Raw genomic sequence first — 140,983 nt, 5'->3', positions numbered from 1 at the left:
AGCGCCTCTGACCTCTCCCCCACCCCCATCTCTGACCCTCCCAAGCCAGCCCTTGCTCAGCCCTGGTCTCCAGATAGGATGCCACTGCTTTTGTAGGACTGGGGATTTCTTGCCCAGAGTAATGGGAGAGGCAAGGCGCATGAATGCCTGTAAGAGCATTGTATCCCTCTCTCTTCAATGGCTAAGTAAAAAGAAGACGGGTGAAACGGCGACACCGATCTTCCAGGGTTCCTTCTCTCCAAGTGCCAGGAGATCCCCACAGGCCAAAGATCCCTTTGACATGTAAGTAGTTAGCAATCGGTCTGCTCTGGGGGTGAGGAGCACAAAAGTTTAAACTCTATTTGCCAGTCAATTTTTGTTACGATCCCCGGTGTTAGGGAGTGAAGGCGGGAAATCCAATTGTGAGCGGAGGGGTTCTGCTTGGAGAAAAAGACGTTTCTGTGCCGAGTCTGTGTACCTGGGGAGTAAAGAAATTTGGCTCAAAAAAGAGAGAGTCTGAGAAAGTTAGACTGAGGGAAAAGGACTGGGGCACTCTCCCTGTCCGAGGGTCTCTTGCTGTTGTTTGTGTAAAGTTTCCTACGAAGTTTTCTCTGCAATCTGTGCTTCAGTTTTCTTTCTGCTTGGATTTGGCAGATTGAAATCCAGAGACAGCTTCCCACAGCTAGGGGTGTGTGTGTGTGTGTGTGTGTGTGGTGTGTGTGTGTGTGTGTGTGTTGGGGGAGTGGTAGGGAAGTGAAAACAATTGAAAGGTTTGCTGGGAGCTTGGGGCCAGGGTGTCCTTCTCTGCTTTTCTAGGATTAGGGGAGACTGACTCTGAAAGGGGCCCTTAAGATCAAGGGTGCTATGACCGGGAGGAGCAGTGCGCTGGAGCAACCGTACCATCTTTTTCTCTGCTTTTTGCCCAGTCGTGGGGGAGCATGCTATTGCACTCACAAAACCACCGCTCTGGGTTTTCCACAGCTTCTATCTGGCACCGGACCTATGGAGAGCTAATTTTAATTTAAATGTTCCACTTCCAAGAGACCCCTCTCAGGCTTGGAACGAGAGATGGAAGATCCCCGAACACCAGAACTCCAGCGGCCACCAGAGCAGAGGGAATATTTATTACCTCTCTGGATGTCATTACCTAAGAATACAATTTTATGAACTTCCTAATCTGTTAGCTTGATTTATCTGGATGGGCAGGAGCCCAAAACAAACATTTGGGGGATTTGGTAAAAAAAAAAAAAAAAAGTCTTTACCTCTTACCAATCTTGTTGATAAAGCTGACCACCCCTCTCAGTCTGCTTTTTCTGCACCCGGCATTGCCAGCCCCATTTTGATTTTTCCCCTGCAGCTTGTGGCTGCTTGAGTGTTGGAGTTTTAGCTGCCTCTTGATAATTAAAAATGGGGGCGGTGAACTCTGAACCACAGACCTGTGAGAAGCCCTCCAACATTTTAAAACCTGCACAGCTCAAGGAGCTCAGAGCCCTTTGGAGCTTGGGGAGCAGAAAGAAACTAAAGCCCATCTGGAGTTTGCTCATCGGCCCTCCAAGGTCAGGAGCCCTTGGGTCTCCCTGCAGTCCCCCGGGTTTTTCTTCTCTTCTCTCTGGTGTCAGTTCTGTAGCTCTTTGAACGCAGGGGCAATCCAGCAGAGCCCACATCCAGGCCTGCTGGGATAAGGGCCTCTGCAACCCCATCTTTCTGCTTTTCCTTTCTGCCAGGCCTAGAGGATAAATCGGGAGGAAGGGAAGACAAGGATGGGTAGGGAATATCAGAGTATGTTTGAGGGTGAATATGGTTACAGAGCCTAATAAAGAGGAAGGGACTATTTTAAATTTCCAGGCCCCATCAACAATTTTCAGATTCCTGAATAGGCAGCATCCTCTAGGGTCAGCTCTGCCTGCCTCCATGGGGTATGAGTGAAGCCAGAAGAGTGTCGCCTCTACTCACTCCTCCTTTCTGACTCCCTCTTCCCAGCATCAAGGATTGGGAAAGGAAAGTATACAGTATTTTAATTTCCAGGCAGAAAAAAACACCCTGGAACTAAGTGTGCAGGAGGAACTGCCAGATAGCCAAACCCTAGGTTCCACTCTGGAGCTCTGGCTTCCCGGGAAGCCTGGCCGCCAGAGAATGGGGCAAAATGTGACTGTCTTCATAGGGTGGGGGTGTCCCAGCTCCCCTTCTCACAGAGGCCGGAGTCTTGAGAGTCACGAAATGGGGCCAGCCCGGGCAAAGGCGAGGTTTCAGGGGCCGGCGGCAGCCAGGCTCCTCCTCAGGGTTCCACGCCGCGTCCGCCCTGGGCGCGGTGTCGCCTTCAGCTGGGTCACGACCCCGGGCTTGGGCGGACAATAGGGCGCGGGGTGGGGAGCGCGGGCTGCGTGGCCGGCTGAGCGGGTTCACTGCGTGGTGGGGTTCACTGCGCGGTGAACTCCGCTCGGCCTGAGGGTCTCGCCCTTTAGATCCCAGCCTCTCTTTTCTTCCTCCTATCTCACCTTCCATTTTTTTCGTGGAAAATTGAGAGGACCCTCAATCGCTGCTTGACTGATACCCTACTGCTACCACCTCCAAATAATGAGATTTCATTTTCTTTAGAAATGAAAAGATAGTTTCCTCCGAGGTACCAGAGCAGGAAATGGGACCCTCTCAGGATCTTTGTGGGGATGGAGAGGGGAGATCTAGTTATCAGTAGACGCCTTCTTATCAGCAGAAGCATTCTGGACCCGGGACTCAGGATGGCCCTGAAGAATCCCAGGCCATCAAACCAACAATCCCCTCCATCAGAGGAATTCCAGGCCAAGAGTGTCCCCTTCTCCCCTAGTTATAGGGAGAATTGCCCTCTTTGGTTCCCTGGCCTTTGTCTCCGGATGTGGGGTTAGGCTTAGGGCTCTTGTAAAAGGGGAAACACTTCTCAAATCCGATGGGCAGGGACAGAGCTGGACGTGAGTCATTTGGGAGAAGTTCTCCAAGCTGGTCTGTTCTTGTTGAGGCCATCTCACCTCACCGCAGTGACAGCCTGGCTCTTATTTGAGGCTCTGCCCCTTTGGGTGGTACCATTGTGTTTGTAACTTTGTACATGTGGAGTCTTTCCATTCAGCTGGAATAGATTTTGGAAAATAAGGTTACTGAATGGGGCTTGAGTTTCAGCTGGAGGAACAAAAAGGCAGCCAGTTTAGAGAAAGGAAAAAATGGGGGAGGGAGGCAAGGAATATTTGTAATACACACTTGCTTGGGCCTCCCCACCTCATCCCTATCCTGCCTGACCCAGCTCAGGTGTGATGGGGAGATGTGGGCCTCCCAGCTGGAAACCTCCTCCCAAGGATTCAGTCTCTAATAATGTCAAACCTTTCTGGAATGTGACTGCCTCCAGCTCTGTCTGTCTTTTATTGGCCATTTCAGAGTCTGCCTAGCATTTCTGCTGCTTTCCAAGTTCCATATTTCCTCCTGTCCTGGCCCTGGTTCCAATCCTTGGACTCCCTTCCAACCGTAAAAGCAGAAGAAGAACCAAAAGGTGGTAGGTGGCAGTCTGGGAGGGACAGCTGAGGTTCAAAATTCCTGGCTGAGCCTCCAGTCCGGGCCACCTCAGGGGCTGATCTGACCACTCCAGAGTGCCCCCTGGGCCAGCAGCAAATAGAACAAAATTTTATAGCCCGGGGCAGATGTTGGCTCAGCCATCTCACCCGGATTCCCCTTCATCTCTCTTCCACTGAAGAGGCTCCAATCTCCACTACACCTTTGTTCTCTTTCCTTTCCCCCTCCTCCCCCTTCTCTTCCTCTGTTTGATCCTGCCCACCTCCCAAATTGTTTCTTTAGATCTGAAAGCATCTGTTCCTGTCTGACCCTCCCCCAACACCCTCCTCTTTCTCCCTCCCTCCACCTCAAGCAGCCAAAAAGCCCCCAAATGGAAGGCCTGTGGCCTCTGACCTATTCTGATACACCAACGTCCAGATACCTTTGATGCCAAACCTTTAGGCCCCTCCCCAGTTACTTTTCTTTCATTCTACCAGCTGGAGAGGGTCCTGGAAGTGAATGAATTGAGTCTTGGCCCCTAGGGACAAGTCTCTTCTCTGCCCGGGACAATTATCCATTTTTCAGGTAAAAGCAAGGAGTCCAAGGTTGAAGGGTTTGGTGATGAACTATTTAGTAACTACCCCAGTCCTCTGCTGGGCTTTTGGGGGCTCTGGATTTTGAACATATCCATATTCTGACCATAGACAGGAGATGTCCTTTTCTAACCTCTACCTGGCCATTTCTTTTATCACCCCTTTCTGACCCTTCTCTTAATTGCAAAGTCATTTTTCTGAGCAATAAAAAAGCCCCTCCAATCCCTCCCAGAATTCACTAATCTAAATTAGGAAGATCAAGGCAGTTTCCATACTGTGAACATTGGAGTGCCTCTTTTCTCTGTTTTTCAAAAAATAAAAAAGAAACAAAAAATTACTCCCTCACCTCCTCCTTCCCTCCACTCATACCCACAGAATATATAGAGAGTGTTGTATACCCAGTGGAGGTAGACAGTAGCCTGTCTTTTCCTCTTTTTAGTCAATTCACTTGGATCCAAGTTCAGATAATTCAGGCCCAAGGCCTTTGAACTCTGCTTGGTAGACCTGTCTCGAGCAAAAACCCACTTTATGTCTCCAAGGCACCAGACTGGAATAATCCTTGTCCTGGTGCCCACAGTTGAAAACTCGTAGAAGAGAGTAAACCTTTCTCATTCCCTTCCCTCCAGCTCCATCCTGAGATCCAGCCACTGCCTGGGATCCTACCTCCTCTTCCATCCTGGAAGAGCAGCAGTTGGCCAAGAGCCCCAGATTCATGCTCCCAGTGGCTTTGCTACCCAGTTTCCATGATGATGAGAGGCAAACTATCTACCTACCACTCCCAGTTCTTTCTTTCTGTCTCTCTCTCTCTGTCACACACACACACACACACACACACACAGGTTGGGCAGACCTGCACCAGCCCAGGATGTTGTTCTTGTCTGGGGGAACCTTACCTCGGGAGGATACAGGAGGTAGGAGCCTGAATTTTGTGATAGCATCTTTGCTAATTAGTTGGGAGAGAAGACTGAATTGAATGCTTCTCTCTCGTCTATAATTTCACACAGACCTTTCTATATACATTTACCTAGAGGCATATCCTCAAAACATACGTGACACATACATTCAAGGACCTTAACATACTTATGTTTTATTTGTTCTGTTCACATGTGCATGGGTAGGTGACTTTGCTGAAGGTGATGGTGAGAGACAGAGTGTGTGTGTGTGTGTATAGAGGTAATGAGTGATAGGAAATGACATCCCAACCAGAGCATCTATGAAGTGGGTTCTTTGACTTATCACTGATGTCACTGGTGCTGGAGGTTTTTGCTGTCCCCTTTTGCCCTTCAAACTGCTCCAAAAGGCCTGCCTCTTTGCCGCGACCATGTGGCCTAAGGTCTCACTCTTGATCCCATAATTTGGCTCCTTAGTCCTCCTTAAAGAGGAATGAGGCAGGAGTCAGAAGACTCTCTAGAAGATCAGATCTCTCACTTAACCCTCTCACTTCTGTATCAAGGTTAATCAAAACCATGAACATTTATTTAACTCTCCAAACTATCCTATTTTGCCCATAGGTAGGACCTAGAAAACAACCACTCCACAATAGAAGCAACTGAAAAATAACTATCTCCTAGGGTTGTTCACTGCCTTACAGTGGTATTAGAGGATTAAATGGATTAATGCATGACTAGCACTTAGATTCTTGCTTAGAATAGAATAAGCTTTCAGTGAGTGCAATCTGTTATTATTAGTAACATCATCAGGCATTTTCTTAAGTGCTTGCTGTATACCAGGCACTGGACTAGATTCACTGTCTCATTCAAGCCTTATAATAGCTCTGTAAGGAAGTTACTGTGTTCCTGTTTGACACAAAAGAAAGCTGAGTGAGCCTTGGGAGGATAAGGATGTACTCCACTGGCAGAGCCCAGACTCCAGTCAGATTTGCCTGGCCCCAGAGTTGGTGTTCTGAACCACTCCAATTCTTTGCTCATGATAGGCAAGGAGTGTTGGTAAGAATATGGGCGTCGTGTCAGCCGAGGGCAAGCAGGACCTAGATTAGTTTGGGCTTTGCTACCTGGCTTGGTCTCACCTAGGCAGATTCTTGTTCTCATCAACACCAGGCTCCAACCCAGTGGTTCTCAAACTTTTTGATCTCAAGACCCCTTTACACTTTTAAAAATTATTAGAGTTTCAGGCCTGGTGCAGTGGCTCATGCCTGTAATCCCAGCACTTTGGGAGGCCAAGGCGGGTGGATCACGAGGTCAAGAGATTGAGACCATCCTGCCAACATGATGAAACCCTGTCTCTACTAAAAATACAAAAAATTAACTAGGCATGGTGGCAAGCGACTGTATTCCCAGCTACTTGGAAGGCTGAGGTAGAAGAATGGTTTGAACTCGGCAGGCTGAAGTTGCAGTGAGCCGAGATCGTGCCATTGCACTCCAACTTAGGCAAAAAGAGCGAAACTCCATCTCAACAAAAAAAAAACGATATGAGTTTCAAGGACCTTTTGTTTACCATTTTTAAATTGTTTACAAAGTAATAAACATTACATGTTAAAATAACTTTTATGATAAAACTATATTTTCCCAAACAAAACAATTTAGTGTAAAGAATGTCATTATTTCACATTTTTGCAAATCTCTTTAATGTCTAGCTTGATAGAAGAAAGATTCACATATCTGTTTCTGCATTCAGTTTATTTTGATATGCTGTTTTGGTTGAAGTATCTGAAGTACATAGCCTCATACGCAGACATATAACCGAGGCAGGAAGGACCTGCAGAGCTCCTCAAAGGGTCTCTGGGATCCCCAGGGATTCTTAGACTACAGTTTAAGAACCACTGAGCTAACCAACAGCAGAAGCCACTATAATAATATGATTGGACACCCTTTTAGCTCTTTAGTGGTGCTTCTGACTACAAAACCCACCATCATTTCACTGTTTCGTGCTGTATTTAAATTGTATTATCTTAGGTAAGTTACTCAACTTTTCTATCTCATGGATAGATAGATATAGATAGACATGCTATGTGTGTCATAGGTGCATTATTCATTATTATTTAGCTTGAGTGTATAGAGTAAAATATAAATTTATAGGTAAAATAGCTTTCACATGTTTAGCATTGTTTGAGGTGGGCAGCTTGACTATTAATATCAATCTTTTTTTTTTCAGAAGGGGAAACTGAGCCAAAGAGGGTTGATGTGACTTGATGAGGATGACACAATCAGCAACTGGTGGGCAGTAGGCCAGAACTCCTGTCCTTTGACTTCTAGACCTATGCTCACCCTCTCAGAATCCCTCTCTATACAGACATGACTGCAAAACATGCCTGTGGAGGGTGGATGTGTGCCAGGCACAAACCATTCATGAAGTATATATAATGTTTGTATGTATCTGAACATATTTACATCTGAGAGAAAAAATGTCTTGTACTCCTGCATGCAAAGTTACAGCTTTGCTTGGTACAAGGCATCAGCCTGCCAGTGTTTCTCCTTCCTCATCAGATTATCCATGTGTCTGTAGTTCTGGGCTGGATATGTCTACTGTTAGGGATACTCCTTCTTTCCAGGTCTCCTGCTGGTACATTCCCACTGAGAGCAGGTAGATAGCCCAGCTTGTCACATGAGCACACAGAACAGGCACACCTGAGGGTAGCAGTCTTGTCCCCTTCTTTTTCTTTTTCCTGTACATCATTTCTAACATACCTTTTCAAAAATTAGTGGTCTACAAGTATACAACCAAGGAAAGTATCGTTGTATGAGCTGAGGTGTAGCTGTGTCTCTGCAGATGCAAATGTAGAATATTGGGTGCCCATATACCTCTCTAGGTAAGCCCTGAGCAAATGTATGAGCAACTGGGGTCTCAATTCTTTCATTAATCTGATAGGTATTTATTCACAAATTCTGTATTTTATGGCTGTATGAGCATGTTTATGCAGGATCCTATGAGAAGAAGCCTCAGTGGGAAGTCAGTCTGTGTGAATTCTAGCCAAGCTTTCTGCTCCTACTTGCCTCAAGCAAATCATTTACCCAGTGAGAGCCTCCACTTCCTCATTCACATAACGGGGGGAAGTAATGATAGTCTCAGCTACATCTCAGGATGAAGAGTCTGGTGGGGAAATAGTAGGAGATGTCTGAGTGAGTATGATTCTTTCTTTCTTTCCTTCTTTCTTTCTCTTTTCTTTATTTCTTTCTTTCTTTTTCTTTCCTTCTTTCTTTTCTTTTTTTAGATTTGGGGGTGGAATCTCACTATATTGCCCAGGCTGGCCTTAAACTCCTGGGCTCAAGCAATCCTCTCACCTCAGCCTCCCGAGTAGCTGGGACTATAGGCACTATGCCCAGCTTTAAGATTCTTTTCTTTTATGGAAAAGTCCAAACAAAATAGTAGAGAGTATAATATAAGCAAACACTAGTAATATAATCATCATTTCACTTCAACAATGATCAGCCCACAGCCAGTCTAATTTCATCTATTCCCTACTCAACAGTACCTCTTACATTTTGGAGCAAATTCCAGACATAAAATTTCTTATGTAGTAAACACTTCTGTGAATACCTTTAAAAGTTAAGTTTATTAGTAATATAATCATCATTTCACTTCAACAATGATCAGCCCACAGCCAGTCTAATTTCATCTATTCCCTACTCAACAGTACCTCTTACGTTTTGGAGCAAATTCCAGACATAAAATTTCTTATGTAGTAAACACTTCTGTGAATACCTTTAAAAGTTAAGTTTATTAATAACATAACCACAATATGATTATAATACCTACCTAAAATTTCTTAGCAAAACTCTTTAGTTTTTTTTTTTTTTGGAGATGGAGTCTCACTCTGTCGCCCAAGCTGGAGTGCCGTGGCGCGATCTTGGCTCGCTGCAACCTCCACTACCCAGGTTCAAGCGATTCTCCTGCCTCAGCCTCCCTAGTTTTTAAAGAGTAAAAAAGATCTAAGAAATGTTAAGTGGCTAACTCCCCTGTGTCTCATGCTCAGGGCAGATGAATGTCAATAAGAGAAAATGAGAATGGCGAGAAAAGGATGAACTTTCCTTTTTTATTTTTATCTTAAAATACCAGGCCACCCCTAGCTCCTCCCCTCTACTCATTAAGTCCATTACAATTGGGCTGAGAGGGAACCCTGGAGGCCTAATGTGGTGAAGGCAGCCAGAAGGCATCCTCAGAAGACACTGCAGACCTCATCTTGGATGAAAATCGGAGTGAACCAGAAGGAATCTGAGCTGAGGGCCTGCCAAGCCATTCTCCCGCATCAGATTTCTTTCTCAGCTCGCCAGGCATTTGAAAGACGTCTGAAGTCTCTTTGGAGTTACTGATCTCCAAAGACATGCAGATACATGTAATAGCATATAGAAACCCAAAAGGAGATTGCACAGAGACACAAGCAAACCCACCTGCCCATATACCAGCCATGTACAAACATATGCAAACACTCAGAGGCAGATGCAAATATACACATACAAATCAGCAAATTCAGGCATGCGGGAAAACAGAGATACAAACCCAAACACTCAAACATACATAAACTTTCAGGGATACAAACATGCAGGTTCTGGAACCAAATAGAAAAGCCCAGAGGTGTGAAAGTATACTTTGAGACATTTTTACCACTGACCAGTTAACATGGCCAAGCTCTAAGTCTGGCTGACTCCTTCCCTCACATACCATCAAAAAGGCCAAATATTGACCAAAACTATAATCTGAGTCACATTCATACAAATGTATACCTGGGATAAGTCATCCCAAGGCCTTTCCCTTGCCCTTATCAGCACAAGTTCTCTATCATTAGTGCTCTGTCTCCCCAAAAGGCAGGAATAAGAGTGGTGTGGTGTGGTACCGTGTATGTGTGTGCATGTGTCCATACGAGACACATTTCTTCATTCTGCCAAGTCAACTTGGTGAAAAGGGGAAAGAACACTAGCCATGCACAGACCTCAAGTCCCTGCAGGCTGACAAGGTAACATTGCTTTGCTTACCCTGTGTTACAGCTGTAGGTTGAACTGATTTTCCCCCAAATTGATTGACCCACATGAGTGTTTTGGCATCTTCTAGACATGACCTGGGGGTGCTTTCTCTGGTGCCCGAGAGAGGCCGTGTCAATTGTCTGGGGTTGATTCTTCTGAGTGAACTTACCAATTAATTAAAAGAATAAAGGTGATAGAACTGGCTGGATCAGGTTGTTGGCTAGGCATTACATGGCCATGGAGTGATACTGAGTCAAAAAAGATGGGCAGAATCTGACAGTTTTAAAACAAGATCCATCAATAGATGGAGATAAACCAGTGGAGCTATTTAACACTGTGCTCAGGAAAATCAGCCAACTGACTAAAATGTTCTCATTTCAACCAATTTTTGTGAGATGCAGCAGAAGCAACAGCATCTGAGAGTCAAGGGACCCAAGTGTGTTTGCATTGAAAGCTGGATCTACACTGGCATTTAGGGTAAGGGAAGGGTGTGTAAATGACTGTAGATTCGGGAGGATAAAATGTGAGTATGTATCAGGCACTTAAAACTATTATCATTGGCAAGAAAGAAAAAGCTAGGCCGGGCGCGGTGGCTCAAGCCTGTAATCCCAGCACTTTGGGAGGCCGAGACGGGTGGATCACGAGGTCAGGAGATCGAGACCATCCTGGCTAACATGGTGAAACCCCGTCTCTACTAAAAATACAAAAACTAGCCGGGCGAGGTGGCAGGCGCCTGTAGTCCCAGCTACTAGGGAGGCTGAGGCAGGAGAATGGCGTAAACCCAGGAGGCGGAGCTTGCAGTGAGCTGAGATCCGGCCACTGCACTCCAGTCCGGGCGACAGAGCGAGACTCCGCCTCAAAAAAAAAAAAAAAAAAAAAAAAAAAAAGAAAAAGCTGTATAGTGGATTGAGGCTTTTTCTTTATATGGAATCACAGAATGCTAGATATTGAAGGGACCTTAGATTTCATGGGGAAACTGAGGCTTAGAGAGTTTTAAATGACTTGTCCAAGGTCATACAGCGAGTAAATGACTGAGACACATTTAGACACCATATTAGTTTGCTTGGACTGCCGTAACAAGTACCAAAGCAAGGACGGCTTAAACCACCGAAATTTATTTTCTTATAGTTCTGGAGGCTAGAAGTCCAAGATCAAGGTGTTGGCAGGGTTGGTTTCTTCTGAGGCCTCTCTCCTTGACCTGTAGATTGGCTTGTAGATGGCTGTCATCTCCCTCTGCCTTGTCTTGTCCTAATCTCTTTTTTTTTTTTTTTTTTTTTGAGGTGGAGTTTCACTCTGGTTGCCCAGGCTGGAGTGCAATGGCACGATCTCAGCTCACTGCAACCTCCACCTCCCAGTTTCAAGCGATTCTCCTGCCTCAGTCTCCCAAGTAGCTGAGATTACAGGTGCTTGCCACCACGCCTGGCTAATTTTTGTTTTTTGTTTGTTTGTTTGTTTGTTTTTGAGAGGGAGTCTTGCTCTGTCGCCCAGGCTGGAGTGCAGTGGCTGGATCTCAGCTCACTGCAAGCTCCGCCTCCCGGGTTTACGCCATTCTCCGGCCTCAGCCTCCTGAGTAGCTGGGACTACAGGCGCCCACCACCTTGCCCGGCTAGTTTTTTGTATGTTTTAATAGAGACGGGGTTTCACCGGGTTAGCCAGGATGGTCTCGATCTCCTGACCTTGTGATCCGCCCGTCTCGGCCTCCCAAAGTGCTGGGATTACAGGCTTGAGCCACCACGCCCAGCCTAATTTTTGTATTTTTAGTAGAGAGAGGGTTTCACCACATTGGTCAGGCTGGTCTCCAACTCCTAATCTCAGGTGATCCGCCTGCCTCAGCCTCCCAAAGTGCTGGGATTACAGGCATGAGCCACCGTGCCCAGCCTGTTAATCTCTTCTTATAAGGACACCAGTTATATTTAATTAGAGCCTACCCATAGAATCTTGTTTTAACTTAGTTACCTCTTTAAAGGGCCTGTCTCCAAATACAGTCTCATTCTGAGTTACTGAGGATTAGGACTTCGAGAAATGGAATTTGCAGAGACACAATTCAGCCCTTAACTGACACCATGGCTCTGGATTCCTAGTCCGCTGCCATTGTGCTCATGTTAGGCTAAGTCATCTGGTGGATCCTATTCTTGAGTTGGCTCCATTTTGTGTTGTTTCTTAGGGATAGGGAAGCTGTTTAGAGCCAATGTGAAATTGAAAACTGTTTCCTAGAGCCAAGGCCCACTGGGAAACTGAGTGAGCATGGGCTGGGGAATCCGGGATTAGGCTGACCACCAAACACTGGGAAACAGAAGTTTCTAACCAGAATCTTGGAACTGGAAAGAACTCAGTGAGGTTAACTTGGCCATCTTAGATGGAGGAGAACTTACCTGGTATATTCAGAGAACACAGTGTCTGAGAGCTCTCATGACTGATACATTCTTTCTTACGTGTATTCAGATTCTTCAGGCCAAGCTCAAACCCCTGTCCCTTGCCTCCAGTCCTCAGAGTTGGAGAGTAAGATAAAACTCATCCAATAAGAGAGGTTTTCTCCCTTGAAGCTTGAAGAAGGCTTGACAAGATATTGAGGAAATTTTTTTTTTATTCAAGAGAGCCTCTTTCTCTCCTCATCTGAAGCTGGAGGTCGGGAATTTAGAGGCAAAAACTTCCCTTACCCCGTTGTTGTCTCTCCTGAGACCTTCAGCCCCTTCTCTGGGCCCTGGCCAGCTCTAGAAAATGGATTAAGGTGAGTTGATATGTAATGTGGTACAGAAACAGGGAGAGGCCCTCTAATATCACAGAGATCACAGATGACTCCAGTGGGATTATGGGGCATGGTGTATGATGAGGCTTGTGCCAAAAAGTGGCCACAAACAGGAAGAAGGGTCCATCTTATTATGATGGTTGGTGATTCTCCCTGCCATGGAGAGCAAGCTTGGATTCTGGGGTTTGGAGGGAGCAACTCCAAAAATATCCAGCTGAAACACACAGAGCCCGAGTCAGCATGGTGCTGGGAAGAGTACTGGTTCAGGGATCAGAACACTTGGGTTCTGATCTCTGTCTGAGCCTCAGTTTCCCTTCCTTCACAATGAAGTGGTTTGATTAGGTTATCACTAAGATCCTTCCAGCTCTGAGACTCTAAGCAAAAACCGAAGGATGCTGGGGGGCAGGGAGAAGGAACACTCTTTGTAGCAAATCAGATGATGGACTATGTGTCTCTGTGAACCAAACCAGGCACAGAAAACTCTCCATCTTCATTCCAGAGTTGGTGGGGGTGGGGGAGCAGGGGGCGTTAGCTGTGGTGTCTCCTTATTTGACAACTCAACCTTTTCCACAGAGCCCCTGCAGACACACCATGGGGAGCTGTTTCCCTTAAGGACCCTGCCCCTGAGGGAAGAGAGGCAGAAACAAGATGGGGCAGGAAGTTGGAAAGGGTGTCTGCATGATGCCAGCAGCAAGGTGAAAACAGAGAAATCAGTCCACTATCTGCTTAGTTTCAAATAAAGGGATCCAATTTTGTAGCTTTCATCTGATGTAATGGATAATGAGATGCAGGATCAGCCTTTTGCAGTGATTCAGTTTAAAGCCCCTGGGAAGGATCTGTTTCCCCCTCCCCAATTCTCCTGCCACAGAAATGCCTTAAGTTCCACCATTAAAGCACATGGTGTTAAGTACAGTCCTCTGCAGATCACATCCTTTAAAATACAAAAGCACCACTGGGATACTTCATCAAACAAGGAAAGAACCAGAAAGGTAGTGCTAAGGGGGGATGCTCAGGGAGATGAGGGGCCCTGAAGATTAATCTCTAGATACTTCTCAGTTTCACATTGCCTGACCCTTGTGGGAAAGCTAGATTCTGCCTGAGGAAGTGGAAACTCAAGGACTCCCCTAGAAACCAGATGCCTGCAATTATATTTCTAGTCTTGGGAAATGGGTGGACTCTAAGTGGTGAGGGTAGTTATCACACTGAAAAATCACAGAGGCTGCCAGTAAAACTTAAATCAGGGGGATGGAAATTCTGATAATATATGTGCATTTGGGTCAGCCACTATAGAAACCAGTGTAGAAGTACTTCACGGGGCCCCCTGCATATCCAGAGGATATAAAACTATTCCAGGGGGGAAAAATCTATACCATTTCTATGATTATCTACTGTATATCTAACCCATAAGGCATGATTTGAAAGTATTAAAACCTAGCAGATAGGGAAACACACAACCAGGGTTCAAATCTAGTTATGTGACCTTGGGCAGGAGACTTAACATTTCTGAGAATAGATTTCCTCATCAAATTCAGTATAAAGCAACTGGCATGCAGTAATCTTCTACAAATGGAAACTATTATAGTTATGAGTACCGAGGGAGCTTCAGGACACCATTCATGAATTGGCACTAAGCCATGGAATGAATGGTCACCATGGTCAGAGCAAATCAGAGGTCCAGACCTTGATAAATTCATGAATAATCTTTTCCTTTTTTTCTTTTCTTTTCTTTTTTTTTTGAGATGGAGTCTTGCTCTGTCGCCCTGGCTGGAGTTCAGTGGCACAATCTTGGCTCACTGCAAGCTCTGCCTTCCAGGTTCACCCCATTCTCCTGCCTCAGCCTCCCGAGTAGCAGGAACTACAGGCACCTGCCACCACGCCCGGTGATTTTTTTGTATTTTTAGTAGAGACAGGGTTTCACGGTGTCAGCCAGGATGGTCTCATATCCTCACTTCGTGATCTGCCCGCCTCGGCCTTCCAGAGTGCTGTGATTACAGGTGTGAGCCACCGCACCTGGCGCATAATCGTTTTCTTACCTGGGTGAATCTTGTTTCTTCTCAACTTAGTTTTTCAGGATCTGCCAATAAAAGAAGCAGAAAGAGTCTTGTACCCCTCCACGTAGCCTGGAAATTTTACGTTTGGGCCAAGGTTGGCCTTACCCACAGACAGGATGGGTGGCTGACTTCATGACATTATTTAAGAAAAATCATAAACCACCCTCACCCAAATTTGTATTATGCCACCTGCTATACGGGTCTAAAATTCCATTATTATAGATATCTCCCTCCATCTGGGCAATGGCTTCTAAAGACCCCTACCAAAAACACACAGTTACCTGGGAGAATGTGCATGTCAACACATTAGTGAAAGTTTCCTAACCTGCAATCTAGCTTCTTCTTCAATAAAGAAGAATGGTCTGGAACTCAGGACAAGTAAGTTTTGATAGGACTGGGGTACTTAAAGGGCCAGAGCACAAGCATCTTCCTTTCAGGAGGCCTACAGTAGAATGTATGGGCAGCGGAAAGACACCAAATGGGCATGGGACCTACTAAGAATGTCAGCTGGGCCATCTGTGATTTAGGGAGCTGAGACATGGAGTCAGTTCTAACTTTCAGTTCACTTTTATATTGACTCTACCTGGCTCTTGTACCTTCCAGCGCAGACTTGCTTCCTCCCAAGAGCAATGATGTACTTGGGCAAGAGGTACAGAGGCAATACTAGTGTCTGGGTAGTCTGAGCAGCAACATCCAGGACCTCAGTGACTGAGACCAAGCAGCTCTGTCTCTGACCAACACTATCATGACAGCAGCTAAAGGTCTCCAGTTTGGGTTGGGGTCAAGGAAATGAGTAACTAAGAGTATGCTCTGCACATCACTGGGACTCTAGAGGGTCTTTTAGTTGGCCCCAAAGTCCACCCAGAATCCATCATCCAAACACACATGACTGGTTTGTGTTTTGTTTTTTGTTTTGTTTTGTTTTTGAGATAGAGTCTTGCTCTGTCGCCGAGGCTAGAGTGCAGTGGCGCGACCTCGGCTCACTGCAACCTCCACCTCCCAGGTTCAAGCAATTCTCCTACCTCAGCCTCCCAAGTAGCTGGGATTACAGGCACCCACCACCGCACCCAGCTAATTTTTGTATTTTTAGTAGAGACAGTGTTTCACCTCCTTGGCCAGGCTGGTCTCAAACTCCTGACCTCATGATCCACCTGCCTCGGCCTCCCAAAGTGCTGGGATTACAGGCGTGAGCCACCACACCCGGCCTGGTTTGTGTTTTAATTGTAATCTCTAGGAGGTAAAAATATATATTTGAAAGTACAAAGAAATGAATATTGGAAAAAGTATAACTAGTGTCATGGTTATTTACTAAGGAAAAATGTGTGTGTGAATATTGAATATGTATGTATGTGTGTACAGACTCACACACACACACACACACACACACACACACACGTATTCTTCCCTCGCTCCCTCCTTTCCTTCCTTCCTTTCCATTGCCAAAAGAGGCCAGTAAGATATGCGAGAACTGGCATCTCTGCAATCTGACCAGAACAGTCTGAAGGCCACCAGAGTGGGTGTTACATCTGCAGGACTGGCCGCTTTCCTACCAGTGTTTTTCAATTCAGATGTTTTGGCATCATGGCAGCACACATCCTCTCTCTAATCCGGTCTGCACCTAAACCCTGTGTAGGCAGTTTCTGCTGCAAAAAGAGCAGCCCAAGAAGTGAGGACTTGGTTCCTCCTACATTACCCTAAATTATATCAGGGAAATAATATTAATACCAACAACAACTACAACCAAGTTGTAGGACCTCAACTACTCCCCTCCCCAAACTTTCCTTCTCTGAATTATGAGGAAACTTCCTTAAGAAGGTTGGAAGAACTGGGAATGAGAGAGGAGAATTGGGAATTGGGGAGAATGTGTTAAGCAGGTGTAAAACATAGGAAGGGGCTCCATCTCTGAGAGGGGCTTTGTGGATGGGAGGAGGAGAAGGAACTGAAGGGCGATAATTAGCTTATTATTGTTTCCCCTGGGTGTTGTGAGAATTCCTTAGGAGACACTTGTAAAAAAGCAGAGGGAAGACAGTAAATACACATCTAATGATATGCTAAATAAATTATTATTGTTATTATTATGACTATAATAGCAATTGTAACTTGCTTCCTGCTCGAATTTCCACTAAAGATGGGAATTGACCCCCTCACTGCCAGGCCTCCACAGCTGTCAATAACCCCCAGCCTCCGCCTTCCCAGGAATCAGTCCCCAGGAGTAATTGGGCAATATAGACTAGGCTTCAGTTAACAGACACTCTCCTGGTTTCTGCAGAAGGAGAACCAAACGGGAGCTCAACATAAGCACACAAGACCTCTGCCAGGTACCTGCTCTAGCAAAGAAAAGAAGAAAAGGAACCTTGCCGAGAATCGTGGGGATTATACTTCGGGAATAACTTATTGATTTCCAAGCAAGAGAACTCAGGGAGGGCAAAACCTGAGGCAGGCAATTAGGGAGGGGGTGGGTCACAGAAATGAAGGGGAAATATACAAATCAGGGATACTAAGTCTAGAGATCATAGGTTTCTAGAACTCCTGCAACTGTCAAGGGCATTTCCAGAATTTTGCTAGGAAGTGAGCCAATTGCTTTTATCAGCTTCTCAAAGGGGTTTGGGACCCAGAAACAGCTAAGAGTCATTCCCGCCCAGGTAAAAGGGACCCAGGACTCTTTGGGCTTAATAATAGTGGCCAGTGTCTATTGGTTTCCTGCCTTTTGGCTGAGGACAAACCAATAGACACTGGCCACTATTGTAATCTGCTGTTTACAGCAACTGTCAGCAACCCCCCCACCCCCACCTCCCTACTTCTAGCCAGAGCCCAGGCACCTGCCCTGAACCCTTCTTAGGCAAATATATGTAAATGTAGGACCCTCAGTTCTCCCTCCCTGCATTTCTTTAGGGAAAGCAACAACCATCCCAGTAAGCCACAGGTATTCATGAGGAAGGAAGGAGAGGGCTAGTTGTCTGAGAGGGAAACTGCCAAAGGCTGCAGACTAGGAAATGAGCTCCTTTCTGGACCTCAGTCCTTCACCTAGTCACCTAGTCACAGGGTGATTGCCTCTAAGGATTCTTACGGGAAAAGGAACCAAATTTGGAAGGGTCCTCCTTGCTTTAAGCCTTGATGGGAGAGGGGGAGGCCAACCCTTCTCTGCAGACCGGGATCCTCACTAGACAGAGGAGCTCCAAACCTGTCTATCTCATCCCATGCACCGACAGTGCCTGGCCTGGCTCCAAACTCCCGAAAGGAACTGTTTTATAGGGGACCAAAAAGGGGACACTGATGATAATAATAATAATAATAATGAAACAATATGATTAGGGGCATTACTGGATCAGAATATTCGTGATCTTTTTATAGTTAAATTGTTAAAAAATTTTTAACTATTAAATTAAAATTTTAAGCCTGATCTGTTTGGTAGCCCTGTAGCAGGGCTGAGGCACAGAGAGAAAGCTTTCCTTCAGCCAGATTGTCAGTCTCGCAATGATTTATTTTTGTTTTATTTGTGGATTTCTCAGTGGAGCCAGTTGTGGTTCCTCTTTGCACCCCTCGGGTTGACAGGCAATTCCTTCCTAGCCCAGGTCTCAGCTCTGGTTTAGTTTTCATAATTTGGGGGTCCAGGGAGCCAGGAGACTGGAGATAGAAAGCAGAAGTGCACTGGGGAGGTGGGTCTGCCTTGGCTTACCCCCAAATTTCCGGACTTCAGGTGCCTTGCTCCAGTCCCTGCCCCATCCTAGGCTCAGGATGCTCTATCACCCTACTAACCACTGAACCGGTCAAAGCCCAAGCTGCTGCAAGCCACCATGTTATCTCCCAGCCTGGCTAGGGTGCCTGCTAGCCAGCAGTGGCTATGGTGTTGTGCAGAGTGAGGGTGAGTTTTTGTATTGATTGCCATTCCGTTTACCTCAACAAGTATGTTTGGGCAACCATTCTGTGCCAGGCAGCAGACAGAGTCCCTGCACTGCAGGAATTCCTAGTCCTGTGGGCAGGGGTGTGTGGAGGGTGGCACATGGTGGTTACCCTGGTCCAAGGGTCTACACTCCCTTCCTAGCATCCTAGAGATCCTGGAGGCCAGGTTGGCCACTGAGACTGCGTTCAGGACAACTCCTTCACACATTCAATGAAGTTATCTGTAACTCCCTGGTTGAAAAAAAAAAACAAAAAAACTGGCAGTGGTGGGAGGTATTTCCCCACTGGGTTGGTTAGTAGCAGGGGAAGAATTGTGGAGCCCTGGCCCAGTGGCGCCTGGAAGGAGACTGACGTAAGAGTGGTGTAGCTGTGAGTGAGAGAAGTGAAATCTAGTGGGGTAAGTCCATGTTCCCTGCTCCTTAAGTCAAATTCTCCCTGAAAAGACCCAGGGCAGCACTGTTAGGAAGCTGAAGGAGTCCCTCTGTGCCCAGAGGGAATTAGGCCACTCAGGCCTCAGAGAAGGAGGGCGGGTGGTGAGGACAACCTCCCCAAGCCGCCATCAGAGCAGGTCCAATTCTTGCAAATTCACTCCTCAGTCCACCAGGTTCTGGTCCCATCCTACATCCCCACCAGGGCACAGGAGGCCCAGATAAAAACAAGCTTTATTTGGCCAAATTAACTCACTTTCCTGGATTACCTCACTTATCAGAAAGTGAAAGTACACCCCACGCTCCCCGCCCTGTCCCTGCCTAAACCTCTTTATCTCTGAAGCCCACTCTTTGAGACCTAAAAATTAGGGTTCAACAGAAACGTGCTAGGACTGCAGGAGGGACACGACAGTCCCTATCTTTCAGTGCACTAAAAGCCAAACTGAAGGCTGCTTCCTCGGTGGAGTGTCTCAGGGTGAGGTGGCAGGACTGTTCGCTGCTTCCCATTTTACAAGCTCCTTGTCCACCTTCTGCGCCAGCCCCTCACAAAACCGGTTCTCACCTTCTGGTGGGTACTGGTGTTTACCCCTTTCCTCCCGCTATCTGTTCAAACGGAGCCCACCCACCCTCCATTCACCTCCCTCCTTGAGGCTCCCTGAGCTGTATTTACCCTTTTGTAACTCCATCCCTCCATAAGTACACAACTCTGCTAGCCGGTTTCCTAGAGGGCAGATACAGCGTTTCCAGTTGGCCCTCTGCAGATATCTGTGAACAAGTCTTTCCCAGCTCCTACATATAAATATGTCTGTTCTGAGACAGACGGGCCTAAGTCCTAACATACACACATCACAAGATAATTACACCTTATATACATACAGATCTCTCTATAGAGTTATATTTGAAAGTGTCTATAACTCTAGAGAGAGATTGCAGCATGCACATATAGGACTATAATTATTTATGTCTATTTTTATAACTATGTAGTTATAAACAGATATGCCTATATATAGCGATAATAATATAGAAACGTCTCCATAGCCATATATGGCTCTAAGTGAATGCTCTAACTACTCTATTTCACAATCAATAAGTATATATCTCTTGATACATAATTCTGACAATATACATTTTTATCTATATAGCTGTTCAGAGATATAAATCTGTCAGGATATCAAATGTACATAAAGCCAGGTGGCTGTAAGAGAGTCGTATATTTTCCCATATATAAATCTGCTGTTATAACTACTGTATATGCACAAATACAATGGAAATAATTATATTTCCCTCAAACATAAATCTGTAAATACAACCACAGCACATTTAGGTACGGTTAGACATAGAGCAATATTTCCTAGACATCAGTCTGTCAATAGAGCCACCAGTGCCTCCAAACAGAGAGTTATAGAGGGAGTTATAAATAAACTCTCCAGATGTGAACGGATCAGTAGAACTAGATGTAAACATGACTCCAAGCCGTTCTTTCTTCTTCTTCTTCTTTGTAAGATATTCCTGAAGCAAGCCCAGTCATATAACAGGGTGCAGAGGTATCTGGGTACTGGTATTTTTCCCCCCAAGGAGGGTCGGAGGTCGCTGGACTTTGGGAAACAGAACAGGAGTGGGTGGGGGACAGTGCCCGCTCCCAACGCAGCCCAGAAGCCCCTTCTGTCAGTCTCCTGGTGGCTGAGAGCTCGGGCAAGTGGAGAGGCCTAAGGGAGAAAATGAAAAAGCAGAGTCTGGCTTGAGTCGTTGGGCCCTTCTCCGGCCTAAAACACTCTCAGGGAAGCCCCGAGCTGGCGTCGGAGCGGAGAGAGCCCACCCGGCGCAGAGGCTGGGGGAAAGGGGCTGCAGGTCGGGCTGCGGAGGCCGAGCGGAGTCGCCAGCCCGCGCCTGACCGCCCGGCGCCCCATCGCCCGGGGCCGGTGCCTTGCCAGCGGCCTGGAACACAAAACCTGGGCCCTAGCCCTGCGCTCAGCGCTTCCGCCCGTCTTATTTTATTGCTGTCTTGTCGGATTAGATATCGCAGCGTCCTCCACCCGTTGTTGTTCTCAAATGCGAAGGCACCCAGGGCTTTCAGTACCAGGGCTGGCTTTAAATAAGTGACTCAGTGGATAGTGTATTTCTCTTTTCAGACCAAATGGGTCACCGGCTACTGAAAAAGAATCCAGATCTCTGAAAGGGTTTGTGACAAATCTTTTAGAAGTTCTCACGCTCACTTGTTACGATGATTTTCTTTTCTTTTTTCTCTTTTAAAAAAGTTGGCTAATTTGTGTTTCTATATTCCTCTTTAATTTTATTTTTATTGGGGGTGCAATTGTTTTGAAAGGAGGGATTTCGTTAGACCCGAAACTGTGGGGCGGCTCCCTCTCTAGCAAACTTACTATCTCTACGTCTGTGACTGCCATCTCCCCCAAGTAAACAAACTAATTAAATGACCGGAAAACTGTACCTGGAGAGAATGAGGCAGATGTTGCAGGATCCGGGACCGAAGTCTTTGCTTCCTTCATGAAAAATCGGCTGGTCTCCAAGCTCGCGAAGGAAAATTCAAGGCGCCTCAACTCCTCCTTTTAAATTTTTAAATAAAGAGCCTAGAAAGGGACCTGGGCCTGCCGGAGCCCCAGCCTGGCTCACCCCACTCCCCGGCGGCCATAAGTGTTTTTCTGCTTCCGTCCGGGGCCCCGTCCTCCCGGGCATCTCTGCGCTCCTGCCGGATCAAGGCTGTGGTCATCGCCTCATTCATCTCTGCCCCTTGGCCTGACCCTGCACATTTGGCCTCCTCCTTAAAACAGGGGCTCCTAGAGAGTCCCAAAAGCCATTAACCATCCCCATATGTGGGATCCCTTCCCTGATCGCACAAAGCAGAAGCTTGAGAAAAAAAAGCAATAAAGACTGGTCTCCTGGCTCTCCTTCCCCTCTTCTGTCCCTTGTCTGGGAAAGGGGTTCCCAACCCCAGCCCCCCAAGAGCATATTGAGAAGCTTTCTTCCTCCCTTCCTTTCCTGTCTCCACCTCAGATGCTGTGATCCTGACTCCTTCCTGTCTCCACCTCAAAATATTTCCTCTTGCATTTTATTGTTATCCTGTTATGGAGGGACTGTTAACTACTGTTTTATTATTATTATTATTCATTATTTAGTGTTATTATGATTGTTGTTAGAGATTTGTTCACCACGTTCAGGGGACAGCAGCCTGGCCCAGGGGAAGCCTGCCTCTCTCTCTCTCTCTCTGTCTCTCTCTCTCTCTCTCACACACACACACACACACACACACACACTAACACGGTACACACACTCACGCATATATGCTCACAAATGCCTGCTGTGTTCAGGCCTCTGCACAGCAATCCAAAGAGGCAGGCATCCTACCCCAGCACGCAAACAACACACTGCCCACGCACGCCAGTATTCAGGCACAACACCACCCCCAGACCAACGCCAAAACCCACACGCACCGAGCTTGCAAGGAAAGGAAAATACGTAAAGAATCCCTTCTCTCCCACAACCTGGAGGGGCGAGTCAGGCCTCTGTCTCTTCCCCCTAGTCGCTTTCGCTTTCTCTCTCTTTTTTTTTTTCCTCCTTGTTTACAGCTTCAGAGAGCTCAAGGCCCATAAATCTTGAGGGGCCTACAGAGCGCAGAGCACATTTGTATGCATCGTTAGGACTCGCTAATACCTAAGCCCATTAAGGAGCGTGTATGCGCGTGGTTTCCGGTGTGTATTAACTTATAGTTAAATTCTGGAGGAAAGGGCATTGTGAATTAACATATACCAAATCCATCATGGGCTTTTGTCATATCAGATTAGTCAGTCATGGGTTTGGGGGAGCAACTTGCCTGGATCGGGGTGTACCCACCCTCCAAACTTTGTGGAGCAAGCCTGCGGGTCTTGGGAAACATGAAGGTATTCCTATCCAGCCCCAGTCATTCGGGTCCCCCAGGCCTAGCGGCTGCACACCTGCGAGATGGCGGAGGGACTGCAGACCCGGGTGCGGGAGGCCAGCGGCGGCGAAGGGAGGCAGGCGAGGGAGGCCCCTCCAGCGTCCTGCTGGGGTTGAGTTGGGGCGGCTCGGCCCGTGGCCGCTGGGTCGTCTGGTTTCCGCTTTCCGAAAGAAATGAGAGGAGAGGCAAGTGGAGTCGCTGAACTTTAATTAAACCGCAGAGAAGACAGTGACGGGAGGGAGAAAAAAAAAAAAAAAAACACTATCGGAGAAGAAGGAGGAGGCGGCCGAGAGATCGAGGAAAGGAAGTCCCGGCGGCTCGGGGGAACTTGGAGATCTCTCCAAGGGGCTGAAAGCTGGAAGTTGTATGAAGGTGTTCCTTTCCCCCACCCCAGCTACTCCGCCCCAGTCGAAAAGGCTAATTCTAGACCTCTTATTAAAAAAAAAAAAGAAAGAAAGAAAGAAAGAAAAGGTAAAGAAAAAGAAAATCTAATTATGTGGAATGTTTCAGCCAGGTGTTCCTGGTTCCAATGACTCAGACCCTATTGAAGCCCCGAGGATCTGTATAATTGGGCCTGCATAGACAGAGATGAAGGATGCCAGTTCTAAAAGGAGGAAGGGGAGAGGAAAGTCCATCTCTTGGGGTCTTGTAGAAAATGCCAAAGACCAAACAAGCTAAATTATTGTGTCCGTGTAGATCTATTTGCCTATTTACATACAGCAGGCTGTGGGGGTTGGGGGTGAGGGGAGGCCGGGAATAAACGACCAGGATGGAGCGGGCTGGCAGGAGAGAAAATGAGCCCCCCGCCCTTTGCGGGAACAGCCAAGGGGCCTCCTCAGCTCGCAGCTCAGGCGGCCGCGCAGCGGGCCGGTCCGGGACCGGGGGCCGGGGCCGGGCTGGGGGAGGGGAAGCGGGGGCGGGAGGGGAGGCGGAGGCGGGCCCTCCCCGGGCGCTGTGAACTTTAGCTGGGCCGCCGCCTGTCAGCCCCAGAAAGCTTTAAAGGTGCAGCAGCCCGCGCCAGCCTCCGCAGCCGCCTTTGTACGCGTGATTTATGACTTCAATCTTGGTTCACCGAGAGTTCACACGGCTTTCGCTGCTGTTGAAGGTTAAAAGATGGTCTTCGCTTGACAAGTGGGACTATTGAAAATTCCTTCTTCTTCTTCTTCTTTTTTTTTTTAAGCGAAGAGCAGACACTCAGGACAGAAAAAAAATTGGGGGGGGCGGGGGACAGGGGTTGCAGGTGGGCCAAAATGGTAGGTCAGGAAGGTTTGTCTTCCTATATTTAGGATTTTTTGTTGCTAGGATTTGAGTGCGTGTTGGGGAGAGGGTAGAGACTAGGAGGGAGCTAGGGAAGAGATGTAAAGATCTCTCATATTTAGAGGCCAAAGGAGTGGGAAAAAAAACAAAACTCGTCCTTTCACAGTTAATTATCTGGGTAACTTGGGTCACACCCCCTAACTGATCCTCCTGTAGAGACCGGAAATGGGCCAGGTAAGGGAGAGAGTTTGGGTAAAGGGTGAGGTTTGTGTGCTTCTCACTGGGTATACTTGGTTGATCATCCACCTTACCTGGGTAACCACTTTTTTTTTTTTTTTTTTTTTGGAAATAGGGTCCAGTTCTGTTGCCCAGGCCGGAGTGTCGTGGCACTATCATAGTTCACTGAAGCCTCAAACTCCTGGGCTCAAGTAGTCCTCGCACCTTAACCTCCTAAGTATGTGAGACTGCAGGCATGTGCCACACCGCCAGGCTGGGTAACTGCTTTTCAATGTGCTCCTGCACCCACAGATTTGGATTAGGGTATTTTTAGGCCCCAGTCTTTCAACTCTCTTCATTCTGTAGGTTTAGCCTGCCATTTACATTTGATGCACATGAAGAGGCTAACGGGAAGGAAATCTGTAGAATTGGAAGTCCTTTCTAATCCCAAATCCCTTGGTCCAGGAGCCAGTCTCTCTTCTTTCTAGCATTTTGAAAAAGGTCATGCCACAGCAGACATGGTGGTCAAAGATCTCCTAAAGACCAGGATATAAGGCCCCTTTGTGGTCTAAGGCTCTGAATACTTGGAGAAACAAAACTCACTCCTTCTTTGGAGAGAGAGAGAGAGAGAGAGAGAGAGAGAGGAGATACCTTGAAGCTGAGGGTCTGCTTGGCTCTTTGAGTTTTTTTTTTTTTTAAGATACGTGTTTTAAACATTTTTGGAGTGGGAATTTGGGATTGTGTGCACTGGGAAGGGGAACAGCAGAGAGCTGGGTCTGGAGTTGGGTGTGCCTCCCTTGCCCTAAATAGGCCCCATATCCATTATCGATGCTAGGTAAATATTTTCCTAAGAGATAGAGCCAGCCCCTCAAATCCAGATCTGGGAACCAAAGGCATCCACGCTAGAAGGGGCACTCCGTGCTTCTCTTTCCACGTAGAGTTAGGGAGGTGTTTTCCCACAATGTGAGGACTTAGATAAGGGAGGGAGAAGAGCCAGAAAGATGTCCACATCTTGCCGGGACACCTAACACCAGGCCCTCCTACAGGGGACCTCGTATGTAAATAGCAGAATGGGGAGCAGGGAACAGAGAGACCCCAGAAATCCAGAGTCCAGGCTCTGAGGTCACTTTGGCAGGAATGGTCCTCTGGCCTTAGGAAGAACAGAGGAGCAATATGGCACAGTTTAGAAGCTCAGAGAGTGGTAACTGTTAGGAGGAATTAGCCAAGGAAGCTAATGAATCTCTTCCAGGTTCTGGTTGGGAAGCAGAGGAATGAACTTAACAGCCTCTGGAAGTAATGTCTGTACTGAAGTCACCTTCCCACCCTTTCTGTGTTCCTCCCTGGGAAATAATTCCAGTGAGCTTGTGCTTATCTACAAGTCTGGAGTAATTATGAATTATTAATTCATCATTAAGACTTGATTGTGACCGTTGCTTTCCAGTGGACCCATTTATCTACTTTGTAAGGCAGAGGGCAGCCTCTGTTAGCCCTTGGCTTCTGTAACAGGCAAACTGAGGCCAGCCCCTCTTGAAGGCAGTCCTTGAACTCTGCCCTATGAGGGATGGTTGCCTCATTACCAGTCAAGTCATGTTGCACCTCAGAGTATTTGTGCAATACAGCCACCTCCCACTAACTTCAGATTTCAAAGTGCTTTGTAGGCTCCTGGAGAGATAGAGTAGGGGATTAAGAGTGAGACTCCAGTAGGGGAAGAAACTTGGCCAAGCTGTGTGTGGAGATAGGAATTAAGGCCAGGTGGGAGGACTCCCAGGCACAGTAGCTAAGCAATCTGGGATCAGGAATGGGCATTTTACCTTTCTTACCCTAAGGAGATGCTAGCCTCCCTCAACTCTCTGGGGACCCTGGAACACTCATCTGGCCCCTTTTCCCGACCTCTCTTTCCCCCACCAGCCTCTCAATTGAGAGGCACAGGTTTCAAGACACATCATCCCCTCGGATGGTTAGGGGTGGGAAAGTGGGATCTGCCAGTTGTTTCACATCTGTGAGAGGCCTGGAGAGGGAGAAAATTGCTCCTTTCCCATGAGGTAATTCCCATCTAAATCCCTGCTATAAGCTCACCTCCCCCAGCACTGAAACAATTCTCTTCATCCTTTTTTCCCTCTTCTTCCCTCTGAAACTACAGGCAGGGAGATTGAGGACAGGAAAGGCAGCTCCCAACAGCTGTACCTAGAGAAAGAGACAGAAGTAGGAAATGAGGGGAGAGTGGCTTAAACCTGTTACTTCCCACAAGTTTTATCTCCATTCTTCAAACCCAGGTCAACACCTTGAAACCAGGGCCATGGGAAGCCCTCTCTCCTTGTTCCCCTAACTCTCTCTCACAGAAAAGGAGCCCTGAGGCCAGGGCTGTTTTAAAAACTGCTCTAAGAACACGACCACTTTCTACAGGCCACCTGAAGTCCCAACCCCCATGTATCTCTCAGTGCCTGTCTGGTCCAGAGGGAGCCAGTGACTCTGCCAGCACATCACCATTTTGTGCCCCACCAGGGGGTGGTCCATGGAGTCATCTCAGCTTTCAGCCCAGACCTCGCTCTCTCTTTCCCCAAGCCACGCCAACATTCCTTGGTCTCTCCCAAGCCAGGAGGCAGGTAAGAAGTCCATCCAGGGGGTTCCCTGGAACTGGCTAATATAGTTTACTCTACTGTTTGATGGTAAATAAAGAGAACTTGGGAAAAAAGGGAAGGAGCAACTGCGCCTGGTGTCCTCCTCAGCCACCCCTCCCCTGGACATTGGCTTTCTCCATGAAACAGTGCACTGTTGTTCTTGGACAACCATTCCCCACCATCTTCGTTGAAGGGTTTGAGTTTCACCCTCCGTTCACCCCCATTAATCACCCCAGCAGCTAAACATCACCCAGCCCCCTCTGGCCCTTTCTCTTCTTCTTGCTCTTAGTATTCATGTGGGAGCATTCCTCACTGCTGCACGCTCACAAAGACACCCTCCTCTGACACGAGGTCCCTCCCACTCCCCAACCACCCAGTCCATGATGGGTACTACTCACTGTTCTGGATGTTCCAACTGCTGGCACCCACTCCTGGACCCCGTTCCCCCACTCCCCAGCTGTCTCCATAGCCACTGCCCCCTTCCCATGCACGTGTCAGCTTACCACACCCTCTTTCAGGTAACTCCTTTTAGCCCCACAGACTCTCTTCAGTCTTTCCCAGCCACCATTCTGCCCTCCATGGCCTATGCATGTGTAATCCCTGCCTGCTTCCCTATACTTCTCCTCGCTTCTCTCTTCTTTCCCTCCCCAAGACATTCAGTAGGTATTTCAGATGGTGGACCTGAAGCCCTTCCCTTCTGGCCTTGAGAAACTGAGAGGTGGTGTACCACAGTGGTCAAAAGCATGGGCTTGTGATTCAAGTCCCTGATCTGACACTTGCTAGTTGTACAAACTTGGGCAAATTACTTAACCTCTCTGAGCCATCCATAAAATAGACATACCCACTGACCTTATAGAGTTGTTCTGTAGATCAGATTAAATTTTATTTGCATAGATCCGAGCATTCAGCAGGGGCTTGATAAATGGTAGTTATTGTGTTACAAGCTTCTTGTGAAGAAAGAAAGAGATGTTCTTCAGATTCCAATATAAGTGAAGGAATTGCCTCCTCCAGCACCGGAGAGGGAGGGATAAAAATTACACGGTCTTGCAGATAAGCAGGGCCCGTTTACCAGGCAGTGATACTCTTCTATTAGCTCTAGAGGGTACCAACTTTCACTGCACATTGGAACCCCCTGGCGAGTTTTTTTGATTGTTTGATTTTGTTTTTGAGATGGCATCTTGCTCTGTTGCCCAGGCTGGAGTACAGTGGCACATCTCGGCTCACTGCAACCTCTGCCTCCTGGGTTCAAGCAATTATCCCTGCCTCAGCCTCCCAAGTAGCTGGGATTACAGGTGCCTGCTGCCATGCCTGGCTCATTTTTGTATTTTAAATAGAGACAGGGTTTCACCATGTTGGCCAGGCTGGTTTCGAACTCCTGACCTCAGGTGATCCGCCCGCCTCGGCCTCCCAATGTGCTGGGATTACAGGTGTGAGCCACCATGCCCAGCCACAAGTTTGTTTTTTTTTTTTGAGACGGAGTCTCGCTCTGTCGCCCAGGCTGGAGTGCAGTGGCCGGATCTCAGCTCACTGCAAGCTCCGCCTCCCGGGTTTACGCCATTCTCTCGCCTCGACCTCCCGAGTAGCTGGGACTACAGGCGCCCGCCATCTCGCCCGGCTAATTTTTTGTATTTTTTTTTTTTAGTAGAGACGGGGTTTCACCGTGTTAGCCAGGATGGTCTTGATCTCCTGACCTCGTGATCCGCCCATCTCGGCCTCCCAAAGTGCTGGGATTACAGGCTTGAGCCACCGCGCCCGGCCACAAGTTTTTAAAAATACTGATGCCTGGGTCCCACCTCCAGAGATTCCAATTTGGTTGACCTGTAGTAGGGCCTGGGCATCTGGATTTTTTAAACTCCGCAGGTTGCTAATGTGTAGCCAGAGGTTGAGATGCAGACCCTAGGAAATGATACAAGAGATAAGGGGAGGGCTGACACTTCTGCCAGAGCAAGGGAGGGGAGGAATACTCAGCTGAGAGCTGCTTCTCAACCTGGGACATCCCCTCACCAGTGGCACTGCTTCAGTCAGGGAGGTTTTCACTTAGAATTAGCTTCTTTTGAGATCCCAGAATTTCAGAGACTCTCACTCTTTTCATTTCCTATAACTATTAGAATTAAGAAAGGGGTCACCCCAAGAAGAGACAGAGGAATCGACAAATTGACCTCTAAGAGGCTCATCTCTTATCAGAAAAGCATATGGTCCCCAGACCACCAGTGATAGAAGCAGAGGCAGATACCTCCAGTAGTGGGAAAATTTGTAGTTACATAGTAAATGGAGTTTCTACCTGGTTGCTACAATAATAGGCCAAGCAATTAGGATACAAGTTTCCAGGATCTTTTCCTATATTTCCAAAAAGATAAATCACCCCTAGGAACAGAATCTGCATATTGTAATTAACTGATAAATATTTCATGCCTGGTTCAAACTTTCTCCTCTTCTATTTAATGGCCACAAACTTGAGCACAGAGGAAACAGGAGTGAGGAGAGTGGGGGTGGCTGTGGGGGGGGGGGTGGTTCTACCTTGGCTTCAGGGAGGGAGAAACTGTCTTAGTTAATTATTTACTGTCTTCCTGTTCTTTTAAGAAAACATTGCTCACCTGGAGAAAATCAGGTCCCAGGTGGTAAAGGGTGTGACTTGGGCTTGTTGGCCTCAGCCCTGACCTCCCCAAGGAGAGGCCAGTTTTTGGTGACCCTGGGGGTGCTGGGAGCCACAGGCTTTGGAGTCAAGGGCCCAGTGTTTGAACACAAGCTCTGTTCTGTCACTTATTAACTGGATGGCTTTAGGTAATTTACCTAATTTATGTGAAACTCAGTTTCTTCATCTGTAAAACAGACATATTTTTTACCTTGTAGGGTGGCCTGTGCTCAGTTGGTTCTCAATGCATGATAACTATTACTATCAACAGTAACAATGAATAATTAATAGCCCATTGGATTGTACCCCTTCCCTTCCTCAACCCTGTCCCAGTGTGTAGGGCGCCTAAACTAGTGAATGCTTACTGTGAGTATGGTGAATGCTTTAGCTTAATTAATCAACATAATTCTTTGAAGGGAATATCTTATTATCCCTACTTATCTGTGCTTTGTAAATGAGGGAACAGGGTGTGTAGAAGTTAAATACCTTGCCAGGAGTTGCACAACTAAGTGGTTAAGGGCACAGGCTCTGCAGTCTGACTGTGTAGTTTCAAATTTGGGCTCTGCCACTTAATAATAGACTCTCCTTGACTTACGATGAGGCTGTGTCCCGATAAAGCTGTAGTAAGTTGAAAATATTGTAAGGTGGATATGCATTTCATACACCTAACCCACCAAATATCATAGCTCAGCCTTGCCTACCTTAAAGTGCTCAGAACACTTTCATCAGCCTACAGTTGGGCAAGATCATCTAGCACAAAGCCTATTTTATAATAAAGTGTTGAATATCTTATGTATTCAACATGAGATATTTATTCATCTCACGTATTCAACATGAGATTCAACATGTTATAATATACCGTACTGAAAGTGAAAAACAGAATGGTTGTATGAGTATTAGAAGTACAGTATCTGGCCGGGCGCGGTGGCTCAAGCCTGTAATCCCAGTACTTTGGGAGGCCGAGATGGGCGGATCACGGGGTCAGGAGATCGAGACCATCCTGGCTAACACGGTGAAACCCCGTCTCTACTAAAAATACAAAAACTAGCCGGGCGAGGTGGCGGGCGCCTGTAGTCCCAGCTACTCGGGAGGCTGAGGCAGGAGAATGGCGTAAACCCGGGAGGCGGAGCTTGCAGTGAGCTGAGATCCGGCCACTGCACTCCAGTCCGGGCGACAGAGCGAGACTCCGCCTCAAAAAAAAAAAAAAAAAAAAAAAGAAGTACAGTATCTAATGAATGCATATCACTTCGGCACCATCATAAAGCTGAGAAATTGTAAGTCAAACTGTCATAAGTCGAAGACTGTCTGTAATCACTGCAAGATGGAACATAAACGACTTAACCTCGCTAAGCCTCGGTTTCTTCATCTGTAAATTGGGGATATGAATGGTACCTACCGGAATGGTAGCTGTGAGAATTAAGTGAGAAATGCGTGCATAGCACCTGTCTTAGTCCTGGCATGTGGTAAGTGCCTAGTAAATGTGAGTTGTCAGTACCATCACCATACTCCCCAGCAACTCAGGGCCATGGCGTCTCCTGCCCTTTGGTGGTGTTTGGGAGGTGAGTGAGTGTGAGAGTTCTCCAAAGGTCACAGAGCTGCTCTTTTAACTCCCCCTGACAGACACACACACTTCAGTATCTAGGACTTGGGAAAAAGGACACTAAGCAGATTATGACTCCATTTCGGGAATTAAATCAAAACTCAAGACTAACTCAATTTGGCTTCTGACGAGAGGGAAAGGTTAGAAGGGAGTGAGGAGGCGGCTGGGTGTGCGTTCAGAATTGCAATTGGTTCTGGATCCCACCTCCCAGCCCCTCCACAGGTCCAGGCCCAAGGAGTATCCCGTGGGGGTGGAGAAGTGAAGGAGCCTTAGAACCCTGTGTTATCTGAATGTGGGTGAGGTGGGGAGAACATAGGCAAGGAGTTTGGAAATTATCCAGAAACATTTCCCAAAGGGAGGTCTTCCTGCATAGCACCTCAGCCTGGCCCTGGATTGCAGGGGAACCCCAGAACAGATGGGGTCTGGGGGCTTAGACAGGCAGGTGACCTCAGTAGAGGGGAGAAAAAGTCCTGCTGGAGACAGTCGCCTCCTTGGAGAAGTACCTGGGCTGGTGTTCTGTTTAAAGACGTCTAAGCAGTACTGGAATGCTAAAAACATTATGTATATGTGTATAAATATATATTCTGTGTGTGAGTAGCCACTCAGCTCTTACTCGGCTTCGCACATTTAGCCCAGATTATTCCAAGCATTGTAAACTAAAAGTGAAATTCGATTTCTACTTAAGAGAGAGCGTCATTTTCCTCAGTAGTATCTCCCATGCCCCCAACACTCCACCTGGCTTTAAAGCCCATTATACAGAAGGGAGAACTGAGCCTCCAGGAGATGGGTGGCTTGTTCAGAATCACAGAAGCAGCGTGGATCCAAGGAGGGTTCTGTTCCCAAACAGAAACCAGTGTCTTGGGAAAGAGAGAGCAGAGGAAGCCCCCACCTCTGCCCTAACCTGAGGCTTTGAGCCTCCCGCAAAGCCGAGTGAGTTGAGAGCGCCCAGCCGGGAAGGCAGATGCTGCGGAGGGAGGGACTCCCAGGCTCGCCAAACAGCGGGGCCTCAGGCGAGAGCGTCGCCAGCGCGTCCTCATTCTGCGATTACTGTCAGGGGACCATCCATCAGTGCCGCCCGGGACGCTGGGCCAGACTGCCCGCCGCCCGCCCGGGTCTCTCCAGATCGCATTAGCGTGGGGCGAGGGCGCAGTGCGGCACCGGCTGCTGAGGGAGAGGCGTGGCGGGGAGGGGGCAGCGGTGGGGACGAGGACATCGCGGTGGGGCCACTCTAGGGGCAGGGGAGAGACTGCTTTAGGACCGTCCTCCTTTTCTTCCAATCTCCCGCATCTGGGATCTAAGGTGGATGAAAGGGGCACTAGAATGGGCGGCTTTTGGGGGCCAGGGAGTGCAGAACACAGAAGGCATCAGGGAAGGGTAGTGATGTGGGGAGTTACCAGAAGCAGAGGAAGAAATACCTGTAAAAGGGAAAGCCAGAGAAATTGGGGAGGGGAGAGACTGAAAACAGGGGTGCAGAGATTGGGGGTTAGTGGAAGAAAAGGACTTAAAGGGAAAGGAAAAGAGAAGCTGTAAAGGGAAAGAGAATTGGAAAGGAATTGATGAGAGAGCAGGGAAATAGGAAACCGCAGATCGTCGGGGCCGACAAAACCTTAGAGACAATCTACTGCAGCCCCTCATTCTACAAATGAAGAAATGGAGGCCCAGAGAGGGGAATCCCTTATCCAAAGACCCACTCCAGCTGCTGACTGGGCGGGCTCTTGATGCCAGGCTCATTCATTCAACCCATGTGTTTTGAGCATCTACTGTGTTCTGGGCACTGGGCTGCCCAGATGACTCAGGATCAGTTCCTGCCCTCCAGAAGCTAATCTTTCCTCAGGGGGGTTGGAGGGGCTGAGCCTCCAGGAAGCTCCCTCACCCCCAGCCAGAAGGAACTCCCTGAGCCCCACCTCTCCTGGCCACTGAACCCTCCTTGCCCTCTGCTGTTCCGCTTATCTCCTCATGCAGGGTGGCAGTTCCCTGGAAGATCGTCCCTCTCCACTTTCCAGGGGACTCCCCAGGCGTGGAGACAGGTACTTGACAGTTTGGCCAACTTATGCTATCTCCCACAGCCAACAGGGTAGGCCTAGAAGCAAAGCCCATATTCCTTGCTGGGTTTCTCCTCTGGGCATGGACAAATCCCACAGGTTGCACTGAGATCCAGTTGAGCTGTGGTAAGTAGGACTGAGGTTGGACATGAAGAAGTACTTCCAGGTCCCACAGTCTGGGACCATTTTCTTGCTGGGGCTTTAAAGTAACTGTCCTTCTGGGAGCACAGTGTTGGCACCATCTTCCAGGGAAGGACTTGTCCTTCTCGGTCTCCAGTTGGCCTTGTGGGAGGCATTGTGCTGGGAATGTTCGGGTTCCAGATACCTGGTCTCTGTCCATGGGGTTTCTGCTCTAGACATGGGTGAACTGATATCTCCCTGGCGTCCTCCCAGTCATTGCCAGCTCTGCAACATCATGGAATCCCTGAGTCCTTCACAACTCCCAGATCATCTCATCCTTCCTCCCTGCTCTGGGAAGACCATGTCTGAGTAGTTCCAACTAACCTCTCACCTTAAACCCAGTCCCTGACAACCAGAAGTACCTCCTTAGTCTAGACTTGACCTTCCTTGCTGCCATGCTCCATCAGCAATGACCAGGGCTGAAGCAGCACATTTTTTCTACAAACACCCTTCTCTCCCAGTGATGCTCACCCAATCCTCAGTGGTCAGGCAGGGAGTGGGGACAGCCTCCTGCCAAGAGCTCTGGAAGGCAGCTCTGCCTCCTCTGTCTGAAGTAAGCTCCTGTATACTCTGAGATGGTGGTGTTCATTTTAAAGAAGGGACCATCTTTCCTACACAACCCAGCTTACATTTGGAGGGAAACAAATGTGAGTTTCCAATCCCAGAATCTTAGCCACTGTACCAATCTCCATGGATGCATGGGATTCAGGAAAGGAGAGAAATGAGCAGAATGAGGACATGAATAGATTCCATTTCCTACCCCTTGTTCCAGCCCAATTCCCAGGAAAAGGCCCACAGAGGGCAAGAGAGGTGGACACTCCTAAAATTCCAGACTAAAGACCAACAGACAGATTTCAGCATTATTCCTTCTTGTAGGCAAAGTGGTGCCTAAGGATCTAACCAAATGAAAAAGCCTGGGAAATAGGCTATTTCTGCACCCCCTGACCCTTCATGCAGAGCAAGATATCGGCTTCAGCCCAGGAGCAATGCTAGAAGTTGAGAGGTTTGGAGTAGACTGTGAAGCAGTTCCTCCAAGGGCATGCCAGATAAGGGGGTTGGAGCACCCAGCCCAGAACAGCATCCAAGGAAGGAGGCCTTGGCAGTAACTCTCTGTGTCTCTGTATTAACTTCACATGCATTGTCTCGTGTGATCCTCAGTGCCAAGTTCAGCACCAGGCACAGAATACATGCTTGCTGTACAAATGGATAAGTGAAGAGCCATGGGAGGAAGGTCAGGATCCTCAATTATAGATGAAGAAACAGACTCACAGGAAGGTTAAATGACTTGCTCAAGGTCACATATCTCATCAGAGACAGGGCCAAGTTTCAGTGGAGAGCCACTTTAGTGGTAGAGGGTGGTAGGGAGGAGGGAGGCAGGAAGGAAGGGAATGAACCATCAGACACCATACCAGTGGGAGAGGAGAGCTGTCATCTCTTTCCCTTTAAGAAAAGAGATTACTTCCCAGGAAAGATGGCATTTAAGACCATATGGTTTTAAAAATAACCCATTGGAGGTTGATTTGTAGCATATGCGCAGTTCTGCCAAAAACACGGAGAGGTCAATGAGTACATGGGGCCATTGAGGATCAGAAAAGAAAGACAACACTGAGAGTCTGGACACCTAAGCCCCAGAATTTTGCTAGTCTTAGATGCTGGGTGACATCTAAGACACAGCCACACCCCTCTCTGAGCCTCCAGAGAATGGAGATGCCAGATGAGGAGGAGGGTACACATGGGCAAGAAGAGGCAGGTCATTGCCTCCAGGGTAGCAATTGGAGGCATCAAGTTCCCGCTTCCCTAGACCTATTCTCTGTTGTTGTTATTATTGTTGTTGCTTTCATCTGATTTTAATTGTTTTATGTTTTTTAAATAGGAAATACATGTACATGGTTCAAAACTCAAAAGGCACCAAAAGTTATACAGTGACAAGTAAGTCTCCCTGGAACCTCAGAACTCCCAGTACACCCATGTTCTCACTCAACTGCAGTAACCCCTGAATTGTATAACCTCCAAAGGTATTTTCTGCTTCTCCTGGCTTGTACCCTGAGGCCACCACAAAACCGAGTTGAGCACTAATATTCTGAGGAGAGGTGGTACACATGTTTTGGCCCCTGCCCCTGTACTGGTGGAGCCTTGGAATACTAAGTACTCTCAGTTTCCACTCTGAGCAGATGCAGAAACTCGAGGTCAGGAAAGGGGACATATCTGCATGCTTACAAGCTCAGAAGCCTTGCAGGTGAGAGGATGGAGTTGGGAGCCAGGCAGAGGCAGGAACCCTCTCCGGGACTCTGGTACCACACTCCCACCCCGGAGCCTCACAGTGCCCTCTGGGTTAGCCTGGCTCAGGTGTGCACCCAGTTAGGTCCTGCTCAAGTTTTCCAGAGAACAAGGCCTGGTGCCTCCCCTCCACCACCTGTCACATCGTTGAGAGGCCTTTCTTGATGTCTCACGCTAGTTCCTTCGACTTTAGGTGCAGCCCATGGCTTTTGATTCTGCCCTCAGTGGAGATGGAACCTGCTCTTGGAGATGATAGCTTCTGGTGACCCAGGCTCTTCCTCCTACTTGCACACATAATTGTCCTTCAGGCCCTCTAATTCCACATCGATCTTTTTTTCCAGACTTAGAAGACACATGCCTGTTCTTTCAGCTACCCTCCTCCACCTGAATTCCCAGCCTGCCTCCAGTCCCAACCACCTCATTCTTGCCCTGCACATCCCTTTGGTATTATTATCCCCAAGTATACTTTGGTCGTGAAGATGGTACGATCCCAACCTAAAGCCAAGTCATCCACCATATTCTGGAGGTAAATCCAGCCTAGTCTCTTTGTTAACTGAATCTCTCCATTTTGGGTGATGCCCTAGCCTGACTCTTGAACTTGTGCCCAACTCTCTGACTCTCAGATCCTCACACATGGCCTGCTGTGAGATAAGGCACAAGTTCACCCCAAGCCTGGGATGGCCTCCCCTCTGTTCTCTTCTCCAAACCCTCCCCTGGTGAACCTCATCCTTTGCATTTACTCACTAAGCAATTATTATTGAGCACTATTCCAAGTTCTTAGAATACATTGGTGATCAAAACAGAAAAAGCCCCCCACCTGTGTGGAGTTTACATTCTAGGAGAGAGAGACAGATAATGAACAATATTCTTACTAAATGAGTAAATTATATCATATATTAGAAAGTGATAATTGTTACAGAAAAGGAATAGATCAAGTACAGAGGGATTAGCATGGAGGGGAAGTCTGAGGTTTTCAATATGGTAGTCAAGGAGATCTCACTGAGAATATGGTATTTGAACAAAGACTTAGAGGTGAGAGAGGAAGTAAGCCCCATAGACATCTTGGCAAGAGTATCCCAAGTAGAGGGAATGGCTGGTGCTAAGGCCCTGAGGCAGGAACATGCCTGGCAAGTCTGTGGGAGTGAGCAAGAGAGGGAGGAGATGGCATAAGAGAGGTAAGGAGGGAACATACAATGTTCGGCCTCATAAGTCAATTAAGGACTTTGCTTTTTACTCTGAGTGAAGTAGAGAGGAAAGATATGATTGGACTTCAGGGTTTTTGTTTTGTTTTGTTTTGAGACAGAGTCTCACTCTGTCACCCAGGCTGGAATGCAGTGGCACAATTTCAACTCACTGCAACTTCTGTCACCCAGGTTCAAGTGATTCTTCTGCCTCAGCCTCCCAAGTAGCTGAGATCACGGGCACCTGCCACCATGCCCAGCTAATTTTTGTAGTTTTAGTAGAGAGGTGGGGTTTTACCATCTTGGCCAGGCTGGTCTTGAACTCCTGACCTCGTGATTCACCCACTTTGGCCTCCCAAATTGCTGGGATTAGTCGTGAGCCACCACACCCGGCCTGGACTTCAGTTTTTAAATAGTCCTTCTGTTTTTTATTTTGAGAATAGATTACAGGGGGCCAAGGGAAGATGCAGGGAGACTTGTTGAAAGGTCATTGCACTAATCCAAGTGAGAAATGAGTGGCTTGGACCAGGATGGCAGCAGTGCATGTGGTGAGAAAGGCCCAAATTCTGGATTTGGTGACAGTTTTCCCTTCCTTGGCTCCATCCTTTTGCTCTCATTACTTCCTCTCTTCTTTTCTAGGTTGTATGTTTTCTCTTTTCTTTTTTTTTTTTTTTTGAGACGGAGTCTTGCTCTGCCGCCCAGGCTGGAGTGCAGTGGCCGGCTCTCAGCTCACTGCAAGCTCCGCCTCCCGGTTCCCGCCATTCTCCCGCCTCAGCCTCCGAGTAGCTGGGACTACAGGCGCCCGCCTCGTCGCCCGGCTAGTTTTTTGTATTTTTAGTAGAGACGGGGTTTCACCATATTAGCCAGGATGGTCTCGATCTCCTGACCTCGTGATCCGCCCGTCTCAGCCTCCCAAAGTGCTGGGATTACAGGCTTGAGCCACCGCGCCTGGCTTTTTTTTTTTTTTGAGACGGAGTCTCGCTGTGTTGCCCAGGCTGGAGTGCAGTGGCGCGATCTCGGCTCACTGCAAGCTCCGCCTCCCGGGTTCCCGCCATTCTCCCGCCTCAGCCTCCGAGTAGCTGGGACTACAGGCGCCCGCCACCGCGCCCGGCTAGTTTTTTGTATTTTTAGTAGAGACGGGGTTTCACCGTGTTAGCCAGGAGGGTCTCGATCTCCTGACCTCGTGATCCGCCCGCCTCGGCCTCCCAAAGTGCTGGGATTACAGGCTTGAGCCACCGCGCCCGGCCTTCTCTTTTCTTGAAGGCTGAGAGCTCTCCGAAGGTGGGGCTCAATCTCTGTTCTTGGGATCGGAGGCAGGACCCCAGGCAAAGGGCAGGGCAGACAGGCCCCGTGCTGCCTGGGAACAGGCTGACAAGCCACGCAGCTTCACAGCCCTCCCCAGTTACAGGGTCCCTGAGCCAAGGGGAAGAGGCTGCTATTTCTAAAGAGGATGTGATGGACAGTTATTGAAGGAGCTCAGCTGGGGGCTGCACTCTAGTCTTCATCTGAGTCGCCCTCAAGGAAATCATAACCAGCTCTTAAAAACATGTTAAGACCAAAGCGGGTGTGTGTGTTTGAGTGGAGCTTCAGACAGCTACTTAACACTGGGGGCCTCTGGGCTTTTGATTCCTCCACTCCTAGCCTGCCGTCTCCCCGCAGCTGGCTGGTGCTCATCGGCCAAGACGTTTAAATCACACGCATTTCCTATAAATATTTCACTTGAAATGCCATCCTCTGCTCCAGAAATTCATCTATCACCAGCCTAGAGGTGTAGTTGAGGAGCCTTAGGGTGATCGCTCCCCATCTCTACCCCTGTCCCCAGTCACTCCTCCTCCCATGACCCTTCCTCAGGTTTCAGGCTGTAAGAACTACTTCCCCTCAGTGTAACAGGGCACTTAGTGCCAGAATTATTTATAACATTGAGATGGCAACGGGGCAATGGGGAGCAGCCCAGCCCATGAACACTTTCTCTTTGAAAGCTCGATCAATGGACCTAGATCACTGTTTACTACTTGGTGTCTCGGCCTCTGCCGTGTTTCCTGCTGACTTTGGGGGATGGGGGAACAGGGATCTGGACCAGGTCAAGGCTGTCCTCAGAGTTTAAGATGCTTATAAACCAGGCCCCCAATAAAGTTATGCCTTCACTGTACCTCTATTCCTTGGCCAGGCACTTCCCTGCCTCGGGTGAGCTCTCTTCTTGGAAATGAACCATTCTTGGGGATTTTCTCAAACAGGAGCCCTCTGCCTCCCCCAGGAAACCTGGCATTATGCCTCTACCACAGTGGCAGAGCTAGGACTTGAGCTGAGGAAGTCATCTGATATGGATCAGAATGGGGATGTGGAATATTCTGGGAGTTCTTCCGAGGAAGGGCTCGAATTGGCCCCACCCAGTCTGGAATGGAGGTAGAGGGATGGATGAATTTACTTCCTAAGGACCGAAAACCTTTTTACCATCCTCTTCCTCCCCAGCCACAGCCAGTTACTCGTTGTCCTAATTTGAAGGCTCTGTTGTCCGCACTGGAGGATTTTTACCCATTTTCCAGCCCCTCTCCCGGTCTCATTTATTTGGGCGGTGTCACATTAAAGGCATTGCCAGACTTCCTAGTCCTTCCCAAAGGCCTGACCCAACTCCTTCCCAGATGATGAAGCACCTCTGCCTCCTTCCCTCTACACCTGTGGGCCCACCACACTGGGGAACTCCTAAGTGAGTTCCAGAGAAAGCCCAGGTGAGAGACTATGAGCCAGTCAGAAGGGATCAGTGTAGAACCCAAGTTGGGGCAGGCAGGGGAGGCAGCCCCAGTCTTTAGGGGGGTCAAGTAATTCCCCTTTACAAGCCAAATGAAGAAAAAAAGTTCTAAGGGGAGCATATGACTCCATAAAATAAAGGGACATAATTGGGAGTGATATCTAATTTATCTATTGAATGCCTCCTACGTACTCTTTTATCACTTAGATGGACAGAATATAATTGGTGTGCTGAACGCCATCAATCTCAGGGCCTGGGCTTCCTGTGCTGGCTACACCTATTACTGTCAGATTATGACACTGTAATACCAAGATCAATGACATTTTAAATGTGCTCCAGTTATGGGCAATTGCTGACAATAAAAACAGTGACAAATTGATGAAACTTGGGCAGCGATGATCTGGTGTCAAAAATAAACCATAAATAATCTGATTTCCAAACTGAGAGAGGTGCCTGGCACACCAGCTGAGAGGGGAAAGGCCCAGTGAGAAGAGAACCTATCCTGCCCACATGATCTTGGCCACTCAGGAAGCCACCTGCTCTGGAAAACTCCCTCTAGGCTGACCTGCAAGTCCTCAGCAGGAAGATGGAGAGGCGGTCTTTGGTTAAGGCTTGGGTTCCCATTAGAGAGAATCATCATCACTGAGACTCTGGGAAGTGCCTGTGTGTGGCAGCCAAGGTGGGGGCCACATAAGTTCACTGAGATCCTGGTGGGTGGTCTTTCATGTCCTGCCCACACCGAGGAATTAGAACAGACTGGTTGAGTCATAGAATCACACTTAGCCAATGTTAAAGCTAAAAGAGACCTTGAGAGTCTCTCTTCGTGGAGGGTCAGGCTCTGTCCTTCAAATTGGCTCAGCAGAGGGACCTGCATCTTCCCAAACTCTGCTTCAACTTGCCCCAGGCATTACTTCCCCAGGCTAATCCCCTTCCCCACTCATTGCAGGGAACTCCAGGCCTTCAACCAGCAGAACTATTTTGGTGTACATTAAGGTGGGCCGTCTCCAGCTCCTTTTATTTTTTAAGACTGAGTCTTGTCTATTGCCCAGGCTGTAGTGCAGTGACACAATCTTGGCTCACTGCAAGCTCTGCCTCCCAGGTTCGCGCCATTCTCTTGCCTCAGCCTCCCGAGTAGCTGGGACTACAGGCTCCTGCCACCACACCCAGCTAATTTTTTGTGTTTTTAGTAGAGATGGGGTTTCTCCATGTTGGTCAGGCTGGTCTCGAACTCCTGACCTCAGGTGATCCACCCACCTTAGCCTCCCAAAGTGCTGGGATTGCAGGCGTAGGCCACCGCACCCAGCCTCTAGCTCCTTATTTTTAAGGGATTACCTTCATTTGTAGTATTTTTTTCATACATTTCTCTCACTTTAATAATCACAATTTTAAAATATGAATACTTCAGTAGCATTGCTAATACTACTTTATATAATAATACTTTAGTATTGCTAATACTGCTGTTACAAGGATAACTACTATGGGAAGCATTTATTGAGCAACTACTACATGTAAACTCTGTTCCAGGTGTTTCATGTGTATTATTCTTCATCCACGGTAGCCCTGTGAGGTGGGTATTGTTCTTCACATTTTAGAAGTGAGGAAACAGACTTAGAATTGTAGTGATGTGCCTAAGATGACACAGGTGATAAGCAGTGGAGCAAGAAAGGAGCCTGGGATGTGGCTCAACATTCATCCTTTTTCCATTGTCCCCTTCACAGACCTTTTTAGTCCCATTTATAGATGGGGCTGAGGGCCTCCCTAAAGAACCTATAGCTAGTCAAAGGCAGAGCTAGACCTAAGCCTAGGTTTTCTGACATTTCTCATATTAGACCTGCACTGTATGTATTTTTTTTTTAAGACTAGTCAAGTGCAGTAGTGAGAAGGGGGAAAGAGCAAAACAAGGAGTCTGATCTGTAACTGACTGTGAACTATCAATTGAGATAAGGCACTACCTTCAGACCGCCCCCCCACGCTCTTTCCAGATGCACCACAGCAGTCCTTTCCCCAGGTCCTACCACTCACTCAGCCAGGGGCTTCAGCCTTGGCCTCTAAGAGTCAGCAGGGGGCCACAGTTGGCTTTGGAACCAAGCAGACAGGTGTTTCAATCCTCACTCTGCCACCTTACAACTGTGTGGCCTTAGGCAGGTGGTTGTGAGAATGTAAATGGCATATGCATATAAAAGCATTTGGCATAGAGTCTGGTACATAGTAGTACTCAGTAAATGGTAGTCATTAAAGATATAACCTGGGACAGTGGCAGCTAGTTTAACAAACCAGCACACTCTGTAGCACCTCTCACCTGGGTGCAAGTACCCCCGGCCACGCTGCAGTCACTGCACGCTGATGATGTCCCAGGATGTATAAAAAGCCTCTCCAAGGGTCACAGAGGTTTTTGATGGCAAATGATTTAAAACATCATTTTTATATTAAGATGTATAAAATATACTATATTATAAAATGCACTTTGCATCATTTTAGAGCTGAAACTTAAGGCCACAAAAGAATCGGCTTTTATTTTCTTATTAATAAAAAAATCCTATATTTATATAATGCAAATAATGAATATGAAGTAACCTATTATTTAATTTAAAATGTCTTTTTTTAAAAAAAGAAATAATTGCCCTTCAGGGCAAGCCCCCAGACTGCTGGGGTTCAAGTTTACCCTCCTGCCTCTAATATCAAAGGGACTTTGGCAGAAAAGTTTGAGAAACCCTGTCAGGGACAGGGTTACACAAGGACCAGGAAGTCTGACTTCTTCATTCTTTAAAAGAACAAAACAAATAGCAACACTGTTTTTTCTTCCTTCCTACTGTTTTACCTTCAAGGTTAGCATTAAGAACATGAAATATTTTGTTTAAATTTATGATTCTTATTTCTGATTCCTTTCTGTTTAATAATTACTACCTGAATCATTAATCATCAACCAAGTGAATGATCAGACTTTATAGAAGGCTACGAGGCGGAACATCAGATTAGTTGGATTCTTAAGAAAGAACCTAAAGGCTGCTTGTGACTTAGATGCTCTTAAGTTTTATGACTGTGGTGGGAATTTGAGCATCCAGGCCTTGCTTCTGATGGTCCTCTCATTCCAGTGCCCCAGTTCTAATCCTCTGTGGGTGCCCTCGGTAGGCACAGCCTTGAGGCTGCCCAGGGCTCAAGGCGTCCATGTTTTAAAAGTGACCACCAATGGCCTTTGATTCATCAGAGACTCCACAGGACACACACCTAACTGGGGCTCTGATACCTAATTCAGCAGCACCCACCACCAAGTCTTTCTAAGTTTTATTTTATTTTTATTTTTATTTATTTATTTATTTATTTTTGAGATGGAGTCTTGCTCTGTTGCCCAGGCTGGAGTGCAGTGGCCGGATCTCAGCTCACTGCAAGCTCTGCCTCCTGGGTTTACGCCATTCTCCTGCCCCAGCCTCCGGAGTAGCTGGGACTACAGGCGCCCGCCACCTCGCCCGGCTAGTTTTTTTTGTATTTTTAGTAGAGACGGGGTTTCACCGTGTTAGCCAGGATGGTCTCAATCTCCTGACCTCGTGATCCGCCCGTCTCGGCCTCCCAAAGTGCTGGGATTACAGGCTTGAGCCACCGCGCCCGGTCTATATATTAATTATAAATAAATGGAATAGTTCAGGTAGGTGAAAAGGAGAAGGAAAAAAGGCCCCAGTAGTTCCCCACTAAGGAAGAATGCTGGTTAGCTGGGCAAGTCATGTGACTTTGGGAATGGTGTTGAATCTACAGTCATTTAAGGTGGAAGTCTATACAGCCCGATTCTTTGATGGTTTAGAGCTCTGCTCAGTGCAGAGTTCAGGGAGGTGGCAACTAAAGGGTGTATTGCCCTGATAAAAATTAGCAGCCTGCCAAAGTTCGAGGTTATGAGGGGACTGATCACAGATTGGTTTGAGAATCATTATGTTGGCCCTTTGGTGACTCTAGGGATTGGATCAAGAGGACAAGGGGCCCACACTTCCAAGGGATCCCACCACACCTTCAAATAGCAGGTTTATGGAAAAGGGATTCCAAGATTCTCCCCCTCCCGCTACGGCATTGCTTTACAATATTTAAAATTCCTTGACTAAAGAGCAAGTCTGAATTGCAAGTACTCCTAGGACAGGGACTGGCTTAGATCCATGACAGCTCCCTCTCTGAGAGAAGGGCATGCCTTACTCCACCAGATCAAACAAAACTAAAGTGACCTCTCTGCTCCCCCCAGAGATGGGCACTGGGGATGGTAAAAGTGTTTCTGCCCCTGAACCGGGGGATGAAGTAGAGAAATGCCACTTAACCATAGCCAGGACCCAAAGAATTGTGAGACCAAGCTACCAAAGACTCAGGTGAGGGGCTGGAAAGAGTGACAAAGAGAAGGACAACTGTGAGCCACCAGACACCTTCATTTAGGAAGTCAGTGCTAGGGTGACAGGAAGGATCAGGTGGGTTTTCAAGGAAGTGGAACGTGTTAGAGAAAGAACAAAACTGAGTGGAGACGCAAGGCAGGAGACTGTTTATAGGTGAATTAGCAGCAGAGGGTGGCTGGTGGCTGTGCCTGGGGCAGGGGTGGTGGGGTGAGGAGTTGGGGGTGGCAGTGCCTTTGAGGGAGCTCTTGCAGAGGGCAGCCTTTTGAGGTGAGGAGTCAGAGCACTGGGTCTTAAGGGTTGGAAAGCAGTTTATATTTCACATCTTTCCCTGAATAGAGAAATTGAATTTGGTCAAGAATAAGTCCTAAGAAGCAATTGTGAGCACTCCACCTGTCCATCCTGTTGATGAATATGGAGTGGGAACAAAATTGAGTGTGGGCATCTGACAAGGTCTTTATGATCCTAGATGCACTTACTACGCCCTTTTCCTACTTCTCTGCCATGGCTAATGGGCTGTGGGTACCCACCGCACAGAGGGCTACAAGACACTCATTGTGGCTGATGCAGAAGCTGAGCCCTGCCCTCCTGGCCTTCCAAGGAAAGTGATTACTGTTTTTGGCTTGTTTTTCACCTATGCCTTTGCCCGCAGCAGGACTGAACCTTTCCCCTCTCACCATCTCTGGGTCCCTTTCAGATCTTTTATAGCCTTCAACACCTACCTGCAACAAGATTTTTTTCTGTCCTAAGAGTGGAAGTCCGGTCTGCTTCCTAACATCTATCCCTTCCACACGGCACAGCTTCGTTTCCTCTAGATCGGAGAGATGGCTTCTGAATTCATCTTTCCCTGCAATCCAACTTCTCCTCCTGGGGCCCTCATACTAGAGACTGGGACCATCATCCAGGCTGTTGCACTGGGCCAGGAATTTGGGAGCCATCCTGGATCTCTCTGCCCCTGTCAACCTTTCTCTGTTGACAGATATTTATTGGGCATCTTCAACAACCAGGCTCTGTTCATGGTGCTGAAGAACAGTATGTATAAACAACCCTGCCCTCACATGGCAGCCACCGGTGACCTGTGGTGTGGATTCTCCTGTTACCTCTGTCTCCTCCTTCCTGCTGTCATCATCCTTGGTCCTCCTCTGTCACCTGGAATCCTCCACTTGGTAACCAGCAGGATCTTATAACCCTAGTTCTACCCTTGTCAGCACTTTGCCAAAAACCTCAAATAAAGACTTTTTTTAAAATGTGGGATGGAAAATTAAAGTTATAAATGATATCATAACCATTGGACCTCTTTTTAAAGTGCACTGAAGCCTTATGTTATTCATGAATATATATCTATGGTAAAAATAGAAAAAATAAATGATGGTGGTGCCTCTGAAAGGGAGGGGAATGGTACTGGGGAAGGGACAAAGGGAACTTCAACTTTATCTGTAATGACCTGTTTATTTTGAAAACCCAAGAGCAAAATTGACAAAATTTTAACAGTAACTTAACAAAACCTCAAGTCTGGATAGTGAGTTCAAGAGTGTTACATTATACGGACAGGCAGTGACTCATGCCTACAATCCCAGCACTTTGAGAAACCAAGGCAGGAGGATCTCTTGAGCCCAGCCATCCTCCTGCCTTGGTCTCTTGAAGTTTGAGACTAACTTGGGCAACATAGTGAGACCTTGTCTCTACAAAACAGAAAAAAAATTAACAGCAACTCAGGAGGCTGAGGCAGGAGGATCACTTGAGTTCGGGAGGTCAAGGCTGCAGTGAGCTATGATTGAGCCACTTCACTCCAACCTGGATGATAAAGTGAGACTCTGTCTCAAAAAAGAAAAAAAATTTTTTTTTTAAAAAGTGTCGCCTGTAATCCCAGCACTTTGGGAGGCTAAGGCAGGTGGATCACTTGAGCTCAGGAGTTCGAGACCAGCCTGGCCAATATGGCGAAACTCTGTCTCTATCAAAAATACAAAAAGTTAGCGAGGTGTGGTGGGATCAGTCTGTAGTCCCAGCTACTTGGGAGGCTGAGGCAGGAGAATCGCTTGAACCCAGGAAGCGCAGGTTGCAGTGAGCCCAGATCTTTTTTTTTTTTTTTTTGAGGCGGAGTCTCGCTCTGTCGCCCGGACTGGAGTGCAGTGGCCGGATCTCAGCTCACTGCAAGCTCTGCCTCCTGGGTTTACGCCATTCTCCTGCCTCAGCCTCCCGAGTAGCTGGGACTACAAGCGCCCGCCACCTCGCCCGGCTAGTTTTTTTGTATTTTTAGTAGAGACGGGGTTTCACCGTGTTAGCCAGGATGGTCTCGATCTCCTGACCTTGTGATCCGCCCGTCTCGGCCTCCCAAAGTGCTGGGATTACAGGCTTGAGCCACCGCACCCGGCGAGCCCAGATCTTACCACTGCACTCTAGCCTAGGTGACAGAGTGAGACTCCATCTCAAAAAAAAAAAAAAAAAAAAAAAAAAAGTCTATATTGTAGATACACTTGTCAAAATTTAAGCCATAAAACCCTCTGTGTCCCTCACTGTTCCCACCCCCTTAGCCTGGTGTACTGGGTCTTTCACAAGCTTGTGCCAGCCTCCTCTACAGACTCATCTCTACGCTGAGGGACTTGCAGTTTCCAAGTGCTCTGGCCTTGGGGCCTTTGCCCATGCTGTTCTCTTCTGAATGCCCTTTCCTGCTTTGCTACTTTGTTCTTGACTTTCTGGATTCAGCTCCTGGGAGGCCCTGTGGATGGAAGTCAGATGGCTCAAGAAGGCAACTGCTTAGGACCCAGGAGAGAGAAACATGTCTGGGGAGGACACTACTTTCTCGTCCTGGTTTCTGTTCAGCTGCAACTAGAGAAACAGATCACCTGTTTCTTGTTCAAAACTAGTGAGAGGAGGGTGGAAAGAGTAAGACCCTCCACAGTGCCCTCCCACCTCCCAGCCTCCCCACATAGCCTAGCTCTGAGGCAGAAACTTCCTAGCAGAAAAAGGAAAACTGATAATCTCATTCCTTGGTCTGGCTCTGTTAGGATTATCATCTGATTTCCCCTGTTGGTGCTGGAAGAGCTGTGTTGGTGCAGGCCAGTGCTATCCTGTGACTAGAGGAAAGAGCTCTGCCTGGGCCTGATTTGGCCACGAGCTCTTAGTAAGATGCTGAAAAGGAACACAAACTCTAGGCCCAGAACACTCTCCCCAGGCCATCCCACACCTGACTTCTGCGCACCTTGTGAGCATATCAGTTTTGGTGTTGCTTCTTCCACATCATCCTCGCATCCCCTTTCACAGACTCGGATAGATCCCCTCATGGGAACTTGTGGATCTATGACATATCTATGGATACGCCACCCCATGGCAACTGTCCTTTCCCCTTCATAGCATACATCACCCTGAATTATAGCTGCCTGTTTATGTATGTGTCTTCTGCACCAGGCAGTACTCTCTGATGGGGCAGGTATTGGGTCTGTCTTGTTCACAGTTGCATCTCCAGCACCTGCAAATCTGCCTGGCTCAGAGTAAGTGCTCAATACTTTTTGTTTTTGATTAAATGATAGAATGATGAGTGAACTCTATTTCCTACTGGACTGTGAGCACCATGTTGACAGGGACCATGCCCTGATCATCTCCGGATCCTTAGGGCCTGTATAGTGCTTGCCACATAGGAGGTGCTCAGTAGACATTTATCTATTTGAGTGAATGGACCTGTTTCTCCACTTACAATCCGAGTAAGAGGAAGATATTCTTCGCCCTCTCTCCCCGCTTCTGCAACCACATTGGGGCTTGGTGGTTGATGCTGTGAGGTCCTTCCTGCCTTATTCAACTTCATGTCCAAATCTTCTAATGGCAAAACACAACATGGTGGCCAAGTCTCAGAGTCCAGGCATCCTCCCATAGCCCATAGCCAAGTATGGGAGAAGGGTGCTTCAGGGTCTCTCACTATTCACTTTAGTCTCTAGCATTTGCCAAGATCTCACTGTCTACCCTGAATTCTTCCTGCTATTGCACAAGTCTTCTTTCACCTTACTGTATTGTCAGGGAAAATATAGCCAAGATTGTCTGCTCCTCAACCTGAAGTAAAATATAGATTCTGCCTAATTTTAGAACCGGTGTTAGCCAGGGGTGGTGGCTCATGCCTATAATCCAAGCACTTTAGGAGGCCAAGGCTGCAGGGGGTTCACCTGAGTCCAGGAGTTCAAGACCAGCTGGAGCAACATGGCAAAACCCCATCTCTACAAGAAATGCAAAAAATTAGCTGGGCATGGTGGCTCACGCCTGTAGTCCCAGCTACTCAGGAGGCTGAGGCAGAGGATCATTTGAACCTGGGAAGTGGAGGTTGCAGTGAGCCAAGATCGTGCCACTGCACTCCAACCTGGGTGACAGAGTAAGATCCTGTCTCAAAACAAAAATAAAAAATAAAACTAGTGTTTCCACATCTGGAACTTTCTTTTCAAGTTTATATCACCTCTCCTTCCAAATCAGGTCTCCCCTCCTCCAGGAAGTACTCCTTGATTAAGCCAAAAACTTTTTAATTTTCACCATTTGTCCTATTACTCTGCATCCCCACAGCACTTGTAGTTTGTACTTATTACCTATCCTGTTTAAGTGTGTGTTCATCATCCTCACCATACTGCATAAGCAGGCACTATTTTAAGTAGGCTTGATAGATTATCAGAAATTGACAAGAAAACATACACACCAAGAAGAAAGTAGAAGAGGATTTTTTTCTTTTCTTTTCTTTTTGCTTTATCATAGAATTTCTTGTCTTGGTGCTTACAAGCTGTGTAGCACAATGAGAAGAGAATTTGATTTCTGCAAAACGTTTCAGGAAGCACAAAGTATCTGTAAATACCCAGGAATAATGATCATGTCTTTTATTTGTATTATTTTTCTAATTCCTCCACTCTATAGGGTTTGCCCAAAGTCCTGGATTTAAGCCCTTCAGTGTTGGTAGGCTGACTTAGTTTTGGATTGTGGTCCACTGAGATCGCCGGATCTTTTTAAGCTTTAGCGTTATGCCCTGCCATGTGGATACAGGTGGAGGAAGGACTTCTCAGTGTGACCCATGAGAGGAGTGACTCTCCTGGGCCCCAGGCCCCAGGCCCCAGGCTGCATATGTATGGGAGGGAGGAGGAGAAGCAAGGAAAAGAGGAGAGACAGAAGTATATACTGAGCTGGTAGTTGGGGGAAGGGTTGGCGGGTGGGAAGAAGGGAAGAGAGCAGTCTGGGCCAAGGCCAGAGGTGTCTCCCTGGGGAGTCCTCAGAGCGGGCAGCCGGACGTCGCTCGATCCTTCCCGCCTGACGGATGGGTCTGCTGCGCAGGCACAAGCTGTCGGGCCAGGCCCTGCCAAGGCAGAACAGTGGCGCTTCTGTGCGCGTTGCTCCGCTAGGCTCCAGAGGATGGGGCCCGCCTGGGAAGCCAGGGAGTGATGGAGAAAGCAGACATCCCAGAACAGGAGCCGCGGGGTCACAGAAGCACGCCTGCCTCCCGAAACAAGGGGCCACAGGATGAGGTGGGAGGGGACCGGGAATCAACGGCGGGAGCTTCTGGGGGAACTGTTGGTCGAAAGAAGAGAGGCAGAAGGACGGGCGCTGAAGGAGCCTGGGGATGAAGAGATCGGTAATTTGACCACAAGCCCCCTCACCCTTAAGAACAAAGCTGTCTGCATTCAGTTGCACGAGTTTTGTTTCCTTGTCAGATGCTCAGAGACCTTCCAACCTGTCACCCACCCCTTAGCCTCACCCATCTCCACAGGCATCTTCCGCGCCCTCGCCCAGGACTCGGAGCCCACCACCCTCCGCCTCCGCCTGGCCCGGCCCGCGAGATCCCTGCCGCTCCAACTCGGAATCTGCGACCGCAGGCTCCTAGATCCGCCCCTGGCCCGGCTCCGACCAGCCCGTCAGCCGCCTCCCCCTCAGCGTTAATTAAAACTTGCGAGATGGAGAGGCTGGCGCGGGCGGCTCCGTTTTATTTGCAGCATCTTTCATGCTGCTGACGATCGTAAAGGGCTTTAATATTGAAATATGGGCCATTTTCCCAGCTCCAGCCCTCGCCGCGCGCTCCCCACACCCCCACACCCAGCCACCCCGCGCTTGATGAAAAAGCCCCTGCAAATCCATTAAGGTGAGATAATTGAAAACTCCGGGGTAATATTTAAGACCGCGTGCCGGCGCGGGGGCGGAGGGCCCGACTGCGCCCGCTTTGCCCGTCAGTGCCGGTGAGTGCCAGTCCCTAGCGCTCTAGGCCCACCAAGGCCCCGCCGACGCCCAGCCAAGGCCCGCCGTCTTACTGGTGCCTCCTCGCTCCCTGCACTCAAAGGGCTGGCTCTGCGCTAACCTGGCTCTGCCAAAGACTTGCCTGGAGACCCCAGCTCCAAAAGGAGCCACAGGGCACGCTGTGTGACAGATGGATTAGGGCCAGCCTGCACAGGGGCCGAAGCATCTTGTCCCACTCCTTCAGCTTCAGTTTGGTGCACCAGCATCAGGCACTGCTCAAGCTTCTGAGCATGGCATCCCCTCTGCCTGCAAGCTTTTCCCTCCAGCACTTTCTACTTGGGGAATTGCTGTTCCTCCCTCAAAACCAACCCAGTTCCACCCCAAGTAATGGTGCAGTGGTGTATGGAGCGTGGGTGGGAGTATAGACACACCCAAACTGACGCTGGTGTGACCATTGCTGCAGCTGCATAATAAGGACACTATTCTGCTCTGTTTTCGTATGTTTTTAATGTTCCACAACAAACATGTTTAGAAAGCAGCTGAAGCATCTTTTATGCCTCCCTCTCCCATAAATACAGACTACCTGTTATCTTGTACATTGATGTTCCTTAGCACATCGTGTTGCCATTATCTGTTTAAAGTCTTTCTGCCTACTCAGCTGTGACATCTTCACGATAGGGATCAGGTCTAATTTCACTCCTTAGCCCTTGCTCCAGGCCCAGTGCCAGGCACATAACATGCGCTCAGCAAACATCACTGAACAGACTGCTCTCTGAGTACCTAGAGGTCTCTAGGGCTTAAGGTTAGGCTACAAGCACAGGGAAGGAGGGTAGGGCAAAGCATGGAAGAGGGGTGGGGTCTGTGAGGCTGGGTTGGGGGCCATGTCCGTCTCTCCCAGTGACTGGCTTCAGGATGTTCCCAGAACGGGAAAAGGGTGGAGGACCCTGTTCTGCACTGTGATTTAGGAATCCTTAGGTCTCTACCTGGGTCTTTTGGGGATGTTTCTCCACTCCACTCCATTTGGCTTACTCTCCCGATCAGGTCAGACACACACACACACCACCACCACCACCACTACCACCACACACCTTCAACAGGGAAAGAGTGGGAAAGAGGGAAGCAGAAAAGATTATTTGAAGACCTACTTGTGCAAAAGGCATGAGTAGTTCAGGCGTTTCCACGGATACCCAGCTAACTCCCTACCACAGGGCCTTTCCTACTTACCCCTGTTGCCCCAGTCTTCCCCAACACTGTGTCCAACACCCACACAGGGGTTGTATTCACAGGATGGCACTATCGAGGAAGAGGGGCTGTTCTGACTCAGCCCTGCTAACCACACATCAGCCCTGAAGCCACAGTTGCAATGATGCCCTGTCTATGGCCAAAATGAGATACAAACCATTCCAAAGTTCCATTTCCAAACAAGGACTCCTCGTTAGAACCATAAAACATCAGAGCTGGAGGCAACCAAAAAAGCGTTGTGTCCCCTCTTGGTATCCACGGGGCAACTGAGACCCAGAAAGGGTCTCTGATGTGCCCCAGGTCACAAGACCATTAGTAACTGGCCAGGCGGGGTGGCTTATGCTTGAAATCCCAGCACTTTGGGAGGCCAAGGTGGGTGGATCATTTGAGGTCGGAAGTTCAAGACCAGCCTGGCCAACATGGCGAAACCCTGTCTCCACTAAAAATACAAAAATTAGTGGGCAGTAGTGGAGCGTGCCTGTAATCCCAGCTACTCAGGAGGCTGAGGCAGGGGAATTGCTTGAGCCTGGGAGGCAGAGGTTGCAGCAAGCCAAGATCATGCCACTGCACTCCAGTCTGGGCGACAGAGTGCGACCCTGTCTCGGAAAAAAAAAAACAAAAAAAAAGCCATTGGTAACAAAACCAGTGCTAGAATCCCAGCAAGTTAGTGGTGGAGCTGGAATTAGAATCCCAATCTCTTGACCCACTTAAATATGTACAATTGATATTCTAAGTGCTTTTCACAAATATTATCTCATTTAATTCTCTCTCCCTCTCGATAGGATCTCACTCTGTCACCCAGGCTGGAGTGCAGTGACATGATCATGGCTCACTGCAGTCTCAAGCTCCTGGGCTCAAGCAATGCTCCCACATCAGCCTCTTGAGTAGCTGGGACTGCAGGCACATGCCACCATACCTGGCTAATTTTTGTATTTTTGTAGAGACAGGGTTTCACCATGTTGCTCAGGCTGGTCTTGAACTCCTGGGCTCAAGAAATCCTCCTACCTTGGCCTCCCAGAGTGCTGGGATTACATGCATGAGCCACTGCACCTGGCCTCATTTAATTCTCACAAACCTATGAGATAGTGTCACGATTCCCATCTACAGATGAGAAAAGTGAGGCTCAGGGAGAGCCATGATTTGTCCAGTGTCATACATAGGTAGAAAACAGATCCAGGATTTGAACCCCAGTTTGACCGGCTCCAATTCCAATGCCCTTTCCACTCACTTATCCAGTATCTCTCCCTACACCACACCCAGCCAAGTCAGGCCAGTTCCCCAGACACTCACCCTTCATCCCTGGACATCTCCAGCCAGAGGTCTTTTTTCTCCTCAGCCCACCTTTCCCCACCCGAGGCAATGTTCTTTGCCCAGATTTGGAGGTGGGGGTGTGGTAGTCTCCCCCGTGGTTCTGGGTACAGGCCTCCATGAACTGAAGCCACGCATAGCCTGGCCTCCTGTGCACAGCCCTACTCCTGTCCTCAGTCATAAATCCCCAGGTCTCAGCTCATAACCATTAGCAAGCGATTGGACTCATCAGGACGCCTTTATGAGACTTAGGTCAAATAAATGGATTGCCGGAGGTCAGGAACAAGGGATCTCCTTGCCTTGCCTTGCCTTGCTTCCGAGATGCTGCCACCACTCAGAGGTTGGCAGATTCTGTTTGACTCACAGCTGTAGGTGGAAGTGGGGGCATTGTCACAGCGGGATAAAGATGTACAGTATCCACACCCATAGAAGGAAAAGCGCTTGGAGATGCACATCCTCAGAGAGCCCACAGTCATTAGGGCTGGAGGAACACATACACAGAGGCACATATACACACTCAGACCCCCATCTCTGATTCAAATCCACTCTTCAGCAACCAACCCCCCAACCCCACCCACCTCACATCCTCTGATGTCCTCACACTCCATTCCCCCTGTGAGGTGTTTCCTGAAACACTGCTTTTCAAACACCACTGTGCATACAAATGACCTGGGACCTGGTTAAAATATAGTTTCTGACTCAGCAGATCTGGGGTGGAACCTAAGCTCTGTTTTCTAACCAGCTCCCAGGTAAGGCCAGGGCTGCTTCCCCAAAGATTTTAAGCAATGGTCCTCCCACATTGGAAGGGGAGGGGTTTTCAGTGTAAAAGAGATGGGAGCGTGCAGTTTGGGAAAGCTCCTCTCCCAACGCCATACCCCAAATACTGCAGTGCAAACCCAGGTAACTGAACTGTTTCTAGAATGCTGTTACCTCACTCTTTACACGGCTCCCTCTCAATCTTCAAACCTCAACCCAGTGTCACTTCCTCAGAGAAACTTTCTCTGACCACCCAATTTATTTTATTTTATTGAGACAGAGTTTCTCTCTTGTTGCCCAGGTTGGAGTGCAATGGCACGATCTCGGCTCACAACAACCTCTGCCTCCTGGGTTCAAGCGATTCTCCTGCCTCAGCCTCCCAAGTAGCTGGGATTATAGACATGCGTCACCATGTCTGGCTAATTTTTCATTTTTAGTGGAGACAGAGTTTCTCCATGTTGGTCAGGCTGGTCTTGAACTCCTGACCTCAGGTGATCCGCCCTCCCCAGCCTCCCAAAGTGCTGGGATTACAGGCATGAGCCACCATGCCTAGCTGACCACCCAATTTAAAGGGTCCCTGCTCCACCCTGTCTGTGATTACCTTCTTCACAACAGGTCTCACAATGGCATGTATGTATTTGCTAACTTGCTTACTTATTTTTTTGTCTGTTTCACTCTCTGAAATGTATGGGCCTTGAGTTCAGGGATTATGCCTGTCCTGTTTATTCATGAATTCTTAGCAACCAGTGCCTAGCACATAGTGGATACGCAGTAAATATTGCTGGATAGGCCAGTCACAGTGGCTCATGCCTGTAATCCCAGCACTTTGGGAGGCTGAGGCGGTCAGATCATTTGAGGTCAGGAGTTCGAGACCAGCCTGGCCAACGTGGTGAAACATCTCTACTAAAAATACAAAAATTAGCTGAGCTGGGCATGGTGGTGCATGCCTGTAATCCCAGCTACTCTGAAGGCTGAGGCAGGAGAATCACTTGAACCTGGGAGACAGAGGTTGCAGTGAGCCAAGACTGTGCCACTGCACCCCTACCTGGGTGACAGAGGGAGACTTTGTCTCAAGAAAAAAAAACAAAAAAAGATTATCTGAAAGAGTATCTGAATCAGGGACAGAGGCAGTAGGTAATCTGAGAAAGTATCTTGAAGGAAGGAAAATGAGAGGAAAAGAACATTGTGTGAAGGACTTAAGAGAGGTGACTCAAGGAAAGTGGGGAGGCAAGGGTATCCAGGTAAGATTGGCCCCACTTGTCCTGGGTCGGTATGACAGGGGTGAGGAAGGGTCCGGGAGGGAGAGATCCTGGGGTAGCAGCAGATGCTGCGGGGTCTTGGAAACCATGGCAGGCACTAAGAAGACACATGGGCTTCCCTCCACCTCATGGACAAGGACCTTCATTTATTCATTCTTTCCTACACTTGACAAATTCTTACTGAGATCTTATTAGGTGCCAGGCACTGTGGTGGGTGCTGAGTATTCAGGAATGAGCACAATGGATCTGATTCTTGCCCTCCCAGAGATTACAGTCCAGTGGGAGAGACTGATAGTAAACATTAATATGTCACAGTTGGGCCAAGTCTACAAAGGATAGTGTATAACAGGCATGACGGGTGGTTCCCTAGGGAGAAGTTTCCTTAGGGAGTGGCAGTCACCCAGAGTGCTGATGGGTGGAGGTCAGCCTTGCCAGCCCCCTGCCAAGCTTTCATCCTGGACATTCCTGCATTTCTCTGCACTGTCCCTTTAAGAGGAGCATCTCTTCCCTGAGCAAAGGCGGATCGGGCACACAGCCTGAGCCTGCCAAGGTTGTGGGCTATAAATCAACGCTGGCACTCCCTTGGCAGTGGGCTCTCCTCTGAGTTGCCCAGATGGCGGGCAAGCCTGGGGCTCCAGGGACAGCCAGGCACTCAGGAGGGGGGAGGCAGGCAAGGTGGGGACACAGCTGGGCCCCAGGCCCCTGATGGCAGCTGCCCACCTCTGTCTAAGGGCCCTAGGCCAGGGAAAATGCCAAAGTCCTTCTATTCTAGTCCCAGGGACCTTCTGACTCCCAAGTCAGTCTGGCCTGGGCTGTTGGGATTATTGTCCCCACCCCAGCCAGGGACCAGGGCCTCATAGGCATCCTCTGAAACCAAGGGTCTTGGATGACTTCTTGGGATCACAGTCTGGTCTAACACCCAACCTGAAAGTTCTGCCTGTGGTTTGACCTTCTTTCCTCTTGCTGTAGCCAAGGTGTCTTCTTTTACCCTGCAGGGAAGATGAAAGACAACAGCTCCCCATTTAGTGGGGGCTTTGGGGATGTGGTGATATCTCCCTCCGCCTTCGCTTTAAGCCTCCCAGAAAAGCAGGATAAAAGGATTCTTCAAGGTCAGCTGGAGAGATGGAACTCTGCCCTCTTGGGGGGTGCCATCCCTCTGCCACCCTCACAGGTGCTGTGACAGAGGGAACATATGTTGCTCCTACCCCAGAGGACAGAGACAACATCTTAGCAGCCACAGCCCCACAGAGCTGGGCTCAGCAGGCCTTAGCAGAACTGGAAAGGCAGCCTCTCTCCTGGGCCTGGGCCTGGGCCTGGGCCTGGTCTGCGCCTGGGTTGTGGGTGGAGGGCTGGAAGCAAAGCCTGTAGACCCCTCCCCAGAAAGGAATCGACAGGCTTGACTCCTCTCCCCACCCTCATTCCCAAACAGTACAACAGTGGAAAATTCATGGGTTCCAGAACAAAAGAGATTTCCTGGGATGTACTTGTCCCCAGATTTTCTGTGAGAAGTCAAAGCTTACAAGTCCTTAGAGATTCTTATCTCACACACTCATCATACAGATGAGGAAACTGAGATGCAGAGAAGTTCACCCAGGTCTTTTTCAGGTTGTTTTTACTACACCACGTTTGCCACCTGAACAGAAACACCCAGAGCTACCACTAAGCAGGACGTATTAGACTCTAAACGTAGTAGCATAGATGGAGGTTAGATAACAAGTAGAACTTTCTCAGAATAGTAGATCACAGAAGAAGATGAGAAGCAAAGTAAAGAAAGTGCATTCTCTGAAACAGTGGGGTGGGAGTGGGGAGGGATGGAGCCAAAGAATCAGGTTAGAATTTTGCAAAAAGATAGAAATAGAGAGAACACAGTAGAAGGAGGTGGCATAGAGCCCAGAGCAAGGGCAACTGGGGTGTGGAGCTTCTGGGGTTCTTCATTCAGGACCCCTACATTTCATCTGTCCCAGGCTTCTGGGTATCACCAGCAGTTTAAATTCAGGCCTTATCTGATCTGATTCTCTTGGCTTTCTCCTTGTTCTCCCGGGATGGCTTATCTGGCTGCCAGAGTCATTTGCCGTCTCTAATTTGTGTTTAAATTAAAGTTCCCACAAACAGAGGTTTAATGTGCTGTTACCAAGAACTCCCGGGCCCCCTGCAGCTCTGGGAAGTTGAGGGGGCTGGGGAGAAGAGGCCAGTCTGCACGCATCCCATTGAAGCTGATCCCACTGGAGTGGATAGCCCAACTAAGCGTCTCTGTCCTGCCTGCTCTGTCCAGAATGGTGATGACAGGAGGCTGGGCAGGGCAAAGCATGCTCACAAAGGGCCTGGGACCAACATGCCTGTTCAGGGGCTCCTGTGTGGCTGTTCACCCTTTTTCAGGATGGTGAGGAGAAGGCAGGGGAGGTGGGCAATGAGAAGAGGGCAGGGGGTGGAAAATAAGGAGAGAGTAGGAGGCTCCATTCTTTAACACTTGTATATGGCTCTCACTGCGTGCCAGCACTGTTCCTGGGCACCTCATAACTACAAATTCAACCTTCTCCACAACCTATAAGGCAGGTGCTATTATCATTAGCCCCATTTTTATAGATGGGGAAACAGAGGCACACCCAGTATCACACAACTACTAAAGAGGCAGATCCAAGGAGTCAAGCCAGTGCTGTCTAACTCCAGATCTCCAGTGCTATGCTGACACTTAAGCCAAGATTTATCTTTCACCCTCCCAATCCCTTGATCACAAGGTTTCTCTTTGCCAGAGGCTTCTCTTTGCCAGAGAAACTGAGACAGAGTGAAGCTTCCATCCTGCTCCCCAGATCTTTACCTCTCTGGGCCACAGACTTCTCATCTGTAAAATGAGGATTAGATACTAGGAGGGGTTGAGGGTCTGGGAAGGTTTAACGAGACAGCTTGTCAGTGACCAGCACAGGGTAGGTCTCCAGCAGTGGCTGCTTCCTTCCCTGTGGTCTAACCATGAGCCTTCCTGCTGTGCCTTCCTGCACAGGCTCTTAACTCTGCTTTCAAAGGAGCTAGCGGCAGTGATCCTCGCCCCTTAATGAAAACCCTCAGGAGAGCGTTGTCCCTCATTCATTTGTCCAAATTCTCTCTCTTGCTCTGGGAAACCCTGAAAAAGAGGGATAATAAAGCTGAACTGGAGCCCTGACCTGCTCTGTCCCCACCTCCTCTGCACCCAGGTAAGCCAGTCAGGGCGGCAACAGAAAATAAATGACACATTCGAAAGGGTTTCACTGAAGGGTTTAGTGATGTGACAGTTTCTAAAGGCACAGACTGGATGAAGAAAACTAACAAGGGCTAGTGTGGCACCAGGATAGAAATAGCTCTACCAAAGCCCGATGCCAACTGGTGTCACGGGACACAGGAGAGAGGCCACTCAGCAAAGCTGTGACCATGGAGGAACCACGACCACCACCAGAGCTTCAGACAGGCAAAAAGGGAGGCTGGCAGGGAATGGGGGGAACAAATACCCTAACTCCTCTCTCCCTCTTCCCAGCCAGGACCTCTACAGGTGGAGAGATCAGGGGGCCCAGGTGACACAGTCTGCAGAGGTCAGCCTCCCCGGGCAGAGCAGCACAGAGAACACAGTGGGGCAAACAAAAACCATCCCTATCCCATCCCACCCACGAGTCCCTGCTCCAATACCAAAGCCTTCTCTCTGCTGCTTTATTGCCACTTCTGTCACCGCCTGCAGCCAAACAGTGACTGACAGGGAAGGAGAGTCAAGACTCCTTCTTCAACACAAATACTCCAGCTCACAAGGAAGGTGGGATCCAGGCAGAGGGCAGCTTGAGGGAAGAGGGTTGTGTCTGAAGAGCAGCTTGGCAGGGGCTGCTCACTCCCAGCACGGAGAGACAAAGAGAAGGACTGCACTGGGGTGAGGATGTCAAACGGTGATAGCAAATGACTCTCTTGCCTCAGCATATGATACAAATCACTGTGGATCTTCCTTCCTCCTCCCCTCTCTAGATCGGGAGCCCCTGTGGGGCAGGGATTTTGTCTTGTTCATCCTCGACATCTAGCATAGTGCCTCTTAGGGGCATAATCAGAATTTATTGAATAAATAAGCAAATAGATATGTAAACGAATGAACAAACCCATTTGCAGCTCATACGCACAGCCCTGGGCCCTGGTCAGGGAGACATGGTGAAACCCCGTCTCTACTAAAAATACAAAATACAAAAATTAGCCAGGTATAGTGGTGTATCCCTGGAATCCAGAGGCTAAGGCAAGAGAATCACTTGAACCCAGGAGGCGGAGGTTGCAGTGAGCTGAGATCATGCCATTGCACTCCAGCCTGGGCAACAAGAGTGAAACTCTGTTTCAAAAAAAAAAAGGAGGGGGGCGGTCTTGCTATGTTAGCAAGCACTCCTACAGAAGTTTTATTTCAATCAGTTCAATCATCTACCACCTCAGGTTTCCCTTCAGCCCCTCAGTCATGGGCCACACACCCCACGTTTGTCTCCAGGCTGGCCAGAGGCTGTGCTTTGATGGCACCCACTCAAATGTGCAGTGACCTCATCTGGCTCCTCCTGATGGAGGAATAAGGGGAGTAGCAAGTGACTTCCTTTCTCACAGCAGCCTTCCTGTGAGCTCTTTCTTGGGAGAAATCTTGATCCATGGCAAACCATCTGTGGTATTCCCGGCTGTAGCCCTTGGCAGGAGATGGGAGGAGAGAATGACAGTGCCAAGGAGGCAGCTGAAGGATCGTCACCCTGGGAGCCACAGCTCTGGCTTGCTTTTTCCAATGGGCCATAAAGACTGAGGGAGGCAGGCAGAAGGGGGGCACCAGACTAACAAACTAGAGTTTCAAGTGTAGTCCCCATGCGAAGCCTACGTGGCGAAGCGGTTAGACAGAGACGCTGGGGCTGGGTTCAAGATCTCTGTTCTACCACCTGCTGGCTGTACAACCTTGGGCAAGATACTTGATTACCATGCCTCAGTTTCCTCATCTTAAAAAAAAAATGTGAGTAACAGTAACGCCTACTTCGTATGGTGGGAAAAAAGAGTAGATGAGTTAACAGTTATGAGATACAGCCAGGCCTGGTGGCATGGGTCCATAGTCCTAGCTACTCAGAAGACTGAGGTGGAAGGATTGCTTGAACCCAAAAGTTCAAGACCAGCCTGGGTAACATAGCAAGACCGCCCCCCTCCTTTTTTTTTTTGAAACAGAGTTTCACTCTTGTTGCCCAGGCTGGAGTGCAATGGCATGATCTCAGCTCACTGCAACCTCCGCCTCCTGGGTTCAAGTGATTCTCTTGCCTTAGCCTCTGGATTCCAGGGATACACCACTATACCTGGCTAATTTTTGTATTTTGTATTTTTAGTAGAGACGGGGTTTCACCATGTTGGTCAGGCTGGTCTTGAACTCCTGACCTCAGGTGATCTGTCTGCCTCGGCCTCCCAAAGTGCTGGGATTACAGGTGTGAGCCACCGCACCTGGCTGCAAGACCCCCATCTCTCTAAAAATGAAAGTTTTGAACTATTTAGGAGAGTACATGATCCACGGTAAGCTCTACATAAATTTTGTTACATAAAATTAAAGTTCTAGTCCCAAAAACTTTTTTTCTGTAATAACCTCAGCCTTGGATACCTCTCATATTTGCTGTAAGAAGCGAACAAATGCATGTGAAAATTGTCATGTGTTTATAATTTTTATTATTTGTCATCAAGATCATGTAAGAGACCTGATTTAGCAGAGGGTGAAGGGATGCTAAAGGGGCTGTCAGTCATCAACTTTGATTATCTGCCTTATTAAGGTCCCCTTCTTGTCAACCTCGTCAGCTCTTCGGCTTGTTCAAGTCTTTTGTTGACAATATCCAGGCTTCTCATGGTCTCTCCCACACACAAAGGGCCACACAGCAAGGACTGGAAGGAAAAAACCTTTGAAAACAAAACAGGTCCTTCCCTTCCTTAGCCTTGAAGCAGGAATAACCACTAGACAGCAGGCTGTGAGGGAGGACCTCGGCACCTCCACTGTGGCTGCTTTGCCTTTGGGCAGGAGGGGAAACTGATGAGCTTCCTCTGTGGTAGGGCCGCAGGAAGAGATGTTGGCATTTGTTATGAAGTGCTAGGAATAAAAACACACACATGGCCAGGCGCGGTGGCTCACGCCTGTGGTCCCAGTACTTTGGGAGGCCGGGGCGGGTGGGTCACAAGGCCAAGAGTTTGGGACCAGCCTGGCCAACATGGCGAAACCCCGTCTCTACTAAAAATACAAAAATTACCTGGGCGTGCTGGCAGGCGCCTGTAATTCCAGCTACTCAGGAGGCTGAGGCAGGAGAATCACATGAACCTGGGAGGCGAACGTTGCAGTGAGCTGAGATCATGCCATTGCACTCCAGCCTGGGCAACAAAAGCAAAACTCCATCCCAAAAACAAACAAACAAACAAAACACACACACACACACAGACTTATCCCAGTGTCCAGAGCAAATGTTCTGCCACTTACTGCTATGGATGTGATTTCAGATAGCTACTCAAACCCTGAGTCTCGGTTTTTCTCACCTTCAAAATGGAAATATTGATGCCTAATTCAAAGGGTGAAAATCAATGAGCTATAAAAACCCCTTGGTGTATGTCTGGTCCAATAAATGGTAGCTCTTATTAGCTAACATTTTGTAATATCTGCCCACTATCTCCCCCAAGGGATGGAGAAGTAATGCTGACTTCCAGACTAGGAAAGGTAGTGGTAGCAGAAAGTGATTTACAACTTTGACTTTTTTCACATTTTCTTTCCAGAGCACATAGTAAGTACTTGTTGGTTCATTCATTCATTGAACAGTGTTTACAAGCTTGAACAACTTGCCATCATTTTGTTCACTTGTATTCACCTTACTCTCACCACTAGAACTGCACAATCCGTGAGGGCAGAGGCAATGTCTGTTGCTAGGTGAGTAACTGGATTGAGCTCAAAGCACGTCTGCAGACTGAAATGGGTCAGGCAAGGAGATGGAAACTGGAGGCCTAGATTCTGGGCTCAGTCATACCTTCAAGAACATAACTTTCCCTTGACCCTGGAGTCTTCACAGACCTTCCTTCCACTGTGAGGCACCAGAGAATCACTTGAGACCAGACTCAGGGAACTCTTCCCTGATGGGAAGACATTCATTCATCCACTCCATGTCTCTGAAGCCCCAAGAGAAGGGTCTGAATCCCCTAGTCTGAAGAGTCAGCAAGTGTCCAACATAGCAATCATAATAAAAAGTGAGAATTGATAAAGAAGGGAGCAGCCCCACCTCAGTAACAATAGAAGAAGGAAAATTCCAGCTAGTACATATACTTAATATTAAAGAAGACATGTGCCAAGACCCTGCTTTCATGGATATTAAGTGTTCCCAAATATAAGAAACACCTATTCTTGCCCACAGGCCTCACTTGATACTATCCAAGATGTCTAGAGAGTAAGAGGAAAGGGAGAATCATAATATCCGAAAGGTGGAAACAACCCAAATGTTCATCAACAGATGAATGGATAAACAAAATGTGGTATATCCATACAATGGAGTATTACTCAGCCATGAAAAGGAATGAAGTACTGATAAATGCTACAACCTGGATGAACCTTGAAAACACTATGCTCAATCAAAGATGCTAGTCACAGAAGGCCTCTTATTATGTGATGCCATTTATATGGAAGTCCAGAATAGGGAAATCTACAGAGACAGAAAGTACATTAGTGTTGTTAAGGGCAAGAAGGAATATGGGTGGATAAGGAGGTGATAGCTAAAGGTTACAAGATTTCTTTCTGAGGTGATGAAAATGTTCTAAAATTAACTATGGTGATGGTTTGACATACCTGTGAATATACTAAAACCATTGAATTGTACATTTCAAATGGTGAATTGTATGATACATGAATTATACCTCAAGAAAGTTATTTTTTAAAAAGACACAGTAAGGAGTAGGGGGAGGTTGAGATGAAGCAGGAAAACTGTGATCAGAAACAAAGCTCACGGGCTGTCTGTCCTGGCTGCCCTCAAGTCAAAGCCTACATTTCATACAGGCAATGTTAGGGTGACCCCCCAAGCCACGACTCGGAAAGATAAATTGACCCCAGAAGGTATAGGGCTGGGTCCCTTCTCCCCTGACAGATCCCTTTCTGTGTTTTTTCTGGCACAAGAAACTCTGTCTTCTTATATAAATAGGAGAAATTTATGACAGTTTTCCCTCTTCTTCTCCCTGGTGAGCTACTAGGAAAGGTCTAGGGGAGGAGGGAGCCTGAAATTCCAAAAATAAAAATGTGGGAAGCCTGGAGGGGGTCGAGGAGCCTCTTTGCCTGCCTTGGCTCTGGCCCCAGCTCTCCTTTCCGTTTGCATGTTTGACCATCTGGGTGATGAGGACGGTAGAGAACTGGTGCAGCCCATTCTCTCTTCAAGCCCAAAAGAGATGGGTCCCAAGGCAGATATCCGACAGGAGGGGCACAAGGGAAATCAAGGAAATGGGTTTGGCTGTGCCATGGAATTATCAGAGGAGACACAGACCACTGCCCTCCTTCCCAGATTTGGTTATTTTTGTACCTCCCCGTTTGTTGAGGCAGCCTGATACAGTGGGAAGAGAACTCGTCCTGGATTTAGAAAGATTGACAGAGAAACCAAGTGTGTGACCTTAAGCAAGTCTTATCTTCTCTCTGGGCCTCACCTGTAAAAAGAGGGAGGGGACTGAATTTAATCAGGGGTTTTCAAATCGATTTTGACTCTGGGGTCCTTCCTTCAAATAAAACCGTATGTAGTGACCCAACATAAACACGAGTAGCCTGCTGAGCTTCTTGAAGGTAGGAATGGGAGTCTCGGGACCCTGTGGTGACTGGCGAGAGGCTTGTCCAAGCACAAGATGATCTCCATGGCTTTTCCAGCCCTGTCCTCAGTAGGGATTTGCCCCCATGGTGAAGAAGCTCAGCTCTGCACACCCAGTGCGCTTTAAATCCAGCTCCAGCCCCGCCTGCATGTCCCTCAGCTCATAACTTACCTTCCTTAAACCCCAGTTTCCTCATGTGTAAATTGGAATAATAGTAACACATATCTCAGAGGATTGTCACATAGATTACATTAAATAATGTGCATAGAGTCCTTCACATACTATCTGGCTCAATAAGTATTATTACAGTTATTCCGTGATCTGATGTAATCCTTTTCTTTTCTTTCTTTCTTTTTTTTTTTCTTCTTTCTTTTTTTTTTTTTTGGAGACAGAATCTCATTTTGTAGCCTAGACTGGTGTACAGTGGCATGATCTTGGCTCACTGCAACATCCGCCTCCTGGGTTCAAGTAATTCTCCTGTCTCGGTCTCCCAAGTAGCTGGGATTACAGGAGTGTGCCACCGTGTCCAGCTAATTTTTGTATTTTTTAGTAGAGATGGGGTTTTACCATGTTAGCCAGACTGGTCTCGAACTCCTGGCCTCAAGTGATCCGCCTACCTCAGCACCCCCACAGTGCTGGGATTACAGATGCGAGCCATTGCATCTGACCTGATATAATCTTTTTAATTTGAAATGTCTGGTGTGAGAAGGTGAATTAGAAAGGATGACAGCAAAACTGCTATAACATAAAGGCCCCAAAACACAGTAGCATATAGAACACAGAAGTTTATTTCTCACTTAGTCTGGGAGGAAGCAGTTCCAGACAGCAGGCAGCTTGACAGTTCCACCTGGTCAGTCGGGGACGTGTGTTCCTTTCACACCTTTGCTGTGTCTTCACTTAGGGATGTCTTTTCAGTTGCCTGGTCAAACCTGTCTCAGGCACATCTGCCCAGCTCATGAAAGAGAGAACACAAAGGAGAATTTACCCAATGTCGTCAGGCTTTGAGGACATGCTCACCTCACATTCCCCTATGTCTACACCTGGCAACAAGAGCAGCTGGGAAATGTGGTGTCCAGCTGGGTGTCTCTCTACCCTCGTGCAGCAAGGAAAGAAGAGATTTTAGTGGACATGGGCAGTCTTAATCCAGGGCTCAAACCCACATCTGAGCTGTCCTCTTCCTCTTTTCTTCCCAAAGGAAGGGAAATAAAGTCTACAGCCCAGAAAACAATGTGACCACCCATCCCCTATCCAATCAGGTCCCTGCCGTTCATACCAAGATCAGCAGTCTCGGGAAAGTGGCTTGGAAGCCCCCCTCCAGAAAGATCACCCTTCTGTCCATCTTCTTCACATGGATGGATGTGAGAAAAGTTTCTGTCCCCACTGCCTGCCTGCCACTCCCTCTCTGTTTCAGCTCATGCTCTAACCCTTTGTTCCTAGTCACCAAGAGTGACTACAAATGCGGGGAAACAGGAGGACCTGAACCAGTCATGGAAGTTGAGACTGGGACACAGAAGCCATGCTCAGGGCAGCCTAGGCATGGGTTCTGGTGCCAGGAAACCCAGCTACTGCTGTGTAACCTAAAGCAGGGATTAAGCTCTCAGAACTTCAATGAACTCTTTTGGAAATAGGGATAAGAAACCCACTTGTCAGGGCTGTTGTGAGCATCAAATGTGATCACGTATGTACCTAGTACATAGTATGCCCTCAATAAACGGTACCAGCAAGGCAAACCCAAGGCAAATTGAATTCATATCCATTACTCTGACCCAACCTTTGCATAAACCCTTTTTGTTCTCCTTCCTTGCCAATGCATGGCTCCCTCCCTCTTCTTTACTTCCTATTCTCATTCCCCTACCATCTGAACCCTGGTCTGGAATCTCTTTTCTCAGGAAGTCTTCCATGACTGAAAAATTCCTGCTCGGCCACTTCCCATTCCAACACTCTGTCTTCGCCCATCTTCCATCTACCCCATGGTCCTGGCCCAAGTTTACATGTGTCCCATCCCTCCCTTCAAAAAGCATGCAGTGGTGACAGAGCAAGACTCTGTCTCAAAAAAAAAAAAAAAAAAAAAGCATGCAGCAATGGAAGGGCTTTAAGTTTGTCATCAGGCAGATCAGAGTTCAGATGCCAACTCTGCCAAGTTCTAGCTTTAGGACTTTGTCAGATCACTTCCTCTCTTCAAATCTCTGTCTTCCCAAACCTCTGGTGAGGTCAAGTGTGTGTGGGCTGGTACATAGAGGATATTTAGTCTCCTTTGCTCTACCCAACCTCCCCCAACTCACATTCCCAGGACTAACTCTCTACCAATAGGAGTTATTACACCAAGAAAGTAATTCTACCATTACCAGCCCCACCCCAACCCCACCCAGGGAAAAAGAAGTGACTTCGAGTCTATGGGTCTTGGAGGGACCACCAACCCAAGAGCTAGAGCAGAGGAAGAATTTGGATATCCCAGCTTCCAGGGTTATAGGATCTCTCCCCAAGCCCTCATATGCAGCCCCAGTTGTAGGACTAGCTTCAGGAATAGGAGTGAAAGAGTTCAACTGCTTTCAATCTTAGCCTGTAAGTAGTAACTCACCTGTGCATCTATTTCTGACCTTTCTAGATCAGAAGAGCAACAATACCAATGGCAGTGTTTTTACATAGTGTTTCCTATGGGAAGGCATTGTTCCAGGCTCTTCATACATATAACTCATTTAATCCTGACAGCAGCCTTTGAGCTAGGTACTATTAACCCCATTTTACAGACAAGGAAACTAAAGCACAAGGGGTTAAGTAACTTGCCTAGGTCATACAGCTCACATAAGGCATGACCGAGATTCAAAACCAGGCCATCTAGCTTTAGAATCCATCCTGTTAACCACTCTGCCATAAAAAAAGTTAACATTTACTAGCAATTTCTATGCGCCAAGCACTGTGGAAAACACATGACATGTATTTCTTCTAATTCAGAATAACCCCCTGAGATAAGTTCTATTATTATTATCCCTGTTTTACAGGTCAAGAAACTAAGGCAGAGAGAAAAGTTAAGCAATTTGCCCCGAGTCACACAGCTAGATATTAATAGTTTCAGAACTCCTAGCTGTTTTGCCTCAAATCCCACCTCCCCACCCCTGCCCGAAGCCCCTCCCCTTCTAGGTGGGTTGTTTAGTTCCTGGCACCAGTTCTTCACAAATCTACTTTATCCCCACAGCCTACAACCCTTGTTCTCCAAAACTCCTGTTGACCATTCCTTTCCCTTCCCACTTTCTCCCTAGTCCCTCCGCTCCCCACAAAGTCCCCCAAACCATTCTGTCCCTCTCCCTCTGCTCCCCTCCCACCCTCCCCCATGACTCCTGCTGAAACAGATGAATTTCACCAAAAAAGACCATCAGACTTTCCCCAATCAGGCCCCCACTGAGCCTGATCGCGCACCCCTAGGGAAGGCACCACAGTTGCTAAGCTGGAGAGCCAGAAATAAAATCCTCATTCTACTTCCCTGCCCCCTCTTCCCATCACTCATCTGGGAATCCAGGGCGAAGAAGGAAGCTAAAGTGCAGAGCATTCATTTAATATTAACAAATTGAAATGAATTCTTTTAATGCCAATTAACTTGGAGCGGCCCCTTATTAATAGTAATTTAGATTCATACTTGGGAGAAGCAGGGACGGGGGCTGGGCCAAATGTGCCCAGAATGTCAATGTGACTGGGGAACTGAGAGGGAGGGGCGGCAGTTTTACTTCTGCCCAGTTGCGTTCTGTTTCCCTGAGAGAAATGGACAGTCACTGGAGGTGGATCTTGGGGAAACACAATACTCTTGTAATTTTATTTTTGTTACTTCAAGAAATCTGAATAGTTTGAAACCATGTCACACCATTTTAATAGTTTATTTTCATGGTAATGCTAAAAAGAAGAATTTCCTCAGAGTTGGGATTTACTCCAAACTCTCTCCTAAGCCAAACCTTACTAACCAAAGGGACAAGTCCCCAAGTCAGCTCTCTACCCTTCTTTGTTCAGAGCTAGAGCCAGAGTTCAATATTGGCTTCCCCAATCCCTACCCCTTCTACTTTAACCAAAACTAAAAGGAATAATCAACACTGTGTGGTCTCTCTGAGAAGTCTCCCCCAGGAGGTAAAAGACCCAAAGGGCTGACCCCTAAGCTAACAGCTTACATTTAAGGAAGAAAAACAATCTGCTTGCACTTTTCTTGGAATTTAGGGAAAAAATGAGAAGTTAAAATTCGATTTCATGTATCAGAGAGTTCTCCAGAACACAGCCAACTGTAAAGAACTTAGTCCCAAATGAAAAAGTTGAACAGAAATTCTGCTCTCACTCGTTTTGCTGGCTTGGAGGTCAGACTGGAGGTGGCCTGAACTAGAACCAGAGCATAGGCTCTGAGCCAAGAAGGACACTGTCTACTTCCCAGGCATCCCTCCTTGGCTGGGAGGAGAGGGGAGGATGAGGCCGTTGGAAGCTGAGAATTGTCGAAGCTGGGGATGGAAGTTCTGAGATGGAGGAGGAGGTCAGGGAAAGGCAAGTAAATCTACTAACCATTGAAGTTTATAACATAAAAACCTTAAAAATGGTTTAACATGCAAAATATTAATTTTTAAAAAGAGGTCAAGTTTTAAAGAAGGGAAAATACCTCAAATTTAAACGTAATAAAAAGGAGGAAAATACACAAAACATTTCAAGCAAATTGTTCTTCAGAAGAGGAGAGGTTGGAATTAATCAAAAGACTTTTTTACACACACACACACACCCAGAGTTTCCCAAACAATAAATTCATTTACAAAACAAAAAGAGGAATCTACACAAAACCTCATCCACACACAGAGAAAAATAAATTGTGGTGATTCTGTAACAGCTGAAAAACTAGTGAGGGAGGAGAAAAATGAATAAACTCTAAATCTATTAGGTGATATTTATAAATAGTAAAATTGGAGGATGGAATGGAGAAAAGAGTTGAACTTATCATTAAAGAAATACCACATGTGAAAACATAAGGTATAACTCATCCCCAAAGAAAAGTAAACTCTCCATAAAGTAGCAAGTATACAAATTTATTGAAAAAGAGGAAAGTACTACTCACCCCCCCAACAAAAGTGTATTAATTTGAATTAAAATTTTCTCCAAATCCGAGATAGGTTACACAAAAGAATACAAAAATGTTTTTCTTTCAACTAAGAGGAAAAATAAAATCCGATTTAAGTTGACTAATAGGACAGGAAGGGAGGCTGTGGTTTGCAGGTGCCAGTAAACGGGATGGGGGTAGTGAAGAGTTTGAGGGGTAGAGGACAAGCTTACCTCGTTTTGGAGCCGCAGCGGCCAACAGGAGTGGCCAAAGAACCCTGCCAGTGCCTGCGTGATAGGGGAAATAAGGAATGGGGTATTCGGGTGCCCCTAGAAGAATGAGGAGGATGGAAAGACTGGGGGTGCCCATCTCCCCTCCTCTGCCCGCCTCCCTCCCTCCGGTACTCAGGCCTAGAGAGCTACTGAAAGTTACAAATTGCTTCCATTATTAGCTCATCCCGGGCGGCCTGGTCATTGGCCAGCCCCCGGCCACGTGGTCCTTCGTACCAATCGATCGAATTTCTAGTCGCAATTCTCTGTCAGTCTCTCGGCTCTGGGGAGAAAGGGGGGGCTGTGGCGTGGGGGCTGAGGAGGGGCTAAGGCGGGAGGGGGCTCCTCATCACTTCACCCTCCCTTTTCGCCATGTGGGGGCCCTGAGCGCCGCCCCAGAAGAGGTCGAGGGAATGTTGTGGGCTGGGGCACACCGGCAGGGCAGAAACTGGAGGAAGCGAGAGACGTCGCCAGGGACCCAGGGACCTCTCCCGCCAGTTCCCCGGGCCCGCCCGGCCCTGCTCGCCACTCCTGCTATAGCGCCCACTCTGTCCCGGGCCGTCCCGCGCCAGCAGTGTAGCCCCCAGCCCGGGCGCCTGAACGCTCTCCCTCCGGATCACTGCTCCGGTCCCCACTTTGGCGACCGTGCCCCCGAGTCCTGCTTCCCCGGGGCCTGCTCTGGATCAGGCGCCTGCGCCTTCAAGGATACCCGGCCCGCCTGCCCTCCCCAAGGGCCGAGTTTGCGCTCCTCCTGGAATCGTTTGAGAGAAGGACAAACTTTTGAGAGGATGGAAATCTAGAGGAGCCGGTCTGCAGTAGGTAAGCTGGGCCCGGGACGGGTGCGATTTGGCCAGAGAACAATCTATCTCTCCCCGTCCCGGTCTCTCCCTCCCCTTACCCCTGTTTCCCCCGCAGGCTGACACTAATCTGCCTTCCCCCGGAGAAATTCGGGCTGGGGTTGGGCTTCTGTCAGATGCATGGGATCAGACCAGCTTTCCTCCCCGAGCTTAGGCACTAAGGTGGTAGCTGGCAGAGGAGGGGGAGGGTTGCTTCCGAAACTGGGGATTGAGGGGAGGGTTAGGGGCCGAGAAACCCAGAGTCTGAGGGAGACGACTTCTTTCCTCAAATGCAACTTGGGGGAACTTCGGAAAAGTTTTTTGAGGGGAGATGGAGAAGGGAGCGGAGTTGGGGTTTCCAGGGCTAAAGTGGGAGAGAGGGTGCTCCGCTTCTCGTACTGAAGTATGTGCGTGCTTGTTCCCCAGTCGGCATCCATTACCAGCCTAGAAAAACCCAGCCGCGTCCCAAACCCGCTCACCCCAGCAGGCCCTTAGAGACGCTTGGAGATCTCCAGACACGCCCCGCGGAAAGGGAAGGAAGCGCCAGCCCGAGTTTCCGACTCTGCCGGGACAGGGCGGGGGATCCGCCCAGCGCCTTAGTCCAAGACTGCCCAGGTCTCTGCTGTCCTGGGACCTTACGTTGATTCTAAGTTAGGAGTGATCCGAGAGAAGGAACAACTCCCCAAAATCTTCTTTTTTTTTTTTTTTTTTTCTGAAGCCAGTTTGAGTCAGAGATCCATCTCCCTAAGATGGAGCCAAGCGCGTGCCCCCTCCCGCCTCCAGCACAACCTCCCGTTCTTTCAGTTCCCAAAGCAGGGCAAGGAAAAGGCCCCTACTCCCCTCCCAGGACTGAGATTTCCTCCCCCACCCAAGAGATGCCCCAGGAGGAACGGATGGGGAGGCTCTTCCAAGGGCAGTTTAAGGCAGAGAGTGGGTTCAGAGGGCACAGCTGAACTTGGGGCCCAGGACAAGGGGGAAGGGCAGACCCAGGCGGGTGTAGAAGCTGCCGGGTGGCCTGGGGAAGTGGACTAGGGCAGAGGCCTCTGCAGGTGTTGGGGGATACCCTGGAGCCCCCGGTGTTCCCGGGCGGGGAGGTCTGGCCAGGCGGCAAGGGTCTATGTTGTGCCTTTAATTTTTAAGTTGGGCCCCTTCTGGGGAGCCCCCGGCTGGAGGAGCCAGACAGGTGGCAGAGGCCACTTTCGGACTCCTTGGAAAAGGCCAGGAAGGGATGTGGATCCCAGGAGAGAAAATTCCCACGTGGAACACGTGGTGCTCTGGCCTTTCCTGGGTAGACACCTCCAGAGGCCACTTGGCCCTGCTAGGTCAGAAGCGGCAAATCTGCCCAGGCCTTTGTTTTCGCTATTCCTGAAGTTTTTCTGCTGTGGCCCAGCAGCTGCCCTGGCACCTGCTGGGCATCTGCTCATTGGCAAGCCCCGGACAGAGTTGGACTGGCCTAGCTGAGAGGTTTAGGAAGGCTTCCGCTGGCACTGCCTATAGGGAGTTTGGCTTGGTCCCCTAAGAAAGGGGCCTTTGAGAGGGACGTGTCCAGGGACAGACACAAAACCCACTGATATTCAAAATGAATGTAAACCCTTTTCTTTCCTTATATACCGGGGCCCTTCACACCTCTGCAGTCCAGAGGATTTGGATGGAAGGCCTCATCCATCCCCAGTCCCAAAGCAAAGGCCGGAGGGGGCACGCGCTTGGCTTGGGCGTCTTCTTGCAGGCTGCTGGGGCTTTGTGCGCTCTGAGAGAAGGTGTCTGGTCCTCTGCCTACCCCACTCCCCCTTTGATGAATGTGGTCCTTTTTGCTCCTGCCTCTCCAATACTACCCCCCCGCCCCAACCCCCAACCCAATCCCACAGATCTATGGGACTCTCTCTCTTTTTCTCTTTCCTTGCTCCTCTTCCCTTTTCTTCTTAGGATTGATGGAGTGACAGCAGTTTGGCAAGGCTTCCCTAAGCCTGTAATGGGGAGCTGTGGACCCAACCCTGACTTCTCAAGTTGGGCTAAACAGCTCTATTCCTGGGCCCTTGAGATTGAGTCTCAAGTTGAGAGGAGTTGAGAAAGAAATGCATGAAGGATGGCTGGGCTGACACAGGACAAAAACCTCGACTGGGGAGGGGCCAGTTTTATGCCTTGTGCCTACTGCGAATGAGAGGGAATTTAGAAACAAAGGAAGATAAGAGGGCGGCCTAGGGAAACAGCATAAAGGACTGGAAAAATTCAGAACAACAAAGAGAAAAGACTGGGAGAGAGGAAAAGATATGAAAAAGCCCTAATGCTGGAGACAGAAAGGTATTCTGGAAGGGTGGCTGGGATAGAGATAATATGAAACGAATATTGATAAAAGGCAGAAGGAAGAAGCAAGACTAGGTTTGTTTGGGTTTTTAAGATTAGAGATAGTCTGGGGCCTGTCAAAATAGAAAAAAGAAGAAAAAAGATTAGAGATAAAGGCAGAAAGGAAGAGAAAAGAGAAAAATAGGGAAAGAAACAGAAAGCAAAAGAGAGAGCTAGAGAGTATAAGAAAAAGGAAGGGAAAGAAAGGGAGGTAAAAGTGAGAAAAAAGAAAGGGAAGGGAGACAGAAAGGTAGAAAAGGAGGAAATACAGGGACAAGGGAAAGAAGCAAGGACAGGGGAAGGAATGGAAGAAAAAGAGAAAGTGAAGGTAGGGCAGAAATGAAGCAAAAGAAGGAAGGAAAAAATGAGAAATGAAGATACAGTGAGATAAAGAAGGAAGAAGGGGAGTGAGGGGAAGGGGGTAGAGAGAGAGAAAGAGAAACATGAACTCAGCTAGGGTTAACAGTTAACAGAAAGGGGATCCCGGTTCCTGAGGAGCACAGGGAGGGAAGAGGAGATGGAGGGTGAGCAGAAAGCCCAGTTGGAGCCCCTCCCTGCTTCACCTTGGGCTGCAGAGGCCCTGACCACCACCACTCTGCCTCTCCAGGACCCAGCCCTATGAACCGGGGGAGGTACAGGCAGGGGCCAGCTGCCTGCATACGGGCTTCTCCAAGAAGCTGAGCGAGCTAGAGTTCTTCCTGCAGCCCTACCTGCCCCTGGCACAGCCTGCCAAGCTGGATGTGTGACCTTGAGGCTGTATGACATGCAGGTCCAGATCTGGTTCCAAAAGCCGCACATGAAGTAGAAGAGGCCAGTGAGGCAGGGACTGGTCGTGGATTCCCACCCTGGCGGCCCCTTCTCCTGGGCTCAATCCTCTCACCCGCAGCCCCAAGCGCCTCCATTCCCACCCTGCTGCAAGAGGCTGTCTGAAGACTGGGCAGCTTTGTTCTGGGCTTGGAGGTACTCTGGTTCTGTGACCTTGGGCCTATTTGATCATTTGTTGTTGTTTTGTTTTTTGTTTTTTTAGACGGAGTCTCGCTCTGTCGCCCAGGCTGGAATGCAGTGGCATAATCTCAGCTCACTGCAACCTTCACCTCGCGGTTCAAGTGATTCTCCTGCCTCAGCCTCCTGAGTAGCTGGGATTACAGGCATGCGCCACCACGCCCAGCTAATTTTTGTATTTTAAGTAGAGATGGGGTTTCACCATATTGGCCAGGCTGGTCTCGAACTCCTGACCTCAAGTGATCCGCCCACCTCAGCCTCCCAAAGTGTTGGGATTACAGGTTAAGCCACTGTGCCCAGTGATCATTTGTCAAATGAGCCCTTTGCACTGGAGGGTTTTTCTGTAGTTATGGTTAGCCTGCCTGAGTATGTACAAATGAGACAGGGATGAAGATAAGACCTAGTTCACTTTTCGAGGGTGGAAGGGGGGTGTGGGGGTGTAGGGGGTGGGAGGATGGGGGGCTGGGAGTGAGATCTTCATTTTCTTCCATTAGTGAGAAGAAAAATCTTCCTCCTTTGCTATCCTTATCTCCACCCCTGCCCCAGAAAACCACCTTTCAGGTCAAGGAGTTTCTCCATGCCAGGAGGGGTTGGATTCATCTGCAAAGAGCTTGGGAGGAGGTTTGCAAATCCTGGAAGAGCCAGAGAAAGGATCTCATACATGAAAGGGAAGGAAGACATTCCCTACCAGGGCAAGTGGACCTTAGGTCTGCAGTAGATTTCACTGAATTCACACACACAAAGAGATTAATTGGTAAGGTGACTTTAGATTCAGCTATAGAGAGGATCAACTTGAGGTTTCTGGGTATCTTCAGCCTGTTGGGCCTGCACTCCCCATGCCCTGCTCATGTGCTCTGGTTGATTCACAAGGTTTCTTAGAGCCAATTCCTTTGTCTCCCAAAAGTGGGATGGGGCAGGTCACTGAGGTCAGCCAGTTCCCCCAAGGGCAGTGTATGCCTTGAGGATGGGCTGGGGCACCCCCAAACCACTGGCTAGAAAGGCATGTTCACAGTAAACCTTGCCGTGCTCTCAGGGAGGCCTCTGACCAGCACTGTCTAGCATTGCTCTTTAAGCTTTTCCTCCCCTCTTTTGTCTAGCTTCTCCCTTCCTTTATTTCTCTTTCTCTCTCTCCCTTCCAACCTTTCTGATTTCTCTGTCTCCCTTTTCATCCAGTCCAAGTTGGGGATCTTGTACTATCTTTATACTCCAGATCGCTCTGCTCTAAGCCCTTTAGGCTGGTTAACATGCACCCTGCCCTCAAGAGTTCATTATGTGGATGCAAATAGCAGGATTAGAAGATGGGGAGGGAGGCCGGGCGCGGTGGCTCAAGCCTGTAATCCCAGCACTTTGGGAGGCCGAGACGGGCGGATCACGAGGTCAGGAGTTTGAGACCATCCTGGCTAACATGGTGAAACCCCGTCTCTACTAAAAAATACAAAAAGCTAGCCGGACGAGGTGGCTGGCGCCTGTAGTCCCAGCTACTCGGGAGGCTGAGGCAGGAGAATGGCGTAAACCCGGGAGGCGGAGCTTGCAGTGAGCTGAGATCCGGCCACTGCACTCCAGCCCGGGCGACAGAGCAAGACTCCGTCTCAAAAAAAAAAAAAAAAAAAAAAAAGAAGATGGGGAGGGAGCAGCTGGGCTCGGTGGCTCACTCCTGTAATCCCAGCACTTTGGGAGGCCAGGGCAGAAGGAATGCTTGAGCCCGGGAGTTCAAGACCAGCCTGGGCAACATGGCAAAACCGTCTCTATGAAAAATACAAAAATTAGCCAGGCATGGTGGTGTGCACCTGTAGTACCAGCTACTCGGGAGGCTGAGGCAGGAGGATGGCTTGAGCCCAGGAGACGTAGGTTGTAATGAGCTGAGATCATGCCGTTGCACTCCAGCCTGGGTGACAGAGCAAAACCCTGTTTCAAAAAAAGAAAAAAAAAAAGATGAGGCGGGAAATGGGGAGTAAGCTTTGCTAACCAGATGTGAGATGAATAAATTAGTTTTATGTATTAATCATGATTATGACCTTCACATCCCCTTGGCTCACCCCTAGACAATTCTTCCCCACTCCCAGCCATCTGCAAGCCACAGTCAGCCTGTCCCTGTTCCCGAAAATGGAATTGCTGATGCCCCAAAGGCTGTTACTCTCCCAGGGTGAGTGAGAGTGAGGTCAATGACGCCAGGTCGGAGCCTCAAACTCTTAAATAAGCAAAGCATATTTCCCTATTCCTGATGCATTTAGGGGTCATCTATCTCTTGGAATGGAGAGGCTGGCGATTCTGGCTGGTGGCTATCTTTCCACAGAACATCCCTGATTAGCCAGGCCCACCGCCATCCACATCTGCTCGGCAAAGAAGGAAGGTAGCTTGTTCCAGACCTTGGTGAGCAGCTGCAGACTGCCTGCCTAGAACAGCCTCCTTACTGCAGCCTGGCAGGGAAGGAAGGAACCTGACTTGCTTTGCAGGATCTGGAATCTCAGCGCGCGGAGCTGAGAGCCGCAGTTGCATCCTGGAGCCTGATGTTAGAAGCAGCATCTGTCTCTGGGTCTTGCTGCCATGGCCTCTGCTCTGTTCAGTTTGCTGTTGTGTTTTTCTCCCCCATGTTGGGGTGGTGGGGTACAGGGAAATAAAATGTTTTCTCCCAGGCCCTTAATCCTTCCCCATGCCTCCATCAGCCTCAGAGCTGCTGACAGTCATGAACTGCAGCTTCCAGCTCTGCCCATAAGCTACCCGAGCAAATTCAAATTCTCTTCTGACCAGGAGGAAGGGCAGATGCTCCCTCCTTCCTCAAGCCTCCCTGGCTCGTTGATCCATTTTGAGGGCATTTGGGGGTCAAAATTGAGACCAGATTGCTTCGGTTTGTATAAAATTAGCATTTCTTATCACACCAAAGGCCACACCTGTTCTCTGCCCTCACAAACCAGTGAGGATGTAAAGGTCTGTTGAGGTGGAGGAACAGAAGTGAAATGAACAATCCGCTCCATTTAGAAGTCAGTCGCTTCAGCTGTTCATTCCACTAATATTATATCGTACCTACTCTGTGCCAAGCATTGCCTCTACCTCAGTTTGCCACAAATATGAAAAAAAAAGTTTTGCACCTGTGAGACTTCAGTGTGTTGTGGACCAATATACCAATAAAACAATGGAAAAGAAAGTGTGGTTCGGAGTCAGCTGATTATCATTGCAGCTTTCCATGTGCTGGGTCTCAGAGCTCCTGACTTCCCAGCTCCAGCTACCCAGCCCCAGCTGGTTGACAAGCAGGACTTCCCTGGGGCCCATTTGTTTTCCCCACTGGAAAAATGTTAGAATGGGAGCAAGAGGCCTGTGCTGGGATCAGCCACCACGGAAGTCCCAAAATAAAGGGTTTGGGATGGGCGGCGGTGGGGCCCTCCAAAACATTGCTTCGTCAGAGGTGAGAAGGGTAGGGGTGATGTGATATGTTTCTCCAGGTTGCAGAGCAGGTCTGAGAGTTTGCCTTGGTGTAATCACGTGCCTCAAGGTGATAACAAGGGTGCGCATGTGTGAACGAGCTGAATGGGGGCAGATAAGTGTGCCTGTGCCAGGCCCAGACGCCTGCACAGTTGCCGGTGTGTGTGTGTGTGTGAAGAGGGATAGAGGTGCCTGCAAATCTGAACATCTCTCTCCATACATGACCCTCGGTGTACGTGAGAGTGTGTGTACCCGCTGAATTATTATAAAATTACACCAACCCTTACAGAAAATCCATACCAGCCTCGGCCTTTCTCCCCTGACCTCTCGACCTCTGGGGTGCCTGAGGAAAGAGTTGACCCAGTCACTGCCTCCCCCTAGTCAATGAGTCCCCCTCCATTAGCATAAAACATGAATCTGCTGGCAGCTTGACAAATTATAACTAGCAGCCAGAGTTTTGCCAACTGGCTGGCTTGGGCGCTGTCTATTTATCATTGAAAATGGTAAATCATAAGAATCCAGATGACTTAATTATTCAAATCCACCCAGGACCCAGAGAAGCTGCAGGCCTGTCAATCTCAGCCCTGGGCTCACAGAGAAGAGCGGGGGAATTGCCGTGAGCTTGTGAGCTGGAAGAAGCAGGTTCAATTGCCGCCTCTCCCCTGCCCAGAGAGCAGGGTTTTGCTCTGCAGCCCCTTCCCCTCCCTGCCATCCTGCCCACCTCTCCAGCCATAAGCCTGGCCAATTGTTTTGGTTGCTGGCCTCCGGAGGCTGTCCCTCGCCTGCCTCCCACTGCCCACTACCCGCTCCTCAAGCTCAGCCGGTGTTTCCCGGCCTCTCTTTGTGTGGATGTTAGCTCTTTCTGTTTCAGTGCCCTCATTTTTATTTCTTCTCTTTCTCCGATTCCTTTCATCATTTCTCTTCATCTCTCCTCTGCCTGTCACAGGTGGACACTGAGCCCCACACATGGCCTTTCTGGTGGAGTTTTGCCTGCTCTCCTGGCCCCTTTGTCCTCACTGTCCCAGAGGTGCCAGCTCAGGATCCCCATCCATACACACCCCACCCTTAGCCCAGCGCTCCGAGGGCTAGGAGGCCTGAATTCACGTCTCTCCACTGTGGGGCCATATGGAAACACACATGTCAGTCGATAATACTGGGCCTGCCCCCACACCCCCCACACACAACCTTTCTGTCCCTTTCTTTTTTTTTTTTTTTTTTTTTTTTTTTGAGACAGACTTTTGCTCTTGCTGCCCAGGCTGGAGTGCAATGGCACGATCTCAGCTCACCACAATCTCCGCCTCCCAGGTTCAAGCAATTCTCCTGCCTCAGCCTCCCGAGTAGCTGGGATTACAGGCATGTGCCACCATGCCTGGCTAATTTTTGTATTTTTAGTAGAGACGGGGTTTCTCCATGTTGGTCAGGCTGGTCTCAAACTCCTGACCTCAGGTGATCTGCCCACCTCGGCCTCCCAAAGTGCTGGGATTACAAGCGTGAGCCACTGCGCCCAGCCTTTCTGTCCCTTTCTTCCGTGGATTTCTAAATACCATTATGCACAACTTGGGAGGCAGTGGCCAGGCTGTCAGAGATGTGCCCCGACCACTGAGGCAGGGCTTCGTCTCAAGAAGGCCCATCCCTCACTCCCAGCATGGAACCACCTGAAGCCCCAGCAGAGGGATCGAGCTTTCCCAGAAGGAGAAGAAACCCTGTTTACAGAACAAGTCCTAGATCCAGAGGTCTGCATACTGAGCTTCTGGGGGGCCCTTTGATGTTTGGGTCCTTTTACCTTTGTGTCCCTCACAGTCCAGTATAAATACGTCATACTTTTTCTTGCAGTCCTGGAAGCCCCATGAGAAATGTATGCCCTTCCAGACTCACAATGGCAGGTGGGAGGCACATATTCACCAATGCTGATATTGCTTTGACCCCAGAGGGGAATGTGAGGAGCAAGGAGGTCGCCAGAGCCCCTCTGCTTGAATGGCATCCCAGCCTATTCTTTTGGATGGCTTGCTTTACCTGCAAGCGCCCTGGAGGCTCCTCAGAGCTACTTCTGTGTCTGCAGATGCTTGTCAGCTTGGTTCTGGGATTGAGTCTGGCTTTGTCGGGGTGTGTGTGTGTGTGAGCACGTGCACACCTTTCTGCGGATAACCTGGAGTCCTGGCATGCTGACGGGTTGTGCCTGGTGGTGTGCATGCCTGCACAGGTGTGCCAGTGCCCCTGAGGTGTATGTGGGTGTGTGTATGTGTGCATGATACACTTCCAGAAAAAGCCCTTGTGCTTAAACGACGACTGACAATGTCCCCACCAACAGGACACCTGAGGAAACAGCCCTCTCGATTCCATTTTAAGGCCTCTGCACAATGTTGCTCTCAGTGAAATATTGGACTTGGCATATCATAAAACTTTAAAGAAGGAGCTACCTGTTTCTGCTACTGAAAGTAAGTTCTTCCTAGAGTCTAGCCGTCTCCTCTTCTTTCAGGGTGGAATATGAGCATAGTCAGAAATTTTGAGGGGGGCTCCCTACTCCTCCAAGAGAACACACGTGACATATAGGGGGCCCTCCCACAGCCAGGCTCGTGCCCGCTGCTTACACACTGCATCCCCTCCCTCTTCCCTTCCTCCCCACCTTTCCAAGCCAGGGTGACATTTGACAAGGGCAGTGGTGAGGGGTGAAACTTGGGGCGGGTGGTGGGGGGAAGGATCAAGATTCAAAAGGAGGCCAAGCTGCTGGAAGGCAGATCAATAAGGGGAGACAGATTGGAGACAGGTTTCTCTCACTATTTCCCCACCCCTCGCTGGCTCACCGCCCCCACCCCAGCGCCTGAAAGCAGGTGGAGCACAGAGCCAAGCACTGGCCTCTCCCTGCCCTTCTAACTCAAACAGGTTCCTAATCCCTGGGTAGAGGGTAAACAGCCTCTAAGCATGGCCAGGATTAACCACAGAAATGCCACTAATGTATTTCGGGGCACTGCTCCCTGCCCCTACCCCCACCCTGTGTTACTAATTAGCCCAGCAGCAGGGAGAAGCTTGGGAGGAGCAGCTCAGAATGCCTTTGTGCAGGCTCTGAAAGCCCAGGTCTGGGCTCTGGACAGTGTCTCTGGTGCTAGACAAGCTGGGGTGGCAGAGGATTCCCGCCCCCTCCCCGCCACTCCTAAATCAGCTCAAAGGCAGACAGGGTTTTTTTTCTCTGCGCCCTCCCTGAATCCCCCTGTCTCTCCTTTCCTGTTCACAGCTGGGAGGCAGGTGGGGGACAAGAGGGAGAGTGGAACCGGCTCTGGAAATCAAACGATGCAATAAAAAATTAATTGTCTAATTAAAACCATGAGGAAGCCCCTTGCCAGAGTTTGGCTCTGAGTCGTCAGGGCTATAAAGGGTGGGAAAATGAGTCTCAGCTCCTAATAAATTCCTGATTTGCAGCTTGGTCTATCAGCAAAGGAGCACTGAGTGTTCTACTGGCTAGGCCTCCTGGAGGTCATTCCACCCTCTCTCTGCCCCAACCCAGCCATCACACCCAAAATCCCACACAAGCCCATAGTGGGAAAACCCTTTTGAGTTTCCCCAAAAGGAGAGAAAGGGGGGACCCTCAGTCTCCCTGATCTGATGCTTACCCATTCCTTCCTGGTCTTTCCTCAGGAAAGGAAAGTTCTGGAAACTTCCTCAACCAAAGAGTTCTTCATTTAGGTTAACTAATAACTGTGTGAACAAGTTTGCTGTGTAGGTTCATTGTGACCTCACCTCTTCCACTTTTGTGAAAAGTATAATTTATGGAACTGATTTATGATTCCCTCTCTTAGATCTTAGTGCTGATTTTTGCAGGCGAATGACAGAGAACCAAGCTAAGAAATTAATCTCCCCTCTAAAAGAGGGCTGTGCACCCTGCCCAGTTGACCAGATCCTCTGGAAGAATGAACACAGAGCTAGTCCAGAAAGGAGTGCATAGTTAGGCAACTCTTATGGGCAGAGGGATGCCCAAACCTTCTCCCTGAATCACTGAACCATTTCTTCACTTGGATCTGCCCTGTGTAGACACAGCCTCCATGCCTCTATTCCCTCCCTTTCTTGGCAAAAGCAAATGCATTATACATCATCAGAGGTATTAATTCATAATAGCAGCAGGAAGAGATAGTTAGCATACTGCCTTCAACATCATATTACATTATTTTATTATACAGAATACAATACGAACTCTACATCTGTGATTAGCTTCTTTAAACAAACATGGCAGAACAAGGGCTGCCCTTCAAAACAGTCACCTGCAGAGAACATACACTCATTCCTTATGTGCCTCTATTGATTCAAACATATGTGCAGTCTCCTTTCAAAACTGACTTCAGAGCCAGTTTACAAAGAATTCAAGGCAACCATTATTCACTGATTTTTTTTAGCGGGGGAGGCTGACTGATTCCAAAAAAGCAAAGCAGAAAGATTTACCACCAATAAGGACGATCAAAAAACTGAGTCACACACCCTGAAGACAATTCCAAAAGAAGGCTGCAAAAAATTGTGTCACCGCAACCTTGTCGAAATAAGGGGGTCTCCCCACAAGGTGACTACTCGCAGGCAGCGGTGCCCATCAGAACCAGTTCTCCATAGCCACATCTGGAGCGCATTACTCATCACTCCTGATGATCCTTCTTTCGTTCATCTGGTTGTTATTTTTCATCCTAAACAATGGACTAAGCTTTCCCTAAGAAGGAGAAAAAAGAAGAAAACAAATTCCTGACCTCTGTCTAGGTCAGGTTCCCATTTCTGATTTCAGTGAGTTCCCATGCACAAGTGTAGCCATCGTGGCTAGGCCATTCTGCCTCTAAGATCCGCAAACCTAGAGACTGGAATGTAGACTCTGGTTCTGATTCACCTCATTTTTGTTATCGTTGTTTGTTTGTTTGTTTGGGGGAGTTTTCTTTGAGGCAGGGTCTTGCTCCGCCACCCAGGCTGGAGTGCAGTGGCATGATCATGGCTCACTTCAGACTTGACCTCCAGGTTTCAAGTAATCCTCCACCTCAGCCTCCCAAGTAGCTGGGACTACGGGCACACACTACCATGCCTGGCTAATTTATTTTTTATTTTTTGTAGAGATGAGGTCTCCCTATATTGTCCAGGCTGGTCTCAAACTCCTGGCCTCGAGCAATCCTCCCACCTCAGCCTCCCAAAGTATTGGGATTACAGGCATGAGTTACTGCCTCACCTCGTATTAACTGCCTACCTATTAAATGCCAGGCCCCACTAGGTGCTTCCATATGGGTTATCCTTTCCAATTCAGGGATTTTGAGACTGTTTTCCTTCCCTGATGATGGACTTCTGTCATTTCTAATCTAGCCCAAGACCACGCACTGCTCCACGGTCCTGTTGTTCCGGGAGACAGCTCCCATTCCTGTGCCACCTTCGTGAGGACTTAACTTCGGAAATCATTCTGTCCATCTCTCTCTGTCTCTGGGCAAAGTCTTACTTGAATATTGCTAGTTCTCATGTTGACCAGCTTGGGCTTCTAAACAGAACTCTGACCCAAAAAGGGCATCATGGTGACCCATAGTTGCACAACTCCCCGGGGGAGAAGGGGGCATCTTACACATTGAATTCTATGTGAATGGCACCACCTAGAGTTGTGCTCCAGGAATGCAGTGAATGGCGCTCTCTGGAGCTCAGCAATGCTGCCACACCCTACTACGTAGAGATGCCTGGTGATCAAGTCAGCCTCACGCAGCATTCAAGGATGAAAAACGTAGGTTTTGACAACTAAGGTGTCAATATCTCAGCCCCTCAAAAAAGGGAGTGGAGATCCTCTCCACCTCATTGATGGCTGAGAGATCCCTGCTTAGCACACAGCTCACCAATCTTCTCTCCATCAACTTCAAAGTCCCCTCCAGCCTCAAGGAGGCCCCCAAGGGTATGAAGCAAAGCTGGTTTGACCTGAGCTTGGTGTTGGGTGGTGTCACCCCAGCACAGTTCAGGCTAGGCCTAGAAATCACAGTGAGATCAAAGACCCCATCTTGGGAAGGGATGGGAGTGGGGACTGGAGGGGTGGGTACAATCTTCAGAGCACAGTATATTGTTTACAATCACCCAGATCCCTCCTAGACATAAGGCCTGCTAGGCTCACACTTGGGTCTTCCCTAGCAAGCAAAGATGTTTTGCCTGCTCACCCTCTGTCAAGTTCATCCCATATGGACATCCTCCTTCATCTTCTGCCTAACCTTTCCTTCCCCTTCTCTCAGCTCCTTTCCTATTTTCCTCTCCCACAGACTCTGAATGAAACCCTCTGACTGCTGTAATCTCCACAACATTCCCCTTGAGCACAGATTCTCTCAGCTGACAGAGTCCTTCAGGCCCTGTGTCACCAGGACAGGAGCTTCTAATGTGTCCTATTCACCCCCTTATGTCAGAACATCCCTGACTCAACAGCTCATGGAAGCTCAGCCCTCAGAGCCCCAGACAAAGCTACCACATGGAAGACTGAGGGCACCAGCACTCACAGAGAGGGTCAGCTGGTCCACAGCCAACCTATCTTGACTGAAGTCTTCCTTCATGCTAGGCATTGTGGGCCATAGAAACAGTAGGGGTAGTCTGGCCCCAAAGAGTATTTGGTCTCATATGACAAAAAAGAGACACGTCCATCCCAGATTTAAAAATAAGAATAGGGGCCATGCCTGGTGGCTCATACCTGCAATCCCAGTATGCTGGGAGGCCAAAGTAGGAGGATCTCTTGAGGCCAGAAGTTTGAGACTAACCTTGGCAACACAGTGAGACCCCGTTTATACAAAATAATTTTAAAAATTAGTGGGTGCGGTAGCTCATTCCTGCAATCCCAGTATTTTGGGAGGGCAAGGTGGGTGGATCACTTGAGGTCAGGAATTTGAGGCCAGCCTGACCAACATGGTGAAACTCCATCTCTACTAAAAATACAAAAATTAGCCGGGCATGGTGGTGGGCACCTGTAATCCTAGTCCCAGCTACTCGGGAGACTGAGGCAGGAGAATTGCTTGAACCTGGGAGGCAGAGGTTGCAGTGAGCCGAGACCATGCCACTGCACCCCAGCCTGAGTGAAGAGCAAGAGTCAGTCTCAACAAAAAGAAAAAAAAATTAGCTGGGTGTGATGGTGAGTGCCTGTAGTCCTAGCTATGGGAGGCTGAGGCAGGAGGATCACTTGAGCCCACTAGAGGCTGCAGTGAGCTGTGATTGTACCACTGCACTCCAGCCTGAGTGACAGAGCAAGACCTTGTCTCTAATAAATAAATATCTGACCATGAAGGTGAGCCTTATGGACAATAAGTTTTAGGGGTAGAAGAAAGTGCTGTCACTGAGGGTCCTCCCAGGAGACTCCCAGAGGCGGTCAGATAGGAGCTATCCTTGCAGGTTTAGAAAGATTGAGAGCCCATCAGAGGCCTCCAGGCTGCTAAAGAACCACCCTGTGGGTTGTCCTTTGTTTCCCCCAGAACACTGGTCGTGGGAGGAATGGGCTCCAGCAGCAGCAGGGTAGCACCACCGAGCACCTGCTCTCTGCCAGGCACTGTGCTGGCCATTAGGAACACAGAGAAGAGCAAGGAGGTCCATGCCACCAAGGCACCGACAGTCCAGATGGGGAAAGAAACCAGGGATCTTTACAAAGCAAGGTGAAAAGAACTAACACTATAGGTATGCCCAGGGCACCAGGGGAGCACCATGCACACACCTAAACCTCCCTGGGAAGGGAAAGGAAAGGGTCATGAAAGTCTCCCTGAAGGGGAGGAGGATGGAAACTAGAAGCAAAATTATATGCAAATGGTGCCCCTTTTTTCTCCCCACACTCTTCCCAACTGAAGGTGACCTTCCACCCCAAAAATAAATCCTTAGCTTCTTCAACTAAGGTTTAAGGGGTGTCAACACCCCAACCAACTCTCACTCATCCTCAAATGATCCAAATCTGAACTGGGATTCCAGCCAGATATGGAGTGCCTCCCTAACCCATGCGCCCCACAGTCGATCCCACCCTGCCAGCATCATGACCAGACACTCTCTGATTCCTGAGACAGGACAGAGCCTGGGGAACAGGGAGGGGGGCGCCTACTGTCTCCTGGAATTCACATACCCTACAGCCTTCCTATTTCACACCCCTGTGTGTGTAAGATGCCCCTGTTCCCCACCGTTCTCCATCTGTGATCCAACTCCTGCCCTCCCCCTGCTACAGCTTCTCCTTCTCCCCCCTTGGAAGAATGCACCCTCCCCTCAGCTTTCCCTCCACAGAGGCCAGAGCAGGAGGGATGTTGCATATGGCCCCATTTTCCTTGGCCTGGGTAGCCTATTTTGGAAGCGAGAACCCCCCTTCCCCTTTCATCCCCTCTGGGAAGCACCGTCCCTCCCCTCTCCACATTCCCCAGAAGTTCTCAGACTGAGATCTGCCCTACGTGCAGTTATGTGGTGAAATCACTGCTTTCCTCCCCCCCAGAGGCGCCAAAGCTGGGAAGGGAGGGTACTCAAACCTTTGATGTAGGCACGTTTCAGAAGGCCCACCTGTCCCCTCTCTCCCCAGCCCCCAGCCTGAAAGGCTGGAGCCCATCATCACAGCTTTCCTGCCTGGATCAGCTGGGGGTAAGATCAGGTCATACACACTCTCTCCCGCTGGGGGCAATCAGGCCCAACCACACTCGGGGACATCTGTCTCCAGCAAATAGGGGGTAATCCCAAATTTGAGGGGTTCTGTGACACTTAAAAGCTTCAAGTAGGAAGGTCTGTAATTTCTCTTGGACGGGGCCCTGTGGGGAGGGTCGCTCAGAAACCCTCGTTTGATGTTGCGCTTTCATGGCTATGGTTTGATCCAGATGTTCCCCAATTGTGGGATTTTCTCTTTGGGAGGGAGGGGCCCTTGGCTGTGAACACATTTCCATCATGTGCACATTTGGATCTGGGCCTGCTGGGCGGGGATGCTCTTCCAGCTCTCACTAACCCCACCCTTCCCCCTAGGATCACATCATTTCCCTTCACATCCAGAGAAGAGAAGAGGATCCATAAGGGGGCATTCCCAGCTCCTTGATGGTTTGCTATGTGACTGTCCAAAAATGTCTCTACATCTCTGTTCTTCTGGCACCACGAGCTGAAGTTGGTTTCCAAAAAAGGTACCCAGGTCAAGGGAAGAATAGGAGAGGGAATTCTGGAACCAAATTTCTGTCTAAGAAAGAAACAATTATCTAAGAAATTGTGAGTGGAACTGGACTGAAAGCGGATGAGTCAGGGCTCCTGAAAAAAAAAGTGGCCATCCCTCTTTTGAGTCAGTTCTGCAAGAGTGGACAGAAACTTTTCCAGACTCCCAGGCCTCTCTGCTCCCTCAGAACTTGAAAAGATTAAAGTCATTCCTCCTCAAGGTCTTCACTGAAACCCTGGAAATCTTTCCTTCAGTTTTAAGAGATTCCAGTTCTTCCCATTGTCCAGCCTCAGTCACCACTTGCTGTGTAGCATGAGGTGGCTTCCCTGGGGGAAAGTGTACCAGTCCCGCTCATGGGTCCTCTAAGACCCCCCGGCATTCCTCAAGACACTTCTGCCTCACGTTGTCAGAAGAAGGTCTGTCAAACAGATTTTAAAAACCCCAGGCTCGGCCAGGCATGGTGGCTCACACCTGTAATCCCAGCACTTTGTGGGGCCAAGGCGGGTGGATCACAAGGGCAAGAGATCGAGACCATCCTGGCTAACACGATGAAACTCCGTCTCTAATAAAAATACAAAAAATTAACTGGGCGTGGTGGCAGATGCCTGTAGTCCCAGCTTCTTGGGAGGCTGAGACAGGAGAATGGCGTGAACCTGGGAGGCGGAGCTTGCGGGGAGCAGAGATCGCGCCACTGCACTCCAGCCTGGGCAACAGAGCGAGACTCCGTCAAAAAAAAAAAAAGACTTGGCTCCTCACCTGTATTGTGGGAATCCCAGCCTAAATTGGACATGTGGACGTTGAGCAATAGAGGACAGACAAACAAAGGAATCTCCAAACCTTGCAGGACCCAAGGCAGCAGCCCACGAGTGGATCCTAAAGGATTTTCATCAGCCGCAAGTCTGGGTAAGTGGGCTTTTTTTGGGGGGAGGGGAGAAGCAGCCTGGGATGCTTCTTGCAGGAAGAAGAGTCTCAGAGGAGACAAGAGAGGTTAGGAGCCACGGAGTGGCTGAGGAGGGCCCAGCCCAAGAGGCTGGGGACAACCACAAGAGGCGGGCCAATGGGAGAAGAGGGCACTGTTCCTCAGTGGACTAGGTAGAAGGAGGGGTTGTAGAGAGGTGGGCGCAAGGAAGGAAGGAGGAGGATGGGGAGCTCCCCGTGGCTATCCCACCTGAAGAATCTGAGCAGCTGTTCCCCGCTCCCCCTTGCTCTGTGTAACATCAAGCAAATGCACGTTGTGGGATCAGCTTTTCCTCTGAAGACCTCAGGGCCAGTTCTCAGGCCTCCCCCTCCCTGTGGACTTTAATCCAGTCCAGCACAGATGGGTCAGGTCACGATGGTGGTGGGGTAGTAGCATTGGGTCTCCCTGGCTTGAATTTTTTCTTATTCCCCCATGTCCTCTCCTTCTTAGGCAATAATTTATCCTTCTGCATGGTCTTACATACCCCACATGTCTATAGCTCAGAGAACTAAGAAGCACTCCATCATTCTTAAGTTGGGCCTTGCCACCTGCAGGCCCCTCCCCTCCCACACTTACTTTCACATGACTGGGGCAAGTGGTTAGTTTCCCCATGGCCCCTCCAGCCCCTCTCCACTACACGACACGCTTCTTATCTTTCTGACTACAATTAGAGCCTCCTCTCCCTGTAGGGAGGTGAAAGGGACAAGGTCAAGGATCCTCACAACTCAATAACAACTGTAGAGAGCCTCACCTATCCTGTGCACTCACAGTGACTCCATGCAGGGGACCAGCAATGAGGGGAAAGGGAGTGGGAATCAGTTTGGGGACGGGGAGAATCCTGCAGTGGGATTCCCTGCCTGGTCTAGTCTGGTCTGGGAGCAGGGCAGACGCTCAACAAGGCATCCCAGGTCTTGGGGGAGCCACTGGCAGTGGTGAGGCACCAGCTCTGTCAGGGCATGTGAAAGTTCATGTTTTCTCTCCCTCCCACTCTCCATGACTGTGGATCCTGAGAAGGACACACCTGACACAGGTACTGCCCTCATCTTTCCCTGTAACTCCACCTCCACCCCCCATACCCACTTTATCCCTCTGCAGGGTTACTAGAGCCTGACCCAAATTCTCTATTCCAGAGACAGACAGACCTGTTCCCCAACTCCCAGTGGTGCTACCCATTGAGACACTGAGGTGGGACCCAAAGATCTGCTCCCGTCTTCTCTCCTGAGGGGCTTGCAGAAGCCCCTTTCTCAGAGTCACCCCTCCCAGGCTGAGGTGAAGAACCTGAGAAGGGAAGGGCCATAATGATAAGGCTGGGGCAGGGGACAGCAGCACCCTCCGTGCCCTCTCCCAATTAATGCAGGTAAACATATAAGGGTTTCTCCCAAATGTGAGGGTTCTGTTTCGGGGCCAAGGAAGGCCCCACCAGCACCTGCTGCCCCTCCTGTTCGTCCTCCCTCTTTTCAGCCCCACAATTACCAAGAGCGAGTTGTTGAGGCAAGCTCTACCCCAGGCCTGCATTAAGAAATTTGGGTGGGAGAATAGATGTAAGAGACATCTCCTTAGTGTTTACTGCAAACCCTGCCAGGCTAGAGGTGCCATAATCTGCCCTGTATCAGATCCACAGAGTTATACCACCAAACCTCCCCCCCCCCAGGATGTATGTGAGACCACTGGGCTCATTGGCACTGGCAAATAAGATGGCCAGGAAGCAATCAACACTGAGTGCCCACTGTGTGCTTGGCACTGGGCCAGATTCTGCTGGGGGAGACTAGGGGAGAGGCTCAATTCACTGGTCTTGTGCTCCACATACCATGTTAAGCCAGAGAGGTACATATTACAAATACTGGAGACTCTCATGCTTGAATATAATCCTATAATCTTATACCCACTCCCATTCAGACTTGTGGTCATATGTGAATGTCAAACACACAAGCTAGACAGAAGAAGGAACCTCCCTAGGTTGTCAGTGCTGTAGAGTAAAATCATCAGACTCAAAGGCCTCATTTTTGGAAGGTGATGAACCAGGAGCGCCCCCGTCTTGCTGGGCCAGGGGTAAAGTAAGGCTCCTGTCTGAAGGCAGGGGGATGGTTGAGATGACCCATCAAGATGCTACCCAGGACAAGACACAGAGGTAAAGGTTCCAGTAGAGGGGCATGAGGAGGAGGGACAGATGGATGGAGGGATGGAGGAGTGCAGGGAGTAGTGCTGGAGAGATGAATGGTCTTGGCTGGACTGATGGGCGAGGCTGGGATAGATGGATGGCGGCTGAGGTTTGTTTACTGGCAGCCCCCAGCCCGCCATCGCCCCGGGGAGAGGAATGGTGGCTGGCACATCAGAGGGCTCTTAGGGAAGCTCATGGAGATGATTTAGATGGGAATGAATCAACTCCATATGGATTAAGTGTCCCCGCAAATCCCAGGATCTTACAGATGAGGGGACGGGGCAAGGGCACTAAGGGGAGGGGAGAGAGTGAGGGAGCAGCGTGGAGCTGGTGCAGAGAAACACGGTCCTGGAGCCAGGGAAGGGTACCTCAGAGGGCACGGGGCAGGTCAGCCTGGCACAGATGCAGCCTCTGCCTTGGTCTATTGAGACCACTGTTCCTCTTGCTTGGTACCAAGCTTTAGGAAAAGGCCTCCTTCTCCACACCAAACCATCTGTTGGAGTGTCCTTTCTGAGTCAGTTTTGGTCTGTCTCCTCTTGCCTCTGTCTCTTGTTCTCTCTGCATCTTCATGTGTCTTTCATCTTCATTTTTCTGTCCTTCTCACTCTCGAGCCTTCTCTGTGTTTCTGTCTCTCTCCTTCCACACTCCCCCAGCACAACTCTCCGTCTCTTTCTCTAGAGGTATAAATGGTACAGGGATGCTGCCAGTTTCTCTGAACTTCAGCCTTAGCTCTGCCCTCCTCTCCAGGGGTCAGGTCTAATGCCTCCCTCCCTCTGTGCTGTTCTCTCACGCAGATCTCAAGTTTGGAGGTAGTCAACATAACAGGGAAGGTGGTCAGAAAAGTGACTTTTTGGCTACAGAAGTTATTTATGTTCCTCTTTGCCACCCTGCCCTTGTGCCTTCAGCTGTCCCTTCTCCCAGTGCCAGAGGAGACTTGGATCGAGCACCCATGCTCCATGGACAACAGCGAGTTGAGCAGACCTTCACATCATTCCCGGGGAGGCAATGGGTCATCTGCTGGCTGGGGTTATCAAAGGCCCCGTCTCCCACTCTTCTCCCATGCCCCAAAGTGAAGAGCCCCAGAACGAAGCTCCAGAATGAAGCCCCAGTTATGAAGCCGGCTGCCATGTGGGCGACCTGGAGTCGGAGCACAGGGCAGTCACATATGACAATTGGTTGAAATATCACAGCCACTCTCCCCCTACCCCCACTAGTGATCTATGGGCTGCGTGCCCTGTAAAAATTATTTATCGGGGCCTCAGAGTGTCCTGATTTAGTGCCGCTGCCTCTGGGGCCTTGGGGCCTGCCCGTCCGCCAGAGTCTAAGCGTTAAACGACGCTAAAAAGTTAAACAGCCAACATTGGGGGCTCACTCGAGGAGGCGCCATAAAGCTGTCGGAGCTGCTTAAATCAGGAGCAAGGATTCCCTGGGACATCTTCTCTCCATATGCCGCAAGCCAAGAAGACTCTCCTTACCCCTCTGCCACTCACCCATACCCAGGAGCCCACAGAGGGCAGAGGACACGTGGGCCGGGGGCCTGAGACAGAGCCTGAAAGGAGGCCACGGATGACCTCCTCTGCAGGGCTTTCTCCAGCAGAACAGGGGCCATGGCTCAAGAGTGTAGGGGTCATGTTGTCCAGCTTACCAGCTCTGGGCAGGCGTCTCCTTGTTCAGATCCAGTTTTTAAAGACTTCCAGCAAAAGGCAATGCCAAAGTCTCTCCCAGGGGCCCCTGGGGAGAAGCTGGTTCCCAAGTCTGTCTTACTTCAATCCATGCTTCTGGGTTTTGAATCCACTGGAACTCAGTGTCTTCCCACCCAGGTTTGGAGAGGGTGTTCTGTCCACACCAGCCTATGACTTCTGACCTCCTTTCACCCCTCCACACCGACTTGCATGGCTGTCTGAGGAACAGAGCCCCACCCTTCATCACCACCCTCCGCCAACGCACCCCGGGTGCTGGCATAACACACAAGCTTCACAGATGGCTTTTCTCAGCTGAAACCCAGTCCCTGCTGCCACCACCCGGCCGCCGAGCAAGAGGGAAGGTGGGTCTCCGCATGTTGCCTATCACACCTTCTTTCAGCAGCAATAAAATTCACTCTTAAAACCTCCGTTTGGGTCCCTAATATTTGCCTGGCTATATATCTCCGATGATATATGGACAGAAATTGCTCATAAATGGCTATAAAATCTCTTAGTCAAGCTGGGGAGGAGGCGCATGAAGGTGGGCATGGCCCGGGCTGCAGGAGGACTGGAAGCTGAGCCACTCCGCTGAGCACCCCAAACTCAACTCTAGATTCCAGGCACCAGTGGCTGGGTGTGGGGCCTTGGCAAGGGTGGAGGAAGAAGACCCAGAGGAAGATCTTCAAGACTCTCATGTGGTATTATGGGCCTGTGTCACCCGGCTGCTCCAGGCATGCGCTGTGTGGCCTTGGGCAAGTCACTCAGCCACTCTGTACCATGGTTTCCATCACTAACATGAGGATAATGACACCTACCCAGGCTCCCTCATTAAGTTGTCATGACAATCAAATGAGAAAACATACAAATAATTCATCAATGCTTTGTAAAGCAGAGAGGTTGCATATATCAGGTGCTACCGCCAGATGGGCACAGTGCATCTTGAAGGCGTACTATGTGCTGGATACTTTACTTAATTATCTCTAATCCTGACAACACCTGCCACGTAGGTATTACCGTCATCATGTTGCAGACAAAAACCCTGAGGTTCAGAGAGGTGTTCTCCGGTAGCCAGTGCCAGAGATAGAATTCAAACCCAGGCCCAACTCCAAAGCATCAGAATGAAATCCTAGGCACAGGAGGGATAACAGGTAAGACACTGGGGGGACTTCCAAACAGGGCAGGAAGATGGCTGAAGGAGGCCTTCTGTCCCTGGTCTCCCCTCCCGAGAGTGCAGACTTGTCTCTCTAAGACAGTCAAGTGGTTCCCCTCAGCCTTTTCCCAGTCACTACACCTGATCACTGGAGGAAACAGCTCCCAAGGTGGCAGGCAAAAACCTGGGCTTTCTGGGAGGCGAGAGCCCTGCAATCAGGACACCAGGAGACACAGGTGGGCCAGATGAGGAGAGGCCTTTGTGGGAGCAGGCCATATAGATCAAGATAGTCCCAGAGTTCCTGGTCCAACCCCCCACCAGCCCCAGTCCCTGACTCTCCCATCTGGTTGCCCTCCCTCTCCCTCTGCCAGCCCCTGATGCCTCTTCACTCCACGGGGCCCTACCCTCTTCTTCCCCCATTCTGCATCCCCTCTGCTTACCCCCCATTCTCCCTCCCCAACAGTATCCCCTGAGAGCCTGGATGCCCCTCTGGCTGTTCCACACCCCTTTGCCCACCCATAGTCCCTCTAGCACCTGGCTGCTCCGTCCCTCCACCTTGGCTGCTGGTTCTCTTCTCTCCCCAGGTCCCTTCAACCCCCAGCTGTCCCCTCTGCCTGCCCACCCTTTCCCTCCCTCCGAGCATCCCTCAGCTCCTGGGTGCCCCTTCCTTTCATGACCCTGCAGCCCCCAACCTCCCCCTAGCATTCCTCTAGTCTCTTCTCACCTGCCCTCCAGGACCCCAGCCCCTGCTCTGCCCTTTGTCCCCTTCTTGTGACAAATCAAACAGTAGGAAGGCCATCCTTGTGCCCCACACTTCCCCTTCCCCAGTGGCTCCCACTCCCAACTCGACTTTTCTTTAAGTTTCCAAATCAACCTTCCTCCAATAATAATGATAAAGCAGGAAGCCGGGCCGGAGGACAGTGCAGATTTTTCTTCTTGACATGGAGTTTCCGATTAAAGGCAAAGGGACATAAATCCTCCGGCGTAATTGCTGTGCTCCAGCTCGGAGCCACTTGGAAGGGAGGCTCCCACCCTCTCTGCCCCTGCCCCTGGGAGCCCCACCCCCAATTTGAGCAGGGCTTGGTCCCCAGAGCCTGGGAGTTGACTGGGAAGGGGGAGCAGAATGTGGCTGGTGTGGGCACAGTTCTGGGAAGCAGGTGGGATAAACTTGAGCAGGGCTCCCTGCATTTTCCTTCCAGAGGTCCAAGCCTAAGACAGACTGTGGGCCATGGCCCAGCTCAAAGCACCTCTCTCCGCACCCGGGGAGCCCTTCAGTCCCTCACATCGAAAGCACACTTTACACTTGAACAAAGCTAGTTGGCATTTATTATCTCCTTTGTAAGAACCTTGAAAATTATTAAACAGATACCAGATGGGGGAGGGGCCCCAAGAAATGAACAAGTGCAACTCCCCTTGTTTTACAGATGGGGAAACTGAGGCCTGAAAAAAGGACTGTCTGGTAGCAGAGCTGGGAACTTAGAACTTGACATCTCATGCACCACAGAGGGGCTGGCATCATTTACATCTACTAAATTGTGGGCCAAACAGCCTTCTCATCTGCTAGCGAAGCTTTCTAAAAAAATCAAGAATGCTGGATGTTGTTATTCCCTCTCTACAGACTGGAGAAAGATGACACTAGAAGTGTGCGGGAATTACCCAAGGTCAAGGGGCAAGGGTGGAGCCTGCGGTCCCTAGGCCTCCTGACTCCACATTCATCCTCTTCCCTTCTCCGAGTTTTACACCCAGAGATGTCAATGTCTGGTGACTCCACAGGTTGAACTCAGCCTGGCCTGGAACCAGCTCTCAACCCTTCGAAAGCTACAGAGACCCCCTCCCCGCCAGGGACCTTCCCAGCTCTGTTCCTCTCTTCTTTTTTTAAAATTATTATTAATAGTATTATTATTGTTGAGATGGAGTTGCACTCTTGTTGCTCAGGCTGGAGTGCAATGGCACGATCTCGGCTAACTGCAACCTCTGCCTCCAGGGTTCAAGCGATTCTCCTGCCTCAGTCTCCCAAGTAGCGGGGATTACAGGTGTGCACCACCACGCCCCGCCAATTTTGTATTTTTCGTAGATGTAACCCACCTTCCCAACTCATCCCCAGGCTCTGGGGACCAAGCCCTGCTGAAATTGAGGGTAAGGCTGCCAGGGGCAGGGGCAGAGAGGGTGGGAGCCTCCCTTCCAAGTATTTTAGGGTTTCTCCATGTTGGTCAGGCTGGTCTCGAGCTCCCGACCTCAGGGTATCCACCCACCTCAGCCTCCCAAAGTGCTGGGATTACAGGCATGAGCCACTACACCCGGCCCCTTCTTTTCCAACCTCCTGCCCATTCTTCTCCTCCCTGAAGCCCTCCTGATTTGAAACTCTTGGCTCCCCTTTTCTTGGTTTCTCCCTGCACTCAACAAGCCCCTCCAGCAATTCCTAAATCAGGTCCCAGTGTGACTCTCTTCTCTCTCATGGACTAGGGGAATGGGCCTGTGTCTCCTCCCTCTGAACTGCCAATTACTAACCCCCACCATACCCATTGTCTCCACACTACCTCCCATGCCCCTGAGACTTAGACCCAAAACAGATCTGTAAAGCATGTGCGTGTGACCATGGGAACCCGGGAGTCCTGTCTCCTCTTCATCCACAGAAATTTCCACAGAAGCCCCATGGATTCCCATTTCAGGTATTAAACTACCATGGCCTCTGGGTTTCCCTGGCCCTCCAGGGGCAATCTGGCTTGTCCTCCAAGACCTCTTCCCTCAGCACCTCAGGTGAGGGGAAACTTTCACGTCCAGGCCCTGGGCACCCACCCGTCCCTCTACCACAGCAAAGCTTAGTGGGGAGCAAGGTCCAATGGGGGCTTTGGATAGGAAGACCCCCCTGTTCGGGTCAGCTAGAAGATCAGCTTAGGCTTAGCTGCTCCTGAAGGGCCTGTGTTGAGCTTCCTGTGCCATGTTTGGGGTGGCTCTATGGCACTGCCTGGGCTGGGTAGTTCTGGATGTTACTATAGGGATTTGGGGTGTTACTGTAGATTGTGGATGCTGTTGTAGAGTTTAGAGTACAACTGTGGAGTTGCCCTGGAGATTATGGTGGGGTTTTCTGGGCTTCACACTAGGTTTGCTCAGGGGTTTTTACAGGGTGACTCCAAAAGGTCACAGGCCTGTGCTACTACCTGGCCCAGAGGAAGGGAGGGAGCTAAGGCTGTAAAAGAAAGCTAGGGAGTTTGGAGGGGGAAGGACAGAGGTGAACCAGCTTCCTAGAGGAGGGGATAATTTGAAGTTGTAGGGCAGCAAGGCTCTGCTCTACCCCATCTTGGTATTCAAGTCCCGAAGCCTGGCCAACAGCCTCCTTTGTTGGCAGTGAGGGGCTGGGAATGAAGAAGGCTACTTGCTCCCCGGGAGGGACGGCAGGCCAGATGCTGTGCATGCTCCCAGCTTTCTGTAGGGAGGAAGGACCAGACCTGGTCCTGGGCAGCAGTATGGTCCTCCTGGGTGTATGTCCCCAGCAATAACTGAGCCCAGAGCTCCCACCTCAGTCTTGGAGCCCTGCCCTGGGTGTTGCTGAGGCAGGGCAGAATCGGGAGGAAAATGACATAGACCCTAGGGACCCTGAACTTACAGGGATGACAGACCCTAATCTTGGACCCGAGTGAATAGAGAACTCTTCTTGCAGTTTAATCATGAAAAACTCTCCAAGAGACAGAAGTGTACAGCCAGGATTGGGCACAGTCTGAGAAGGGAGAGGGTTCCAAGTAGTAACAGCTGAGGGAAGGTGTAGAGGTGAGCAAGGATGAGGGTAGTTTAGCCCCAGAGACTTGGCGTAGGGAAAGAAGAGTCATTCACTCTTGTATCCATCATTCACTTAGCAAACAGTCGCAAGAGCAGCTCTACATCGGCATGGTATCAGGAAACACAGAGATGAATTACACAGGCGGGGACAGCAACTGGAGAGGCTCCCAGAAACTCAGTCCTCCTCCAGAATACTAGCACCAGCTTCAGAGTTCTCTGGGTCCATGCTAGCTGAGCTTCTACCTCCCTGCCTCTCCAGTCTAAAAGAAATCCATTCTCCAGCATTTTACTTATTCCTCAGAGTCCCACCCCTGCCTCAGTCTTTGCCCCAGACCCACCACTCAAATATGCCATGCTCCTCCCCTCTGGGCAGAACCTGGAGCACCTTCTGGACCACAGCTACAGCAGGAGGGATTGGGGCTAGACATTCTGAGCACCTTCCCAGTGGCAGAGAGGAGTGGTGCTGAGGAGCTGAGCAGGGGGCCAAGGAAGGGATGCGAGCTTGAGTCCAGGCCCGAGATCCTCAGCCTGACTTTGCATCTTGCTGGGAGAGGCATCATTCATCCACCCAGGGGTGGAGATGGGGCAGGAGGAGGGGAATGAAAAACACCCACAGCCCATTAACCTACTTTTGCAACTTCATTAAAACAGAGTCTTCGACATGTTGCCATAAATTGTCTTCTGAGGAGGAAGCCAGATCCAACATCAAGTTCTAGCAGTGAAGCTTCAGAGAAGAGGCTGGGATAGCCAGGTTAGAAGGGACACTGCATGCGCGCGCACGCGCGTGTGTGTGTGTGTGTGTGTGTGTGTGTGTGAGGAGGTTGTCACTGAAAGATTTTGCAGACTGGGCCAGTCTGGCTGCCTGTTGCAGGGTTTCCTAGGTGGGCAGGCCATTGAGTGAGGGGCAGGGAGGAAATTTTTTACACTATTGTATCATTGCTGCCCTGATCAAGAACCTTCACAGCTTCCTGGAGTCCCACAGAAGCTCTTCTCAGCCGTTGAGGCCTCCTTCAAGAAGCCCTGTTCTTTGAAGCTCAGGAAACTCACTGAAAAAAAAAAAGAAATCCTCTTCTGCCCCAAAGCCCCTTCTGCAAGGTGTGCACTGAGCATTACGCTTCCCAGCACTGAGTACAGCAGACCCCAGCAGCCTCCAGAGAGCCTGAGGCCAGCACCGCCCTAGCTAGGCAGGTGGCCTGGTACAGTGGAAGGAGCACTGGCCCACAGGTCAGCAGGACTGAGTCCCAGTCCCCTTACATGAGTAGTGACTGAGGGCCCAAGCCCTGGAGAGGGACTGCCAGGGTTCAAATTCTGCCTTTGCCATTTAAGGACCTCAGCCAAGTTATTTAACCTCTCTGTGCCTTAGTTTCCTCATGGGAATAATGATATTTCATAAAGTTATTGAGCCTTAAAAGGGATGGCCCATGGAAAATGCATAGCGGCCAGGCACAGTGGCTCACGCCTGTAATCCCAACACTTTGGGAGGACAAGGCGGGTGGATCACTTGAGGCCAGGAGTTCAAGACCAGTCTGGTCAACATGATGAAATCCTGTCTCTACCAAAAATACAAAAATTAGCCCGGCATGGTGGGACATGCCTGTAATCCCTGCTACTTGGGAGGCTGAGACATGAGAATCACTTGAATCCAGGAGGCGGAGGTTGCAGTGAGCTGAGATCACACCACTGCATTCCAGTCTGGGAGACAGAGTGAGACTCCATCTCAAAAAAAAAAAAAAAGAAAATGCATAGCACTTAGGACCTGGCACATCCCTGGGGTCAAAAAACATGGGCTAGTGTTGTCATTATTACATACTTATTTACTTAGGGTTCACAGACCTGAAAAGGACCTTTGAAGTTCAGGAAATCTGTTTTACTCATGAGGAAACTGAGGCCCAGAGAAGGGAAGTGACTTGGGTCAGATTCAGAGCTGCTTTTCCCAGACTTCCTTTCATCCAACCAAGGGTCCTCCCCCAAGAGGTCCTCTCTGGGCCTTAATTTCTTCAATTGTGCAGTGAAGGGATTAGAGTAGATCAGGAGTTTCCTTTTGTCATCATCATCATTTTTATTACTATTATTATTATTGTATTATTATTGTTGCCTTAGAACCTCTTTTCAAACAATCCTCACTTAGAATCCCACTATGCAAAAGTGGACTAGATCTGGGGAAAACCGCAAGAGCAAGGGGTGGGGTGGTCTAGAGCCCCTCTACCCCAGCAACGACCTCAGAGGCCTGTCAGAGAAACCCTGGGAGGTCACAGACCCCAGGTCAAGACCTTGACCGGGGTGATGTATGGCTTCCACCAGGGGCACTCTAGGACGTTGGTGCCCCCAGAAGACCAAGAACTTTCCAAAGCCACACTGGGAGAAGAGGAGAGGCCTTAAGAAGGGCTTCCTGGGGACAGGATTATCTTGACACCCTCTCTATATAGAAAAGGGGTGGAAGAGGCAGGAATGCAGAAGAACGGTCTGGAGGGCCTCTGTGGAGCAGCTTGTTCTACCTGTCCAGGGATCCCACACCTGACATGCCTCCACCTTCTCTCTGCTTCCCATTTCTGAACTGCCTGCACTCTCCCCATAGTTGCAGCCCAAGAAAACATGGCCATAAAACAGACATTTGCTTTAATTTTCACTTGAAGGGGCAATTTAGCACAGGCTATTTGCAAGCTGTTGGAGTTCTTTATGAGGCTTTATCATGTTTTCCCAAAGTGCTCCCCTCAAAGCGAATTCCCAGGTCAAAGTTCACACATAACTATTTAGGGGGAAGAGGGAGCATGGGAGATTGTACAGACTGGAGAATACATGTATTTTTTAGGTCAAGAGTGGCTGAGAAAATAAGAGCAAGAGAAAGCCAGGCTGGCCTCTGATTGAGGCAAGTGCTGTGTGACCTCGCCCAAATATTTTCCCTCTCTGGGCCCCTGCAAGCAAAGGCCAGTCCCTATGGTAAAAATGAAACATGTGACTCAGCCCCAGCCTCTAGGGCCCTTACCCTTGCAATGACCCAGATGCTGTGTAATTTGCAGCCAAGTCACATGCAGTAAGTCTTGACTTGTACTCTCTGGTTTGGATCTCTCCAGCTCTTCCCTCCCACCAACTACAGCTCCCAGCAAACTGCTGATCCTTCCCTGCCCTCAATTTCCCCCACTTGGTTTCTTCACTTGTTTTCTAGGGTCCTTCTTCCCTAGAATAAAGGGCTAAATTTTGCTAGACCTCCCAGCTGCTCCAAGGAGGGGAAAAGTCACCAACTCCACCTCCTTCCAAAGTTCACGTGGTTTCTCCCCTCAATTTTCCCACAGTCCTTCCCCTCTTCCCTCCAGAGCTCTAGACTGAGCAGCATCAGTGGGAACAAACCTCCCACACTGTAAACAGAGCGGCTTTCCTGAGGTTGGATGTACCCAAGGTCCTTGGAGATCACAGAGTGGGCAGGGCTGGGAAGCTGGGACCCCGGGCACCTTGAACACACACCAGTTCCCCTTCGGCTCCCTGCAAAGAAAGTTTCCTGCCTCTAAGGCCTTATGGAGACAGGGACATGGGTTTGGGGGCACACTCTGGGGCCTCCATCCAATGCTATCCCAAGGGTGACTTGGGAAGTGGGGGTGAGCCAGAGGTCATAATATAGAATAGGGGTCTCCCCTCACTCAAGACCCCACCCCCTTCCTCAAATTTCTGAGGAACTTTCCTGGCCTCCACAGACAATTCCAGCCTCAGTATTCCCAGGGAAGGGTAATGAGGCAAGGGGGACATTTCTCAGGCTGGGAGAGACCCCCAAGGTCAGGGTCAGATAGAAGGCAGGATGTGTGGGAGGCAGAGGAGTCGGAATATGGGAATCTAGGGTGATGGGAAATTCTGTGGTTCCTGCAGCAGCAACAGCATTTGCAAAGGAGACTCCACCAGAGGAGCTGCCTGGAGGCTCACTGAAGCATTCTTCAGACCAGACCCCACCGTAGGCTGCCAGTCAGGGACTGCACTCAGGCCTGATGCCAAGCCACTGGGGCTGATGTGAAGGGAGGTGAGTACAGGTTCTCCCAGGCAATTATCAAGAGGAAAAGAAACAGAACAGAGACCGTGAGGGAAGACATGAAAAGGGAGAGGGGCCCCAGATACAATTCTCCAAATAAGTCCTTCTGTGTACTGTGTGTGAACTAAGCTTCTGCCTACCTAAAGTCCAAAGGAATCCTGTGACGTCAATCCCATTTTTCATATAAATAAATAGAGGGTGCAAGAAGCAAAGGAAGTAGCCCAGATCACATGGATCTGCCTAGCCATTTATCTAGTTACTACCCCCCAGCCTCCTCACCTGCTGTGCTGTAACGGGCTACCTATGCATCTATTTATATCTGGCTGTTTGTCTCCATTCTCACCACCACAGAAACAGAATCTTAGAGTAAGGAGGTCCAACCTCCCCACAGTGCAACTAGGGGGCTGATGCCCAGAGAAGGGAAGCTGCTTGCTTAGGGTCACAGAGCCAGAAGAACCAGGGCAGGGACTTAATCCAGTTCAGAAGGCTGCTCTTTCCTGGGGCCAGGTGCTCAGCTATTTACATACACAGGTGCCAGACACCATATTAGGCACCCGGGAAATAATGATGAATGAGTACAGGCCCTGCCCTGAGAGGCTCAGAAGTGAGGAGACAGGGCTCCTCCCACCCAACCTGTAGAAAGACATCCTCCAAATGCCAAGGGCCACATACACGCTAAGAAAGAAGTTGCTCTAAGCTGGGGAAGTCAAAAAGGCCACCTGGAGGGGGTGGGCCTAAAAAATGATTAGAGGTGTGAGTGGGAGGAGGGCACTCACTCTGGTGATCCAGGAGGGAGGAAATGTAAGTGCACAGGAATAGTCCTCTTGGGGAAGACACTCCTGTTGGAGGATTATGGGAGACAAAGCTGGAAAGGCAGGTTGGGAATAGACCAGAGAACCTGGGTGCTGGCTAGAGGGTCTGAGCTTCGCTCCATGGGCACTGGGGAGTTATGGAAGGTTTCTGTCTGGGGTGACATGGGGGATCCATGCAAAGGGACTTATTAGGAAATTTACTTTAATAAATTAGGGTAATAAATTAGAGAGCAGCTTACAGGGCAGACTTCCCAGGAAAAAACCTGAGGCATCAAGCATGTCGGTGAGTCTGTGTGTTGTCTCTTGGGGTGACTGTGGTGTGAGTGTGTGTGTGTGCACGCACACTCATAAGTGTCATACTAAGACCAGGAAAGCCTGGTTTCACAAAACTGCTCCAGTCTGCCCTGGTGGGGAGATGATGGATCACCAGATACCCACCCCTTCTGTCTCTCTTTCATTCTCCCTGAATGGGCAAGAGCAGAGCCGCTTCCCCAGACATTCTGTGTACCCTGCACCGCAGCACACACATGAAGAAACTGTACTAGAAGTAGAGACACGCGCACACACACTGGGGAGCACAGTAAGCAACCTCCTACCTAACCTTTTCCCTCAAGACTCATGCCAGTAGAGGAGGGCACCCAAGGCACTATAAAGGACAAGGGCGAGGGAGGATCCACCCCACAGCCTGATGAGCTTAGGACAGTGAGGAGTCAGGTGGCGGGGAATGAGGGGGGCACGTTGCTGAGGACAGCCCAAACATTTGCAACCCACGTAAACCCAGAGGTGGGGTTGACTGGGAAAAATGCCCTGGGGAGACAAATAAAGATTGGCAGGGCACTACTCAGAAAAGGACTCACTGGGGCTGGGTGCAGTGGTTCATGCCTGTAATCCCAGTACTTTGGGAGGCCGAGGTAAATGGATCACCTGAGGTCAGGAGTTTGAGACCATCCTGCCCAACATGGTGAAATCCTGTCTCTACTAAAAATACGAAAATTAGCTGGGTGTGGTGGCGGGCACCTATAACCTCAACTACTCAGGAAGCTGAGGCAGGAGAATTACTTGAACCCAGGAGGCAGAAGTTGCAGTGAGCCGAGATTGGGTCACTGCACTCCAGCCTGGGCAACAGAGTAAGAGTCCATCTCAAAAAAAAAAAAAGAGGACTCACTGGAACATGAGGAGCCTACCTGCTGCCTTCGCCCCAGCTCCCTTCCTCGCTATCCACACTGACCTCAAGGTCTGCTTACCTGGACAACTGGTTTATTTTGTCCTCCTTTTGGGACCAGGGGTACAAAGGGACTCAAGGTCCCCTTCTGTGTCTTCCTCAGCCAAGAGATCCCCCAAAATGGGAAGACTATGAGCAATGAATCCTGGTGGACTTGTCATTTCTGTGAGTTGCAGTATCATTTAATAAGGATAGCAATTATCATAGGCATATCACCATAGCCATTGCCACCAGGAGAAGGGGACTGGCAGCCAAGATGCCTGGTACTACTCACCAGCTCTGTGCCCAACCCTCCCCCACTTTCCCTTCTTGAAACCTGAAGAATTGTAATTTTGGGATTCCTAGGATCTCAGAATCAGAAGAAATCTTGTAGTGGTCCCATTCCCAACCACTTGTTTGCCTGCCTCTAGCCAGGGGCACTCGCACCCACCAGGCATCCCATTGCACTGTGGTATTGTTGAATACATGCCTCTGCCCCCTAAGACCTTGGTGCCCCCAGGGAGAAGTCTCGAGGAGTTCCACCATCTTTACAATCCTAGGGTCTCCCTCATCCCTCCCCAAGCCAGGCCAGACCTAGAGCCTCCCACACTGATGTGTCACAACCTCCTCAAGTGTCCGGTTCAGTGTCACCCAACCCACTGGTCCAACAAATCATTCCGAGTTCTACCTGCAGCCCTCCTACTCTAACTCCAGCCTACTTCTGCAGCTATTTGTACATGCTCACACATGTACACAGGTGGCTAGGCCTGTCCATGCACACTGACACAATGGGCTTTCACTTTGACTATTTCTGACCCAGCCACCCATCAGACAGGAAAACGATGATCTGATTCGTCTTCTAAAAATCTTTCCAAACCTCTGTCTCCACCTTTCTGTCTTTTGCTCAAGCACATTTATCCCTGATTGCCAGGAAGTTTGCCTTGATATTTAACTGAATCTTGCCCTCGGTGGGATGGCCTTGGAGAAAGGTCATTCATTTAGTATCCTATCCCAGCTTCCCAAGTCACTTATGATGCACTTTCTCCCCTCTGTCAACCTTCCAGAAGCACTCTCCACACTCCACACCCCAGGTTAGTGCTCCCACACCCCCTTACCCTAGCGCAGTTCAGGGAATGCCTGCCTGCCTCCAGGCCTGGCTCTAGTTCAGGTTGTCAGCCCCAGCCCCAGCGGAGGAGAGGGGGTCTCATACAGCCCGGCGTCGAGCCCCCAGCCCTCAGCCCTCACTGAAGAAGGAGGTAATTAGGAGCTGTGCAGTCCCTGTCCCCCAACAGGTAGAGCTGAGCAGCTGCATCCATCATCCAGACAGATGCCACAGAGCGGGAGGGTCATGTGGCTCGGCAGGACCAACAGGAGAGTGGGGGGAGGCCTCGGGCCAGGGATTGGCTGGTCTGCAGCAGGAAAGTCAGGGCTGTCGGGGATAACCTGAGAATGACCTTGTGGGGACTTCAGCACCCCTGGCGCTGCTCCTCCCCAGAAATCTCTCCACCTCCCTGCAGTTCCCAACCTGAGGTCCTACCTGCCACCTTGGCCCTGGCATTTTCTCTTCCCCTTCAATGTCATTTATCTAGGTGTAAGGGCCTCTCATATTCTTTTTTTAAAAAGGAAAATGGTCTCTTGCGTACTTCATAGGTCTAAATGGGATGGGGGAGGTAGTTTTCTGGCCTGAATAAGAGCTGATGACTCCATGAGGCAGAAAGGAAAGGAGGGAGGGAGGGGGCCCTGTGTGGATGGAGGAAGTGTCGGTGCAGGTGCATTTTTCTCTAATTGTCTGCACTAGTGCCAGGATGTGAGTGTGAAGGAGCATGTGCTGGCAGCTGTGTGCACTGCGCATCGTAGCATCAGCCAGGGTGCAGCCTGGGACGTGTTTTGCATACTTGCACTGACCAGGGTACATTACCACGCTGCAGTGCACTTGGGCACAGATGGGCGTGTTGACCTTGTGCCTTGTTTGTGCACAGGCTCATGTTCACACGTGTACACAGGTTGCTGGGCCTGTCCACGCACAATGACACAATGGGCTTTCACCTTGACTGTGTCTGACCCAGAGAGGGGAGTCCCTGAAACTCACCTGTGCCTGGGGTCCTTCAGCACAGCACATCTCCCAGCTGAATGGGCAGGGACTCCCACACCCCAAGAGCCACAGGTCAAAGATGGCAGCTGGCAGGAAAGAAGAAAGGGAAAAGAGGAGTGGTGGCTCTGCCAACACCTGTGAAGGTTCTTCGTTATATATGCAAATGCCCTCATTAGAGATGCACAGCACTTCCCAGAGCTAATCGCTGCTGCTGCAGCGGGTTCTGTGTGGTGGGCTAAGGGAGAGAACAGAGGCAGGACCACAGCCCTGTTGCTGGGCCATGCCAGGGTTTCCATTCCTCAAGACCTGCCTACCCTGGGCAGTCCTGAGGAGGGGTAGGGAAGAGCCCTGGCCAGGGGGAAGGCCTGCTATAGGCAGGCATGGTGCAATCTGCCGGCCACAGCACCAGGCCCTTGGCTCTGCCTAGGCAGGCTGGCCTGCACGGAGCCCCTACTCCCACTCTGGGTCAGGACTTGCCAGGAGGGTCCTAGGAGGAGTGCTGGCTGCGGCCAACCACACACCCCACCCCTCTCTCCATCCACCACCTCTCCTTCCATGAAGCCCAAAAGTGAAGATCTCTCTGGATTCTGGAGCAGGTGGCCCTGGCCCCTGCCCCCTCAGGCCTCATTTCTTCCTTTTATCACCTCTGCCATCGAACACCCAGAAAAGCAGTCTCACTGTGACCTTTTCTGTTACCCCAACCTTAGAGAAAGAATCCCAACTCTAGTCAAGTCCCACCCCCAACCCTTGTCTCTCAGCCCTGCTGGACATCCGTTTCGAGACCAGCCATTGCTGAAGGCTACCTTGTGCTTTTTCAGCCTCACCGCCACCAATGTGGCACCAGAGACAAACACAAACAGTAACACATAGTCAACTCATGCATGCCCTCAGAAACATGCAAACACTCCCTCTCCCCTCACAGGGCACACACTGTCCTGTTATATTAATGTGTCCTTAGACACACACCCACGCTGAAAGAGTCTGGCCAGCCTCCACTGTCCTTGTGCACATCATCACCCCATTTTGGGGACAGAGTCCACAGAGTCCTCCCCTGCCCTACCCCCAACCTCTCCTTTCTTCGCTTCTCCCTCCCCCTCCCGCCCTCCTCCCTGGGCACCCGTTTGCCAGGGTTATTTATAGAAGCAAGCGATAAATTCAGTGTGTTTCTCGGCGCGCAAAGCTATAAATAATGGCACAGATCATTAAACCCCGAGAGCAGGCCCAGCCGCCCCGCAAACAAGATGAAGTACAAACCACCACGTGAGGAGGAGAGAGGGAGGTGCAAGGCAGAGTCCCAGACCCAGGGCCAGCGGGCCCCAGCCTGCACCCCTCAGCTGGGTCCCAGTGAACTTGGGCCTCCAAGGGGCCTTCCCCAGGCACCAGGGGAGGGGAGAGGGCAGGGCTGGGCCTGGACTGCCTGGGCCTGGGCAGGCTGCCGAACAGAGCTTGCCCCACCTAGTTCCCATACCCCTCCTCTTGTATTCTTTCCCATCTCCCCAGCCTCTGCTTCTCTCTCCACTTCTCCCACTGTTCTTCCATCTTTGTCTATATTTTCTTCTAATTCTGTTCATCTCTCCCTTTCTGTCTCCGTATTCCTGCCTCTCTCCTTTACCTTTTGCCTTCATCTGTCCCTCTGCATCCACCTGTTCTTCTTTCCAGCCCTTCTTTTCCCTTACCCCAAATCCCTGGGCCTCAGGAGGGACCCTGATCCCACCAAGGAGCCCTCGGAGGCAGAAAGTCCCCTGTCAGCAGAACTCTGGAGCTGGCTGCTGATTCAGTGACTGTAATCTCCCAGGCAGAGGCGGCAGTGGTGGGGGAGGGGACAGGAAAGATAAATGAGCATAAGAACAAAATGGCACAGACACTGGGGATAGACTCCAGACTGAGCAAGGTTCTGGGGAGCAGAACCAGAGCCCTGAGCTTCTTTCAGCCCAGTCGTACCACGGCAGGCTGGTCAGTTGAGTGCAGGAAGAGTTTTCTGGCTACTAGCAAGCGAGAGCACCACAGGGGAGAACATGGCAAAGAGAAGGGAGCAGCGAACAGGCAGGGAGTGGTGGGGAGAAGCCACTGAAGGAGTCAGAGAAAGAGGGGAGGAAGTCAGAGAAGCAAGGAGCACTGATAGAACAATGACCCCTCCAGTCCCACTGCACCCCCAGATTCAGCGTGGACCCCTGCAGTCATATCATGTTCCTGAGCCAGGGCCACACATGGAAGGTTTGAGGGTTCCAACCACAGCTTCCACAGGTCTCACTTTTAGGGAGTACCTTTATCCTTCCGGGTTCTTCCACCCTGACTTTGGCCTACTTTTTGGAGGTTTCTCTCAGCCTCCACTCTAGGTCACTTACATTCTAGGTCTTTCATTCCTTCCCACTGAGTTCTTAATTCCTGCTTCAGTCTGAGCCTCTCTCAGGAGGATAGAACGTACCTATATCCCACATGTGTGGGATGGGTTCCCAGAAAACCACCCAGTGCTCAGCTCTTGGAAGGGTGATACAACCCAGTATGGTAGTCAGTTCTCCTCTAGTGATGTCAGACAAACAGACTTCAAACGGAGTAGCAGGGATAAGACTCAACATCAACCAGAACCTGCCGGCGCTCAGTGTAGGGAGATGCCAGGATGGGGCCATCAAATCCTCTGAAAGTTGAGGGGGAACCCCATGGGCATGAACAAGGTGCAGCCTGGCTCTGTGGACAGGGGTGGACAAGAAAGCCCTGGAGCCACTGCCCCGTCCTCCGCACCCCACAGCCAAAGCGACCATCTGCTCCTGCTCACTCCCCTGTTGGCAGCTTTGATGCAGAGCTCAGTTATTTGCCCAGGGATTTATAGTAGGAGCCAGGCTAGCAGCTAAATCCCCCAGCCATAGAGGTAAATCAGCTGCTGCGATGGGCCGGAACGAGGGAGCTGTCGGGCTAGGAGGCTGCACAGCAGAGCTGGAGAGGAAAACACTTGTCCCTGCTCCCTGGGGGCAGCCACCAATAAATCCCCTCAGGCACCGATGAGGGCAAGTGGCCTGACCAGATCTTGAGGGCTGTCAGTGCTGGTGGCAGACTTTACACCACAGCAGGCAGTGCCCCACAGAAATGGGCTTGAGGATGGACCACAAGAACTGCTCAAAGCACCTGGACTAGTAGCAAGAGGTGAGGGACCAAAACCTGTTTTCCCAGGAACTGTGTGAAGCAGTGTGGCTGTTAGGCCAGGTTCCCTGAAGCCAAAGTGCCTGGGCTCAATCCTGGCTCTGCCACTTATTAACTTATTAACTCTGTGACCACTGACAAGTTATTTGACTTCCCTGTGCCTCAGTTTCTTCATCTGTAAAATGGGGATGAGAATAGTAGCTACTTTCCATAGTTACTAAGATGATGAAATAAAATAATATGCATAAAGTGCTTAGATCAGTGCCAGGCAATGTATGGTTAGTAGCACTGTCATATAAAATAAGGTCTTGAGGCTAGGTTGAATCTGGACTTGTGCAGAGAAAAGAGAAGGAACCAAATGACCTTTGGAGGAAGCTGGGGGCGCCAAGATGATGTTTAAAGAAAGGAGGAGGGCTATGTTAGTCTCACTGGGAGAGAAAGTGAGACGAGCTTCTTCCAGGGCTGGAATCAACCCCTGTGGTTAGGAGCACAGGCTCCTTAGGCAAGCAGGCCTGCATTCAAGCCCCAATTCTGATTAACTGTGAGACCTTCGGCAAGTGATTTAATCTCTCAACTTTCCTCATCTGTAAAATGAGGATAATAATATTCACCTCATAGCATTATTGAGAGAATTACATGAGATCATACACAGATAAGGCGTTTAGTAAGTGCTCATTAAATTTTAGTCTTGTTACTGCAATTATTTCATCAAGTGAACAAAGCAGGGCTTCACAGAGGGCCCTGAATCTAGGTGCTAAGTGCCCTGAATCCAAGCAGTATAATTGACAGGAAAGCGCTATTGCCAGAGAGGGAAGGCAAGAGAAGGGGAGAAAGGCAGGAGGTGAAGCCTGACCCGGGAGGCAGAGGGGGTCAGTAAGAAGAAGGAGACCCAGGAATACAAGAGCAAGACAGAAGCAGGCAGGAAAAGATGGGGGACTTCCAGCCAGAAAGAGAGTAAAGGGGATGGCACAGAGATGGAGAAGGGAGAACTAGGGAGAGACAGAGGGGAACTCACTGGGGCAGAAATAGATGGCAGAGAAGGCGGGCACACGAGGGAGATGGGGATCGGGGAAACAAGGGTATAAATGAGCACAGCCTCAGAGCAGAAGCCAGGGAAATGGAAGGGGAAGACTGGAGTCCAGGTGGCTGCAGGGAGTACTAAGGGGCAAAGGAAATGAGGGGCAGTGCCCAGGAGACAAAAAAGAAGGAAAGAGACTGGAGCACCGGCTGAGAGACAAAGGAGGGAAAGCCCTGTCTGGAAAAACAGCAAGCCAGAGCCAGCACAGCTCGTTATGCAAACATGATTCCAGGCGCTCCACTGCCCCCTCCCCAGCTTTCATTTTCAGCTTGGCTTCCCCTGGCCTCCCTCCTGCGCCCCTCCTGCCAGCCTCTACTTTCTCTCCACTGAGCCTGAGGGCATACAAGCCAGCGGGGAGGGTGAGGGGCTTGGACTCTGTTCACCAGGGGGTGAGGAGGGGAGGAAGGAAACAGTCCCCAAAGCAGAACAGAACCCAGGGGTCCACACCTTCTGGCAGCTCCCTCTTCATCCGCATGAAGACAGGACAGTGGCTGAAAGAAGTGCAAGAGTGGAATAATAATAGTAGCAGAGAAAACATGAGCATTTTGCAGCCTGCCAAGTGCTTTACATGCCCCGGTCTCATAACAACCCTTGTGACGGAGGCAGTATTACCCTATTTATTATCATCAAACAATTATATAATGCTTACTACCTGCTAAGAATGTCACATGTATTAACTGTCTTACTCCTGACAACAACCCCATTAATCCCATTTTACAGATGACAAGCTGAGGCCTAGAATGGTAAGTACCTCCCATCCTACGCCCCTCCCTCTTTGCTCCTCTGATCTCTCCTCCTGTCTTCCCTTGTCAAGCTCTTTCTATTCTCTCATCTTCTCATGTCCTCCCTTAATTCCCCTTCCAATCATGCTGCCTCACTAAACTTCAGGTTGGCTTTCTGTTCACTCTCAAGGCAACCCTCCAACCACCAGCAGGACCTAGTGTGACTGCACATGATCAGCAGCCCCTTTGTTTTGGGGTCAGTTGTCAGGTAGCAACCCCCGAAAAAATCATACCGCAGCTGAAGTGAAATACCACAATGTCTTCAGAGCTGCTTTTACCCACATTCCTTGCAAAAAGGTCTGAGATGACCTACCATATAAGACACAGATCGCCAGGTGTAGTGGCCCATGCCTGTAATTCCAGCATTTTGGGAGGCCAAGGCAAGAGGATAGCTTCAGCCCAGGAGTTCCAGACCAGCCTAGGGAATATAGTGAGACATCATCGTTACAAAAAATTTAAAACTAGCCAGGCATGCTGGCGCGTGACTGTAGTCACAGCTACCAGGGAAACTAAAGTGGGAAGACCCCTTGAGCCCAGGAGTTTGAGGCTGCAGTGAGTTATGATCATGCCACTACTCACTCTGAGCAACAGAGTGAGACACTGTCTGTAAATAAATAAATAAATAAAATTAAAAAGACAGATATAACAGAACCATTAAAACACCCATAAAAGAACAAGAACAGGCCGGGCGCGGTGGCTCAAGCCTGTAATCCCAGCACTTTGGGAGGCCGAGACGGGCGGATCACGAGGTCAGGAGATCGAGACCATCCTGGCTAACACGGTGAAACCCCGTCTCTACTAAAAATACAAAAAAAAAAAAAAAACTAGCCAGGCGAGGTGGCGGGCGCCTGTAGTCCCAGCTACTCGGGAGGCTGAGGCAGGAGAATGGCGTAAACCTGGGAGGCAGAGCTTGCAGTGAGCTGAGATCTGGCCACTGCACTCCAGCCTGGGCGACAGAGCGAGACTCCGTCTCAACAAAAAAAAAAAAGAACAAGAACAGATAAAGAAGTGAGGATTTTAAAATGTCCTAGGAAAAGAAACCTAAGAATGGACAGTTACTGCAGAGGAACCCAAAACTTCTCCCTCGACTTCCTAGATGAAGCCAGGTAGTAATTTAAAAGCCTCCTCAACCACACCAGAAATAAACTGAGCACCTACTAGGCATCATGCATCAAAGATGTGATCAACACTGAGGACCTGGAATTTTCTGTTCACTCTACAAGTGTGAGAAGATTTTGCCTGAAATGTCCTGGTCACATTTGCCACAGAACACTTGAAAGGACTCTGGACTAAAAGAGCTTAAGAGTAGTGAGGAATATAAAAGTTGGAGCCCGGTGGAGCACAGTGGCTCACGCCTGTAATCCCAGCCCTTTGGGAGGCTGAGGTGGGCAGATCATGAGGTCAGGAGTTCGAGACCAGCTTGGCCAACATGGTGAAACCTCATCTCTACTAAAAATACAAAAATTAGCTGGACGTGGTGGTGGGAGCCTGTGATCCCAGCTACTTAGGAGGCTAAGGCAGGAAAATTGCTTGAACCTGGGAGGCAGAGGTCGCAGTGAGCCTAGATCGCACCATTGCACCCCAGCCTGTGCAACAGGCGAGACTGTCTCATAAATAAATAAATAAATAAATAAATGTCAGAGGCCATAGGACCCAGGAAGAACGGCCCACACAAAGTTGTCCCAATGCCAGTTCCCCTCCCAGAACTGAGAAACTGAGTCTGAGGTGTCAGTGATAGTCCTGCCCCCAAGCCCCCTTCCCACTCCTAAATTGCTATTTGGAACTAAGTCCCTGCCAGCCAGTCGGCCTAGCCCTCCATGTGATGCTGTGAGGGCTGCTACTGGCTTCTCCTGCTCGTTAGCACATCAGCATGAGGATCATCAGGCACGGTAATAAATCAAATGAAAACAATCTCCCACACTCTCGCACAGAAACAAAATCTGCCCTCTCCGTTGGCATAATTTTTGGCCTGCTAGAGGAATGAGTACAAGAGAGTGACCTCAGGCACAGGGGACAGGAGACACACAGGGAGGAAAGAGATGGATGCTTGTCAGGGAAAACAGCAGACTTGCAAGCCAGGCTCCTCCCACAAATAATCACAAAATGCTGCCCCTTCCCAGCAGCCAGCAAAGAAACAGTCTCCACCCTCACATGCCTGCCTGCGTGTGAAATGCATATGTATTAAACTTAAGTTAGTTCTTAGGAAGGCTGACACCCAGCCTGGCAAGCGCTGGAGATATCTAAGCAGGAAAAGCCTCTGAGCATCTGGCATTGGCAATATGTCCTAGGGCCCCCCACTCCAAGGTCAGGAGACACTTGAATTGGCTGGAGGGTGGGGGATTGAGTGGTTGGTAGAAATCAGACTGAAGGGCATTCCGGGGCAGATGGGTCCCAGTGTTCACCAGCACGGACCAGTGATGATGTTACCAGCTCACCTACCATGAAAAATGACCTCCTTATTTTCCCCTTCCTCTCCCTTGCCTGAGGCATAGTTTGTTATCAGGGGCTTCTAGGCTAAAACAAAACAAAAGAAAACCCTGGAGTTACGGCAGAAGCTCATAAAATTTTCCACTAAACAAAATTACTCTAGCTCTTTCCCAGAGGGAAAACAAAAAACAAGCAAACAGAAAAACCTCACTCTAGCTCCCCCACAACCCAGGGACCATCTTTCACTTTCAAAGCCTGACCAAGCCTCCAGGGAGTACAGACAGACTGACAAGAAGGGTCCCACCCGATAAGCAGGTAAACCAGTAGATGGCAAAGCCTTCCCCAGAAACACCTCTCCCAGATACATGTCTCTCCTCATGGAACTCCCGTCCACAGCACCCTAATGCATTCAGAACAAACTGCATTCACACCAAACTACTGATTCCTCAAATTGGCATGCAAAGCCCTCCTTAATGCAGAACCACACTGAGCTCCTACAGTTTTTCCCTCCTACATCCTTCCTCCTCACCCCAGCTACTGGTCCCTTTATCATCCCTGAACCATCCTGCTTCCAGCCCATTTTGCGTGGAATGACCTCTCCACCACTTTCCAAGGCCCCCTCATGCTCATCAAAGCTCTCTCCATCTTCCTCCAAAGCCAGATTTAAATCCCAACTTCTTTTATTCATGCAAGATGTCTGCCTCCTCTAAACAGGCCTCCTGTTCACCTGTGTGCTGACAGGTAGTCTGAATAATGTTCACGGAAATGAATGAAAACTCCAAACCTGTTCTCTGCCAAGTTTTCTTTTCTGTGACCCATGGGGTTCATCAGGAGTAAGGAGACCAATCAGGGACATGGAGATGGCAGACATCTCCAGAGCCCCACCTCCCCAAGTCAGGGGTGAGGTCTTTGAGAGAGACGCTGTTGTGAGAGATGCTGCAGGTGCTTCTAGGCTTCCGGAGACCGCTGACCTGGGTATCTCTCAGGGGCTTTAAAGGCCTTTAAACTAGTGACCTTGGACCTCCTCTTTCTTTGGTTCCTCTCTCCCTACCTCTCAGTCTCCCTCAATCTTCATCATTCTCTTTTACAGATTTAGGCTGAGGATACCATCTGCCTGAGAGCCCCCTCCTCTTGGAGTCTTTCTCCTCAAAATGTGACTTAAGAACCAGCAGCATCAGCATCCCTGGAAGCGTGCTACCAACGCATTCTTGGGCCTCAACTCAGACCTATTCAATCCAACTCTCCAGTTTAGCAAGGTCCCAAGGTGATTTTTATGCACATTAAAGTTTGAAAGCAATAGTCTAAAGAACCAGAAATGCCAGACCAGGGGTCCAACAGGGAAACTGAATGCCTAAGACATTCATTCATTCATTTACCCATTCAATAAATACTTAATAAGCATCTACTGGGTGCAAAAAGTTGTGCTAGGCATTGGGGATAAAATGGTGACTCAGATTATGTGTACAGATGCAGAGGATGAGATGAATGTTCCCCACCTGCCCTGTTTCAGCCCACCTACCAGAGTTGGGGGAGGCTTGAGTTGGGAACAGGGGTACATTTGACTGAAGAATCTCTCAAGACCCTGAAGCTGATGAGGGATCCTTTCCCCTCTCCAATCAAAAGACAGAGAATCAGTCAGTGAGAGACAGAAGGGGAGGAACAGTGAGAGCAAGGAAGAATGCTGAACAGAAGGAACCAGGGAAGATGGAAATGAGAAACAGTGAGTCTAAGACAGTCCCTGCAAATACTCCCCGCCATTTCAGAAGCATACTCAATCATGCTCAGCTCACTGACTTCCTCTAGGCTAGCACAACGGCCTCCACCCCACTCCCTGTCAGATTGCCTCCCATGAGAGGGGAGCACCCTCCACTCCAGGGTCTGAGAAGGGAGAAGACAGGTCACATCTGGGGGCAAATGACCAAAAGGCAGGGAGATTGAAGGACACAGGAATAGCAAAAAAACATACAGGCCCAAGAGACGGTGCTGAGGGCTTCAGGGGAACATGACTGCTGTGTGGAGAATGGACTGTAGGGTGACACGCAGGGGAGACCAGTTAGGGGGCTGTCATGGTCAGCAGCAGAGGCAAGATAAACAGTGCATGGCTAGGACTGTACCAGTGGAGACTGTGAGATGATGTGGTCAGAGTTGGGATATATTTGGATGATAAGGCCTACAGAACTTGCATATGAATCGGGGATGGGGAGGAGAGGAAAAGAGGATTCTCACTCTTGGGTTTGGGGCCTGAGCCACTTGGTAGGCTAGGGCAATAAAAGGTGATCTGTCTGTCAGCAGTGAGTCAGGCTTTAAAAAAAAAAAGTGATCTGGGGAGGGGTTGTGGAAGAATGAGTCAGGTTAAGGAAAAACCTAGGGCAGAGAATGGAAAAGAGGAGAGTCCATGTTGGGAAGTCATAAGAAAGGAAAGCAGAGATAGAGGAAAATGATGAGAAAATCATTCAAGAATCCTTAGTTCAAGTTTTTTTGAGGGCAAAAGTTGCATCTTCTGTTTCCACTGGGCACCTTGGAGTCCTCCACTGCTATTCTGCATGCAGTGAGTAAAATCAGGTACTAGTACATCTGTGGCTTGTTGAGAAGTGATTCAAAAGGCAGGGTGGACTGGTATAAACAGCACTCAGCTATGTTTAGGAGTCCTGGCCACCTAATGGCAGGGGGACATTAAAGAAGCTCACTGTTGGGCTGGGCGCAGTGACTCATGCCTGTAATCCCAGCACTTTGGGAGGCCAAGGTGGGCAGATAACCTGAGGTCCAGAGTTCAAGACCAGCCTGACCAACATGGAGAAACCTCATCTCTACTAAAAATACAAAATTAGCCGGGCGTGGTGGTGTACGCCTGTAGTCTCAGCTACTTGGGAGGCTGGGGCAGGAGAATCACTTGAACCCAGGAGGCGGAGGTTGCGGTCTGCCGATATCGCGCCATTGCACTTCAGTCTGGGCAACAAGAGCGAAACTCTGTCTAAAAAAAAAACAAAAAACAAAAAAAAAGCTCACTGTTTCTCAGTTTCCCTAGTGGCAAAGCAGTAAAGATGAACTAAGAGTTTCAGGTCCCATCTAGCCCCAGCTCTCTTTCCCTGGCTCTAGGACCATAATACTGAGCTTCAGGAGTCCCTGCAGGTTCTTGAGCAAGCGTGGCATGAGGTGGTCAGTGTGGCTGTTGTGTGGTGTTTGGAAGGGAATGAAGCAGTGGCCCAGAGAGTGGACTGGGACCATCTAGATATGGGCCAATGAGGGCCTGGCCACAAGGGCAGCTGGGAATGAAAAAGAAGATCAAGCCAAGAGCCCCCACACCTCTTCCCTAAATCCTCCTCCCTGAGATGTCTCAGCATTTTTTTTTTTTGTACCTCCACAACCTTTTTTTTTTTTTTTTGTGAGACAGGGTCTCATTCTGTCACTCAGGCTGGTGTGCAGTGACACAATCATGGTTCACTGCAGCCTCAACCTCCCAGGCACAAGCAATCCTCCCACCTCAGCCTCCTGAGTAGCTGGGACTATAGGTGCATGCCACCACACTCGGCTAACTTTTTATTTTTTGTAGAGACAGGGGTCTCACTATGTTGCACAGGCTGGTCTCTAAGTCCTGGGCTCAAGTGATCCTCCCACTTCAGCCTCCCAAAGTGCTGGGATTACAGGTGTGAGCCACTGTACCTGGTCCCTTTTGTTTCTTAATCCCATGGCAGATAAATGCACCTCTACTACTTCTAAATATTGTGGTGCCTAGACTCTGTCACTAGATTCCCTTCACTTTTTTTTTTTTTGAGACGAAGTGTCATTCTGTCACCCATGCTGGAGTGCAGCGTCGTGATCTTGGCTCACTGCTGCAACCTTCGCCTCCCAGGTTCAAATATTTCTCCCTGCCTCAACCTCCCAAGTAGCTGGGATCACAGGTGCCTGCCACATCTGGCTAATTTTTGTATTTTTTAGTAGAGATGGGGTTTCTCATGTTGGCCAGGATGGTTTTGAACTCCTGACCTCAGGTGATCGACCCACCACGGCCTCCCAAAGTGCTGGGATTACAGGTGTGAGCCCCCACACCCGGCCACCTTCACTTCCTATCAGCATTCACTCCTTAGGGGATCTCATCCACTGTCACTGATTACTCCCAAATTTCTATCTCCAGCCTGGACTTCACCATCAAACAACAGACTTGTGGTTGGGCGTGGTGGCTCACACCCGCAATCCCAGCACTTTGGGAGGCCAAGGTGGGCAGATCACGAGGTCAGGAGATTGAGACCATCCTGGCCAACATGGTGAAACCCCGTCTCCTCTAAAAATACAAAAATTAGCTGGACGTGGCAGCACGTGCCTGTAATCCCAGGTACTCGGGAGGCTAAGGCAGAATTGCTTGAACCTGGGAAGTGGAGGTTGCAGTGAGCCAAGATCGTGCCACTGCACTCCAGCCTGGCAACAGAGCTAGACGTGGTCTCAAAAACAAACAAACAAACAAACAAAAACTATAAACTTGTGTATTTATTTACCTGATAGCCTCCTCTAATTGGATGCTTAACAGGCATCTCAAAGCTAACATGCCCACAACTGATACTACTCCCAAAACCAGCTCCTCCTGTGGTATTACCCCATATCAGTTAACAGCAAATCCATTGCTCTGGTCACTCGGGCCAAAAAATCTTGGTCTTATCCTCTACTCCTCTTTCTTTCATACCCTCTGTCTAATCCCTTGGCTCTCCCTGCAAAATGTATCAAAAATTTGACCACTTCTCATCACCTCTGCTCCCATCTCCCTGGTCCTGGCCCTCATTCCCTCTTACCTGATACTGCAATCAGCTCCTGACTGGTCTCCCTGCTTCTGCCCTTGTTTTCTCAATCTATTCTCAATACAGCAGCAAGAATTTTCTGTAAAGACAAGGCAGATCATGTCACTCCCTTGCTTGAAACCCTGCAGTGACTTCCCATGTTACTCGGAGTGTGAGTTTTACTGTAACTTTATTAGTCTCTACGTGATGTGGCTCCCCATCACCTCTCAGATCTCATCACTTATTCTCTTCCCTGATTTTCTCTGCTCCAGCCATATCAGCCTCATTGCTGTTCTTCCAACACACCAGACATGCTCACATGAGGGCTTTTGCCCTTGCTGTTCTCTTAGCCAGGAAACTCTTCCTCGAAATCTGCATGCCATGTAGCATCTGCTAAACAGGAGCTCCATATGTTGGGGCGCCTGAGCAGGGATAAGAAAGGGAGTGAACTGAAGAGGAAACAATGGAGTCAGGTCCAGCACAAGAAACAAAATGCCCGCTTTGCTTCCTCTGTCTTCCTCAGGTACCTGGCTTCAGGAGCTTGAGGGGGAGGGGGGGCGGCGGTTTCCTGTGGGGCGGGGGGACTTGCCCCACTGAAGTTCTTCAGAAAATACCCATCTCCATGCTAACCTCAGAAGAGCCTGAAGCTCTGAAGGAATCACATCTCTCTGGTGCTCCTGCAGACCTCCCAAAAAGGAACCATTCCCCTGACCCTGAATGTGGTGGTCCTCCCTACTCTGCTCCTAAAGGATGTAGGGAAGACTGGGTCTCTCCCAGTCGTCCACTCACCACATATGTATTCCTCCCGTCTCCCGCTGGGCCTAGGCCCAGGCAGGGTAAGCCCACCACCCGCTCCCACTCTTCTTAACCTAGCTTCCCTTCCTTTCCTCCCCGGCCCTTTCTAGCTGTTCCCAATCTGCAGGCCTTCCCCACAGGCACAAAGGTGGAGAAAGGCTGAGGACTCTGCGGAGAGCCTGGTGTGGTGGGGTCTCTGAGTCATGGTGAGAAGGCAAGGCAGCTTGAAGGAAAGGGTTTGAGGGTGGAAGGATGCAGACGGCCAGAGACAAGAAGACCGGAGGAAAGACAGCCAGAAGCTGTGATGATATGGTGATCCAGAGAGAAGTGGAGGCGGCATCCGCCAGAACAGGGGGTCAAAGTCAGAGGCAGAAACAGCGGCGAGAAAAGCAAAGGCTGACAGATGGCAAGAGCCACAGACAGGCAGCGTAAGAGAGGCAGACACCCACAGACCAAACGGGAGAGGCATCGGGAGACGCGGGAGCAGCCGGAGAGGGAGGTTAGGGCGACGTGCATGCACCCCAAGAGATGGAGACAGAAACCAGAGCGAGAGACACGCACGCAGACAGACCAGAAGGCTGCAGAGAGGGCGAGGGAGAAAAAAGCGTCGAGGCGGGGAGTGGCGGGAAGCGGCCGGGAGCCGGGCGGCGCAGCAGAGCGGGCGCGGCGCCGGGAGCGGGCTCGTAAAAGCCACGTCGAGCGGGGAAATTGCCGCCAGAATCGCTGAGCTCCACAAAACGCCGCCCGCGCGGCCCGCCGCCGAGCCCGCTCCAATCTCCAGCCTCATCGCCGCGCGGGCTGGTTATGCATTTAAATGTTATTTAATTGGATTGCGGAGGAGCTGGGGGCCAGAGCGGCCCCCCGCCCCCGCCCCGCACGCTCCGCACGCCCGGGCTGCTCGCCTCCTCTGCAAATCTGTTTTCCAAGTCACAGATTGCAGCACGCCCCCTCCCAACACGCTCCCCCCACCCAGGCAGCTCCCCTTCGAGTCTGGGCTCCTTCTTCTGTTCCCCCGCCCAAACAGAGCCAGAGGACACTCAGAAAGACTCCACAAGCCCCCCGAAGATGCCCCAAACACAGAGGTTACACAAAAATACCAGACACACAAAGACACAACAGCAGCAAAAATGGGTCACACTCAATTACACTAGTGTCCATCTGGAAGACTGCAAACTGCAGACAAAAAAGATCCCATGATCACAGGAGGACACAAATGCATGTAACACAGTGGACTCCCACTCTAAGGGAACACACTACCCTACCCCTTAAAACGGTACTTGCGGCCGGGCGCAGTGGCTCAAGCCTGTAATCCCAGCACTTTGGGAGGCCGAGACGGGCAGATCAGGAGGTCAGGAGATCGACACCATCCCTAGCTAACACGGTGAAACCCCATCTCTACTAAAAAATACAAAAAAAAAATAACTAGCCAGGCGAGGTGGCGGGCGCCTGTAGTCCCAGCTACTCGGGAGGCTGAGGCAGGAGAATTGCGTAAACCCGGGAGGCGGAGTTTGCAGTGAGCTGAGATCCGGCCACTGCACTCCAGCCTGGGCGACATAGCGAGACTCCGTCTCAAAAAAAAAAAACAAAACGGTACTTGCAAAGCGGCACTACCAAACACAAGAACAAAATGATGCTTACTCAGTGATTCACAGGGGACACACAGACCTCCCTTACAGCCAGGCAATGAGCAAAACACATCCACACTCACGCTCAGAGCAAAGCCATCACACCCCAATCACTCAGCTGTGTGGCCTTCCAGGGTTAAAGGCAAACCCCTTCCTTCAAAGACATTTTGTTCTTCTCCCAGGCCACAGAAGAAAGTATCATCACATGAGGTTCTGAGAGGGAGCTATCAGTTAGCAGATTTCTAAAAACTGAACAACAACAAAAAAAAAACAACCAAAATTACAGCAGGTGGGCTGGAGGGTAGACACCAGAAAGACCTTCTAAAGAAGACAAAGTGTGAGATCCCAAGAGGAGAGGCTGGGCATTTGTGTGAGGTTGGGCTTCTCCCAGTTAACTGTGACAGGAGACCGTTTTTTGCTGCGTGAATGAGGTGTTAGCACCATCCAGGTAGATGCAAGGACAGAATGACCTGCAAAGACATGTCCTCCACACACTCCTAACCAGCAGACAGGAAATTGCTGGCCTGAAATGATCAGGGTCAAGCTGCTAAAATTAATGAAAATGGAAATGGCAACCTGGCTTGGCACAGGCCACCATGGAGGACTGTTCTGGGCTCTCAGCCATCCCTCCTACAAGCCAGGACTAGAGACAGACATCAGGCTGAGGGTCCTTGAATGAGATGTAGGGGCAGAAGAATGGACAAGAAGATGTACAGGAAAATTCTTCTGCAGGTGTTTTGTTTGTTCTGTTTTGTACTTGAGAGAGTGAGGGCCAAAATAAGGAGGGAGAGAAAGAAAGTTTCCCCAAATACATTATAATTCAACCTTGACTGGTAAGCATTGGCTCGAGCCAGGCTGGCATTAAGGTCTCTGAAGAAGAAGCAATTCATCATCTTCCTCCAAAGTAATTTATTTCTATATCACCTGATGGTCATAGCTGGGAAGTTTATCCATGTGTCTAACCTCAATGTCTCAAGCTCCAGTTGAAGTTCTTTACTCCTTTGGAGCACTAGGGAAGAAGAGGAAACAGCTGCCCTATATCCTCCTAAACAAGAATATTCAGAGTCAAGACTTAGTCTGGGATAGGCCGCAATCTCTATTCCCTTCTTCCATTCCATCACTAGCTTCTCTACCCCAGCTGCGGCCAGGCTGCATTTCCAATCTTTTTTGATCTGCTACCTTGACATCGCCTGCCACCATCTGCTAGTTTTCCATCCCCAAAGTTAACAGATGTGTTCTGAAAGGAACCTTCACTTCTCATCTTCCACAGGGCCACGCCCAACTCTTGGCTCTTGCCTAATTCCTGGCATCTGAGCCCCTCCCCTCATCCTGTTTCCTAGCCCCTTGCAGTTGGGGCTGAGAAATTCTTGGACATATCTGACACAGTGGTCCCCTTTTGCAAATATCCACTCCGTGGAGGTGGTAAGATTTAGCAAGTGATGAGATAAGAAATCTCCAGTCACTGCCCTTTCTCACAGGCACACACACCTCCTCCCCAGACTCTGAGAGCTAATCACTTCCTCATTCAGTGTGCCCAGAGCACTGTGTTTATAACTTGTTCACAACATGCTTTCAGCTTGATTTATACTATAATTATATGCCTGTATCTCCCAGCACTAGACAGTGAACAACGTGAGGGCAAAGAATCATCTAATTCACCTCTGTCACTCCCTACAGTGCCTAGCACAAGGAATGACACACACACAGCAGACATCAATAAATGTTTATTGAATTGAAAAAGGAAAGTGAGACCACACAGTGGCCAAATTCAAGACCCAATTTTCTTTTAAGCTATCCTGTATCAGGAAGGGAGAAAAAAAGAGAGAGAGAGAGAGAGAGATAAAAGGCTGGGGCCGGGCACAGTGGCTCATGCCTGTAATCCCAGCACTTTGGGAGGCCAAGGCAGGCAGATCACCTGAGGTCGGGAGTTCGAGACCAGCATGACCAACATGGAAAAACCCCATCTCTACTAAAAATACAAAATTAGGCAGGCATGTTGGCACATGCCTGTAATCCCAGCTACTCAGGATGCTGAGGCAGGAGAATTGCTTGAACCCGGGAGGCAGAAGTTGTGGTGAGCCAAGATCACATCATTACACTCCAACCTGGGCAACAAGAGCAAAACTCTGTCTCAAAGAAAAAAAAAAAAAAAAAGCTGGGCATGGTGCCTCATGCCTGTAGAAAGTTTTTTCTACAAAAACTTAGCCGGGTGTGGTGGTACATGCCTATAGTCCCAGCTACTTGGGAGGCTGAGGTGGGAGGACACCTGAGCCCAGGAAGTCAAGGCTGCAGTGAGCCATGATCGTGCCACTGCACTCCAGCCTGGGAAACAGAAGGACACCCTGTCTCAAAAAGAAAAAAAAAAAAAACCAGAGGTAAGAAAATTCTGTTTATTCACCAACACAATCCACCCCTCTGAATCTCAGAAGCATCCCAACCCAAGCACAGCCTTGGTCTCTACCAAGTTGAGTTTGTGTGTTTTGGGGTGGGACCTCCATCATTCCTCTGAATCAGAACTTGAATCACCATCACCAGACAAAAACAACAAACTCTAGAGAAACTAGTGTTTCTGGACGGCACACAGCCAGCTCTCCCAGACCAGATTCATGCATTACTTCCATGTCTGCTCTGAATACCCACTTTGTGCCAGGTGTGGGATTACATACTGCGGAAAGAAAAAGGAGACCCTGGCCTTTGCCTTCAAGACACTCAGGACACTCCTGCCTGAACTTTGGCTGCATGTTGGTAGCATGGAGAGATTCTGTTGTAGACAGATAGCAGGATGCCCCTCGCACCTCACAAATCAAAATATCTTGAAGTGCAGCTGAGACCCTTGTGTTTTTTTAAACCTCCATAGGTTAATTCTGATTCATAGGCAAGGTTGTAAGACACTGATCTCCAGATCAGTGCTGTCCAACAGAACTTTCTGTGATAATGGAAATGTTCAATTTCTGTGCCATCCAATCAGCAGTCACTAGCCATGTGTGGCTATTGAGCACTTGAAATATGAACTGAAGAATTGCATTTTTTTCCTTAATTTTAATCACTTTGAACTAAAACAGCCACACATGGCTAGTGGCTACTGTATTGATCTACAAAAGTCTAGATGACACCAAATTATTTCAGTTTGGCTTTAGAATAATTCTCACAATGCTGTTTTGTAGCAGCCAAAGGCTCCATTCTCTTCCACTCAGAAAAAAACAATGAACCTCTTTTCCCTGAGGACACTCTCATTTGCACTGAAGAAACTGCTCTAGAATGAATTGAAGGGTAAAAGCCAGTCTGGTGAGAGTAAGTCTGATCAGCTACCTAAGCCCCTAGACCAACTTCCAATCCTCAGACTGGAAAAAAGGCACTCCTAAGTACCCTATTTGTTTACTGTTGACATTGATTGGGGACAAAAAAAGCAGTGACATGACTTTGTGTGCCTGTTATAGACAGAATTATGCCCCTCGCCCCGCCTAATCTGTATGGTGAAGCCCCAATACGACTATATTTGGATATAGGGCCTTTAAAGAGGCACCTAAGGTTAAATTGGGTAATAAGGAGGGGGCTAATCCAGTATGACTGGTGTCCTTCTAAGAAGAGAAACACCAGGGAGGTGCATGCTCAGAAAAGGCTATGGGAGGACACAGCAAGAAGGCAGCGATCTGCAAGCTAAGGAGAGGCCTCAGGAAATATCAAACCATCTTGATCCTGGACTTACAAGCTCCAGAACTGTGAGAAAAGAAATTTCTGTTGTTTTAAGCCACCCAGTCTGTGGTAGTTTTGTTATGGCAGCCCTAGCAGCATACTATAGTGCCCTCAGGAAAAGGAGGCCCAGGACCTTCATCAACCTCTCCCACAAGATGCACCCCAGGAATTGACAGCAACAGCCCCACAACGACCCAGACCCAGCAGTGACTCTGCCATACCCAGGCCTTCAAGTCATTCTGGTCACTACTGTTCAAGTGCCTCTGTGTACTACCCAATCCTATCCCACTATCTCATCACCTAGAGACCCCAACTCTAGGCTTTCAACCAGACCTGCTATGCCCCTAGATGTCCTCCCTATGGACTCATCCCCTCCCTTCCCATCTGTTTCCCCACTGCACTCGCACTGCCTCCTACATGGTTTGCGCCTTCATCTCCTTCTATGGGTTTCCACCTATCGTTGGGTATTTTCAGTGTGTGTGTTCTGTGTATCTCACTTCCCCAACTACACTTTAAATTCTCAAAGATTATTCTAGCACCCAAGGCCCTTCACAAGCTAGCTTCAATCTACCTCTTCATCTTTTTCTCCCAACTGGACCAAGCCAATAGGAATCTACTTGTATGTTGGTTAAGATTAAGTGTCACTTGATTAAAGGATGCAAAGTATTGTTTCTGGGTGTTTCTGGGTGTTGCCAGAAGAGATTAACATTTGAGTTAGTAGACTGGGAGAGGAAGACCCAACCACAGAAAAACCCACCCAGAATGTGGGTGGACACCATCCAACTGGCTGCTAAGGCGGCTAGAAAAAGCGGGCAGAAAAAAGGTGAAAGAAGCTGACTTGCAGAGTCCTCCAGCCCTCATCTTTCTCCCATGCTGGATGCTTCCTGCCCTCACACATTAGATCTAAGTTCTTCAGCTTTTGGACTCTTGGACTTATACCAGTAGTTTGCCAGGGGCTCTTGGGCCTTAGGCCACAGACAGAAGGCTGCACTGTTGGCTTCTCTCCTTTTGAGGATTTGGGACTTGGACTGAGCCATTACTGACTTCCTTGCTCCTCAACTTGAAGAAGGCCTATTGTGGGACTTCACCCTGGGTGAGTCAATCATTAATAAACTCCTTTTCATATATACATGTATCATTAGTTCTGTCTCTCTAGACCCTAATACAACTTGCCACCCCTTGAACATAACAATGCTGTTCTCTAAGTTATCCAAAACTTTCCCAGTCTTAAGGCTACCTGAAATGCCACCTCCTCCAGAGAGCTTTCCTTGATTATCTCAGCTAAATATATAACAAAATGATGGCTTCTATCTCTGTGCAGTTATTCCACAGTACCTAATCCAGTGCTCTGCAACATGGGGCACTCACTACATAGCACTGACAGCAAAAAGAGAAGGAAAGGAGTCTACAGCATGTGGAGGTTCAATACTGTAATGCAACTCTGATGCTAACTACGGGGAGTTAGTGCATACCCTATGGGTTTAAGGGCATAGTCCCCAACAAGACTGCTCTCACTTCAGATGTCAGCTACAAGCTCAAGGATCCCCAGACCACCTGCACTTCTGACCAACTGGCTATAAATTCAGGAGTTTCCACAACCCGTCCCCCACCACCCTGAGGTTGCAGAATTTCCTAGAATGACTCACAGAACTCAGGAAAACGCTATACTTATGATTATAATTCTATTACAAAAGATACAAATCAGAACCAGCCAAATGAAGACAAATATATGGTAGAGTCCAGGAGTGTCCAGGCACAGATGTGTGCCCTCTGCTCACAGAAACAGGACACCCCTGCACATCCCTCAGCACATCCATGTGTTCACCAGCCAGGAAGCTGACCAAAACCTCAGTGTCAGAAGGTTTTATATTTAGAGTTTTACCATAAGTATAATGTGGTTAAAATCATGGGCATGTGGCTGAACTCAATCACTAGCCCCTCTCCCCTCCCTGGGGATCAAGCTGATATCATCCAGCTCAAAGTCCCGGCCCTGTAACTACATGGTTGGTCATTCTGGCATGGTCAGCCTCTATCCTCAGTCAGATCTTACCATAAACTCAGGTGTGGTCTGAGATCAAATTTCAATATAAAATTAGGTGTGGCCTAAGGTCAAATCTCAACATAAATTCAGGTGTAGTTTCAGGGACCCGCCACGAAAAACAAAGATACTCCTATCACTTGGGAAATTTTAAGAATTTAGAGTCTTCGTCTCAGGAACTGAAGACAAAGGCCAAATTATTTCTTATACAATGAAGAGGGGGGGATTTATATGAAAAATCTTATTAATTTTAGAAGCTGGAAATTACCTGTGTCCCAGGAGATGGGAAGTAGACCATGTGTTCCTCATTAAGGTGGTCTCAAGACCTGCTCTGCTTCCAACTTGGTTCACTTTCCCAGCCCTTACCAAAGGGGCACCCAACCAACCATTCAGCAGACATAAAAAATGAGCTGGATCCCAGGTTCCCATCTGCCCCATCAACTGTTTCTCGCAGTGTCCACAGTATCATATAAGACCCCAACAGACACTTAACAGAGACCCTGCAGGTTTAGTAAGGCAATTAGAGATCTACCAAATCCAGCCAGGCACCAGCCCTTTGGGAGGCCAAGGCAGGTGGATCACTTGAAGTCAGGAGTTTGAGACCAGCCTAGCCAACATGGTGAAACCCTGTCTTTACTAAAAATACAAAAATGAGCCAGGCATGGTGGCGCATGCCTGTAATTCCAGCTACTCAGGAGGCTGAGGCAAGAGAATCACTTGAACCCGGAAGGCAGATATTGCAGTGAGCTGACATCACACCACTGCACTCCAGCCTGGACAACAGAATGAGATTCCATTTCAAAAAAAAAAAAAAAAGAGAGAGATCTACTACATCCTTCTCCCAGCTACCCAAGACAACCCCTTGCCAACAATGAAGAGGTAAGAGGGGGGAATCTAAATGACTATCTTCCCCCTCTAGCATGCAAGAGGGGGATGAAAGTAATAAGACAAGGCCGGGCACGGTGGCTCAAGCCTGTAATCCCAGCACTTTGGGAGGCCGAGGCGGGCGGATCACGAGGTCAGGAGATCGAGACCATCCTGGCTAACACGGTGAAACCCCGTCTCTACTAAAAAATACAAAAAACTAGCCGGGCGAGGTGGCGGGCGCCTGTAGTCCCAGCTACTCGGGAGGCTGAGGCAGGAGAATGGCGTGAACCCGGGAGGCGGAGGTTGCAGTGAGCTGAGATCCGGCCACTGCACCCCAGCCTGGGCGACAGAGTGAGACTCCCTCTCAAAAAAAAAAAAAAAAAAAAAAAAAAAAAGAAAGTAATAAGACAAAAGGCTTTAGGAGCTTTTAATGCTTAGTGTGAAAAAAAAATCACAGGCTAGGTTTTTCATAGTCATTGATCCGTCTCTGACAAGGCAAGAATTCTCCCCTCACCCTGGCCACAGGTGGAAGCCCAGACTCTCCCCTAGCAAGGTATCCAGAATGGAGAGGGGCTACCCTTGTAGTGCAGTGCTGTGAATCCCCAACCCAGAGGCAAGAAAGCAAGAAGACTATGTAATGAGCACTCACATGCCAGGCCCATGCAAGGCACTTTCAAGTGTTATCTCAGTTAATCCTCATACCAACCCCATAAGGTAGGCATCCCCATTTTACAGATGAGGAGCCTGAGGCTTAAAAAGGCTTATCAATTTGTCCATCAAAAAGTTCCAAGTCTCAAAGCTGGGATGAAAAGCCAGGTCTTCTGACTTTCACTCTGCCACACTGCATTTTTCCTCTAATTCAGCTGCAGCCTCCCATAAGAAGTTCACTCTTAATTTCATGTCCCATGCTTTGTCTTGGTCCCTGTGAGGAAAGGGGTCAGCTGAAGGTGGCTGTTCTATAAGGATGGGTAGGTATCCTGGCAAGGTGCTTCCATGGAAATAGTAAATGTGACCTTGGAAGTTACTGTCTAGGGCACTCTCAGCTGAATAGTGTCCCGAGGAAACACTGAGGTAGAGCAGTCTGCAAGTGCAAAAGCATACCTTCTGCGGATTCCCTACAAAGTGGGGTCCCCTGAAAGGGGCAATGTTCAAAGGTAAAGAAAGCAGGAATCAGGAGGGCAAACAGGAGTAGTGTCAAAACTGCCACAGCAGGTTGGAAGACAGTTCAACAGATCAAAGAATACATTTCCCAGCGACCAGGGAGCACAGAAGGACCTTTTGCTCCAGTCCAGGAGATGTGTTGTCATCTGTGTGGCCAAGAATGACTTCGAGGTCTTGAATGTGTCCCATACAAGGCCCCAGGGGCACTCATTTCAATAGCAGTGGCAGCAGCCCCAGCTCATTCAATCTTTCCTTGGCCACTGCCTCCCAGCCCTTGTTGGCCTGTGGGTTACGGGGAGAGGGATGCAGGAGCCCTTCCACCTGGACCTCTGGCATCAGGCCTGCCAGAGCCCGTCGTGCCCGCTGCTCTGCCAGTCGCCCAACTCCCACCACCAGCCGCACCCCCAGCAGCTGCACCTGCCGGCAGAGGGCTGCATCACAGATCCGAAGAAGCTGTTCTCGCTGCTTGGCAGGCAGCTCAGCAGGGGTGAGGTTGCGCCCGCTGGGAGCCAGGAAAAGCAGAGGGCATAGATTGTGGACAAAACAGTGATGGAAGAAGACCTCAGGCTGTCCACAGAGGTTCCGGAAAAAGCCCCAGAATCGGGCACCACTCACTTCTGACTGTGGACACTCCAGTCCCAGCACTGGTCGTTTAGGATGCTCTTGGGAAGGGGTCAGCACAGGCCCCCCAATGCCCAACCAGTCCCGGACCATGCTTACTTCCCCAAAGGGCACCTGTGAGGAAGGACAGAGACATGAAAGGCTTCAAACTGGAGACCTGAGGCCCGGGCTCTGGACCAACTGACTTCTTTATACCTTCCATGAGAATCCAGCCTGCATCCCCCACCCCCACCTTCACCCAAAGGCCTGAGACAAAGATTCTTGGCCCTATGGTTTGAACCTGTCCATCTTTTTCCATTTCTTCATTGTGAACTGTGGCCCAGAAGAATCTGTTTGCCTCTAGCCCAAGTAGCCTTTGGGACCAAGTACAGGGACTACACTGAGATATCTAGCCCTACACAGGATTTGATGGTTAGTACTGAGGACAGACAGATGGTCTGAGACAGAAAGGCAGCCAGGGTTAACGGAGGCACAAGGACAGGCTGACCACTGTTCTCTGGGTGCCCTCCCAGCCCCAGGCCTCAGGCTGTCATTTCCATCAATCATCATTGATCACCTTTCATCACCCAGTTGGGGTCAATAAAAGCGATTGAGCCTTCTGCCCTGAAGCCTCTTGCCCTCCCCCAACTGCCAAGCACCCCCACTGAGGGGCAGTCACTCATCCTGAGCTCTGAAAGAAAAGCGGGCAGGCACTGGAGCCAGGCTCCGTTTTGAACCTTGCCTTAGCTAGGAAACAGAACCCAGGTTCCCAGAATGCCCTGCATCTCTTACATACCCACCCCTGTCAACCAGTCTCTTCTGAGGACCCAGCAGTCCTAGTCCCTCTTCTGACCCCAACCACACTCCAGGGACAGGGGAGATCCAGTAAAGGAAGGATGGGGCTGGTGGAAGGAAGGGCTCTCAGAGATAATTAGTGGCCAGCTCACAGGGAAAACAAAACTACCATTAACGTGCTTGGTTAATTACGGGAAGAGATGCTGGGAGAGGGCCTCTGACCACAGGAGCCAGTATGTGTGTTGAGAGAGAATGGGGCGAGGGGACCTACACATGTCTACAGCCATGCACATGCTCCTTTCCCTCACAGCACACCCAGCCAAGCATCCACCTAGAGCCCCCCACTCCGCCCACTGAGGAAGCCAAACCCTTTACCCCAGTCTGGGCCATGCCAAAAGGTCCAGGGTTCATGCCCAGGAAGAGCACTTCCTTGGGGCCCTGGCAGTAGCGAGTCACGTAGTTGCGATGTGGCTCCCATGCATACTCCAAGGGATTGTAGATGACGCCCACAGACTCCGAAAACTGCAGCTGGCTCAGCTCAGCACTGAGCCGAAGCTCCTCCTCCAGGAAGCTCTCAGCCAAGCTTCCAGGGCAGGGCTGGGGCTCCATCAGGGCACCTGCAGGCTCATGGATGGACCCCAGCAGGAAAGCCTGGGGCATATGGCCATGCCGCTGTCACCTGGGAAAACAGATGGACAGAGGCCCCATCATCCCTCAGCCACAGAGTAGGAGGGATCCATGGTTGCCAGGGCCCCCACTACCATTTCCTGGGCTCAGAAGGGACCCCTAAGAGACCATGTCAGTCATCTACCAACCACCAAGTAGGACTGAACTCATCTCAATTCACGGTCATGAAGGGCCCATTCCCTCCCCACTTCCAATATCTGTCCTCTTCACATGGCACCTGGTGAGGATAAGCCATAGCCACCAAACATCTCCCACTCCAAATCTCCTTTCCATCAGGCATAGGTGTGAGTCACTAGCTCCTGGAGTATGCCGAGCACATAGTAGGTTTTCAATAAACATTTACTGGTGGCATCCTTTCAACACCTTTAATGTCATCCTAAAAAAGAAAAGCCCAGCCAGAATGAACTGTGTTCTGGAAAGCACGGTGCTGAAGAATGAAATGCAAGTGCACAGCCATAGCCCAGAGACCCGGGAAGGCTAATTACAATAGCTTCCAGGTGGTGAGTGACTACTCTGCGCCAGGTACACCTCATTGATCCTCACAACAATCCCATGAGGTGGGCATTACTGCTCCCCTGTTATAAGTGAGGACACTGAAGCTTAGCAAGATTAAGCAACTTGCCCAAGGTCTTGCAGTTAGTAAGAAATAAAGCTGGGATTTGAATGAGCCCAATCTCTCTGGCTCAAGGCTATGCTTTAACCACCCACACCATCTTGCCTTAGATGGTTTGATCAGCCACCCTGCCAATTCTACAACCCCCTAACCCCAGCCTGGCTTCTTTCCTACATTCAGGAATACCTAGTAGGATGAATACAGACTCCTCATAGAATCTTACAAGCTACGCAACCATGGCCAGAGCTTCAGGTTTCCACCTTCAAATACAAAGAATAATAATATCCACTTAATAATGTTGACATAAGGAAGGCCAGGCACAGTGGCTCATGCCTGTAATCCCAGCACTTTGGGAGGCCAAGGTGGGTGGATCACCTTAGGTCAAGAGTTCAAAACTGGCCTGTCCAACATGGAGAAACCCCGTCTCTACTAAAAAATACAAAAATTAGCTGGGTGTGCTGGGCAAGGTGGCTCACACCTGTAATCCCAGCACTTTGGGAGGCCGAGGTGGGTGGATCACCTGAGGTCGGGAGTTGGAGACCAGCCTGACCAAAATGGAGAAACCCCACCTCTACTAAAAATACAAATTAGTCGGGCTTGGTCATGCACGCTTGTAATCCCAGCTGCTCGGGAGGCTGAGGCGGAATCATTTGAACACGAAAGGTGGAGGCTGCAGTGAGCCGAGATGGCGCCACTGCACTCGAGCCTGGGCAAAAGAGTAAGACTCCGTCTCAAAAAAAAAAAAAAAAAAAAAATTGCCAGGTGCAGCAGTTCACGCCTGTAATCCCAGCACTTTGGGAGGCTGAGGCAGGTGGATCATGAGGTCAGGAGTTCAAGATCAAACTGGCCAACATGGTGAAACCCCGTCTCTACTAAAAATACAAAAATTAGCTGGGCATGGTGGTACACGCCTGTAATTCCAGCTACTCAGGAGGCTGAGGCAGGAGAACTACTTGGACCAAAACCTGGGAGGCAGAGGTTGCAGTGAGCCGAGATCATACCACTGCACTCCAGCCTGGGCTACAGAGGGAGACTCTGTCTCAAAACAAACAGACATAAGGATGGAATGAGATGTTATGTTTAGGTGAAGGGAGAAAAGGAAGAAATGGGAGAGGAAGAAGAAAGGGAAGAGAGAAGGGAGGTGGGAGGAAGGAGAAGGGAGGGGCAGGAGTGGAAGGAGAAGAGACAGCAAGCTTTGTAAACTGCAAAGGCCATTCCTTTGCTCCACTCCCATTCAAACCCAGTGTTCCAACCTGACCATTCTACTTACATTTTCAAAATGCCTTTCCTACCTCAACTCCCAAAACTTTGCACATACTATTTCTACAATCCAACCAAATACACTCCTGAAGTCAACCAGGACATCATCCAACAGTCATCCAGTCAACTAGGACTGTGATTCCCCAACCTGCCCACATATCCAAATTACTTCCATCCTTCAAAATGCAGCTCAAACCATCCCTTTGATAAAGTCTTCCCTCCTCAGAACAGTGCAGTATTTGCCATAGTGTCCCACCCCCACCCCCAACACAAGTAGGTCCCGTGTGAGGCCTGGGAATCTGTGTTTTGTTTTGTTTTGAGACAGAGTCTCACTCTGTCGCCCAGGCTGGAGTGCAGTGGTGTGACCTCAGCTCACTGCAGCCTCTGCCTCCCAGGTTCAAGTGATTCTCCCACCTCAGCCCCCTGGGTACTGGGATTACAGGTGCGTGCCACACGCCCAGCTAATTTTCATATTTTAAGTAGAGACTCGGTTTCACCATGTTGGTCAGGTTGGTCTCGAACTCCTGACCTCGTGATCTGCCCACCTCGGCCTCCCAAAGTGCTGGGATTGCAAACGTGAGTTACCGTGCCCAGCCTGGGAATCTGTATTTTAGACAAGCTTCCCAGGGTGATTCTGATGGTTGGTGAAGGCTGAGAACCACTGTGTATCACCATGGTTACCATCGTCTTAATGAATTCCTTTTGCCTCCCCAGCTAAACTTGGGCAGATCAAGAGCCAGGCCCTGTTCAATCTCCCTCCATAAGCCCAAGGTCCTGGCCCTTATTAGGCACTCAACAAACACCTGCTCAGCAATGTCCATCTTCTTTTTCACTTTTGTTTAAAACCACCTTCTGTGCCGGGCACAGTGGCTCATGCCTGTAATCCCAGCACCTTGGGAGGCCAAGGCAGAAGAACTGCTTGAGGCCGGGAGTTCAAGACCAGCCTGGCTGACATAGTGAGACCCCATCTCTAAAAAATAAAAATCAACACCTTTTACCAAGGAGGCACTCCTGATGGATCCCTCTCCACTTCTATATCCTGAGTTCACTCAAGGCTCAGCTGCCCACTCTGCACTCTGCTTGTTTTCCAGGCTCTGGGTCTGTGACCATCATATCTGCATCTCCCATGCGACAAGAACCATTGTCATTCCTTCCTCTCAACTTTCTGCCTGGGTCATCTGTGACCTCTTCTCCAAGATGAGAACTCAAGGTTGACACAACAGCTTGATAAACCTATTTTCTCATCCTAGCCTAGAGGAAGTGGGAAAGAAAAAAAAAATCAGAGGCCCAACTTAAGAAGTCCTTCCCTGGCCGGGCGCGGTGGCTCAAGCCTGTAATCCCAGCACTTTGGGAGGCCGAGACGGGCAGATCACGAGGTCAGGAGATCGAGACCATCCTGGCTAATACGGTGAAACCCTGTCTCTACTAAAAAATACAAAAAATTAGCCGGGCGAGGTGGCGGGCGCCTGTAGTCCCAGCTACTCGGGAGGCTGAGGCAGGAGAATGGCGTGAACCCGGGAGGCGGAGCTTGCAGTGAGCTGAGATCTGGCCACAGCACTCCAGCCTGGGCGGCAGAGCGAGACTCCGTCTCAAAAAAAAAAACAAACAAAAAAAAAAGAAGTCCTTCCCTGACTGAGTAGTTTTTAACTGATCGGTTGTCCAGGTGGCTACCCAGGACAAACTGGGGTCATACAAAAGCCAAGAAGGGTGCTGTGGAGAATGCCAGTGTTTCAGAGGACCTTGCTTTGCATCTCCCCATGCAACACCAACATTAGCAGATTAGCTGCTCTAGCTCTAGAATCTCAAGAGAAGTCTTGAGCCTACCTTTGACATTTAGACACCTGTGTTGGAAACAGCAAGGCTGGGGAAAAGAGTGACAAGACACTACTTTCATTGTTCCATAACTTCAAAGCCTGATCTCATAGCAAGAGCCACAGGCTGGAAGGCAATTGATTTGAATTCTACTCCTGTTTCATCTCTAAGAAGATTCTCTTGAGCAACTCATTTAATTATCTTCTCTATGAAAATCACATATTCCATCCAACCTACCACCTGTTAACTCATTTATTTTTTTTCAATACTTATGAGTCTCTTACATGACAGGTACTACAGCAGTCTCTTGGTGAGGAAGAAATCCAAAATAAGTAAAATGTAGCCAGCCTTTCCGTAAGCTCATAAACTGCTGTGAGGGCAGATAAACAACTAACTGTAATACAGTGTGATGTGAGCTTTAATACCCAGAACAAAACACTAGAAGAATTCAAAGAGGCCAGGCGCGGTGGCTCAAGCCTGTAATCCCAGCACTTTGGGAGGCCGAGACGGGTGGATCACGAGGTCAGGAGATGGAGACCATCCTGGCTAACAGTGTGAAACCCCGTCTCTACTAAAAAATACAAAAAACTAGCCGGGCGAGGTGGCGGGCGCCTGTAGTCCCAGCTACTCCGGAGGCTGAGGCAGGAGAATGGTGTAAACCCCGGAAGCAGAGCTTGCAGTGAGCTGAGATCTGGCCACTGCACTCCAGCCTGAGCCACAGAGCGAGACTTCGTCTCAAAAAAAAAAAAAAAGAAGAAGAAGAATTCAAAGGAGGAACTTTTAAGTTCTACCCAAAGTCGCCCCAAGAGCCAGAGGCTTAAGAAATGTAGATATTTTATAAAATACAGTGTCATATTACATTAAGCACAAAGGCAGTGGAGTTGGACCCGGCGATAAGGCTGACCACCAAGGCCAGACTTCAGACTGATGTCAGACTTCTCTGACATCAATCCGGGAAGTGAGGAAGGAATCAAAGACACATTTGCACTCCCCCGTCCCTTGGAGTGGAGTCCAAGGGACAATAAAAAATACCCTTAAACTAAATAATAATAATAAAGCATAGGCTGGGCGCGGTGGCTCACGCCTGTAATCCCAGCACTTTGGAGGCCGAGACGGGCAGATCACGAGGTCAGGAGATCGAGACCATCCTGGCTAATACGGTGAAACCCTGTCTCTACTAAAAAATACAAAAAATTAGCCGGGCGAGGTGGCGGGCGCCTGTAGTCCCAGCTACTCGGGAGGCTGAGGCAGGAGAATGGCGTGAACCCGGGAGGCGGAGCTTGCAGTGAGCTGAGATCTGGCCACAGCACTCCAGCCTGGGCGGCAGAGCGAGACTCCGTCTCAAAAAAAAAAACAAACAAAAAAAAAAGAAGTCCTTCCCTGACTGAGTAGTTTTTAACTGATCGGTTGTCCAGGTGGCTACCCAGGACAAACTGGGGTCATACAAAAGCCAAGAAGGGTGCTGTGGAGAATGCCAGTGTTTCAGAGGACCTTGCTTTGCATCTCCCCATGCAACACCAACATTAGCAGATTAGCTGCTCTAGCTCTAGAATCTCAAGAGAAGTCTTGAGCCTACCTTTGACATTTAGACACCTGTGTTGGAAACAGCAAGGCTGGGGAAAAGAGTGACAAGACACTACTTTCATTGTTCCATAACTTCAAAGCCTGATCTCATAGCAAGAGCCACAGGCTGGAAGGCAATTGATTTGAATTCTACTCCTGTTTCATCTCTAAGAAGATTCTCTTGAGCAACTCATTTAATTATCTTCTCTATGAAAATCACATATTCCATCCAACCTACCACCTGTTAACTCATTTATTTTTTTTCAATACTTATGAGTCTCTTACATGACAGGTACTACAGCAGTCTCTTGGTGAGGAAGAAATCCAAAATAAGTAAAATGTAGCCAGCCTTTCCGTAAGCTCATAAACTGCTGTGAGGGCAGATAAACAACTAACTGTAATACAGTGTGATGTGAGCTTTAATACCCAGAACAAAACACTAGAAGAATTCAAAGAGGCCAGGCGCGGTGGCTCAAGCCTGTAATCCCAGCACTTTGGGAGGCCGAGACGGGTGGATCACGAGGTCAGGAGATGGAGACCATCCTGGCTAACAGTGTGAAACCCCGTCTCTACTAAAAAATACAAAAAACTAGCCGGGCGAGGTGGCGGGCGCCTGTAGTCCCAGCTACTCCGGAGGCTGAGGCAGGAGAATGGTGTAAACCCCGGAAGCAGAGCTTGCAGTGAGCTGAGATCTGGCCACTGCACTCCAGCCTGAGCCACAGAGCGAGACTTCGTCTCAAAAAAAAAAAAAAAAGAAGAAGAAGAATTCAAAGGAGGAACTTTTAAGTTCTACCCAAAGTCGCCCCAAGAGCCAGAGGCTTAAGAAATGTAGATATTTTATAAAATACAGTGTCATATTACATTAAGCACAAAGGCAGTGGAGTTGGACCCGGCGATAAGGCTGACCACCAAGGCCAGACTTCAGACTGATGTCAGACTTCTCTGACATCAATCCGGGAAGTGAGGAAGGAATCAAAGACACATTTGCACTCCCCCGTCCCTTGGAGTGGAGTCCAAGGGACAATAAAAAATACCCTTAAACTAAATAATAATAATAAAGCATAGGCTGGGCGCGGTGGCTCACGCCTGTAATCCCAGCACTTTGGGAGGCCCAGGCGGACGGATCACGAGGTCAAGAGTTCGAGACCAGCCTGACCAACACGGTGAAACCCCGTCTCTACTAAAAATACAAAAATTAGCTGGGCATGGTGGCGCGCGCCTGTATTCCAGCTACTCAGGAGGCTGAGGTAGGAGAATCGCTTGAACCCGGGAGCCGGAAGTTGCAGTGTGAGCCGAGATCGCGCCATTGCAGTCCAGCCTGGAAGACAGAGCAAGACTCCGTCTCGGAAAAATACATAAATAATAATAAAGCATAAATTCAAAAAGACCATTTCATCTGGTTCCGAAGGGGCCGACTACTAAGGCACCATACAAAACCTCCGGGGGCGCCCCTGGAAAGCCTTGATCCTGCAGACCTCCCAGGCGGTTTCATAGGCTGGGCTCTCCCTGCACTGAGTCTAACCCCATACGGAGAGACGGACCCCAAAACATAGAAATCCTGACTACCCTCTCGGCTCAGCCCCGACGACCCTGGGAGCCCTCAACTTTCCCCCACAGCCCGAGGTCCCCACCCTCCTACTTCCTCACCTGGTCCAGCTCCCCATCCCGTTTCCGGTTCCTTTCCCCCGCAAACCCAACCCCCGGCGCTAAGGACAGTGGGAGTCGTAGTCTACATTGTTTAGGGAACGAGATTGGCGTGCCCGCGGCCACTTCCGCCGGAAATGCTCAATCCCGGAAGGCGCGCTAAATTAGCTCTAAACATCGCTGGGAATTGTAGTTTAATCTTTCCATCAGCGTTAAAGCAGGAAGTCTTGAGAAGCGAAAGGCCAGAGCCTGTAAGTACCTAGGAAATCCTGAGTTCTATCCCTAAAGGGCATCGCCCTTCCAAAAGTTCATTCACATTTTTCCCAAAGGGATTACAAATCAGGAAGCTTCAACCATCCCCAATCCCTCATCCACCTGAGGTATTAACAATACCTAAAGACCATTTCTAGGCCCCCTGCCACCCTGGGTATAAGAGACCTCTCCTTTGCAGCCTGCCATTACTGTATATAGAACATCCACGAAGACATTTCTGGTAACTCCTAACAACTCTTTAGCAAGGAGCATCCCCCATTACTGTCCAAACCCATCTCCAGAGTGTCACCATTTTGACTTCTTTCTCTGCCTTGCTATCTGCCCAACCCTATAACCTCAGTATTAGTCAAGAGTTTTCCAGAGAAACAGAACAGGATATCTATCTATATGAGGAGATTTATTCCAAGAATCGGCTCACAGGATTGTGGAAGCCAAGAAGTCCCACAGTCTCCTGCTCTGCTGTCTATAAACTCCAGAACCAGAAAAACAGGTGGTATAATTCAGGAAAGTCCAAAGCAGGGGAGGGGGCTCACTGCTAAGTCACAGAGCCTGAAGGACAAAGAACCAGGAACTCCAATGATGTCCAAAGGCAGATAAAATAGATGTCCCAGCTCACCAAGAAAGAGAATTTGCCTTCCTCCACCCTTTTGTTCTACTGGGCCTCCAAGGGATTGAATGGTTCCCACCCACATTAATGAGGGTGATCTTCTTAACTCAGTCTACCAATTCAAATGCGAATCTCTTCCAGAAACACTCCGCAGACATATCCAGAAATAATGTTTTTTCTGGCTATCTGGGTGTCCGTTAGCCCACTCAAGTAGATACGTAAAGTTAGCTACCACTCTTCCTTCCAAATCTTCTCCCTCAAATACTTTGTCCAGGAAAGTCCAAAGTATTTGGACTTTCTAGGAAGAGTGATCAATCCTAATCCCATGGCTGCACCCAGCAGTCCATTCCCCCCCATTCCCCTCCCATTCCCCCATCCCAATACCTGTATCCAAATCTGTCCTATTCCTAGTTTTGTTCTTATGCTCTATCTGGGTCTGGTTCTGTGTCCTGACTCTAAAACTTTCATTAGACTGGGAACCCCCTAAGATTAGTTATCTTCTATATTCCTTCCACCCCACACTCTCCACACACCTTAGCACAGCCAAGGCTCTAATCACAGAAGCAAGGTCTCCCTGTGAGTGGTAGAGAAGGAGAACTATAAACCCCAGAACAGGAAGAAGTGAGAGAAAAAGGATGCTACCCCCTTCCCAGGACTTGTCTGATCTCCTATCAACAAAAACTTAATGGGTGCAGTAGGAGCTTCAGGGAGCTGTGAGCAGTGACCTTCTGACATCAAGGGTGAGAAACTACCCTGACCCTTCCAAGACTTTGGAAATGGAATTAATCATCCACCTCATGAAGCCCATAATTTTCTGAGCTTTAATTTTTACCAGATCCTCTCCCTGTCTATGTCTCTCTCTGCCTTAATTTGCCCCATGTTATTTGCCCCTCTCTACCTATGTAAATTTGTCTCTATATCTAGTCTCTTGTGTAGCTTTCTCTCTGTATCTGTGTGTCTCTCTCTCCCTCTGTGAACATCTCCCTGTTTCTGCTTCTTACCCTAGAATGACTGGAATAAGAGGATCTGAGCTTCTAGAAAAAGTTCCCCCATCTCTGTGTATCTATGTATTTCTGTGTTTCTGACCAAAAATAAGGTTGGGGGACCTCATTGTGGTGTCATCTCGTTGCTTAAAAATTCCAGGATCTCCACCATCCCTTGGACAACCCTCCTGCCCACCCCTGACCCCTCTGTCATTTGCTTGCCCAGCACTTCTGTTCTAGTTTTTCATCTTGGCAACCTCTCCACATTCCAAGTCAGCTTCTGGTAGAACAGTAATGAGTGAAATGAGTAACAGACAAGCAGAAATCCCCCAGGACCTCCACCTCCCTACCCGATTTCAACTTCCTAGAAGACTTGAATAACTGTTTCTTTCCCTATAAGCCCATCCACCCCAGGGAACCCAGAGATAGGAAGTCCAGATATAAGGAGAAACTGAGGCTTAGGCAGCCCACAGTGAGTCCCTATAGCTAATGCCAGAGGGGCCTGGGGCCTTCTCTGTCTGTAGTCCATGCGTGCTATTCCTCCCCACCCAGTGAGTCACTCCCAGGAAAGATGGAGGTGAGGCGCTCTCCTGAAGTAGGGGTGCTTAGAAACAGAGACCCTGAGGCTTTCAAGAGATAGAGTCCAAGAGATGAAACATGGGCTTGGGTGCAGCTCTCCCAACCAGTGTCTTCCATTTATTAGTCTTCATGTCTTCTGGGAAGTCTTCAGGAGGCTGCTGACCATGATTTATGGGTAGAGCCTTGTTGGGCAGGAAGAGAAAATGACCCAGATTATCGCCTGGGTAAGAGCCTAGAGAGTTGAGTCACCGGGCCTGGGGCAGGGCTCCCTGCATACCCACCAGCCAGCAACTCTGTCCTGAGCCCAGGAGGGAAGGGGTTAACCTGCTCACTTGTTTTCCTTTGGTTTCCTCGGGCTGCTGGAGCTGTGTTGGGCCATGAGCGCCATCTATCGGCCTCTTCGGGTCCTAGCTCCGACTCTGCTCACTTGGGCTTCTAGGCGGATCTTTCAGCCTTTCCCTTGCCTCCCCTCTTCTCAACGGGGAAGGGTTGTCTAGCTGCAGGGCCTCCCACTGCAGAAAACAAAGGTCGGGAATTGGAGAAGGTGAAGGCCATGTTTCCCCCTTCCTAGATACGGAGTGTCACCCTGCTCAACTCCCACTCACTGTCTCTGACCTGGGGAGCCCCAAAGGGGGATCTGGTGTTTAACTTTCAGTGTAGCCACCTTTCCCACTTCCACTACACTGGGCCCTGCCTCAATTAGCCCAACAAACATCACAAGAGCATAGGAGAGTGAGGGCAGCATAGCAGAGGCCTCAGGACTGTGGGCTCTGGAATCAGACTGCTGGATTTGAATCCAAGCTGTGACACTTACTCATGGTGACCTTAGGCATGCTACTTAATTTCTCTGTGCCTCAGTTATCTCAGTTGTAAAATGGGATAATCATTGTAATCTCTGTCTTCTTTTGTGATGATTAAATGGCTTAATTACATAAAGTGCTTACTACAGAATTTGGGCTCCACAAAGGGTAGTTATTGCTGTTGCGCTGCCAGGGTCTCAGGCAGATGCTAGTCTGAGTAGCCAAGATCCAGGCCATGAAGCCCTATCAGACACACAAGCATAGTGGACAAGACTGGGGAGCTCACCCTGTAGATTTCCATGAAGACAGTGACCTGCATGCAGGGTTAGGTTTGGAGTTGGAAGTTCAGGATTGCAAGGAAAGTAACTCTTTAGGTCTCCAAGGTCAGCAGGAGTTGGGATAAGGAGGTCACAGCAAGAAAGAGCCTGAAATAAAGATGTGGGAAGGAAATGCATTATGGAAGAAGCATTAACAGGCCCTTTAAAGTGCCTTGATTTGGGGAAGGGAAAAGGGCTCCTTGATGTGTGAGTTAAGCAAGGGCCACTGCATCCCAAGGACATGTCCTTGGCACACGCACGAAAGTCTCCAGACTTGATCAGATTCCCTAAACATCCCCATTCCATCTGTGGGGACTTAACACTCCATGTCTTTTCCTCAGCCTAGTGAGGAGGGGGACTCACAAGGGGAGAAAACGATCTGCAGGGCCCACAGCCAGAGGAGCTAGGCTGTGAGTTTATCCATTTGTGTCTTTTTTTTTGGAAACAGGGTTTCACTCTGGAGTGCAGTGGCATGATCATGGCTCACTGCACTCTTGACCTCCCCAGCTCAAGCAATCTTCCCGCCTCAGCCTCTCCAGTAGCTGGGACTACAGGCGCGTACCACCACACCCAGCTAATTTTTAATTTTTTTTTTTTTTTTTTTTAGAGACAGTATCTTGCTATGTTGCTCAGGCTGGTCTTGAACTGCTGGGCTCAAGTGATCCTCCCACCTCAGCCTCCCAAAATGTTGGGATTACAGGTGCAAGCCACTGCACCTGCCTGATTTGTTTCTCAACAGGTTCAGCCACCTCGCTGTCTCTGTATCTTCTATATCTCCGCCTTCATCTACCTTACAAGGAAATGGGATTATTCTCCAAGGGGTGAAAATAAAGTGACAATGTGATGCCCTCTCAGTTAAGACAGAAATGCAGAGACAGTGGGGTCCCTGGCTTAGCCTCGCCACCCTGATACCCACACCTCAGCCGCAAGGCACCACAACCTAGCTTTATGGATTGTGCCCACTTAACTGGAGGCAGATGACAGCATCTAGGTCTCCTCAACTCTGGTGTCCCCCATCTCCTGGGGCCTGGACTCCTGGGTCCCCAAAAGAGAAGCAGGAATAGGCTGGATGGGCTGATTTGCATCACTTACTTGGGAAGCAATTATTGGAGGAGCTGTCAGCTCAATGCAGCTCTCTCCTCGCTAATCGGATTTCACCAGAGCCCGGGGCTTGGGGGGGCTGAGTAATTTGGCTTGATGCAGTGGTGGGAGATGTCGGGGCCAGGAGGCTGGACAATCTATCTGAGTGGTGTTCGAGTTGTCCAGAGCAATTATCCTGAGGGACCACACAGACATCAGACAGACAGACAGCCAAGGGAACGGGACTTATCCCCAAGTCCTTTAGCAGGAAGGACGGAAGTGAGACTTGGAGAATGGGAGGAGCATTTCCCACAGGTTGAGCCAAATTAAGCAACAAGGAAGAGAAGTCAAGGTGAGTCTGAGAGAGTGGCTGTGGGACTAAGTGGGAGGACGACCCAAGAATCCTAGCTTCCAGCCTACTCAACACCGAGGCCCAGCCCTGCCTTGCCCTGCACTCCCAGGGAACCAGTCACAGAGCAGGAACTTGAACCTAGGGTGATTCTTCTGAGCCCTGCTCCTTCCCCTGCAATGTTCCCAAAAGACACTTTTCTTGCCTCTGGCACTGGCTCGGTCATTTGCCTTCTCTTGCTCCTGCAGCCCTCTTGAACCTGTCCTTTCCTTCCCACCCATACTGCCCCTCTCATCTCTCTGGTGACCCCTCTCCCTGTCTCTGTCCTCCATTCCACATCTTTCAGAATAGTGATAAGGGTGATAACAACAATAACTAACCGTTACTGAGTGCTTTGTCCACACCAGACACCACCCTGAGTGCTTTATGTGGATCGTTTCCTTTAATCCTCACAGTAACACTTTGAGGGGCATACTCTTTTTTTTTTTTTTTGAGACGGAGTTTTGCTCTGTTGCCCAGGCTGGAATGCAGTGACGCAATGTCGGCTCACTGCAACCTCCGCTTCCCGGGTTCAAGGGATTCTCCTGCCTCAGCCTCCTGAGTAGCTGGAATTACAGGCACCGGCCACCGTGCCCAGCTAATTTTTGTATTTTTTTTTTTTTTTGAGACGGAGTCTCACTCTGTCGCCCAGGCTGGAGTACAGTGGCCGGATCTCAGCTCACTGCAAGCTCTGCCTCCCGAGTTCACGCCATTCTCCTGCCTCAGCCTCCCAAGTAGCTGGGACTACAGGTGCCCGCCACCTCGACCGGCTAGTTTTTTGTATTTTTTAGTTGAGACGGGGTTTCATCGTGTTAGCCAGGATGGTCTCGATCTCCTGACCTCGTGATCCACCCGTCTCGGCCTCCCAAAGTGCTGGGATTACAGGCTTGAGCCACCGCGCCCGGCCAAATTTTTGTATTTTTAGAAGAGACAGGGTTTCACTATGTTGGCCCAGTTAGTCTTGAACTCCTGACCTCAGGTGATCCACTTGCCTTGGCCTCCCAAAGTGCTGGGATTATAGGCGAAAGCCACCG

General features: G+C 49.4%; 1 protein-coding gene and 4 long non-coding RNA genes across 14 annotated transcripts; 3 read left to right on the top strand and 2 right to left on the bottom strand.

Annotated features, from left to right (window-relative positions):
* Window positions 1-18,254: 18,254 nt before the first annotated feature.
* LOC117090007 lies at window positions 18,255-23,255 on the bottom strand. Its single transcript, XR_004439851.1, has 2 exons — window positions 21,569-23,255; window positions 18,255-20,828 (listed from the first exon to the last, which is right to left on the bottom strand). It is a non-coding gene; the product is annotated as an uncharacterized LOC117090007 (long non-coding RNA).
* Window positions 23,256-23,266: 11 nt separating this feature from the next.
* On the top strand, window positions 23,267-45,697 carry LOC117090008. Its single transcript, XR_004439852.1, has 3 exons — window positions 23,267-23,524; window positions 26,930-27,129; window positions 45,140-45,697. It is a non-coding gene; the product is annotated as an uncharacterized LOC117090008 (long non-coding RNA).
* Window positions 45,698-64,480: 18,783 nt separating this feature from the next.
* Window positions 64,481-135,017, bottom strand: SMUG1 (single-strand-selective monofunctional uracil-DNA glycosylase 1). Of its 7 annotated transcripts, none has more exons than XM_033221826.1 (7): window positions 134,926-135,011; window positions 130,902-131,154; window positions 127,719-128,022; window positions 126,564-126,683; window positions 103,579-103,667; window positions 69,000-69,053; window positions 64,481-64,665 (listed from the first exon to the last, which is right to left on the bottom strand). In XM_033221826.1, the coding sequence occupies exons 3-7, from the start codon at window positions 128,001-128,003 to the stop codon at window positions 64,611-64,613; spliced, it is 603 nt and encodes a 200-aa protein (XP_033077717.1). In that variant the 5' UTR covers window positions 128,004-128,022; window positions 130,902-131,154; window positions 134,926-135,011; the 3' UTR covers window positions 64,481-64,610. The 7 variants fall into 7 exon arrangements, with proteins under 7 accessions (XP_033077717.1, XP_033077719.1, XP_033077716.1 ...); XM_033221828.1 differs by having other exon boundaries at window positions 64,481-64,657; XM_033221825.1 differs by lacking the exons at window positions 64,481-64,665; window positions 69,000-69,053; window positions 103,579-103,667 and adding an exon at window positions 128,830-128,903 and having other exon boundaries at window positions 125,201-126,683.
* LOC117090004 lies at window positions 69,275-76,355 on the top strand. 4 transcript variants are annotated; one of them, XR_004439846.1, is made up of 6 exons: window positions 69,275-69,854; window positions 70,298-70,486; window positions 71,795-72,169; window positions 72,819-73,171; window positions 73,760-73,967; window positions 75,256-76,355. It is a non-coding gene; the product is annotated as an uncharacterized LOC117090004 (long non-coding RNA). The 4 variants fall into 4 exon arrangements; XR_004439848.1 differs by lacking the exon at window positions 70,298-70,486; XR_004439847.1 differs by lacking the exon at window positions 72,819-73,171.
* Window positions 99,377-112,404, top strand: LOC117090006. Its single transcript, XR_004439850.1, has 3 exons — window positions 99,377-99,467; window positions 108,515-108,537; window positions 112,094-112,404. It is a non-coding gene; the product is annotated as an uncharacterized LOC117090006 (long non-coding RNA).
* Window positions 135,018-140,983: the final 5,966 nt, after the last annotated feature.

This window comes from Trachypithecus francoisi, unplaced genomic scaffold (genome assembly GCF_009764315.1).
Source record: "Trachypithecus francoisi isolate TF-2019V2 unplaced genomic scaffold, Tfra_2.0 Lachesis_group11, whole genome shotgun sequence".
NCBI lineage: Eukaryota > Metazoa > Chordata > Mammalia > Primates > Cercopithecidae > Trachypithecus > Trachypithecus francoisi.
Note: the sequence above shows the minus strand (reverse complement) of the source record. Positions and strands in the feature narration are given on the sequence as shown.

Excerpts from the sequence above, each read along its gene's own strand:
- SMUG1 (XM_033221824.1), bottom strand. The coding sequence starts at position 128,003 with ATGCCCCAGGCTTTCCTGCTGGGGTCCATCCATGAGCCTGCAGGTGCC. Across the intron at positions 126,684-127,718 it reads TTGGCATGGCCCAGACTGGG|GTGCCCTTTGGGGAAGTAAG; the intron begins GTAAAGGGTTTG and ends CCTTCCTCACAG.